Source organism: Schistocerca americana, chromosome 5 (assembly GCF_021461395.2).
Source record: "Schistocerca americana isolate TAMUIC-IGC-003095 chromosome 5, iqSchAmer2.1, whole genome shotgun sequence".
NCBI lineage: Eukaryota > Metazoa > Arthropoda > Insecta > Orthoptera > Acrididae > Schistocerca > Schistocerca americana.
This window is the reverse complement of record NC_060123.1, coordinates 280,099,141-280,243,319: the sequence shown is the minus strand read 5'-3', so window position 1 is coordinate 280,243,319 and position 144,179 is coordinate 280,099,141.

Sequence of the window (144,179 nt, the reverse complement as noted above, 5' to 3'; positions counted from 1 at the left end):
TTTTCATATGTTTATTATGAAAACCTTCATTATCTACTAGGTTATTCTACTAACTACAGACTTTTTAATGGCAGATCACTGGTGAAACAAGAAATGGGAACAACATAACTGAAGACATTAGGTTACTTTTCTAGGCGCTTCAGTCTGAAACCGCGCGACCGCTACGGTCGCAGGTTCGAATCCTGCTTCGGGCATGGATGTGTGTGATGTCCTTAGGTTAGTTAGCTTTAACTAGTTCTAAGTTCTAGGGGACTGATGACCTCAGATGTTAAGTCCCATAGTGCTCATAGCCATATGAACCTTACTTTTCCTCAGTTCCTCACTTAATAAACTTGAGAGACCCCTGTTTCAGAATTCTCTCGCAATTTTGTTTGCATATTGTGTTAGTGGGGTGACTTGTAAACGCTGCGTTTTGGCAAAAGAAGCAAATTTTAAAAAGGCAACAAGAGAAATGTGTAGTTTGTACCCGAAATTCGCCACTCATGACGCTTCTCTGAAAGTTATAAATGGTTAACAAGCCAAGTTAAATGAATCGCTGGATTTTCAGCGGAATTATTTTTCAGTACTAACCAAAGCATATGTGACCTATCTTTGTGGATGTTCACCATGCAGTTGTGGTGTGGAGGGCCTCTACTTAATATTTACAAAAAATGTTGGCTTCAGTTTATAGTGGCACTTCCCCTGCAGCGCTCGGCATTTCTCCTACAGCGTATGACCGTAGCCCCAACCACTACCACTTTCCCCAGGCGTGCCTTGCCGAATGCGCATCTATCACTTTCCTAAATGAAATGATCAAAATGTACTACGTTAGCAAGAATTCTTTCACCATCCCACCATTGCATTGAACCCCTGATGCCCAGGAGTATCCCAGGAGGACTGCGTATTGTTTTACAGCCTTCCACAGCACAGGCATGAAGACTCTGTAGGCCTTGCACCGGGGTCCCATACAGAAGTGCTCCAAATGGCCTCACAAATAAAAGTCTAGTGCGTTTAGGTCTGGAGAACGTGAAGGCCAACGAATTGGTCCTCTTTTGCCTGTCCATTTGTCACGGAATCTGTGTTTTAGAAGCCTACAGACACTATCAGTGAAATGAAGAACAGTTCTGATGCGCATGACGTGTATGTTTTGTTGCACTCATAATAGCACATATTCCGGCGGAACACGTTGACTCCAAGAAAGCGTGATAAGTTTTTCCAGTGAACCTGGTTAGGAGCGTGGTGAGTTTCTCCAGTGAACCTTTTTAGAAGAACATGAGGCCCTAAAAAGCAGTTATCAACAATGTTGGTACAAAAATTGACAGAAAATCTTTGTTGATGGCGTGATTGCAAATTTAGTGAGGATTGTTGACAGCCTTTACGTTTTGATTGTGGAAGTCTACAGTCCGGTAACGTAGAAATGAAACCTCATCGTGAGCAACACATCTGCACGAAAGGGAGGGTTCCAACATCACTGAATGAGCCCTTCGCGGGAGAGTACCCACGCAGGAAATTCATCTGCTGATAGTGCCTGCACACGCTATAATGGTATGGCTACAGCAGGTTCTCATGTAGGGCTCTTCGTAGTCATGTGGGAAACATAACCTGTTGTGGCTAGTTGTCTTACACTGACGTCATTGTTGTGGTCGACTGCGCGAAGAAGTTATTGGTCCAGTTCGGATTCCCTCGTTCTTATAAGACTCACCCAGTCACGAGTAGTAGGCTTAAGCGTCCCATGTTCTCTAAAACGACGATCCATTGTTTCAGACGTGCTCCTGTCGGGGCACTATCGTTCTCGAAATCTCTCCCGATATAAAGGTTGAGTGCCACTGCCATTTAGACCTGCTAATCCGTACACCAAACGGCGATCTACCAATTCCGAATTTCAGTACACTTCAGTTGCACTATGCTGAAAACAAAGTACGAATCGTGATGAACAGTAAACAGTTAAAACTATGTGCTTGCACAGACCGCGATGAACACTAGACAGTTGATAATACGTGCTTGTTGGTAGTAGGGCAATGAGGTTAGTCACAGGTTCAAATGGTTCAAATGGCTCTGAGCACTATGGGACTTAACATCTGAGGTCATCAGTCCCCTAGAACTTAGAACTACTTAAACCTAACTAACCTAAGGGCATCACACACATCCATGCCCGAGGCAGGATTCGAACCTGCGACCGTAGCGGTCACGCGGTTCCAGACTGAAGCGCCTAGAACCGCACGGCCACACCGGCCGGCTAGTCACAGGTCAACAGAAGTAATGAAGTGAGTCCCATGTTAACATCACCTTTGTTTCAATGGAACAACGAACACTGGCGGTGAACCTAAGAATTACAGCTTATTACACACTCTAACCAACTGTAATGTTGAGGGAATTTTGAACATTTCATGTAAGAAAATGGAGTTGCAAATGACGTTCTCTTATAACAGCCAACTGACGATGATGACCATAATACTTACGAATTGTGTAGCCAATAAATTCGGAGAATCTCCTAAATGTATGTGAGGTTAGACTACGTTTATTTTTGAAAATTTCTTGTATTTACCTCTTCAGCTTTTTGTAGATAAAGTAAAGGTAAAGCTGTGATGAATCAAAACGTTCGTCTGTACACCACTGTGCAGCATAACAGAGTGGCATGTGGGGTGACGCACGGTGAAGAAGACAATCATCAAGAGATCTCCCAAGGTGTCCATATTTTGTGGAATATCGCCGTACAATCCATCCTGCTTATTTTGGGAGGAAGCAAACACACTGAAGATATTTCACAACAAACACCAAAATCTCGTGAGTGGGTTGGGGTTTGCCCTCCTAACTATGCATATTCGTTTGCTTTGTGAGGATGATTATGATGATGATGATGATGATGATGATGATGATGATGATGATGATTGTGATAGTAATGGCTATCATAATTGCAAGAAGCTTACTTACAATTGCTATCATGACTTTAATAAAAATGGCAAAGGTATTGTTAATTAGAACACTGGGAGGAGTTGAGGCCTAAATAACAGTAGATTTGTTCATTCTTAACATCACAAGACAAAAAAAAATATGGCTAAAGAAACGGCACACAAACATTTTTTATAGGACAAATGCTTTCAATGAAATTCAGTCTATCAGTGATCAGCTGGGTATCAACACACGACTGTAACCAGAACTAATTGCTTTACTTGTCTTCATACATGTGATTCTGTGGCATGGCCCAGGAGCTATGCTACTATCAAGCATCTATACTCTATTGTTCCACAAAGAAAAATATGGTTTCAAAGAACAGGGTTCTGAGAAGTATATATTGGAGCCCTATGCCGTAGCAGTGAATACTTTACCCTCCTATATGAAGTCTTCACGGGTTGTCAGCCGAGTAGCGTCGTCGTCTCGTAGCAAAGTTTCGATGGAATGCGTCTCTATCATCTTCAGGCGAAGTGTCGTGATATCGTCGGTCGCGGACTGACATCTCTGCTGGACCACTCTCCACTTCCCGCCGCCGGCCAATCACGCGCCAGCTGAGAAAGACTGCACTCGCATATAACTTTACCCTCCTGCTGGTCAGGGTAGCACACCACAATGCGCTCAGTTACTGGAGTCATGGACGTCAGCAATCTGTTATTAATGGCATGCGCCCGAAAAAAAAATGCAAGTATGCGGTGTCGCGTTTGGCTAATTCAGAACACAGGTATTTCCCTATGAGTCTCTGAAACCCCAGTGGATTCCAGTGAGCAGGTGGACCCGTTTGCTGGTCTGCCAAACCAACTTGACTCCGGGCCTGACTGTGTGTGATGGAACATGTAAAATGTTTAGATGGCCGACTCAAAACAAATAAGTACACCCACACATCACTCGTGTGTGTAATTCTAGAATCATTACCTCTGATGGTTCAGATGGTGACGGGGACAGGATCTAAGTGTCACACTAGCAAAGGACACAAGTCTCACCATTTAGGTAAAGACCCACAGTTCTTCACCAGCGAAGTGCCTGTACAGGAGTGTCCTCTTCTCTTTCTCTCAGCTTTCCTTGCTACCTTGACAGCATAGCACATTTACATCTTAGACTAGTCCCACTTTGACACAAGCCAATCAGGAGCTGGAGCGCCACATTCGAAGCTGGGAGACTTCCCTTGCTCTGCATACACATATTTGACCAACCAGCGACTATAAAAATTAACTGGGAGAAAAGGAAAAAAGATTCAGCTTCGCGGCCTCTATCCCACGCATTTATGCCATGTCTTTGCTAAAAGCATGATCTGGATGGAACCACAGCCCTCCATAAAAAGATTGTTATCTCCCCTGTTGTGTCCTTTTCCAACTTTCCAGAGAACAGCCATAAACTCGCTAAAAACCTCACGCCTTCAAAAATATGTTTTGTAACAGAGTCTAGATGTCTGGGCGCCACTGACCTGTGCCTTAGAGCTTCACAGAAACTCACAGCTGTCTCATCGACTTCCTGCCTAACAAGGGTACCATCCTCTGCTTTATTGTCGGTCATCAATGCTCTGCCCATAGCAGTAGCGACTCCTCTGCGCTAGTCAGCGTACCTGGATGCGGCCGCCAATCGACCAGCGCCACCCAACATGTCTGCACAATGAGATCGAGGAACTCGGAAGTCCGCAAATATCTTCACCCAGGTTCTGCAGAGAAAACGCTCTCCTTGGCCCTCAGCCGCCATACTTTTTTACTGCAGTCGTTTAAATCGGCATCTTCTTCCTTTGATTGCAGGTAAAGGTTTCTGCTATTCCTTCACTAGAGCACACAAGCAAGAGTGTCAACAACTGCCAACCATTTCATCATATGAATGAAGTCAGATCATATCCAGGTATGACAACCAAGTAATAAAGATCATCTTCCCTAAGAACATTACACAGCATAGCACCAAATCAGAAGTGAGGGTGCCCTAGAATCGCTCTTAATAACTTGCCAAGAGGAATCTGGTTGCGTGAGGTACTGGAAACAATGTTATATGTTAAAAAGACACAATAATATGTATTTGTGGATTAACTAGCTGATGATAGATCCAAAATGAATTTCCACCCTCCTGTGGCATGTGTGCTGATTTTAAACTTCCTGGCAGATTAAAACTGTCTTGAACTTGTTCCTTTTTGGGCCAACTGCTTTACTGGCAGAGCTTTCCAAATGGGACTCAGGATGTGGCAACACACGACCTGTCGAATCCGTGCCACATACACTGTTGGTGTATTGTATTCCAAAGGTCAGCCAAGCTGCCACTCAGCAGGTGGTCATCATTTTTCGGCTCACCAGTACATTTCATTTCTGCAATCTCAAACATATTCATACAAACCACAATTCATACGCTATCGCGTTAGCAATTTGCGCCAGCTTCCTCTTGAGTTTAGGCATGGTGGTTAGGAGGTGAACAGGACTGTAATTACATGGGAGAATAGTGTTTTGGAGCCTTTACTTCAGATGAGGCTGGTAGAGAGTTTGTATGTAGATCTGAAAGATGACTTCATGGTATGAGAGAGGGTGAAGGTTAAAATAGGCTTTCGTAATTTCGTAAGATGCGTTACATTATTGCATGAAATTTGCTTTTCAGGAATTGCCAAAAGAGGCAAAATAGGGGCGAAATGGGGAAGAGGTGCGGCGAAAAAGGTGGAAGAGAGGAGAGAAAAGTTTAAGAGGAAAAGTGGTAAACGGAGGGAGACGGAAGATGAAGAGGAAGAAGGGAGAGAGTGCAGAGAAGACGGAGAGTAGGAGAAGAGAGGGAATGGGAGAATGAAGGAGAGCAGGAAGATGAGTGGGAATGAAGGGAGAGGCAAAGAATAAGGATAAGGAAGTGTGGGATTTTGTGCCAAATGGGGAAGAGGCAAAAAAATGCAACTATCCACAGAAAGGAAACAGGTGAATTCGGAAAAAGTGGAAATGAATAGCAAAACACTGAAAAAATTGAGGAAGTTATGAAATCGAAGGTACCGAAATAAAAAGAATCTATTGATTTCTTTTGACTGATGGCCAGTGGAGTGATCTACACACTGTTCTGTAGATAAGTGTGAGACATGAAATAGCTATGACATGCTGAACTTAATGAAATACATCTGATAGCCCATGACTGTAGCAGATAAGTACTGTCTGTGACAGTCTCGCTGGTCAGAGTCAAACTAACTTTCAAAGACCACAAGGAAATGAAAAGCTTTTCTTTCATAAACTGAAAATTTAATCTCTGTTTTACTCGTGGGTGAAGGGACTTTTCCAGGGTTCGGGAGAGAAAAAGAGACAGTAAACTGACATCAGCAGTTGTAAGACCTCAGAGCGCAATTTAATAAGAAAGAATCCTGGTCCGCTTCATCCCTCTTCCATTTACTAGCCTCCACTGTTTGTTCAGCAAAGATTAGCATTTCTTAGTAATTAAAAGCGTGCGGCGGACGTGAATCAACACCGACTATTTCCCCCAGCTGCATGCGAGGAATCTCATCAAGTCTTGGAAACGGCGTAGCCTTCGAGGCCTTTTGCGCACCGGCACATAAATTTCCTTTCTCCTCAATATGGTCCAGAAGAAAGGTCTCTTTAATACCCTTCATCAGTTAAGTATTTATTTGGGAATTCCTGGGCCTCATTTATTACATCAATGTGGTTTGGGAATCTATCCGAAGGAAATGTAGCAAAATATTTTGCATAATTTGTCTCTTCAGAGAAATATGCGAAGGACATTACTTTCCTCGGCACTACGTTGTTGTCCAGGTGTGGCGTAATCAAGAAATAAGAGTATATCTCTTGAACAGGATGTTGGAACGAAAATAGAAAGAAACAAATCTTAATCAATAGGCATTCGACAGACAGCAAACGTGTAACTCACAATATTTCGCTGGACATAATGAGGTTCAAAGGAAATGACGACATGGAAGAAAGGCGAAAAGCAGCCAAGATAGTTTTGAGATGGTTCGGTTTAACAAGTTAGTGCATTTAAAAACTGGCCTGGCAAAATAGTTCTTTGCTACAATATATTACATAACAGTTGCGACTATTTCACGTAAAACAGATAAAATGTTTTGAGGTCACCATGCCTTCGAAAACATCAGTTGCCACCTCACACTTTTATTAAGTGACGAGTAACAAAATTGATCAATAGGTAAATCAGTTCACCCAATATTCGGTCCCATTTTTATGTAGAAGTCCGGCAAGAAAAAGCAGTTGGAAGAAAAGGAAATTGTTTGGAAGAATACTGTACTTACCGGAAAATCATATGAAGCCATGTTGCGCAAGTCGGTGAAAAGCATAGCACGCGACACTGGGACGTTAAACCACTGGAAGGGGACGTCGGAGCAGTGTGAGTAGCGTCACAGTACAGAACAGGGGGGCGAGTGCAGTGGAGCTAAGGCTGGCGACAGTGAATGATATGGGAGCGCTGTAGAAATGAAATAACAGAAAACTTTAGACAGAACACTCAGGGCACAAGGAAGGTGTGATTATTGAGGAAGAAAACTTTCAAAGTATTATTTTAATGAAGTGGTGAAGATAGCGAAATAATGTGGTGCAATCAGTGATAAGATTGTATGATAACAGCTGGTGCTGAAAACAATTTGGAATGATGGGTAATAGCTCAAAAGGAAGAGCTGTTTGTCTACTGTTTCATTTAATCACTTACCAACGAATCGGTATCAAGAAAAGATCGAGGCGTTTAGATTATACGCGTGTGTGGCACAGCACTGATTCGTGATAGAGACTCGGAATTTCAAAAATCAAAATAAAATTTTGCATGTAACAGGTTCTTTAGAGACCACTGCATAGCAGACATATTAAAAATATTCAGTAGCAGGCACTTTATATAAGACTTCCTGTGGCAGAATTAAACAGAGAGAAATAGGGTGAATAAAGCGCGACGTGACTCTCTTCCATTCAAATAACTTCTTGGAATACAGCCGGATGACGTCTTGGACAACCGCCGATATTTCGACAGATACACATCTTGCCATTTTTAAGGTACAAATCCAGTATGAGAGTGCAGTGGGAGGGAATTTAAGACCTCAGAATGCAGAGCATGCAAACCATGTTTTGAATTCCCTCCGACTGCGCTCTGTTACTGGATTCGTACCTTCAAAATGAATGCGTGTACGTCCTTCGAAATACTGGGGGATGTCGAAGACGTCATCCGGCTGCAGTCCCGTAAGTTACTTCAACATTTTGTACTTCAGAAGTAACTTCAGTTCCACAGCTATTTCAACAGCGTGAACAGTTTATACCGAAAGACCATCTTATGATATTTTTGTATTTCAGTGACGTACTTCAAAATTTGGATATTTTTTTTTCATTTATTGACTTCGTCTTTGTAATTCAAATGACGTAGAATAGTTTATAAATGAAAATCTGTTCGTTCTGAAGAGAATAACGCTTGAACACGAAGTTCCACACAAGTTCCTGCAAAATGTTTTCGAACCACACTCGGCCCCTTTTCCTTAAATATTTAAGGTCTTTAACATGTTTCACTTCCCATCCTTTATTAGTTAAATAAGAGTCTCGAATTCTGTGGAGCCCGATGGTTGCAGACTTTCTACTAACGCTATGGCATGTCGCATCTGGGTGCGCATAGTAAGATCAGATTCTGTCCCCCTTACACACGGCCAAAGTCAGTCACCTTCAAATAATTGCAACTACATAAAACAGTGAAAATCTGTTACACTAATACTACATTGCACATGTTAATAGATTACTGCATAAGTAAAATTTTTGTAAATGTAGTTTTCATTTCGTTGTACTGACTGCTTTTGTACATCAATTGCTATAAACAGGGTTAACTTTGGACAGAGGGGAAGCGTTGAACAGTTCTTCAGAAAATATGTAAAACTAGCTGTTACTTAACCTTTGATGAAGCTAAACTTTTTTGAGGTACTTTCCTGTGCTATTGCAGAGTATTTTGGTGTTCCTATATTAAGAAAAAGAAAAAAAGATAGGAGAAACACCACTCTTAGCAGTATTCTAAATGGCAGTTTGTTTTTATTGAAATTAACAGCTGACCGATATTTAGTAACTACAGAAGTTAGTATATATGTTGAAACTTAGTTTGTATTGCCGTTTTACGCTTCCATACGTTTCTCTCATATTTTCATGAACAATATTCCATTTTATTTGTATATTTTGTGGTTATATAAAATTTTTATGAATATGAGATATTGTTGGCTGAAATCTGGTGTAATTGAACGCTGATAATAATTTTACAGTCTCTGAATCACTATCTTCTAGCAACAGAGAATTTTTTTTATTCAGTTTCAAACAAAGAAATTCGTAAAACACTTTGAAAGTAAAATTCAAAAATCCACCCAAGAAAATGAAGGTGGGCCAACAAATGATATCTCGTTTTTAAGGCAGAGTCACAAATTCGCTTTAAAATTTTACTGGCCTGTGTAGCTTACGAAGTAGCTACTTTTGAACAACCCACTGTGAGGTCATTGAGTGCTTCAAGTACTGATAGGAGAGGATTTCTAATATACGAGTACATTAAGAAGGAAACCAAACTATTTCGGAAAAATCTACAGCAGAAGCAACACTGTATTTATCAAAAGTTTTATGGACTCTGATTTCTTCAGCGTTAAGTAAATCTACCACAACAAATGTTTATTATCAATTTGCAAAGGATTTTATTAAATTCACAAGGTATTTCGTGACTATTATAAATATAAAAACTTTTTACGCAATTCTCACGCTATTTCATATCAATTATATATTTGGACAGTTGCATATTTGAATTATTTCATATTTAAAATATAACTGGTGTTTAGAGGTTGAAAGGTGGCTACACTGAGTCACAGCGCCAGAGATTGCGCCAAAGAGTATTATTGCGCCGCCTCCACTGGCGCAGTAGTTGTTGAGAGAATGTCGAGGGCAGTTGTAGTTCAGAGGTTGCCGTGGGCAGTGCTTGTTGAGAGGATTTCGAGAGCAGTACTAGTTGAGAGCACGTCGTGTGCAGTTATTGTTCTGCTGGGCGAAAGAGTAGAGGCTGTTTGGTTGGTGTAATGTATATATGGAAGATGTTGCAATGATCACAGTGTATTTTTCGTCAATATATGCGGAGGTAACAAAATTTTTTTTTATTTTCAAATCTCCTAAATAACAATGCCTCTTGGTCACAGGTTCGGTCAACAAAGCATCTGGCTCGTGTTCATGTATTAGACTTGTAATTCTGGTTTCTATGTGCGATTATAGTATTTCTGGTTTTCAATTAGTTCATTGTAAATGGTGTTTAAAATATCTCGTCGTATTGAGGAAGAACCGTGCCAGATACATGTACGTTGAGTCACACTATCACACACAGAACAGTTACACTTGTGCATTATTGTTTCATAGCTTTTATAGTTGCAAGGGACTTAATTAATCAATTGTGTTAACGGAAATTTCCCTTCATTCTTTATTGTTATTTTATGCAGTCAGATTGCGTACTAATACTACTCAGGGCCAACCGGTTACGAGACTTTTGCAGAAATTAATTGTTGATGTCTCGTATACGGGTTTGACAATTTTGTGCAATTATGAAGATTTCAATTGTTCGTTAATCGTGCTTGTCGGGAAGCATTTCGTGTGAATTGTATTGTTGGTGATAAAGTGTTATGTTGTGCGTAATTTTCGTATAGTGACGAGTTTTGTAAGTTTTGTAAATGATTACGCAATCGATGAAAAAGACAAAAATGATGGATAGTCAGAATGACGAAATTGTTAACATGGCGAGCTCGCCAACACAGGAGAACAATTTACTAAGCCGGGAAAATAGGCCGGAACCAGTTCAAATTTTTCACTATCGGAAAATTTTCAGAATTTGAGATTTACGATAGAAGATTCTGGAATAGTATCGAACACAGATAGCTTTACAGCTATGACGAAGGAAGTTAGTTTTACAGGAAATGTTAGGGGCGAAAAGAATTTTGAACCAGTTAACATGGAGCAGTTGATGGGTGCTATATTACATTTGGGAACACAGATGGGAACATTGGCAACACGGTTAGACTCACCAATAGGAACAATTAAAACGGATATGGAAACAATGGAAACACGGTTAGACTCACGAATAGGGACATGTTTCAAAAACATGAAAGATGAATTAAAGAAAGAAATTAGAGAAGAAGTACAACCGATTTTGAGTTCTCACAATAATAGATTAATTTCAATAGAAATTAGACAAAAGGAACAGCATAGAGAACAGGAAGAAAGAGATCGCGTGATAGTACAAAAATTTTCAGAGTTAAATTTACAACGTGCACACGATAAGGAAGAAATATTTGAAAGAATCGGGGAATCCGTACCAAATGAAAGAATAAATAACCTAACACAACAATATGAACAGTTAACTACTAAATGTGTCAATACTGAAACCCGAGTCGCGACACTTATGGAAGACGTAAATAAACAGAAAGAACAAATAGGTGACTTATCGGAAAGAGTTGAGGAGATTTCAGATAAATTGACAAGTCTTAGTTTAAATGGTGACAAAGATTCAGATGATACAGCCCCATTGCCATTTGCAGAAACAGAAGAGTACCAGAACATAAATAAACATGTTAAAAATCAGGGAAAATTCAATGAACGCGTTAAAAGGGAATCTGAGGCGCTACGAAAGCAAGTTAAACAAATTGATAGCGAAATCGTAGGAAAAGACAGTAGAAGAAATTTAGAATCACAGATAGCAGCGGCTTTTGAAGAAAAGATTTTATTTCATTTACGAGATGCAACAAGAGAGCGCCAGGCGCGCGAACTTGACAAAAATCGACATTCAGACTAGGACAGACGCGGTAGGTCTTTGTCGCCACGAGGCGAAAACTTTTGACTATAAACATTTTTAACTGTTCGGAAATTTAAGATCTTTCGCAATTCTAAGAATGACATACATCCATGTTCATGGTTAGATCCATTTATGTACCCACTTCCACCAAATTGGCCACTAAGTCACAAACTGGAATTTATGTGTGGGTATTTAAGTCCTCAGGGGATTCACTACACTAAGTGAATATGTGCCGTAGCGTGCACAGGGCCCCGAGCTGTAATGGTGCTACTTCCCTTTTAGTTTTCTGCACTGCTGCCTACTCTTTTACTATTCTTTGTATCTATCAAAACAACTCTTCAACTATCAATCTATCTAGAAAAGGAGCCGGTAAAGAATGAGCGGATATGACTACTTTACCCAAAAGTAGTTTCGAAAATTACCGTTTGGACTTACTATATCTTCTGCAGCATTCATTCGGGGTTCAAACGAAATTTTACCTGTTGATCTTCGTGACAATATTACTTCATATGTTGACGATATTCTTGTTGCTAAACGTTCTTGGAGTGAGCATAACAAAATTTTGGATTCATTATTACGTATTTTTGCAAGAGTTGGCATTACAGTGAACTTGGAAAAATCTGAATTTGGTCGTTCTCAGGTGAAATTTCTTGGTCAGATTATTTCTAAAGAAGGTATTCTTCCTGATCCAGAGAAACTAGACGCTATTCGTAATTATGGTGTTCCTGCCACAAAACGTGACGTTCGTAGTTTCCTTGGTGTCTGTAATTTTCTTAGACACTTTGTTAGATTGGACAATATGGCCACACCTCGTTTATGTGAACTGTCTGGACAGAATTCTAATTGGTGTTGGGATGGGGAAGCTCAATCATAATTTGAATAACTTCGTGATGCTTTAGTTGCTGCTCCACTTCTTTCACATCCGGATTTATCTAAAGATTTTTATTTGGTGACGGACTCATCATACAAAGGCCTAGGTGCACACTTATTTCAAGAGATAGAAGAAAACGGCGTTATAGTACAGAAAACTATTGCATTTGGAAGTCGTGCTCTCTCTAAAGCAGAAAAGAATTATTCGATTACGGAACTTGAAGCTTTGGCTGTTGTATGGGCTTTCACAAAATTTCGCATCTTTTTGTATGGCAGACATACAAAGGTTTACACCGATCATCGAGCTCTGGAATTTCTTATGTCAACAAAATTAACACATGGAAGATTGTCACGATGGGCGCTGTATCTACAGGAATTTGACTTTAGTATTGTTTACATACAGGGTTCTTCAAATATTATTGCTGATGCTTTATCACGTGCACCTATGGGTTTAAAACAAAGTGCTGAGGAGGAATGCAAAGAAAACAATTATTGTTTGATGTATATTCAAGGTGCTGCGTCTGAAAATTTTATTTCGTCTTCGTTCCAGGACATCGCTAAGGAGCAAAACAAGGATCCAATCTGGAAGAACATTAAGGAGAAGTGGAGGAGAAAGGAAAACGTAGCGATTAGACAGTATTATTTACTTCGCAATGATATTCTTTTTAAACGAAAATCGGTTGACAACTCTGTTTGGTTAGTTTGCATTCCTGATGAGTGGGTTAATAAATTGATTTGGTACACACATTTCAGTTATGCATACTTTGGTCCCAGAAAATGCTTTCATAAATTACGAGAAAATTGCTACTTCAGTAATATGGAAAAACGTATTCGATTTGTTCTTGCCAAATGCAAATTATGTCAAAAGGCTAAGCCGCCAACTATTTCTCACAGAGCACCGTTGTTTCCTATCATTCCAGCGAAATTAAAGGGGATGGCTGCAGTCGATTTGCTCGGTCCAGTGGTTCGTTCTACTAATGGTTTTGCGTACATTTTGGTAGCAGTGGAATTGACATCAGAATATTTGTGTTTTACACCTTTACGCAAAGCAACAGCTCGTTCAGTATCTAACGCTTTCATCAAACATTTTCTTAAAGAAGTGGGTCATGTTGATAAGGTTATATCAGGTAATGGATCATAGTTTCGCTCTAAAATTTGGCTTCGTACTCTACAGCGTCGTAAGATTAAACCAATTTTCATTTCACTTTTTCACCCTCAATCTAACGGTTGAGAGAGATGGATGAAGGAAATCAATAAATTGTGTCGTCTTTATTGTCATCAGAATCACAGAACGTGGGATCAGTATCTTCATATTTTTCAAAACATTCTGAATGAACTCCCGAATGATTCAACCTCTTTACCGCCTATATTGATATTAAAAAATAAAGCACCGACAAATCGCATTTCTGAAATCATTCCTTTTCGGCCTACACGGAAACTGCGGCATTCTGAAGTTGTCAACCTGGCTCTACAAAATACTGCATCTGCGGCTGCTAGAAGAGAGAAATCAGCTAAACGTCCTGGTCGTTTAAGAACTTTGTCAGTTGGTCAGAAGGTGTTAGTTAAGTCTCATCGTTTGTCTCAGAAAGGAAAAGGCTTGTGTCGCATTTCTTTTCTGCTTTATAACGGTCCATATAGAGTTCGCAAAATTATTCATGATAACACTGTCGAAGTAGAAACTCTCAAATCTCGGCGCTCTAAGGGAATACATCATATATCGAACGTTAAAACTTTTGTGGAATTACATACTTTTGAGAAACTAACAGTTATACGTAAACACGCAGAGAATACGAGGATACCGCGCTGTGTTCTGACGGCGGCACATACTCAAAGCAACAGTCAAGTCTGCGCGCCGCACAAGGCAGTCGTTGACCGCAAACAATTACTTCCTACGTCACGCGTATCTACAGCTGATCGAGCTCTCAGTGCGAATGCACTGACAGCCGTAAACAAATACACAGTCTAATTTCTCCGATTAAATTCAGTATAAAGCTATAGTGACTTGATAAATTATGTTATTAACGTTCAGTTTTTTCAGGATACAGTTGTATAAAATATTTAAGAACTTCAGGTAAATTCTGTGTGTGTCCGACGTTAAGAGGACTTGCTATCTAGAAAATTTCAGGAAGAATGTAATTTCGAAGAAGAAAGTAATAAACTTAAAAGGTAACTATTAACTGAGTTTATTTTTCAGGTAACACATTTCCACTTAGGTACGCACTGTAGACGTAATTTGCTGCTGGCGATTACATGATTTATACTTTGTATTAACTGATTTTGACAATGATTGATTAGTGAAAGGGTTATTACTTATGTATATTATGCATCGCTTGGCTGCACTGCTTTTTCACTGATGCCATATTTTTTTATTATGTGCCTGCTGTGCTTATTTATTTAAATTATAATTGTCACCTGATTAGTTCTGCTGATATGGTTACGTATGTAAGTTATACTTTGTGATTTATCTGCTTGCGCCTTCATGTTTACTTATTAAGATTACATATGAACATTTATTAGCTTATGCTGATATGATGCTAATGACCTGTTTATTATGTAAGATATATACTTGCTGCTTTGCTCATGGATTGCATATTTACACATTTTTGTTTTGTTGTCATAACTACTCTTCAATTTGGTGTATAGAAATGCTGATATACGGTGTACGAACATGGAGTTTAGGTCACACTGTAGTATTAATTATAGATTGTTTGCTTGGCAGAGCCTCGTTGTAGGGATTGTGCTACATCCACTTGTTAACATTCTGTTCTCTACTGGTATATTTACTCGCTATTGCATGTTTTGCTTACGCTCAGTGCTTTATATTTTAAGATAAGAAAATGAACTGCTGTCACATGAGCTGGAGGTTTTATGGAAGCTGTATAAATTTATGCTAATAGAAAGGAAGCTAACGACTTGACATACCAACACTAGGTTTAGACCATTGACAGTTATTACACTGCACTCTTCGTGAGCAATTGAAATAGCAAGTGACACTTGACACAAGAAATACTCCACATGTTTGCTTCTGTTTTGCCATGATTCTTGAAGTGGTGTACACACTGTGAAATATTACGATCATTCACACTCCGTACTCGTACTTGCTTACTGAAGGCTATTCAAACTAAAGACTGTTAGAGGTCATGTATGCATTTCTTTTATTTAATGATGGACAAGGTAACCAAAATTTATTTTATAATTTATAATGAGTGGAAGATTTGGGTCAGGTGGATTACACAGAGGTTGTGTGTGGACATTGTGTCTTCGGATTGTATGGGATGATGAACTGAAGTTTGCACTAGGATTTTATCTGTACTTGTTCGAGGAGACTGACTAGAGGATAGAGTTGTTATGGAAGCGAAATGATATTGATGATAAGGTTTATATGTATCGACGTATTGAAGAGGTATTATTGAGGTACTGAGATTGTGTGAAGTTGATGATTATTGGAGTTTTGGTGGACAAGAGGTAAGGTAAATGGTATTGACGATAAGGTTTATATGTATCGACGTAAGAGGTATTATTGAGGTATTAAGATTATGTGATGCTGATGATTATTGGAGTTTTGGTGCATAAGAGGTAAAGTAAGTAAGGAGCATATATTTTTTGTTGGTTTATATGGAACAAGGAGGATGAAGATGGCAGACTAGAACACTCAAGTGGAAGGAAGATTGTCTACACACACACTTTGTTAAATCAATAAGCAGTATATACTTTTTTTTGGAGAGAGGAAGTATTTGCATATCTTGGCACACTGACAGTTGTTCAGCAACCGTACATTTTGATTTGGCTCGGCAAACATTGGTCTTGACATGATGACTATGACGTTGACTAACTATTATTGACTGTTATACACTGTGCCACTACTACTTGATACACATGTTGAACATCAGATTTTGACAGAATTTCATTTACACAGTTAACACTATTCAATTACACAGTAGTACTTAAATGTGGATGAAAGATGAGTGAGTGTGTTTTGTGTGTTTTTCTTTCCTAATCCGAAATAATTGGTGCCGACCTATCTCCTAAATATTATTTTACTTGTTTGTTGTGGCTTGCACTGACACCCATAAATATTATAGGTTTACTGATATTTGTGTATTTGTAAAAGTTAATATGGCAATTATCTGATATCATTTATGTGTCTATTATAATTTGTATGTTTAGTGTAAGAACATTGATAATAATTTTGTGAAAGCAATTGTGTGTTCATTCAAACTGTTGTGCGTGCTTACATGTATTAACATTGGTGGGTGCCACTTGGAAATGTTTAACTTCTGCCGATGAACTCTGATGAAATGTTTAATTAGTGATAGTGAATGTTATGGACTGTTACCTGCACTGTTCAACATTGCTGGGTGCCACTGTTGGAACTGCTTCTACTGAAATGATGTCACTTGTTGGTCTCTGCACCTGTTCAACATTGTTGGGTGCCACTGATGGAACTGCTTCTACTGAGATAATGTCAATTGTTGGTGTCTGCACTTGTTCAACATTGCTGGGTGCCACTGATGGAACTGCTTCTACTGAAATGATGTTACTTGTTGCTGTCTGCGCCTGTTCGTCATTGCTGGGTGCCACTGATGGAACTGCTTCTACTGAGATGATGTCACTTGTTGGTGTCTGCGCCTGCTCGCCATTGCTGGGTGCCACTGTTGGAGCTGTTTAAATACTGCTGATGAAATGTTATGAGACTGCTATTTGCACCTGTTGACCATTGCTGGGTGCTGCTGCTGGAACTGTCAACTACTCTGAGGAGTAGTTGAACTATTGAAAAGATTTTATGTGAATATTTGTATAAACTGATTTTTTGTGTATTTACTGTTTATGAAATGTTATGAGACTCTTACCTGCACCTATTCGTCATTGCTGGTGCCATTGATTGAATAATACTTGCGTAAACTATTATGTAAAATCACATGTACGCAAGCATTTGTATTCCTTACTGTATTTTATACATTAGGTTATTGAAGGGTCAGTGCAAAGCCAAAATTTATTTAGTTATGTGATATTTACTTTTATCTTTATCTGTGTTTTTTGGACGAATTTGGTGGTATTTTCACCACCAATGCTGGAAAAAATACCATCAAATTCTAGCCCATAGAGGAGGGGCATATGAAAGGTGGCTACACTGAGTCACAGCGCCAGAGATTGCTCCAAAGAGTATTATTGCGCCGCCTCCACTGGCGCAGTAGTTGTTGAGAGAATGTCGAGGGGAGTTGTAGTTCAGAGGTTGCCGTGGGCAGTGCTTGTTGAGAGGATTTCGAGAGCAGTACTAGTTGAGAGCATGCCGTGTGCAGTTATTGTTCTGCTGGGCGAAACAGTAGATGCTGTTCGGTTGGTCTAATGTATTTATGGAAGATGTTGCAGTGATTACAGTGTATTTTTCGTCAATATATATGTAGGTAACAAATTTTTTTTTTTTATTTTCTAATGTCCTAAATAACAATGCCTCTTGGTCACAGGTCAGTCAACAAAGCATCTGGCTCGTGTACATGTATTAGACTTGTAATTCTGGTTTCTATGTGCAATTATAGTATTTCTGGTTTTTCAATTAGTTCATTGTAAATGGTGTTTAAAATACCTCGTCGTACTGAGGAAGAACCGTGCCAGATACATGTACGTTGAGTCACACTACCACACACAGAACAGTTACTTTTGTGATTTATTGTTTCGTAGCTTTTATAGTTGCAGGGGACTTAATTAATCAATTGTGTTAACGGAAATTTCCCTTCATTCTTTATTGTTATTTTATGCAGTCAGATTGCGTACTAATACTACTCAGGGCCAACCGGTTACGAGACTAAAATTATTTTTATTGTATATTAATTAAGACCCCATGCAAGGTACCCATTTCCTGTATACATTATGAACATTGTATGTACAGAGATACCCAAACGACAGGGCCAGTTCAGTACTACATTCCCATCTCAATTTGACACTAGAAGTTGTTACATTAGAACTATTGAATGGTTTTAGCATTTCATTTCTATAGCCCATGTGTTCTGGTGAAATACAGGAAACGAATGCATTTCGTAATGATCCTGGAATTCTTGTTCAGAGTCTAAAAGTATTCAAACTAGCCCCTGTCTCTTGTACGCTATGTTATAGACTCTTCAACATGTTGTTGTTGTTGTGGTCTTCAGATATGAGACTGGTTTGATGCAGCTCTCCATGCTGCTCTATCCTGTGCAAGCTTTTTCATCTCCCAGTACTTACTGCAACCTACATCCTTCTGAATCTGCTTAGTGTATTCATCTCTTGGTCTCCCCCTACGATTTTTACCCTCCACGCTGCCCTCCAATACTAAATTGGTGATCCCTTGATGCCTCAGAACATGTACTACCAACCGATCCCTTCTTCTGGTCAAGTTGTGCCACAAACTTCTCTTCTCCCCAATCCTATTCAATACTTTCTCATTAGTTATGTGATCTACCCATCTAATCTTCAGCATTCTTCTGTAGCACCACATTTTGAAAGCTTCTATTCTCTTCTTGTCCAAACTATTTATCGTCCATGTTTCACTTCCATACATGGCTACACTCCATACGAATACTTCCAGAAATGACTTCCTGACACTTAAATCAATACTGGATGTTAACAAATTTCTCTTCTTCAGAAACGCTTTCCTCGCCATTGCCAGCCTACATTTTATATCCTCTCTACTTCGACCATCATCAGTTATTTTGCTCCCCAAATAGCAAAACTCCTTTACTACTTTAAGTGCCTCATTTCCTAATCTAATTCCCTCAGCATCACCCGACATAATTAGACTACATTCCATTATCCTTGTTTTGCTTTTGTTGATGTTCATCTTATATCCTCCTTTCAAGACACTGTCCATTCCATTCAACTGCTCTTCCAAGTCCTTTGCTGTCTCTGACAGAATTACAATGTCATCGGCGAACCTCAAAGTTTTTATTTCTTCTCCATGAATTTTAATACCCACTCCGAATTTTTCTTTTGTTTCCTTTACTGCTTGCTCAATATACAGATTGAACAACATCGGGGAGAGGCTACAACCCTGTCTTACTCCCTTCCCAACCACTGCTTCCCTTTCATGTCCCTCGACTCTTATAACTGCCATCTGGTTTCTGTACAAATTGTAAATAGCCTTTCGCTCCCTGTATTTTACCCCTGCCAACTTTAGAATTTGAAAGAGAGTATTCCAGTCAACATTGTCAAAAGCTTCCTCTAAGTCTACAAATGCTAGAAACGTAGGTTTGCCTTTCCTTAATCTTTCTTCTATGATACGTCGTAAGGTGAGTATTGCCTCACGTGTTCCAGTGTTTCTACGGAATCCAAACTGATCTTCCTCGAGGTTGGCTTCTACTAGTTTTTCCATTCGTCTGTAAAGAATTCGTGTTAGTATTTTGCAGCTGTGACTTATTAAGCTGATAGTTCGGTAATTTTCACATCTGTCAACACCTGCTTTCTTTGGGATTGGAATTATTATATTCTTCTTGAAGTCTGAGGGTATTTCGCCTGTTTCATACATCTTGCTCACCAGATGGTAGAGTTTTGTCAGGACTGGCTCTCCCACGGCCGTCAGTCCAATGGAATATTGTCTACTCCGGGGGCCTTGTTTCGACTCAGGTCTTTCAGTGCACTGTCAAACTCTTCACGCAGTATCGTATCTCCCATTTCATCTTCATCTACATCCTCTTCCATTTCCATAATATTGTCCTCAAGTACATCGCCCTTGTATAGGCCCTCTATATACTCCTTCCACCTTTCTGCTTTCCCTTCTTTGTTTAGAACTGGGTTTCCATCTGAGCTCTTGATATTCATACAAGTCGTTCTCTTATCTCCAAAGATCTCTTTAATTTTCCTGTAGGCGGTATCTATCTTACCCCTAGTGAGATAGGCCTCTACATCCTTACATTTGTCCTCTAGCCATCCCTGCTTAGCCATTTTTCATTTCCTGTCGATATCATTTTTGAGACGTTTGTATTCCTTTTTGCCTGTTTCACTTACTGCATTTTTATATTTTCTCCTTTCATCAATTAAATTCACTATTTCTTCTGTTACCCAAGGATTTCTACTAGCCCTCGTCTTTTTACCTACTTGATCCTCTGCTGCCTTCACTACTTCATCCCTCAAAGCTACCCATTCTTCTTCTACTTTATTTATTTCCCCCATTCCTGTCAATTGCTCCCTTATGCTCTCCCTGAATCTCTGTACAACCTCTGGTTCTTTTAGTTTATCCAGGTCCCATCTCCTTAAATTCCCACCTTTTTGCAGTTTCTTCAGTTTTAATCTACAGGTCATAACCAATAGATTGTGGTCAGAGTCCACATCTGCCCCTGGAAATGTCTTACAATTTAAAACCTGGTTCCTAAATCTCTGTCTTACCATTATATAATCTATCTGATACCTTTTAGTATCTCCAGGGTTCTTCCATGTATACAACCTTCTTTCATGATTCTTAAACCAAGTGTTAGTTATGATTATGTTGTGCTCTGTGCAAAATTCTACCAGGCGGCTTCCTCTTTCATTTCTGTCCCCCAATCCATATTCACCTACTATGTTTCCTTCTCTCCCTTTTCCTACACTCGAATTCCAGTCACCCATGACTATTAAATTTTCGTCTCCCTTCACAATCTGAATAATTTCTTTTATTTCATCATACATTTCTTCAATTTCTTCGTCATCTGCAGAGCTAGTTGGCATATAAACTTGTACTACTGTAGTAGGTGTGGGCTTCGTATCTATCTTGGCCACAATAATGCGTTCACTATGCTGTTTGTAGTAGCTTGCCCGCATTCCTATTTTCCTATTCATTATTAAACCTACTCCTGCATTACCCCTATTTGATTTTGTGTTTATAACCCTGTAGTCACCTGACCAGAAGTCTTGTTCCTCCTGCCACCGAACTTCACTAATTCCCACTATATCTAAGTTCAACCTATCCATTTCCCTTTTTAAATTTTCTAACCTACCTGCCCGATTAAGGGATCTGACATTCCACGCTCCGATCCGTAGAACGCCAGTTTTCTTTCTCCTGATAACGACATCCTCTTGAGTAGTCCCCGCCCGGAGATCCGAATGGGGGACTATTTTACCTCCTTATTTTACCCAAGAGGACGCCATCATCATGTAATCATACAGTAAAGCTGCATGCCCTCGGGAAAAATTACGGCTGTAGTTTCCCCTTGGTTTCAGCCGTTCGCAGTACCAGCAAAGCAAGGCCGTTTTGGTTATTGTTACAAGGCCAGATCAGTCAATCATCCAGACTGTTGCCCTTGCAACTACTGAAAAGGCTACTGCCCCTCTTCAGGAACCACACGTTTGTCTGGCCTCTCAACAGATACCCCTCCGTTGTGGTTGCACCTATGGTACGGCTATCTGTATCGCTGAGGCACGCAAGCCTCCCCACCAACGGCAAGGTCCATGGTTCATGGGGGGGGCTCTTCAACATAATATGCGTAATGTGCAGTTTTATATTGAAAACTGGGATGCTGCTGATCCATGTAAACACGGAAAAGAGGGACAGAAGTCCCACGGTGGGCTGGACACACACGAGTGTGAAAGGAAAGGTGCTCTGCATGTGGGAAGAGTGCGAAAGACTCAGGGATATGCGAGGAGCCGTACAGGAACCGTCAAGCAGTAAGCCACTCTCGGAAGAGAGGTTGTGAAAAAATGCTTCGATGTTAAATGGCGCAATTTCTTAGAAAGCGGATAACGCAGCGGAAGCTCTATTGAGAAGATCCACTTGGTAGCCAGTTAAATACTAGAACTATGCGGATGGAACTGTATCTACATCCATATCTTCATACATACTCCGCAAGCCACCGAACGGCGCGTGGAGAAGTTACCTTGTACCACAACTAGTCATTTCCTTTCCTGTTTCAACCACAGAGCAAGGGAGAAATGACTGTCAATATGTGTCCGTATCAGCTAGAATTCCTCGTATCTGATCTTAGTGATCCTTGCTCACAATGTATGTTGATGGCAGTAGAAACATTTTGTAATCAGCTTCAAATGCTGCTTCGATAAATTTTCTCTAATAGTCTTCCTCGGAAAGAACGTCGCCTTTTCTCCAAGGATTCCCGTTGACGTTCCCGAAGCATTTCAGTAAATCTTGTGTGTTGTTCGAAACTACTGGTAACAAATCTAGCATCCTGCCTGAACCATGGCGGCATATCGACCCTAGACCAGAGGGCTGGTCTGATCCTTGGTCGTCCGTTAGTACTCGACCTCGAAGTGCCGATCTCTGGCGGAGAGAAAAGGGGTCGCAGGAAAGCGATGACAGTTCGTGAGTACGTGACGTCATGTGTTCTTGATAGCGATCACTCAAGATGCCATGCTGTTCGCGATCGTTAAATAATGTACCCTAAACACGAACAACTTTAATGTATCCTGGTGGCACTTCTGCCTGTAACAATTGCAGCCCTTGGCGTGTACGTGTACAAATTTACTTTAACATCCGACCACACATTCTGGTGCTTCATTTTTTTGTCAGGCAGCGTACCTATTATTTTTTATGTCCTCTGGGTATCGCTCTTTTTTGACAGATTAACTAGACCTATCATAGTTCTTATTTCACAAAAGAGTAATATCAATAATCTGGACGAATTTATCAGCTTTTTTCATATCTGAGCGAACTTTAGGAGCTGGTCTTACAAACGGTACTGGATGCCGCAGTCAATGAGAAGGGGTCTATGTTTGCTGTGTGAGAAGCATGTTATTCTCTTATTTGCCAGTTCATTTCCATTTGCATGAATGCTAGCGATAAAGCATAGGTCTCGTAATGTATCTCTCTGCTACCTTCCATTATCCTTATCGGTAAACATGTGATTCAGATCATTGAAAGACAAAGTAATGTAAGATGTTGCCTTTTATACTTCATTTTAATATCTGCAATCCAATGTAGGTGGTTGGGCCAGTAAGATGTCTGAGTGGATGCTTTGACGAGGCCACTACTGGAGGGCTGTCGACGTCGATGATAGTAGCTCCACATGCCGTCACAGCCAAGATGGAAATAATGTTTGCAACGTCCTCGAAGACCATTGTGTAATCATCCACGTCCATCGTAGTATGCGTTTCTGCTCTGGTATCTGTCAGATTGTATGCTGGTCTTATTCCTCATCTTGGAAGATCTCTGTTATGTTTCGGGTGTATTTTGTGCAGAGCAATTACGTCCACCTTGTTCTCAAAAGATGGGCGTGAGAGATTTCTACATTTGCGTTTAGAGATTCCTTCGATATTCAAGGTTCCACTTACTGTCAAAGATTTGGGATTTTAGAACGGTTATTCGAATTTGATGTAGTGACCATGCTTGCTGTGTTGCAGGAGCAGTTTGAGGGATTAGCCAGTGATTCACTCTAGCCCAGGGGAAACGCAAGTGTGATACGACATTTAGCAGACTTGCCAGGGAAGGTACTACCTTGTAGTGAACCTCGAAAATTGAGCGTTGAGGAAAAAATTCCGTAGCACAAAATGTGTAAAACTGAAAGGCTTTGTTTAGTGTGCCTTGACTAATTATGGACCAAAGAAGTCTATGGGGAAGGAAAACGCCCATAGTCTATAATTCTATAGCCGTGTTAGAAAACTGATTTAAGCTAAGTCCAAGTCTGGTAAACAAACAGAAGCCGAATGAAACCAAAGCGAGCATGCGGAGTGCGATGCGAGAATCATTAAATTGATTTCAAACTAAAATTTTGCCAAGAGAAAAGAGTAAAAACCCTAAGAAATTTTCATCTGATATAAAGTCAGTATGCGGACAGAAATCATCTGTTCTATCGCTGAAATAACAGAGACAAGGTCGAAATACTAATTTGCATCTTCTGAAATCGTTTCATCGTGAAGGCGTGATACGGTTCCTTCATTAAATCACAGCACGAATGCCGAAATGGCGGAATAGAAAAACAACTAAAACAACTCAACTGTAGAAAGTCGGCCGGCCGGAGTGGTCGAGCGGTTCTAGGCGCTACAGTCTGAAACCGAGCGACCGCTACGGACGCAGGTTCGAATTCTCCCTCGGGCATGGATGTGTGTGATGTCCTTAGGTTAGTTAGTTTTAAGTAGTTCTCAGTTCTAGGCGACTGATGACCTCAGAAGTTAAGTCCCATAGTGCTCAGAGCCATTTGCACCATTTTTTTTTTTTTTTTTTTTTTTTTTTTTTTTTTTTTTTTTTTTTTTTTTGTAGAAAGTCAATTAGACCGTATGAGGCACCTGTGAGGCTGTACGCAGAATTTACAGAAGAATTTTCTCTCCTTCTAGCTGTAGTTTATCGCAGGTCACTGGCGCAACGATGGGTACCCAGCGGTTGGAAGAAAGCGCAACTCATTCCCGTTTCCAAGAGAGACAGTACTACAGACTCGCATAGTTATAAGCCCTATATCACTGACGTGAAACTGCTATTGAATTACGTAACATGTTTTATGCTCACACAGTAAGACGTTCTTGGGGAAAATTTAACATGAATTCCCCAGACAAAGATCTTACTAAACTTAGCCCTCTATATTCGAACTTGCGATCCAGAACGGCGTAGACATCGGCCCTTCGGTTGATACCATGGTCCTTGATTTCCGGAAGGCATTCGACACATTTCCGTTCTGGCGTTTAGTGAACAAAATATGAGCTACCGAGTACAGGAAAAGGCTGGATACAGGACTTTCACGAAGATGTCGTTCTTAATAGAAAAAGACTGACCAATATGAAGCAAGTTTCGCGAGTACCGCAAGGGAGTGTTGTAGCGTCGTTACAATATACATTTTATTCACGGTCCAGTCACCGTGTGTGTTCGACATTAACGTGCAATAACCATTAAGAGACGGCTGGTGGCAGACTAGCAATGGAAGGTATGTTAAAGCGTGTCCAGGGGATGCGGAAAACAGTGCAGCCGTTATCGTTGTGCGGAAACGCAGCAATTTATCTGGCGCTCAAAAGCGCACGATCATCGGCTTTCGGGCCAGGGTGGAAGCACTTCCGAAACGGCCAACTGTGGTGCACCACGGGTCATAGATGAGTGGGATGAACAATGACTGCGACGATGTGTACGGGCGAATAGACGCGAAACTGTTGAGCAACTGGCTGTCCAGATGAACCAAGGGGTATAAGTAGCGTCTCCTCAAGGATAGTTTAGAGAATGTTGCTGCGTGTGGGCTTCCACAACAGGCATCGCACCCATGCCGACTACTGTTCATCCGCGGTGAAGGCTGAAATTTGCACACCAGTACCGCAACTGGACACCTAATGACTAACGACATGTAGCCTTTTTAAATGAATCACGTGTTATGCTCCATCGATGTGAAACGTCTAAAAGGAAGCACCCTGCAATAGTCGTGGGAGGCGTCCAGGCTGAAAGAGAGAGTGTTATAGCCTACGTAATGTTTTCGTGGCATTCCCTGCTTGATCGCGCCATTCTGGAGAGCGCAAAGCATCAACGCAAGAGTGCATCTATCCTCGGGGACCATTTCCAGCCTTACATGTAGTTCGTTTCTCCTTGGTAGGATGACATCTTCAGTTGAAGAGCGCAACATGTCACACACGTGCATGGTCCGAAGAGCACCAGCTGAATTTACCGCACTCCCCTGGCCAGCAAACTCCCCTGATTTAATCGATCTGTGGGATCACTTCTATCAGACTGTTTGCGCCATGGATCCTCGACCCATAAACCCAACGCATCTGGCCACGGCGCTGTGGGTACTTCCATTAATGTGACGACCTTCTAGAAACCCGAATAACCACATTTTGCAGCGTGAAGTTGCAGGAGGTGTGAGCGAGGTTCCGGCATCTTTCAGAGCCTCTCTGACTCTTCCTGCACGTCCGCACTGCAAAATGTGATTTTTCCGGTTTTTGACTGGTGGTCACGTTAATGTGGATAACGTTGGAGAGACTGTGAAGCTGATCGCGCATGTTGCTGATGTTTGTGGGAAGGTTACAGCGTCAGAAGACTGTAGTGAATTGCGGGCAGACCAAGAGAAAATCGATGATTGCTGTAGGAAGTGGCAGATGCCCATTAACATCAAAAATTAACATACTGCGCACAAATAGGAGAAGGGGTCCAACACTGTCCGATTACACTAAAGGCGACAAGTGGTTCAAATGGCTCTAACCACTATGGGAGTTAACATCTGAGGTCATCAGTCCCCTTGACTTAGAACTACTTAAACCTAACTAACCTAAGGACATCACACACATCCAGGCCCGAGGCAGGATTCGAACCTGCGACCGTAGCAGCAGCGCGGTTCCGGACTGAAGCGCCTAGAACCGATCGGTCACAGCGGCTGACAAAGGCGACAAGTCATTGGAAACTGTAACTATTGTAAAATAACGATGAAAAACTATCGGGAGAGACCTGAAGAGGAATAAGTACGTCAGACAAATAGTAGGAAAAACAGATGCCAGATTTAGATTCATTGGGAGGGTGTTCAGGAATTGTATTTCATCCGCTAAAGAAGTGCCTTACAGACCACTCCTAAAATCCATACTTGGGTACTGTTCATCAGACGCGGATCCTTATCGGGTTGCACTGATAGAAGAGACAGAGAGAATCCAACAAATAGTGGCTCGTTTTGTTGTGGGATCGTTTACTCTGCGGAAGAGTATTGCGGAGTTGCTGAACAAACTCGAGGGGCAGACGCTACAAGAGAGACGTTGTACATCAAGGAGAGGGTTACTGTTGAAATTTCGTAAGATTACGTTCCAAGCAGAGTCGGGCAGCGCATTACTTCCTCCCACATGCGTCTCGTGATTTTAACCAGGTGCCACTCGTGAAAAGAAGTGGAAATGGGTAAACAAGTGCCCTTCGGCACACGTCGTAAAGTGTCTTATGGAGTATATATATAGATGTGAATGTAGATGCGCCAATCTATCAATACTATCGACTATCGCTGAGAAATATCTACACAGAGCTCTAGGACAGTGCTTTGTAGTAGCTGACAGGCAGTAGTCCGCCTCTTATGTGGATCCTTGACACTCTACTAAACGTTAAGATCGGAGAAGGTCGCTGGCTTATCTTGTCCTTCATCTCCTACAACAAATTCGATTGGACAAGAGCGGTTTCATGCTGACAGGCCTAATCGCCCATGAGGTTTTTACCAACTGCTTTCCTAAAAGCCTTAAAAAGTTGTTAGAGTGCATTACATCTGTACGTCTGTGACTGCACCACTCCTGCGACCACCAACAAAGCTGTGTGGAAAAATTTATAGCACAAAGCTGTATTGGATATCTTATTGCCGATCGGTTTCAGTTACAGACCATCACCTGGTACCTGTATCAGCGTAATTGAAACATGAGTATAAATATAACTATAATCACAAAACACCTCCCAGAAGTTTTAAAGAAAAAGTTTTAGTATGAGACACTTCATTGGAACTCGGTTAGACACAACGTTGTCCTCCACCTTTTTAACCAAATAATTCTGATACTCATAAACGCATGAACAGAATCAAAAACAAACAGAGTTTTCTCATTTGATGAAGGATTAAAATACTGGGTTTTCGGTTCAGACAATTTGAAGAGAAAGGCATTGCTTTACGGTTCAAAGTATTGTTATAAGTAACTACACATAAACCTGTCAAACCAGTTTCGTGTAATTGTTGTATGACACACTTTAAGCAATCAACAGCTTTCGGGTTACTGACAGACAAAACGTGTATAACGTCTTTCTTCGATGGCTAAATATGTGAATTATGAATATGTGAGCTGATGTAGCCACGGACGTATCACCTGAAGGTCCATCAAAATTGTTATCCCCTTCATAGTGCATGGATAGTTCAATTAAAATTTCATCTGCCATTAATAATAAGCGCCTTTCATGCTCTTGAAAATACGCATCTAGTCCTTAGGTACTACAAAAAATTAACAGAACTTTGGCCTACAGTCTGATCACAGTTTAAGCTGGAACGCTGGAACGTACAGTTTTCGAAGTATTTGGATGTGCCAAAACTAGTCGTGTTCGACTTCTGACTCAGTTGCATGCATCTGATGAAATTAGGAACAAAAAAAGAAAAAAAAAGGAACAGAATATTACAAAATCAGTTTGATACCCTCTGGTGTATTTCTTCTGTAAGCTAAGTGACAGCTGTGACGTCAAGAAGCTAATGAGGATTTTACCTCAGCCAGGAAAATATCCTATTAAGCGTAATATTGCTTATTTTATTTCCTCCTCAGAAGAACTTCTAGTTTTACACCTTCCTGTAAAACAATCACGATGGTGAATAACGAAGCTCAGATCAGTTATAATACAGAGTCTATCAGTGTTGACATTCTTCAATTTTAATTTTGCTGAAACTTCTTTTTAAGCCGGCCGCTGTGGCCGAGCGAATCTAGGCACTTCAGTCTGGAACCGCGCTGCTGCTATGGTCGCAGGTTCGAATCCTGCCTCGGGCATGGATATTTGTGATGTCCTTAGGTTAGTTAGGTTTAAGTAGTTCTAAGTCCAGGGGACTGATGACCTCAGATGTTAAGTCCCGTAGTGCTTAGAGCCATTTGAACCATTTCTGTTTAATCGCTCTCCACTTTCAAACGATTATCAACTACAAAATTCATTACGTAATGGGACTGGACTGATAAATCGATATAAATAACAGTAACACACGTTTCTTTTGCTATGTTCACCCAATTCTTCCGCAAACGTGCTATACCCTCAAGTTACCTCAAAGCTGTTGCATTACACTGTTCTTAAAAATTTATTATTGCTGACTCTACTAATCTTAATGCTTTCCTGCATTACTGTTGCCTCTCTCTCCTCCTTTTTACTCTTGGTTCCTCTCTGGATGGCCTATAGACGAAGACAGACATGTTGCACAGTTCGTAAAAATGAATGGCACAGCATCTGAATCTAGCGTGGTTTCGGAAGTTGAGCAGTTATTGTTTTTTGTTTTTCTGTCTGTAGCAGATGTTTTCCAGGTAACGTCTCTAGCTTTGAAATGCCTGTATCCGTCTGAATATTGAGCAGCGACGTACGGTAATCATAATACATTCAAGTCAAGTGATTTGGAAGAAAATTGCATTCAAAACAAAGCTACGTGTTAAACTCACAGCTGGATAATTAGTAACTTTGATATCCTGCGAGGAACTCACCGAAGCCATTTCTGTCTCACTATATTCTCTTTAGGAAACTTGAACACATTAATCTAGTTTTCTTCTGTGTAATTTCCACTACACTTCGCTTCGTAAAACTTCAGAACCATAATGCAGACGAACTTATACAAACTATACTATGTAGCATTACACTCTGAAAAACAGAACTTAGTAATACGCAATATAACTTTTGTTTGCACTTAAGTTACAATTTCGTAACGATCACACAGCACAAAGAGTTATTTATACACGGCATGGTGTTAATACAGCACAATACAGCCGTTGCCTGTGGTCGTTTCCCGCTGATGTCTCTAACTTTGTGTTCTCGCCATGTACGGCCTTCCCACCTAGATGACGTTGATTGTAAGCAGCCAGTTGTGTAGGAGCTTCTGTAAAGTTTGGAAGGTAGGAGTCGAGGTACTGCAAGAAGTAAAGCTGTGAGAACGGGGCGTGAGTCGTGCTTGAGTAGTTCAGTTGGTGGAGCACTTGCCCGCGAAAGGCAAAGGTCCCGAGTTAGAGTCTCGGTCCGGCACACAGTTTTAATCTTCCAGGAAGTTTCAGCCAGTTGTGTAGTACAGAGAACCATCATTTACGATTTTCATTCGTTCTACAAGGGTCATGTTGCCCTCTTCAAAAAATTATTTGAGGTGGGCTACGACTATTGAGAGGCAGGATATCGCCAGGTAGTATAACAGTTCAATTTCTTTGTCGAGCTTGTCGTAGGTGATTGTCTACAGTAGTTAAATAATATGGAAAAGCGTCAGCTTTTTCTGGTTAGCACACATATGAATAGTGTGAAAGCGGTACTCACTGAGGTGACGTAAGTTATGGGATAGCGATACGCACATACACAGATGGCGGTAGTATCGCGTACACAGGATATGAAAGGGTAGTGCATTGGCGGAGCCGTGATTTTTACTCAGGTGATACATGTGAAAATCCGACGTGATTATGGCCGCAGGACGGGAATTAACAGACTTTGAACGCGGAATAGTAGTTGGAGGTAGATGCATGGGACATTACATGTCGGAAATCATTAGGGAATTCAATATTCCGAGATCGACAGTGTCAAGAGTGTCCTGCGAATACCAATTTCTGGGCACTGCCTCTCACCACTGACGATACAGTGGCCGACGACGACCTTCTCTTAACGACCGAGAACAGCAGCGTTTGAGTTGTAAGTGCTAACAGATAAGCAAAACTGTGTGAAAAAAACGCAAATATCAGCGTGGGACGCACGACGAACGTACCCATTAGGACAGTGCGGTGAAATTTGGGGTTAACGGGCTATGACAGTAGACGAACGACGTCACTGCCTTTGCTTTTCTGCAGAGAATCTCCTGGGCTCGTGACCAGACAACTGGAAAACCGTGCCCTAGTCAGACGATTCCTGACTTCAGTTGTTAAGAACCGATGGTAGGGTTCGAGTGTAGCGCATGCCCCACGAAGCCATGCTCCCAAGTTGTCAACAAGGCACTGTGCAAGCTGATGGTGGCTGCAGAGCGGTGTGGACTGTGTTTACGTGGAATGAGCTGGGTTCTCTGGTCCAAATGAATCGAACATTGACTGGAAATGGTTATGTTCAACTACTTGGGAATCATATGCAGCCATTCACGGACTTCATGTTCTTAAACAACGATGGAATGGTTATGAATGGCACTGCGCCACATCACTGGGCCACAATAATTCGTGATTGGTTTGAAAAACATTCTGGACAATTCGAGCTAATGAGCTGGGAACCCAGACTGCCCGAACTGAATCCCACCATACATTTTTGGGACATAATCGAGGGGTCAGCTCGTGCAGAAACATCATCCACTGGCAATATTTTCGCAATTATGCAGTGCTATAGTGGCAACATTTGCTCAGTATTTCTGCACGAGACTTCCAACGACTTTTTGAGTCCATTTCACGTTGAATTCCAACATTGAGTCGGGAAAAAGGAGGTTCGACACGACATCGATTGACTTTTGAAATCTCCCGTCTTCCATACATTGCATTTTTACGTAGCTTTGCCGTGAGCATCTGTGGCGTGTCAGTCGACTTCCGCACATTCATGGCATACTAAATCCCTGCGTGGGAATAATTAAACTAAATATGGTCATACTATACCAAATCAGCTTATCAAGTCAAAATCATTTCTGCTCGTAATATATGTTCACAAAGAATGACTCGTTTCATTGGTAAAATATTTTCATATCGGGAATGATAAGTTAATTCGATAGCTCCGACACAGTGGCTACTCATTTTATTTGCTGGTTGTGCCATAATTTCATTTCAACGAAATATAAAAACTTCGTATATGAAAATATAAACTTGGGTTTCTGTGTTGCTTATTGGGTAAATATTAAGTATTGTCTGGAGAATTCAAGTTGTGTTCAACAATGGAAAGGTTAACTAAAGGCAATTTTAAAGTACTGCAGTTATTAAACAAAATGTTACATTGTGCTTTATTAGTATGGGTTTGAAAAATTGGAAATTTATGGTAAGATCTATGGGACGAAACTGCCGAGGTTATCGGTCCCTAGGCTTACACACTGCCTAATCTAACTTACACTAACTTACGCTAAGGACAACACACACACCCATGCCCAAAGGAGGACTCGAACCTCCGACGGGGGATCCGCGCGATCCGCGGCAAGGTGCTTTTAGACCGCACGGCTTCCCCGCACGGCAGTATGGATTTATTTAGAAGGATCGGTGAGAATGATCAAACTGCATTTCGATAATTTGGGTCTTACTCATTTTTGACGGAAGGATAACCGTATGTGGGTATATGAGACATGGTGACCACAGAGTTTTGCAGTTAAGACCACGAATAAAATACATCACTATACAGATGTCATACAACAAGTACGTGTCACATGACGTGTGCGTATGAGTCAGTCTGTTCTGAGGCTAGACATAAATGCCACTCCATTTAGATTTCCATACTGCGATCCTCTGGCTTGTCGTTTTGTTTATTTTGATGTGTGTGTGTGTGTGTGTGTGTGTGTGTGTGTGTGTGTGTGTGTGTGTGTGTGCGTGCGTGTGTGTTTGAGAGAGAGCGAGAGAGAAAGAGAGAGTGAGAGAGAGAGAGAGAGAGAGAGAGAGGGCGGGAAGTGTGAGAGAGAAAGAGATCAAGTAACTTTCAGGTATCAGTCAGCATCGGCGCTTCTCCAGTATTCGAGAACAAAGTGAGTGCATTTCAGAATAATGCTCAATTAGATAGCAATTGCGCAAACGAAACGAATAATCATCTCATGTTATAGAGGTTTTCAGAACATAATCAGACAGCTTAACTGCACACTAAGAGATTAGAGTACATTTACTAAATTTTCCTTCAGTGCTTCGCAGAACACGATAATAACATTAACAAGGAAAACACTTCCTAATGTTTTACAAAATTATATTTATTGTGTAACGAACCGCCGTTCGGTTTTTAGTATAATACTAGTATTAAATGACGAGACTCAGTTTCCATTTTCCTCCCTTGGTACATTAAGTTTTCGTTGCAAATACTAGATTCGAACTGTAAAATCATTTTATTTTTCATTATTTGTTATATTTATCCTCACATAAAATTTTTTTTGACACCTTTTTTAGTTGATCTAATTACTGTAATACTTTTCTTACGTAGCTCATGTAACCATTTTGTCAATTTTGTATTTTCTGTACAAATAATGTTTTTGTAAGTCGCACATCATGTTATCTGTGCTTGCGAGGTTCAGTTGTCACCTGAAGCTGGCCCGAGAAAGCGAAAGGCGGTTCGAGAAAAAATAAATATAGTTTTTGCAGAACCTTAGAAAGTGTTTTCTTTTTTAAAGATAGAGTTCACTAATCTCATTCACCATTCCTAAGAGGACAACATTTCTTGTTTCCTTTCTTTTTTTTATTTTTTATTTATTTTATTTTTTTTTACAAAATGCAGGCAGATTTCCACAGTATAAATAATGTATTACCTAGCGCGTTGCAGAGACTAGGGGGGAGTCAAAGACACTCCCCGGACGCCGTTCTCCTGTATGCATAGGCGACGGCCAGTCGTTACCCATTACGGCACTCACACATTTGCGTCACCTGGTTGACCAGTCCCGGTACCCGACGATTTCTCCGATTCTCTCTCTCCCGTGGGTGGGACTCACCTCCTGCCCCAGCCTGCTTCCATTTTATCCTTTCCTCTGAAACAAAAAAGTCATTTATCGAAATTCAGGAGATCAAAGAGAATTCGAAATTCGCTTCGGAATTCAGTCTGAAAACGTGGCTTTTAATCTGGGACGGGGCGAACAGGCGGCATACGGCGTCCGGCCACGCTTTCCGTTTGTGCCTGGCGGGATCTAATTAAAACGGAAAGCTACTGCTGCAGTTCCCCCCGAGGGCTCCAGCACTCTCTGTCCCCGCTGCTCTCTCCCTCTCTCTCTGCGTGCGTGCTTACATGTGTGTATGTGTGTGTGTGTGTGTGTGTTGTGTGTGTGTGTGTGTGTGTGTGTGTGTGTGTACGTGTGCAAATTTACCGTGAACCTGTCCCGATGCGGCAAGTGCAGCACGCCTAGCAGAAAAAGAGGTGAGCAGAAAAAGAAATTTCCGTACACATCCCCTCCTCCGCGTGGCGGCGCAGACTAATACAATGGAGTGTCCAACTTGTACGGAGGCTGGTCGCAGCTTTTTGTAATTGGGGCAGCCGGAATCTCGGCGCCGCTTTGCGCCTCAAATATGGAGAGGCCGTGCGGCGGTGGCGGCGCCGTCGGAATGCGGGGCAATTAGGACGTAATTGAAGACGGCCAGGCCAGGGCTGCGCAGGGGATGCGGCAGGCTGCGCCCCTTGGGGCTCGCAGAGGCGGAGAGAACCGGCGGGCGGCAGTGATGAGGGACATTCCGCCAGTTTTCCGATCAATATTCATTTCAGCAGCGCTGGCTACGGTGCTCATACAGTATACACTTCTATTGTGAGCTGATGTTTGAGCCCGACTAAGACATGAGCCCCCTCTCATATTTATATCTTACTCTGAGTAATTCGATATTCCTCTCTAATTGCATGCGGTGAGAAGTTGCTATTCCTTCACACGCGGACTTCCCACGCAGCGTCTCTGGTCACCTGGGTGGTCCGGTGACAGGCTGCTTCTGCTGATCTTGGAAGGGTTAAGCCGACAGGTGTGAGGGAGTCGAGTGGATGCTCTCCAGACGCCGACATTGTCATAAGAGAGACGGCGACACGCCCACAGGGGCCTGACGGAGCGGCTGGGCTAGAGATTCCGTTACTTCCCAGAAACTTAGTGAAAACACTTTCTGGCGGGCTAGCAGCGAGGCGTGGGAATGACTTGTGTTCCCAGGCAGTCTTGGCGGGCAAATTCCCGCGTTTTCTGCAAAATCATAGCTGTGATTGGTTTGCTCACGGGATAGCTCCGTGACGTAGCATAATCGGCGCAGAAATTGGCGCCAAGTATCTCCATTGGTGGAATAGTAGTGCGTCGGCAATAGAGTGGAATTTTCCGCCGGTTTTCGAGTTGCTGATTGGAACGTTTAACCACGGCCACTGTCGTGGGGGCGGGAATGTACTGTGTTTGGCTTGTACAGGTGCCCTCGAGTGAGTCGGCTCTCGTCTTTCGGTCGGAGTAGATTGCAAGACTGAGCTCTCGCTGCTCTGGACAGCCTGCCTTCCGTTGGCTGTCTAATATACTTTCGTTTAATTGTAACTGTTTGACGAAGTTGCTGAAGTTTCGACTTCAACGTAACTTTCCGAGTACAGTTCGCAATTGAGCGTTCTGCGTACAAGCGGCCTATGTAGTCCCTCTTGAGCAGTTTTGGCTAAAGTTGACTGTATCGGAGTTACTGTGTGACTCCGCTTGTTAAAATCACTCACTGTACCGTCAGTGATTGTGTGGCGAGCCTTCTTCGTCTCCCTCAGAGGCGCATTTGTGTTGCTAGGACGTCTTTAGTCTGGAACTACCAGACCAAGATAATTTGTGTTGGGCTATACTCACGACATTATCATCACTTCGACAGGACATCGAAGCAACCAGCCATCGCCTCCAGTATGCCAGATCGTGTCCTTGCAGTTAAGAAGACAGCTTGGTAATGTATGTCCGCAGCACCAGCAGATTAGGGAATTTTGCTTGGTGATAATCAGAGCTCAGCAGAGCGCGCCTGTTCGTCTTTTCTAACTTTGTTCTGTCTTGGGTGTTCGTTGTCTGAGTTCTCCCTAGTGTAGCAGCAATTAATATTGGGTTGGCTGGGCGTTTCTCTTAAGGTTTGAGTTGCAAGCAATTGGCTCCACATAACACTTGGTCATAAATGTCACAAGCTATTTTATGGACAACTTCACCTTTACAACATTTATTTGAGTATCCAGTTTGACATATTGTAAATGTTTCATGTGTTGTGTTTATTATTTTGAGTTTAGTCATAATAAATCAAATTGTTATTTTGGACAGAACTTTCATTCTGTAGATCGGTAAAGCAACCCTTTCATTTCTCACCACGTTAATGAAACTTATTTATCAAATTAATTTCTATCAAATTAAATTATTGCAAGTGCCAAACTCTTTTTTACTCCACTTGCAGGGTCGATTAGGGTCAATTCGCGTTTCTTCTTAATCCAAGTGCAACAGCAAAAGTCGGAGTTAGAAAAGGGGGGGGGGGGGGGGCTTAGAGCATCATTCATCATTTCCATATGAAGATTCTAGAAGAATTTAGAAATACACTGGCCCCGGCACCTGGAAAGTCAATCAGGGTAACTTTCTACCAATCGGGGCATCTTTGTACCACTTACTACTTTTGTTTCAAATGGCTGCTGCTCCACCTACTTTCTTCATTTTGTACTAATATAACAGCTTTATTACCTCTGAGGTTTCAAGTTGGTATTTAATGTGCTTTCCGCCTTCTTAGATGGGCTTAACTTCGTATATTAAATTTCCTGCGAAAAGAACTTCTGGTGACAGTGGTTTAAGTTGAACACTACCAGGTCTATGCAAATATCTTGATATTTCAAAGTAAACCTGCAATACTGATTGGTTGGTTGGTTGATTTGGGGGAGTGGACCAAACAGCGAGTTCATTGGTCCCATCAGATTAGGGAAGGATGGGGAAGGAAATCGGCTTTGCCCTGTCAAACATCCCGGCATTTGCCTGGATGATGATGATAGTTGTTAGTGTTTTAGGGCCCACAACAACGAGGTTATCAGCGCCCGTTCCCAAAAGTTCAATTCAGAGCCGAATTGTGAGAGAATTGGTATTGTTCAAATTGCAAGATTGGACACAGCACATCAAAACAGGGAGATAAAACTAAAAATAAAATAGCAGTACAAACAGGTAAAAATAATTAACGGTGGCTGAGTGACCACATACAAATAATGGGTGACCAAACCACTGGACAGCACATTAAGACTTCAATCCCAATATTTTGGGAAGAAGGCCAGACATCACACAAAAACGTAAAACTCTAGCGACACTCGCCTCATTATTAGTTAAAAGAGAGTGTAGGTCTGGTGGGAAACTGAAATCTTCCCTCAAACCCGCATATAAAACACACTCAGTTAAAATATGTCGTATCGACAGCTGTGTCCCATATGTCTGACACATTGGTGGCTCCTCACGACGTAACAGAAAACCATGTGTCAAAGGACAATGTCCTATTCTAAGCCGTGTAAGGGCTACTTCCTCAGCGCGTCGTTGTCGGAAGGAGGTGAGCCACGGTCGGACAGAATCCTTCACCGCTCGCAACTTATTATCCCTCACGTCCAGCCACTGAGCCTCCCACCAACGCATGACCTTCCGAGTCACGAAAGACGTAATGGCCTGCAGGGGGACGGAACAGCGAGCAGGAGGTGGGATGGAGCAAGCCTCCTTGGCAGCCGCATCTACAAGTTCATTTCCAGAAATCCCTACGTGCCCTGGAACCCAGCAGAAAATTACATCCTTACCCTGCTGTTGCAAGAGCAGGAGTGCGTCCTGCACCTCTTGCACCATCCGATCTGCTGGGTACATCTGTTCAAGAGCGTGTAGACCACTTTGGGAATCGGAGCAGATGATGAATATCGTGCCACGATGTCGGCGCATATGCTCTAATACTTGCAGAATGGCAAACAGTTCCGCATAGTAAACTGAGAACTGCTCTGGGAGCCCTATCCGATGGACAGTATCGGGAAACACAGCAGAGCAGCCCATAAAATCCCCCTGTTTAGACCCATCCGTGTAAACAGTAATAAAATCGGAATGGCGTTCTAAAATCTCAGTAAGTTTAATTTTAAAAAGGTGGTCCGGGGTACAATACTTCCTGTAAACAGCTAGATCAAGAAGTAACCTTGGCCTTTGTAGTCGCCAGGGAGATCCCCTACTCCATCCCTGGTGGAGGACCTTAATGCACTCCAGGTGTACTGACTCGAGACTCTCCTTTGCACGGATGCCAAACGGCTTTGCTGCCGCCGGACGGTGGCGGAAGAGACGTGCCAGTGCCGGCTGGGAAAAAGTGTCGGACGCCAATGAAAGAGGAGTGGACTTGGCCCTGTACGCGTGCCGTACCACGAGGAGAAGACTCCGAATGGACAGCGGAGGCTGTCCCGCCTCGACACACAGACTAACAACTGGACTCGTGCGATAAGCCCCCGTTGAAAGCCTAATACCCTCATGGTGAATCACATCCAACATTTTGAGGTAGGAAGGTCTTGCAGAGCCATAAGCTTGACATCCGTATTCCAATCGAGGTCGCACAAAGGCCTTATAAAGTTGGAGCAGACGTGCCCTGTCAGCGCCCAGGATCTATGACTGACGCATTTAAGGACGTTTAAAGCCTTGAAACAGCGAACTTTTAGATCCTTTAAGTGTGGCAACCATGTGAGCTTCTCATAAAAAATAAGCCCGAGATATTTCACTTTTTCCATAAAGGGGTCAACAGTGTCTCCTAGTTTTAAAACAGGGAGATTAAAAAGAGAACGGGAACGGTTAAAATCTACACAAACGGTCTTCTCCAAAGAGAATTTAAAGCCCGTGGTCTTAGACCATTCCTCCAATCGCACGAGTGTCAGCTGTAATTGGCGTGTAGCAGCTGTGAGGGAGGTAGACGCACAGAAAATGGAGAAATCGTCCACAAACAAGGAGCACTGCACGGGCCGTCGTACTGTGGACGCAATACTATTGATGGCAATTGCGAAAGCTGTCACACTGAGGACATTTCCTTGAGGGACACCGTTCTCCTGCTTAAAACGGTCAGACAGGACATTCCCAACCTTATACTTAAAATACCTGTCGGACAGAAAGGATCTGATGAGTGTGGGTAAACGCCCACGGAAACCCCACTCATAAAACTGCCGCAAAATGTTATGCCTCCAGGTAGTATCGTACGCCTTCTCCAGGTCGAAGAAAACCGCGATAAGGTGTTGCTTACGTAGGAAAGCAGCTTGTATCGCTGTTTCGAGTAGGATCAGGTTATCTAGGGTGGAATGATACCTCCTGAACCCACACTGGCAGCGGATAAGTAAGGATCTGGATTCGAGAACCCACACCAGGCGCCTATTGACCATACGCTCAAATGTCTTTCCGACGCAGCTCGTGAGACTAATGCTACGGTAGCTACCGGGTTCGGTCCTATCCTTCCCTGGTTTTAGAAGGGGAATTAAAATCGATTCTTTCCACGAACTAGGAAAGTCGCCTGTCTTCCAAATTTCATCAAAAAGTTGAAGGAGGACTTCCTTTGACCGCAGATCCAACTGCTGCAGCATGCTTACGATATCAGGTCTGGACCAGGTGCGGTATCCCGAGATACGGACAGTGCAGAGTCCAACTCCCACAAAGAGAAAGGCTGGTTGTATTCCTCAGCGTTCTTTGAACGGAAATCAAAACCTGCTCTCTCCTGTGTACCCCGATAGCGCAGAAATTCTGGGTCTTGGCTAGAATCGGTCGTAATAGTGTGAAAAGATGCTGCCAACGCCCGGGCGATGTCTCTTGGAGATGTTAGGAGACACCCCTGCTCACGTATAGCTGCTATTGGCGTTCGAGAGTATCGCCTTGAGATCCTCCTAATGGCTTCCCATACTTTGCTTGAAGATGTGGACCTATTGATGGAGTTCAGGAACTCACGCCAAGACCTCCGTTTACTCTCCCTAACGATTTTTCTCGCCCGCGCCCGTGCTATTCGGAAAGTTGTCAGATGCGCAGCAGTGGGGCACCGACGGAATCTTCTCAAAGCCGCCCGTCTGTCTCTGATGGCGGTACGACAGTCTTCATTCCACCAAGGGACAGGCTGCCTCACAGGTGTTCCCTTTGACTTTGGTATGGATACATCAGCGGCATGGTGCATCACCGCCGCAATGTGATCCACCCAATCCTGGACGCCTTCACACCGTTCAAAAACAGCCAACTGCCGGTAGAGCGTCCAGTTTCCCTTCCAGAACAACCATTTCGGCGGCTGTGCGACACGACCCATTTCAACTGGCAGATGGAGCCAGATAGGATAATGGTCGCTGTCATGAAGGTCGTCGTCAGCGACCCACTGAGCAATGTCCGCAAGGACAGGCGAACAAATAGAGAGGTCTATGGCAGAAGGCGAACCTGAAGCGGTGCTAAAATGCGTGGCCTGACCTGTGTTCAGCAGCATGATGTCGGAAGTCCTGATCAACTGCTCAATCATCTGGCCTCTGGGGCAGGTTTTGTTGGAACCCCATACTGCATTATGAGCATTAAAGTCTCCTAAAATGAGAAAGGGACGGGGTAGCTGATCAATGAGCCGTGCGAGGGCTTCACTGTCAATGAGTTCAGCGGGTGGTAAACACAAGGAGCACACTGTGACATCAACCTGGGCCAGGATCCGAGCTGCAACCGCTTGTAGCGTTGTGGTTAAGGTCACAGGTGAGGAGTGGAATGTGTCCTTAATGAACACTGCCACCCCACCCTGAGCCCTATTACCAGTCAGGTCGTCTTTCCTGTACATGTGATATCCTGTAAGTACAGGCATGTCAGTCTCTTTAAAATGTGTCTCTTGCAAAGAGATGCGAAAGGGGTTTTCCTGTACTAACAGCCGCAATTCTGCAAGGCGAGGTCTGACTCCATTCAGATTCCACTGAAGTATGGGAGCCATATCAGCGTTTCGGTTTAGATTTCCCCCTGTCTTTACGCCGCGCTGGTGAGGCACTTGTAGAGCGAGTGGCAGCAGAGGGGCTGCCAGGTTCTGGGGAAGAGGTATCAAAATCCATGACGATTTCCTCCTCATCAGTCAGGGATGCCATGACGACATCCGATGGTGCCTTTGGCAGGTTTGACGTCAAACGCCGTGCCCCTTTCCCTGGTCCCGTTTTCTTTGTGGAAGTCGGGGATGGGGGAAGTGGAGAGGCACTCTGTTTCTGGAGGGCCTTCGAAGGCTTCACTGTAGCTTTCTCTGCAATAGCGGTTGGTGCAGGCGGAGCAGCCTGAATAGCTAGATCGTTATTGGGAGTGCTCTGGCAGGTACAAACGCAGGTACAGGTATTGGTGGAGGATACTGCTACGCTGGACGTGGTCTGCGTCGAAGCGTCTACTTGCAACGCACGGTTGTGCACCAAGGAGGCATACTCTTTTTTGGCTTCCACATAAGGTAGCCTCTTTGTCACCCTGATCTCCTGAATTTTTCGTTCTTCCGCAAAGACGGGGCAGTCTCTGCTCCAGACGGGATGGCTCCCAGAGCAGTTGATACACAGCGCTGGAGATGTGCAGTTGGTCCCAGCTTCATGAGCTGCCTTGCCACATATACCGCAGGTTGATTCACCCCCACAACTCATTGTCGTATGGCCAAATCGCTGACATTTGAAACAGCGCATAGGGTTAGGTATATAAGACCGAACCCTAAGTCTGAGGAAACCAGCCAGAACGTATTCAGGTAAGACAGGCGAATTGAAAGTCACAATGAAGGTGGCAGATTTCTCAATAACTCCATTATTTCTACGTGTCCTTTGTTCCACGTCTACAATCCCCTGTGTTGCCCATTCTTGCTTCAGTTCGTCGACATCGATATCCATTAAATCACGGCAGGTGACAACGCCTTTACTGGAGTTGAGGGAATTGTGCAACTCGACAGTAATATCATACTCGCCTAACTTGGTTGACTTTCGAAGCAGCTCCACTTGCTTTGCCCGAGTAGTCTCAACTAACAGGGTACCAGTCCTCAGGCGTTTGATAGATTTCAGTGTACCTGCGAGTCCTTCTAAACCTTTATGTATGTAGAAAGGAGACACTTTTTCAAATGAGCCCTCCGTCCTCTTAATCACGATGAAAACATTGTCATTTACGACTCCAGGAGCCCTGTTACTCTTTTCCATCTGCATATCTGGAGGACTAGCCTCCCTCATGCGCTTGACTGATTGCGAAGTTGGTGAAGGGAAATACGTGGTTGCCATGTGCGTCCCACGAGCAGCTAGGGAACGAAACGTCAGCCCAGACAGAGCCCCGCATGCCTGGGTAAGCCTTATACAACTGAAGTGCGGCAGGTTCCTCAGAGGTCGCCCGCTAGCGACTGTTCCACCTCAACAGCCATGCATCTTATCGGCGCGCAGCACACCTTAAGATTGAAGGGTTTTTTATAGAGGTATGTACCATCCTCGCGATGCAGGCAATCAAGCCAAGATCCCCGGTCCCTGCGACACACAACGTTCCACCGTTGCGCCACACGGTGGTCGCTGAAGCATGCCCAGAGCTTACGGTGTCAGAGGACTGGCGGCGCACACCAGTCCACAGCTCGGGGACCCCGGGTTCGCCAAGCCCGTACCCAGCAAATAAATGCTGAGTCCCCTGAGGGGATTTGTCTGGAGGAATTTAGGGGAAACATGGAAAATCTAAATCAGGATGGCCGGTCGCGGGTTTGAACGGTTGTCCCCCGAATGCGAGTCCAGTGTGCTAACCACTGCTTAAATATACTCAGAGCTTTAGACATAGGAAGCACAGGGTGTATCAAAACGAACCATCCAATTTAAAAGAAATCATATGTACTAAGTTAAATGGTTCAAATGGCTCTGAGCACTATGGGACTTAACTTCTAAGGTCATCAGTCCCTAGAACATAGAACTACTTAAACATAATTAACCTAAGGACTCACACACATCCATGCCCGAGGCAAGATTCTAAACTGCGACCGTAGCGGTCACGCGGTTCCAGACTGTAGCGCCTAGAACCGCTCGGCCACCCCGGCCTGATAACTACTAACTTAGTTCAGATATTTGCGTGAACAACGTATCGTTCGGAAGAGCAGACTCTCAAGTTTTACATGGTTCCCTCTAGGGAGCAGCAGTGTGAGCCCACTTCAGTTCTAGTAAAAATGGTGTCTGGACAACAGAAATCGTTCCGTGTTCTACGTTTTGCGCAGTGCGGGTTAGTAATAAATTTGTTCAGCGTCACTTTCGTACTGGGTACGGTGTGGATCCTCCCGTAGCACAGAGCATTAGACGATCGTGTGAATAAATCCGAGAAACAGGTTGTTTGTGTAAGGGCCAATCGCCGGGCCGTCCCCGAGTGTCTGACATAGTTTCGCAAGGAGTCCGCAGAAATCCGTTCGCCGTGAAGCTCGACGGCTCAACATGCCCCCGAGGTCCGTCTGGCGTGTGTTGCGTCGACGTTTACACATAAACCTTGCAAAATTCAGGTACTGCAAGCCCTTCGTGAAGGTGACAAACAACAGCGCGTGGAGTTCTGTAACGTTCTTGGCAAGATAGAGTGTAACAGATTTCTTCCACACTTATTGTTTAGTGAGGAAGCAACATTTCATTGAAATGGAAAACTGTCGTGGTAAACCGTCATAATGTGAGAATATAGGGTACAAAACAACAACCTGAAGTTGTACAACATCAGGGGGACTCTCCAAAATTGAATGTGTTTTGTGCAGTTTCACGGGAAATGGTGTATGGTCTATTTTTCTTTGTGAAGAAGACTGTTACAGGAAGCACGTATCTCTATATGGTTGAGAAAATTATTTTCTCACAATTGGAGACTGATTCGAACGACTTCATTTACCAACAGGACGGAACACCACCACACTGGCATCTGGAAGTGTAGGAATTCTTAAATCAAAGGATTACTGAACGATAGATCGGTCGAAATGGACCAAATGATTCAGCCTTACATTACAAGCCTCCAGGTTCATCGGACCCGACTGTATATGATTGTGCGATTTCTGTGCCTCCGTTACCAGTAAAAATGAATGACCTGAGACATCTCCTAACAGCAGCTGTGGACAGCTGTAACTCAAAACATGCTCGCTGCGGTGTGACAACAGTCTGAACACGGCACTCACCCATGCCGTGCATCTCAATGGGGGCATATTGAACACCTGTGAAAAGTTACGAAAAAAAAAGCTTTTCGAGTTTCCCGTTCGTCAAAAGGAATTCATTATATATGTTTTTTAGTTTCAGAAATATAGATGTGCCGAATCGGATGATTCTTTTTGATACACCCTGTATAGTATGTTTTTAAAGACTGATCTAAAGTTACCATAAATGACAGTGTATCTTTCTACCAGTATATAGAAATTTTACTCTAATACGGCGGAGTTACTGTACCATTTTCACTTACCCAAGCACTCAGTAAAATCTTACAGTGTCAGTTGTGATACGTAATTTATTTTGTGCCAAGTATTTTCGAAACATGGAAAAAGTGGTACGAAGCTACCCAGATTGACAGTGGTGTTGGCGCTCCAGACAATCATTTTTGTGATTTGTCTTTTCATTTCCTCCTTATCGTGCTCATAGAGCAGGTCTTCCTGGAGAGCGTACAGCCAGCAACGGCCGTTTGTCAGGAAATAAGTAGGCGATCTGCGCCTTTTCCGGAGATTTTTGGAGTACCTTTGGCTTCTTATTGTTATTATCGTAATAGTCCGAAAAGCAGTAATAAATTGTCTCAATTCCCACTTAGGGCTGATACGACGCAGATTTTTGCGCTTTGGTAAAGTGCAAAGGCCGTAAGTGTATCCCTTTCATTCTGTTCTTTCATTCTGTTATGAATGAACATAGGATCTTTGTTGAATATAGAAGTGTTGCAGATTTCTGCGTATTTAGAGAGAAGGTACGTTAGCTGGAACCAGTGCCAGAAATGGGACATTTCTTTTTTGGAGTAGCTGAAATGTAATTGATTGCAGTGACACGGTAGTCCTCGAGATCTTTATCTTATTTTTGTTTTGAATTTCGACACAGCCACGAGTTCGTACACCTTAGAGTGTGGACGTAAGGAATCTACCAAAAATGAACAGGAATGTTGAGTTAATCTGTTATGGTAAGCTATTAACAGGGTTACCAATTTAGCGGAATTTCCGCTAAATTTGACGCATTTTACACACTGTCAGCGGGTGAAATTTTGCATTTAGCAGTCAATGTATTTTTTAACAGATTTGTGGAGTGATGTCTGCAACAATTCTTTTCCGTTTAATTCAGCCTTTCCAATATACAATTTGAAATCGTATTTAGTGTAAAAAATCCTAAACCGGCAAAAATATGGGTCCAGGTAGCTCTTAAAAATCAGATTTCGATATAGTGTTTCCCCTGCCTCAACGCAACATAACAATCCTTTCCAGTCTTAGTTCTTCGCATTTGGCATTGCAGTTGCAAGTTACCGTCGACCGAAGTCGGTACAGAGCATGGCGTTGAATTGTTAATATTTATGGTGCAGTTAATCACGTTTTAATTAGTGATTTGCTTTACTTTTTTATTAGTTGTTTCATCTAAATGTCGAAGCAAAGGACAAAAAAATACACCCAAAAGTTTAGAACTGAGTGGTTTAGTAACAAACAATTGAAAGACTGGCTTCTTGAGACCCCCGCCGATCCTTCCAGTGTGCGATGCCGATTTTGCCAGTGCAATTTAATTTCGCGTCTGTCGGATTTGTTGAATCATGCGAAAAGCATGTAAAAGATAACGCACTCTTTTCTTCACAGGGGCAGTTCAAACTACACTCCTCGAAATGGAAAAAAGAACACATTGACACCGGTGTGTCAGACCCACCATACCTGCTCCGGACACTGCGAGAGGGCTGTACAAGCAATGATCACACGCACGGCACAGCGGACACACCAGGAACCGCGGTGTTGGCCGTCGAATGGCGCTAGCTGCGCAGCATTTGTGCACCGCCGCCGTCAGTGTCAGCCAGTTTGCCGTGGCATACGGAGCTCCATCGCAGTCTTTAACACTGGTAGCATGCCGCGACAGCGTGGACGTGAACCGTATGTGCAGTTGACGGACTTTGAGCGAGGGCGTATAGTGGGCATGCGGGAGGCCGGGTGGACGTACCGCCGAATTGCTCAACACGTGGGGCGTGAGGTCTCCACAGTACATCGATGTTGTCGCCAGTGGTCGGCGGAAGGTGCACGTGCCCGTTGTCCTGGGACCGGACCGCAGCGACGCACGGATGCACGCCAAGACCGTAGGATCCTACGCAGTGCCGTAGGGGACCGCACCGCCACTTCCCAGCAAATTAGGGACACTGTTGCTCCTGGGGTATCGGCGAGGACCATTCGCAACCGTCTCCATGAAGCTGGGCTACGGTCCCGCACACCGTTAGGCCGTCTTCCGCTCACGCCCCAACATCGTGCAGCCCGCCTCCAGTGGTGTCGCGACAGGCGTGAATGGAGGGACGAATGGAGACGTGTCGTCTTTAGCGATGAGAGTCGCTTCTGCCTTGGTGCCAATGATGGTCGTATGTGTGTTTGGCGCCGTGCAGGTGAGCGCCACAATCAGGACTGCATACGATCGAGACACACAGGGCCAACACCCAGCATCATGGTGTGGGGAGCGATCTCCTACACTGGCTGTACACCACTGGTGATCGTCGAGGGGACACTGAATAGTGCACGGTACATCCAAACCGTCATCGAACCCATCGTTCTACCATTCCTAGACCGGCAAGGGAACTTGCTGTTCCAACAGGACAATGCACGTCCGCATGTATCCCGTGCCACCCAACGTGCTCTAGAAGGTGTAAGTCAACTACCCTGGCCAGCAAGATCTCCGGATCTGTCCCCCATTGAGCATGTTTGGGACTGGATGAAGCGTCGTCTCACGCGGTCTGCACGTCCAGCACGAACGCTGGTCCAACTGAGGCGCCAGGTGGAAATGGCATGGCAAGCCGTTCCACAGGACTACATCCAGCATCTCTACGATCGTCTCCATGGGAGAATAGCAGCCTGCATTGCTGCGAAAGGTGGATATACACTGTACTAGTGCCGACATTGTGCATGCTCTGTTGCCTGTGTCTATGTGCCTGTGGGTCTGTCAGTGTGATCATGTGATGTATCTGACCCCAGGAATGTGTCAATAAAGTTTCCCCTTCCTGGGACAATGAATTCACGGTGTTCTTATTTCAGTTTCCAGGAGTGTAGATGCACATGAAGTTAGGCAGTCAAGTGAAGTTTTTGCAGAAGCAGCATTATGTTTATTTGTAGATAACCATTCCGCAATAAGATCTGTGGATTACATCTGCAGCCGGCCGATTGGTTCTAGGCGCTTCAGTCTGGAACCGCGTGAGCGATACGGTCGCAGGTTCGAATCCTGCCTCGGGCATGGATGTGTGTGCTGTCCTTAGGTTAGTTAGGTTTAAGTAGTTCCAATTTCTAGGGGACTGATGACCTCAGATGTTAAGTCCCATAGCGCTCAGAGCCATTTGAACCATTTTTCACCTCTGCAGCCTTTCAAAAAGGTGTTTTAGAGGTTCTGATCATGTTCCCCAGATGCATTTGCATGGAAGGAAGTGTAGTGCTGTGATTAAAAACATTCTTTACCCACATTTCAAGGCCACTCTGAAAAAGGACACAGGAGAGGGATACTTCAGTCTGTAGAATTGGAAGGAAAATCAGCATTGCCTTATTTTGTTGTTTTATTGTCAGCAAAATCGATTTTCAGTCACTTAGTGACCATCCTCAGTGCTGTATTATACAATTAAAATTGGTAGGCACTGGTACAAGCTATAACCACAAGCTTAGAGCGATCACATAAACTATACTTTTGGACGAATCTACAGACATTAGTACCAGCATATTTTTAGCTGCATGCGTGATATACTTTTCTGAGGGCCAAGGTTGCATTGTTTCCACATTCTTGGGAATGGTAGAGTTAGAGGAGGGCAACGCAGTGTCATTAACCAATGGTTTGAAATATTAGCCTAATGAGTACGGCTTGAACATTCATTTAATGCGCGTTTTTCGTACTGACAATGCAGCAGTTATGGTAAGCATCAATAACGGTGTATATCAAAAATGAGGAGTTCCTCGTCTTGTCTTAATTGTGTCTGCCACTGCCGTGCAGCTGGCGGTATCTTATGCCGTAGTTGAAACTTTGCCCCAGAAATTGGAATTTTTGTTCTCAGAAACGTATTCTTGGTTTTCCAAGTCTTCATCTCGTCAAATTGCTCATAGAAAGTTACTCAATGCAATAAATGTCAGAACTAATCCATTGAAAATAGTTCAGAAGTGCAATACACGTTGTATGTCTACTTAGAGGCTGTTTCTCGTGCTTTGCCTCAGTGGCTTGAACTAAAAACCCACTTTGAGATGCACCGCTTCATGAGAAGTGCTATACTGCCTAAGTCCTCCATAATATGTAAAGTGATGACGTAAACAAGATTTATCGTAGTTTTCTGAAACCTAATTTGGAAGAATGTCAACTGGTAAATAAGGAATTTCAGTCAAATGCTGCAGACCAATCACGGCTCCTAAACGATGTTGTTTTAATAATCAGTGGTCTCGTAAGGCGGATTGTTGTACCAGGGCATAGAAGCGATCTTTTAACAGCAGATGTTTGCAAATATAAGTCGTCAAGAATATACTTAGATCATGAAGTAGAAGTCTTACTGCAGTTTCATCTGAAGTTGATAATGCCATAAGGAAAAGATATGAACATTTTCTTGTTTCCTTTGCTTTTGAGCTGCGACGCCGCTTGCCCCAAAAACGTAAAAGTGTTGCAAAAAGTATCCTTAACTGCTCCAAGAGAATCCTTGAGAGTGATAAAAGAACCAATAGTATAGCTGGCTAAGGAAATGGGCTTCCCAGATAGTACAGTAACCAAAATTGATTTTCAGCGGTCAAAGCTCACTACTGTCCAGTGGAAACAAATCAACAATACTGCGGCGTTCTGGAATGAAATTATGTCATACAGAGATGCCAGCGGCTTAAATCCTTTCCAAGAACTCTCAGATCTGGCTATTATGCTTTTGGTTTTACCATGATGCAATGCAGAGGTGAAAAGGGCCATTATCCAACTAAATTTGATAAAAACGTCTCTCTGGAACAGACTAACTACTATTGTGGTGAACGCCTTAATTACAATAAGAGCTGGTCTTAATCGTGTTGGTAAGTGCTGTCACGATTACGAGCTGCCGGAGAATGTTCAAGAAATCGGCACCATGAGAGCATATGCCACAGTGATATGTTCACTTGGTCCCTGTACTTCAGCAGTGGACACGGGAGACAACCTGCTGCAGGATGAGGAGGAAAGTGAAGTACTGCGGCTTGAACTACATTAACGTCGTGACTGAAATCTGAACTTAGTAAACTTCCTTTTAGTAGTGGTAGTAATAATAATAATAATAATAATAATAATGTGCACTGACGACGACAAAAAATTAGTTTGTAAGTTATCAGTGCACTGAAATTTAGTTTTTAGGAGGGTAAATAATAATAATAAGCATTTAGCAGATTTTTAGCTTAATTATAACTTAAGTTTAGCGGAATAAACTTTTCTGTGTTGGCAACGCTGGTTATTAACGCATTGGAGAAAATGAATTAAGGCACATGACGCTAAGTTATTAACACATTGGATGTGTGCGCGTGCACTCTTACGGTTTTCACCCTCGAAAAGTAAACACAATGAATTAAGGTAAGTGTTTCTAAGAAATATGACGAGCAAATCAGTGTACTATTTGAATTTCCGGACGATTCAGATAAAACAGTACTACACAGTCAGCACCCCCTATGAATTAAGCGTTCTATAGATCATACTGCTGTAGTCGTAAGCACAGAACATCTAAAGACATTAATTAATTTTGAAGAAAGCTTCTGAATTTTACTTACAGTACCAGCATGGCTGTAAGACTGTTATCTCTGGAGTTGTGCGCTCCGAGAAATATACAAAGAGCAATTTATTTATTTGTCATGAAGGACCTACAAGCTTCGCAATAACTAAGAAAAATTTGCGGACTGGTGTAACATGTCAGAGGGGATAAAAATTTCATATCAACAACTGTACTCAGAACGATAAGTTACCATGTATTTTTGTTCATTCTTTACTACTGCCATTCCAACATTTCGATAGCTACCTACACAGTGCTCTAAGTACAGTTTTCCAGTGAACTCTTCCTCCACTCTCAGACGTGTCTCCGTCCCTGTAAAAAAAAGCCATGCTTTTCGTTATTTCCTGTCTGTTTTGACTAATTCTACCATTACCTGCGTCACCTGGTGTCATTACATGAACTGTCACTACAACCACATGCGTATTATACGACTACACGGACCATTGTTACTACAAACATTACTTATCCGTACTACTTCTACTACCACCTTAATTATGCTAGAGTAACAGCTGCTACTACGACTTACGTTACTAGTATTGACGCTAGTACAAAAACTAACACTGCGACCGCTTTTTATTATGTTTTGGTTCTTGACCTTAAGAGCAGTTACGTAGTAATCCGTCTTGTATCACTCACTACGCTCCTTTTCTCTTCATTACTGTCTGAGAAACAGACAATGGTGTAGTTTATCCGTTTCTCTGCATGTTCTTTGCCTGGTAGGCCATGCTGTCGGTTCCAGCAATAGGTTGCTGTCTCCAGACCCCAAAGTGACGGATCACAGCATTATCTTTTACTGATTCTTCTCGCTTACTCCTGTGACCACCTCGTTTCATTGTTCCGTTACTGGGCCAAGTAACCAAAGACCTTCTGCGGTTTTTTTATTGTGACCTGTGCTGTCGACTTCGTACGGCAACTTTTCTATCTGCAGCTACCCCTAACTTTCCCTGTGTCAACAAAGGTTAGCAAATTTGTATGTCAGTGTCCTCCTTCACTCTGATAAGATCATAAAGAATTTTACATATTAAAACCTGTCTAGCACTCTTTGCTGCCTTCAGCTACAGGACATTCCCATGGGTGATGCCAGTTTCTTCTGCAGCAGCGGTGGCTCCATCATATTAGCTACGAAACACTTGTTTCGCGCCATCGCGATGTGTGTTCCATAATACTAGAAAGAAAATGGACGTCAGCGACATAAACTTCTAGTTCTGAACGTTGGTCTAGTGTCTTATTATAGACTGGAATGACTTACGCCTTTTTCCAATATCACAAATCTTGCGTTGCATTTTAAACATTAAACTTACCCGTAACGTATAAAGCCTTTCTTCTTGCCAGTGGAGTTGGGTATCTCTGGTACGCTCTCTCTCACTTACTAAACGTGAAACTTCTTTATTTAAATATGTGTGTCCGTACTGAAATTGCTGAATGACTGAGAAGGTGAAGCTTCTAAGCTGTTTGATTCTGAAACAGCTGAGTAAAACTGGCCCACAATATTCTAGCGCATCGCAATCCTACTGCTAAAAAAAAATTACAACCTGACTTCAAATAATTAATACACAAGAATGACCCTGAATAAGAAGCAATCCTGACAATAACCTATACATTTCATTAAGCACTTACCTCACAAAAATCTTCATTACGCGAACTACTGCAATACAGTGAGCCTCAATACTGCCAGCTAAATAAAAGTCTCTAACTACTAAACCCACTAACTACTAATAGCCATATGGTTAGCAAAGGAAAGATCTTGTGGCAAACCAAATAATGTATTTTTTACCTTACTAATGTGAGATCCAGTTCAAACACGAATATAAATCGCCATTGACATCCAGTACAAAGATATATAATCATTAATAATTTTCAATCTGCAAGTCGGATACTTCCAGATCGTTAGCCTACGCTAACACTTCAGACCTCTGCCGTCCATCAATGCTAACTTCTCATTTCTAACATCCATCAATGCTGGCTGTTCTTCTCCAAATGCCCAACAGTACTTCCATCACTGCTGGCGACTAACTTCCAATGCAAAGCGCTACCCCGCGCTGCCAACACAGAAGCAGCCCGCTTACAAGCGAAACCGTGAAGAAACGCCTCGGTCTCCTTTGGATCTAGTGGGTGGTCTACATTACACCTAAACAGTAACGGTCTAGAGGGCGGCGGGAAATACGCAAGAATAATTCTAACTATGATTATATGAGCAACTTATTCGCTTATAAATCATATTTCCTTAATGTTATTGCATTGAATCTAGCCTGGGATCTGCTTTTCAAACACGTAGCTTTGTGTGGCCATCTCGCTTTAAGTCGCCCCGAATGGTTACTAGCAAATATTTTTTTGTTGTTACTGTTAGTAGTGATATATCACATATTCACTTATGATGAGGTTCAAATGCCAGTCCCTGCACCAAAAACCGGTCTTTTACAAGCGTTCCCGCATTTCACTACACTTTTCTGGCGCCTTAACTCTTCTAATCACAAAAAACTTTAAAGTGTCACTTTTAAGACACTCAGTTATTGTCTCCCGTTGCAACGAGGAAGTTCGATATTTTTCTCAAAGGTGCCTACGACCTTTCCGGGTAATGTTGTAAGAGCGTGGGGCCCAGCAACATCAACTTCTGGCTTGGTGACGCTTCAAACGGCCATGTGTCGATACATGCGAAAAAAGGCCAGAAGTCAGAAGTTCTTGTGATATGTAAGGTAGGTTAATGATGGCAAGTGGTACCAAGCTTCGCCGCAATTCTGCCCAACGCCACCGCAGACACGATAGGAAGGCCGACACACATTCCCTGACCCACATCTCGTCCGTTCTCTTGATTCCCTTTTCTTAGACGTAGCCGATGAAAACATTTCGGATACACCGTCGCTGTTAATCGATACGAGAATACCTCAGGAGGTGGCGTAAAGGGCATCAATGATACACCCCTCCTCTTGGAGCTTTCATTGCCAAACGTTCCGCAGTCGAAAACGACAGTTCACAGTGCGTGAGCAACAGGACGAATTGATACTCTTTGACACAGTGCCCCTTGGGCAACAGCAGTTGACCCTGAACTTGACCTCATGTGATATGGCCAGTCTCCTGATGTGATTGCAGCACTCTTCCTACCGCACTCCTAATCACTGTGATCTGTCATTTCCAGACAGTGCAACGGCTTTGTTAACCTCTCCAGATTAAATCTTTCTGAGCCTCCACAACTTTCTGTACAGCAGTGAGTTGATTTTACAATCTCCTGATCAATGGTACAGTGGTAACTAAACTAACAAGCTGTCAAGTTAGCTGCAGCTTTGCGGCAATAACCAATATGAAGATGCAATTCTTAATAATTCTGTCTGACATTCCTTCTCAGTAAGTTAAAATTTCGCACCAGCAAATGCGCTGGGTCCCACATTTGAATTTTCTGGAAACTAACATTTAGCTACTCTCCTCTGCTAAATGATTGCAGCACTGTAGCTAATGATAGTGAGTTAAGTTTTGGTAAAAAAGGAAGTTATACATTGCATTCGTATACATTGAGAAGACTTTTGATAGTGTGAAATGGAATGAATTTATTTAATTTATCGTTTATTGCTCCTGGAATGTGGTATCACTTATTGTGTTAGAATGGTTGTCCATTCCCTTTTTTTACGAAGCAGAATGGTGCAGCCGGCACTGACTGATCGAAAAACGATCGGAGACAACGTAAAGCAGTGTAACTAATTGTTACCATTCATGTTTAGTTTATGTACTGAAGAGGCTTTCGTTTAAGCTGAAAATCAAATTGAAATTGTTTTTTGATGAACCTAGCAATAGTCTGTTAATTATTTTAATCGTTTTCCTCAACTAATATGTTAACACCCGTTTTGGTCTTATGTATATGTGCCTGTTGTTATTATTCTGTATTAAGTAACAAATTCCTAAAATTAAAAATTCCAAAACGTAAACATAGAAACTTTGAGACCATAAAAAGTATCACAAAGAGCTGTAGCTGACTTATTTATATATCAGCCTCTGGTTAATCTCTCTTTGCTGCAGAATAGTACGAAACGCACCATCATAAAAGGTTTTGATAGCCTACTCGGAAAACAAATGTCTGATAAAATAAGATTAAGCGTGTTTCACCCTGATAGATCTTTCCATACAGTAGATGAGTTTTTAAACTGAAGTAAGTAATCAAATAACTTATAGTGAATGCCCACTATATAACATGTAATGGAACGTGAATAATTGTTGCCGAGATAACAAGCTGCGTATGGCCACGTTTATTGTGAATTTGATACATGGAACACTTAACCAAGTTACCAGCCGCGTTGAGTTCATAAAATCGATAAACGGCATATATTTTTTTAGATTACAGTTAAAAGAGGCATATTTCTTAATTCTATGTTCCCGAATGCATGATTTTCTTGCGACATCCGTATTGTTCCTTACGGTGATCATTCAATAATATCCAAAGGTCACGTGGCTGGACGTATACAGTATTATAGCGAAGACAAATTTCTGTTGTATCTGTCGTATTTAATTTGAATTGTACACTTCAGGTATTCGACATTACATGGTAAACGTGATTTCTGTCAAAAAGACTTCTGCGGCCCTTTTAGGTGCGACGTTCTCTATTACATGCGGTTGCGGTTTAAGCCAATGTTCTATAGACGATAAAAATAGGTTTTGCTACTGTAGTGTTTCGTGAAAATGAAACATTCGACCCAAAATGATTCCTCTATTACCGACGAGATGCGATCGGCCTACTGCCGACACGAAAAGATGTTCTGCCGTAATTCATTGTGACATTACGTTCTTTCAGGTATGAACGCGAAAGATATTGTACTCTTTGGGAATCGACAAAGAAACATCAAATATCAACTACGTAATATTAATGATTAAAGTCACCTGACTTGCGTGAATCTAAACTGAGTAAATTTTTTAAACGAAATTTGAACATTAAAAGTTATGTGTATAAGTCAGCGACAACATTAAGAAACTTCGGCACGCCACAAAAGCCCTTTTGCTGGTGAGAAGTGACAAAGCACAACGGGAAAATCATAATCACCACGGATATTCTTAAAAACTAATTTACAACGGACTATAACTACATCGTTTATCGGTTATGTAGCAAACACTCCACTGTTACGGGGAACGAAGATCAGCAACAAACCCGCAGAATGTTACAACAATGACGTCCAGTATTTGAGCTTATCCTTAGAACGATAATACAGTACTAATTATTCACAAGCGTCCCCTGAGGATTAACTGGTGGTCGATAAAAGTAACTAGTGCAAGGAAACGCTTGTTTTAGTATGGCACTCACAGACGGCTGCCGTCCAGTATCTAAGAGGAACAATGACACCAAGGAACAATTCACTGGAAAACAATGAAACACGTGAAAGAATGTCATCTTTTCTTGTAAAATGTCGTGTTTTTGATCTGATACCAAGGAAGCCAACTAGACGAAGCGATCGTAACAAGTCACCTGATGCAAGACACAGACCGTTTCAGACGCTGAGATGACTATGGGTTTTCCACATGCCACCGTGTAGAAGAAGCTCTGTGACCACGTCGAGCAAGAGAAAATTGCTGTAATGAAGGCAAGGCGGTAAAAGCAACACACTGACAGAAATCGCTGTCGAATTATGTATAACAGTGGATAGCGCAGCAGATCTGTCTCCTGTTCAGATCACCAGAGAAGAAACTAGCAATCCGTGATACTACCCAAAACCACCGCTTGCTATACTGCAAGACACAGAAGCCTCTACATCAGTCATTTACATCTACATGGTTACTCCGCAATTCACACTTAAGTGCCTGGCAGAGAGTTCACCGAACCATTTTCATACTTTTTCTCTGCCATTCCACTCTCGAATGGCGCGTGGGAAAAGGGGACACCTAAATCTTTCCGTTCGAGCTCCGATTTCTATTATTTTATTATGATGATCATTTCTCCCTACGTAGGTGAGTGTCAACAAAATATTTTCGCATCCGGAGGCGAAAATTGGTGACTGAAATTTCGTAAATAGATCTCGCCGCAAAGAAAACCGCCTTTATTTCAGCGACTGCCACCCCAATGCGCCTATCTTATCAGTGACAATCTCATCCCTATCGCGCGATTAAACGAAACGAGCTGCCCTTCATTGCACTTTTTCGATGTCCTCCGTCACAATCGCATAAATCTAAGGGCTGTCAATTCTACTAAATACCTAGGAATTACAATTACGAGCAACTTCAATTGGAAAGACCACATAGATAATATTGTGGGGAAGGCGAACTAAAGGCTGCGCTTTGTTGGCAGAACACTTAGAGGATGCGACAAACCCACTAAAGAGACAGCCTACGTTACACTTGTCCGTCCTCTGCTGGAGTACTATGGAATCCTTACCAGGCAGGATTGACTCACACACATACGCACGCACACGCACGGACACCATTGTTGTTGTTGTTGTGGTCGTCAGTCCAAAGACTGCTTTGATGCAACTCTCCATGCTACTCTATCGTATGCGAGCTTCTTCGTCTCCGAGTAACTACTGCAACATACATCCTTCCGAATCTTCTCACTGGGTTCCTCTCTTGTTCTCCCTATACTATTTTTATCTCCTGTACTTCCCTCTAGTACTAAGTTGGCGTTCACTTGATATCTCAGGATGTGCCCTATCAACTGATACCTTCCTATGATCAAGTTGTGGCACAAATTTCATGTCTTCCTAATACTATTTAGTGCCTCCACATTAGTTACGTAATCTACCCAACCAGCCTTCAACATTCTTCTGTAGCATTTCGAAAGCTTCTATTCTCTTTTTGTCTAAACTGTTTATCGTCTATGTTTCACTTCTATGCGTGGCAAAACTCCAGACAAATAATTTCAGAAAAGACTTCCAAGCACTTGAGTCTATATTCGATCTTAACAAATTTCTCTTCTTCAGAAATGCTTTTCTTGCCATTGCCAGTCCACATTTTATATCCTCTCTACTTCGGTCATCATCAGTTATTTTGCTGCCCAAATAGCAAAACTCATCTGCTACTTTAAGTGTCTCGTTTCCTAATCTGATCCCCTTGGCATCACCTTATTTATTATACGCTTAAGCCAAGTTGACACCTGACGCAGTGTCTGATGGGAGCGGCTGTAAATGGGAAATGCCTTTACGGTCACTCCCAGCAGCCACCGCGCCGAGTGTCAACTTTGTTTGCGGTTACAGTAATTCAACTACATTCCATTATCCTTGTTTTGCTTTTGTTGATGTTCACCTTATATCAACCATTCAAAATACTGTTCACTCCGTTCAACTGCTCCTTCAAGTCCTTTGGTGTTTCTGACAGAATTACAATGTCATCGGTAAACGTCAAAGATTTTATTTCTTTTCCCTGTCCGTTACTTCCTACTTCAGTTGTCTTTGGTTTCCTTTACTGCTTGTTCACTGAACAGATTGAATAAAATCGCTGATAGGCTATACCCTGCCTCACTCCCTTTTCGACCACTGCTTCGTTTTCAAGACTCTTATTACTGCCACCTAGTTTCAGTACAAGTTGTAAATGACCGTTCGCTTTCTGTGTTTCACCCGTGCTACCTTCAGAATTTCAAAAGCTTTCTGTAAGTCCACAAATGCTATAAATGTGGATTTGCTTTTCATTAACCTATTTTATAAGAAATGTTGTAAGGTCAGTACTGCCTCGCTTGTTCCTACATTTTTCTGAAATTCAAAGTGATCTTCACCGACGTCGGCTTCTATCAGTTTTCCCATTCTTCTGCAAAGAATTGGTGTTAGTATTTTGCTACCAAACTGACAGTTCGTTAATTTTCACACCCAACAGCACACTAGATGGAACTGTTTTCTCATGGCTGGCTCTCCGAAGACTCTCAGTAGTTCCAACGGAATGTCGTCTACTCCCGGGACCTTATTTCAACATAAATCTTTCACAGGTTTGTCTAATTCTTCTCACAGTATCGTTTCTCCCATCCCATCTTCGTCTACATCCATTTCCCTTTCTATAACATTGCCTTCTATTTTATCTCTCTTGTACAGACTCTCTATATACTCCTTCCGCTTTTCAGCTTTCCCTTCTTTGCTTAGGACTGGTTTCCCATCTGAGCTCTTGACATTCATACACCTGCTTCTCTTTTCACCAAAGCCCTCTTTAAGCTTCCTGTAAGCTGTATCTGTCTTTCCCCTAATGAAATATGATTCTGAATCCTTACATTTGCCCTCTAGCCAACCCTGCCCAGACATTTTGCAACTTCCTATCAATTTGATTTTTTAAACGTTTCACTCCCTTTCGCCTGCTTCATTTGCTGCATGTTTATATTTTCCCCTTTCATCAGTTAAATTCAATATCTCTAGTGTTAACCAAGGATTTCTGTCAGGTCTTGTCTTTTTATTTATTTAATCCTCTGCACCTTCACTATTTCATCTCTTAAAGCTACCCATTGATCTTTACTGTATTTCTTTTCCCTTTTCTAGTAAATTGTGGCCTCATGCTCCCCCTAAAACTCTCAGCAACCTCTGGTTCTTCAGCTTATTCAGGTTCCATCTAATTAATTTCCTACCTTTTTTCCAATTTCTTCAGTTTTAATCTCCAGTTCATAACCAATAAATTATGGCCAGATTCCACATCTGCCCCAGGAAATGTTTTACAGTTTAAAACCCGGCTTCTAATTCTCTGTCTTACCATTATAAATCTTCAGGTGTCTCTAGGTCTCTTCTACATATGCAATCTTCTTTTAAGATTCTTAAACCAAGTGTATGCAATGATTAAATTATGCTCTGTTCAAAACTCTACCAGTCAGCTTCGTCTTTCATTCCTTTCCACCAGTCCATATTCACCCACTATTTTTCCTTCTCTTCCTTTTCCTATTATCGAATTCCAGTAAAGTTTGGTGCCTCCCATAACTATCGGAATAATTTCTTGTGTCTCGTCATACATTTCTTCAATCTGTTCATCATTTGCGGAGTTGGTTGGCATATGGACTTGTACTACCGTGGTGGGTGTGGGCTTCGTGTCTATCTTGGCTACAATAATTTGCTCACCGTGCTGCTCGCAGTAACTTACCCGCATTCGTTTCTTCTTTTTCATTATTAAATCCACTCCAGCACTGTCCCTTTTGATTTCGTATTTATAACCCTGTATTCACCTTACCAGAAGTCCTTTTTCTCCTGCTACTGAAGGTCACTAATTCCCCCTATATCTAACATCAAGCAGTCCATTCCCCATTTTAAATTTTCTAACTTATCTACCAATTAAGGGGATTTAACATTCCAAGCTACGATCCGTAGAATACCAGTTTTGTTTCTCCTGACGACGAAGTCCTCCTGAATAGATCCCGCCCGGAGATCCGAATAGGGGACTATTTTACCGTCGGAATATTTTACCTAAGAAGACGTCATCACCCTTTAACCCAACAGTAGTGCTGCAAGCCCTCGGGAAACATTACAGCTGCAGTTTACCCTCGCTTTCAGCCGTTCGCAGTACCGGCACAGTAAGGCCATTTTGGCTGACGTTACAAGGCCAGCTCAGTCAGTCATCCATATTGTTGCTCCTGCATTACTGAAAAGGCTCCACCTCTTCAGGAACCATACGTTTGTTGAGCTGTCAACAGATACCCCTCCGTCATGGTAGCACCTACGGTACGTCAATCTGTATCGCTGTGGCACGCAAGCCACCCCACCGACGGCAAGGTTCATGGTTCATAGAGTGATGCTAATGAAATACACACGTTTCATACACAGCACGAACTAAGCAATACTGGGTACTTCCGCAAAAGGCGTGATTCAGCGTCACATATGCGATTATCATAATCACAGAAATCGGCTTACTATAGACAAGCGTGAAACCGAGTTTTTGGAGGCTGCAGTTTACCATTGGTACTGGATGGTCGCACTCAAATACATAACATACATGGCCAGTGTCGTTCTTTATCGCAATGGTAGCGCATTAACCGGCCATTTTGAGGATCGTAGGTTTGAAGTTCGTTAAATCAAACTTTCTTTTAATTTCAGAATCTAATCGAAAGAGTTTGATTACAATTTTTATTTAAGTAATTGGTTTAAATGTTATTTCTTTTATTTCTAATTCTTTGCCACGCCATTTTCATCATTGTATTGACTTTTTATTTGCTCTTATTTTCTACCTATCATTCTTTTTTTCGTATTGAATCTGCCTGTGTCATCTATAATCTGCAACCGAGTACCAGCGAGGACTTCTCATCGGTTGGTGACGCGACAGCTCGTGTAGCCAGTGAGAGGGTAGTTTCAGGTAAGCAACGATAGCAAGAAATTACAGTTTGTTTTAGCGCTGAAAGTAAACGTTTCCTCTCTCGAGTTTGCTCGTGGAGGTTACCATCAAAAGCCGTGAACAAAGCGATAGTCGTTTTAGTCCTGCCACAAATTGTTGACCACCGCTTTCTCGGATACATTACACATCACGAGGCTATGGTTAGCTCACGACGTGAGTTTAAATTCAGGGTTACAAAACACGTCACCTGCCGCAGTTCAGTGACTGACCACTTAAAATTAGCTGTCGACGGTGTAGCTCCCTCTCACGTGAAAGGTAAATTATTATAATTTTACTGAGATGGAATTATTCATGAGAGGAGTCATTATTTCACCCTGAACCCAGTTATGTTATGGAGATCTGTGTTGACTATTTCCTTTCAGGGACGAAAAGTAATCTTGACGAACTGCTTTTATTATAATTATTATCCATTTAATTACTGCCTTGATTTTATTATTATTATTATTACTGATTCAAGGAATTAGTTCTTTGGTATTCAGTCTCTCTAAGAAAAGCTTTTAGGTCTTTGAAATGAATAAATAACCAAACAGATCTCACTAGACGACGTTTATGTTCAGGGGATTGTGCATCGTAGATTAGAGATCTGCTGCTGCTCACTGCATACTGACTCTGTAGAAATCGTAATCTACGTTAACTACTGTCCAATTCTACTTCCTGTGGAAGCCTGTCCGTCGAAGTGGATTTGTTTGAAAGTCTTTAAGTTAATGACCGCTTGCAGGTTCGAGCTTCCACAGTCCAAATAAATGTCTCGTAGGCATGCACAAATATTTGAAAATGTGAAACCGTAAGATGGAGAATAATTTACGCAATACACCCCCTGTTTATGCTGCCGTGGCAATAGACAGACGTCAACTATCAAGTAATTCTAAACGGACTGTAGTTTACGTGGCAAACTGCTTTACTTTCTTCCTTGGTTATCGCAAGTTGTCCTTTGATTTCTTTCGACCTTTGGACGCCGCCCTTCCTCAGCCAGTTCTCAGCGCCCTCCTTCCGAACTCGGCCTGTTAGATGAGCAGATTTCACGGGTGACACCGCCGGCTTTTTGTACAGCACCGAACCAGGATGGGCTAGCGCCCGCGGCTGCGTAAGCGGATAGGGCTCGGATGACGACAGCTGGTAGCCCCGGAAATACACCCGGCCGGCGTCTGTTCGCATTGCTACTGCTAGAGCGGCAGGGAGGTCGCGCGCCTAAGTGACAGCTTCGGGATTGGGCGAGCGTAATCTGAAAGACGATCCTGCGGCAGCGAGCAGCCGGCCGCGTCCCGTCGCCCAGGACTCATTAATTAACGAGGACGTGGCGTGGCGCAGATCCCGCGGGTACAGTACCCCGCCAGCTAAAACTTGGCTAACTCAATTCGCTGTGATGATACCGGGGGAGCGGCGCGTGGCGTGGCGCGGTGCGGCAGAATGAAAAGGGATTGAAAAAAAGAGGGGGGGGGGCAGGGGGAGCTGCGAGGGGGAAAAAACCAGGCGGCGCTGCGCCCGCGGGGAGCACAATCTAAATCAGCATATTAATACGGGATTATCTCTCCTCCGCGCAGCGTATTGCCAACCGATACGCTCCAGTGTAAAGGGAAATATATTGCATTTCCGAGTGGCGTCAGGGAATAGGGTGTAACCAAAATGAGCTTCATCGACGCTCAGTTAACTTTTTTAACGCGCGGTCTCCAATAGCGGTGATAGGGACAGGAATCCACTATTTCTCTCGTGCACTAATTTTGTAACAAACTATTAATTTTACTTAAAATAACACACTAATTATTAATTATGCACAAATGACCTAATTACCAAACCGTAGTATTATTTGTTACAAGCGGTCGTCGACAGCTATAGAATGTTTGAGGAAAGTCATTGTATGTACCCGTATGTATAACTGCTGCACTTGTTTAGCTCTACACTGGATCATCTTCAGGCTATATGAAACGTAATGAGACAAACATCATACAGAACCTAGCCTCACAAAATCATTAGCACATCGTATACAAGGATTTCCTAAGGTCACGTGTAATTATTATTATTGCTCAACTCACTCACAGTTATCGGTGTGGTGTCACCGCCAGACACCACACTTGCTAGGTGGTAGCCTTTAAATCGGCCGCGGTCCGTTAGTATACGTCGGACCCGCGTGTCGCCAGTATCAGTGATCGCAGACCGAGCTCCGCCACACGGCAGGTCTAGAGAGACTTCCTAGCACTCGCCCCAGTTGTACAGCCGACTTTGCTAGCGATGGTTCACTGACAAAATACGCTCTCATTTGCCGAGACGATAGTTAGCATAGCCTTCAGCTACGTCATTTGCTACGACCTAGCAAGACGCCATTACCAGTTACTATTGATGCTGTAAAACATGTACTGTCAAGAGCGATGTTCACCAATTATGGATTAAAGTTAAGTATTCCAGCAGCTACGTACGTTTTTTGTAAGTCTCATTTCCTTGACCTGTTCCAGACCTCACGCCAGCCTGCGTGAGCTAAAACGCGTGCCTTTCGACTTCCTCTCATAGTGGGTTGGCTGTCTTGCCAATCCACAACAATTGGAATGTTACATCACTCGAAATGAGGAAATTACGTTGGAGTCTCCTATATTGCGCTCTGTCTGCCACTACAATGTTATTCCATAAAAAAACGATACACTGCGTAGGGTTCTTTCCTGTAAAACCTGTAATCTTGAAAGAAGATCACACTCCTGCTTTGAATATCGTTGTGGTAGCAGACAGAAGAACATAGTGCAATTTTGTGAATACTGACCGAACAGGAGAGACTCCTTCCTTGTATTACCATTTATGTCGATGCAACGTTGTTACAGCGTCGTGAATAACCTGTATAATAATTTTAATTACTTGTGACATTCGGGAAGTTATGTATATCGTAAGGTATCATATTGTAAAGGAAGTTTGTATGATGATCTGCTGATCATGTTTTATATAGTCTGAAAATGGTCCCATACAGACTGAAATCGGTTCATGAATATTATATGGAAAACAAGAGCATATCTTGTACACACAATGAAATTACTCAGATAGCTGAATTATATTCCACCCTAAAATGTGTGGTGCAGTTTAGTGTGCGCTGTAAGAAAATACAACCAGAATGTTCGTAATGAGTAAACCATCGCAAACGAACAACGAATTAGGGCAAAAACTCTGATTTCAGAGTAAATAATATTATGGCGAGCTAATAAATATTATTAGACACATTTCGATAAAGCTTTCCTCTTTCTCTTTTTTCTGTCTATTTTTTACTCGATTTTCGCACGCTGTGCTCATTTATTCACCTTGGATATATGCTATTATACTTCTAAAACCGATTTCCATCGTTCCGACACTTTCTTTTTCCTCGTAAAGCACAACTGGCCACTTTCATTCACAGATGGAGTTTTCAAGCGTTGACAAGAAACAAAAGAGTACTTCAGTTATCACGATCTTGAAAATGCTCTCTAACAAACATTTAAATGATTCAACTATAACTTCATCCCCTTTCATCGCCGCTCAGTTCCTTCGATTAAGCATGGATTGAAGTTCGATGAATTTCTGACTGTGTAAGCTTGTGGCAACTAGATAATCGATGCGGAAGTCACTTGTGATCGTAAAATGATCATTGGCTATTGTGCTCTCAGCCAAACGGTTTAAGAAATTCATGATGAGATCTTACGTAAGAGTAAACTATTCGATCGGGGGTGTCACTTTGAGTCTTGGGAAGATGACGTTGGAAAATACTTTTTCTGTTATGACTCAAAAATTTAGAATTACGATATATGGATTAAGTCTTTCCAGAATACGTACCTGATACAATTTTAGCCACATTCTTACAACATGATTCCGTTAGTAAATGTGACACAAGTAACTACATTCACATTACTATGCAAGCAGATTTTTGAAGTGTGGGTCACACACTACGAAATTTACAATTGCAGTGATGGCCATAATGACAGTTTTGTTTAGTGTAACACTTCTGATGGTGGGTATCTGCCTTGGTAATTCAATATGTAAATATAAGGATATGTAAATTTTCAAATCAGCGAGTGAAACAGTGAGAAACTAAAAATTGTTAGTGATCTTGGTTCATAAGGTGTTAGTATTAAAAAATAATAACAACTAAGTACGAATTTTGTACCTTTCATTTCCATTTCTACCACATTTTATTTCAAGCTGAATTCTTGAAGCTCGTTTCCAAGTATTTTACTTTGCACATATAATATAATTGTGCACTGACTCTGGTGGTTCATGAAGTAACAAACTATATTACGGAAAAAAAGGAAATCATACATTCCATGATTTGCGCTACTGTGTGTTCTTCGAAGCGACAGGAATTTTCTATCTCTTTTTTTTCATTTCTTTTCTGGCTAGTCTGACTTGGTCCGTCACGATTTCTCTTCACGTCAGAGTAGCACTTACTCCCACCTTCTTTAATCATTTTTGGATATATTACAATCTGGGTATCTCTGTCTTCTCCTACCATTCTTTCACTTGACGTTTCCCCCTAGATCTAGTACCATGAAAACTAATTGCTGATGCCTTAATGGTTCAATGGCTCTGAGCACTATGGGACTCAACTGCTGTGGTCATAAGTCCCCTAGAACTTAAAACTACTTAAACCTAACTAACCTAAGGACATCACACACATCCATGCCCGAGGCAGGATTCGAACCTGCGACCGTAGCGGTCGTGCGGTTCCAGACTGTAGCGCCTTTAACCGCTCGGCCACTCCGGCCGGCTGATGCCTTAATACGATCACTAACATCGTGTTGCTTCTTCTAAGTAGTGTTTTTCACACATTCTTTTTCTCGCCAGTTCTGCGTAGAACTTGCTCATTTCTTACTTTCAGCGTGTTCTGTTACACCATATCTCAAAAGCTTCGAGACTCTTCTTTTCCGTTTTTCCCGCAACCCATAATTCAGTACGATGTAATACTGTACTCCAGACGTACATTCTCAGGTATTCACACTAAAACGAAACAAGGGGTGACTAATTATGTTATTATTTAGTCTCTGTCAATAAGGTCTCAGCTCTAGAACCACAGAGTTCTTTATCGCTATGGCTATATCTCGCCTCAGTTGCTACGATCTTCTACCCACGTGACCGTCATGGAACTATGCCGCAAAGATGTGAAATCTTCTCTCCTCCTGAATGATGATTAGAGCACTCACCGTCTACAGTAGAGCGTCCAACTTAAAATAGCTTCTGAACCACGTTGTAACTTTGCATGTTTCACACTAACAAACCAATGCCAGAGCCGAACGAAGCTGTAAGTAACCAAAGATACAACGACTGACTGAATTTAGGTTCATAGTCTTTCATTCACCTACTTAGCCAAAGGAAGCCATTCTGTCTAATTCCCTTGCAATGGTCTGTTTTCCTATTACATGAAAGTGTAACGTCGCAGAAGAGATTTAGGCTATGTAACTACGCCAGACAAGGTACAAACGTAACATCCGTTGGTTAAGTAGGTCTTTTCCTTGTTGTAGAGTAACGATGGAATTTCGTCCGTGAGAGAAGACGAAGAGCCCGTCAAGACGAACGAAATTTTTCTGTTAATGTTTGATAAATATCCGCTTCTTCCTGCACATCGCTTTTGGACTGCTATAGGCCGTTAGTTGTCACTTTAAATTTTCCGTCCACAAAAATATGGATGTTTACTTGATATATATGGTGTCCCAAAAGATATCTACTTTCCAACTTCATTGTCACATAATCTCAGTAGTTATGTCATTATTTAGTCTCTGTCAATAAGGTCTCAGCTCTAGAACCACAGAGTTGTTTATCGCTGTGGCTATGTCTCGCCACGGCGACTCTGGACTTCTTTGCACTTAATGAGACTTTGAAGTAAGCGATACCAATTAAGTCACATCCCTTGTTTGGCATCCCTTTCATCTCCAAAAGACCACATGTTAATGTAAATTGCCTACATGGCTGTAGATCACTGAGATTTCGGTGATATCATCACGCCCCCCTTTCCACGTCAGCGCCATCCCCCCCCCCCCCCTTCCAGACGATCACAAGATAGTAATAAAATTAAATAATCAACCGAAAATCCACGATAGTGGAACGAGTCCAATTGTGTTAGCGTAAAAATTAAAGAAAACACGCCCCATCTCTCTCCCTCCTCCTATCCTTCCAGCTAAGCACAACACAGAATTAAAATAATGTGTAAAAATGACAACTTCATGCAAAATTGCAAAAATCTTTGCCCCACACCCCTCCCACATGCATACACGGACACTGTATTATGTACCACCTCTCTCCCCTCTCCTCCAATAAACACCTAGACAATGGAGCCACCCCTTTCACTGGGGTGTTGTTTCCCACACATTTTGTTATCGGAAATGACACTTCGCAGTGTGAAGAGCAACAGAAAAACGTTCTTGACAAACTTTGACACTGCTGATACCCTCGGACGGTTTCTACCTTTCTCAAACGACATTGTGTGGCTGCATCCCCGTTAAAGGTGAACTGGCCCTTTTGCAGTGCAAAGAAACAGCAATTTTTGCTCTCGTGCACAGATTGCAACTAGGCACTGTTTAAAAACTTTCGACGAAATTTGAACATGGTCCAAAGAATGAAATGGTACTTATGGGTTTTCACCCCTTCTATGTTACTTCCCCTGTGGCATCATAGCGAGCGTGTGACGATCACACATGTGTATTAAAACGGCAAAGTGTCCCTCGAAGAGTTACGAGTTCGGCAAAATCCTCTGTGGCACCCACCCACCTTTACTGGTAATTTTAAAAGTAAACGTGAACGCAAATTATCTGTAAAGTAGTCCGAGGTCCTTGCAGGCAGGCAGCTGGATCTGCTGGAGTGTCAATAAGCTGCGGCGGGGTACAACATGCCGACGAAGAGGGAGATCTCCAACCACACGCCCTTCCACACTATTGGAATCTATCACAGACCGCAGAGGAAAGAATCCCAGACAAAGCGACGAAAAAAGAAAACTTCAACTTCAGTAAGATACAGAACCTCCGTGCTACCACACAAAAAACAATTCAGCGCTCTACAGCAACAATTAATGCAAGACAACGCCTTTGTGTCATCAGTTGACTACTTCACCTTCATTAAAATATCAGTACAAAAATACAATTACATTAACTTCCAAAAACTGTTCTTCCCGTCTTTTCCTTCTTACCGTCTTTTCCCTAAAGGCAGTGAAGTGCAAACACACAATCTTTGTAACATGGACTAAAGTGAGTACTTTTCTCTGCAAGGTTGTTTGCAGTGAACGGCAGTGACAATTCACCTACTATGAGTTATCACAACGGAAAGGTTAACTTAGAGCCCATTAAAGCTTATGAATAAATTGAAAACCTAATATAATTACTATACTAAGAACTACCCAGAAAATATTAGACAGTTTGACAATGCTCTGGCGTATGCTCCAGTTCAGTTTAACTCGGTTGATATGCCTGCTCGTGGTCCAAGTAGTTTTAAAGTACATGGGCAGACGTATCATATGGTAATACGTTTGCAACGTCGTTCAGGAGCTGCACCAGCTTACGATGGCCTCTTCATTGCAGATTTTGGTGCTGCATTACAATATCGTATACAAAATACAACCAACAGAATCTCTTGGAGGTAGATAATGGTTACATTGCAAGCAATGCATGGTGCACATAGTGCACAGATACTGTTGTTTGAATTCATAAAATGTGAAGCTCAGAATATACTTGTTTCTCAAAAACAGTTCACTACCATCAGTGCATTTTACCTGGAAGATCCAGTGCTCCTATAGTTAATCGGGTGGCTGTTGTTGTTATCACTGATGACGGACACTTCACCAGAAAATTCTGACTTTGTCGCCCATTCTAAAGGAAACGATGCACCTACTGCAATGTCATCCATGGACCAGCTTTCTGATTCAATGAGCTATCCTTCGCTGTTTCCACGTGTTAATTCCGGATGAACTGTAGATAAGCTAGATATTCAAGTTAATGCTAGTGCGTTGGATACAATCACAACGCAGTTGAAGTGATATTGTTATCGTTTAGCAATTAGAGATAGTTTCAGCATGCTTCATGCTTTATGTAAATTATTTCAACAAATACAGTGTGGACTGCTATGTCAAAATAGAAGATTCCAGGTTGGCATTCATTCGATCCCATTGAAACTCAGGGCTGATAGTTACAACTCCGTGATGGATTCTCGCGACTCTGATGCTGAACAAAGAAAAGTTGGTAGAATACCTGTAGTTCTTCCGTCAACATACTTTGCCAGCCCTCGCAAAATACTTCAGAATTAAGACGCAATAGTCGTTATTGCCCGCTTAGGAAAGCCCGATCTGTTTCTCACTTGGACCTTCAAGACACAATATGTTCGTGTTACTGAATTTCAAAAGATAGGTCTCCCTCATGCACACTTTCTGGTTAATCTGCCAACTGAAAACAAATTACGTTCAGTTTAAGATGTAGACTCTTTAATTTGTGCAGAAATTGCAGCTAAAGAAACAGAACCTGAACTCTTCGGAGTTATTCAGCAATGCATACTACACGGACCTTGCGGCATTATTTATCTAAGTACCCCAGGCAAGCACGACCAAAAATATACCTAAAATTATCAACAAGTTTTGCAATATGAAACTGATTTACGTGATAATGATTACTCTATTTATAGACGACGCAATAACGGCGCTACAATGACAGTCCAATAATTTATCATTGATAATGGGTGAATTGTACCATGCTGGAAATTTCCTACCAGGAAATTCCCCTCTAAATACGTTCTGGAATATTGTTCTGGAAGAACCAGGGTCTCAGTTATATCAATAAAATTTAAACGGCTAAACCGACAATTTTTCCACTGATGTCATACGATCGAGCGAGTGCCTCTCTACTTACCAAAAAAAAAAAAAAAAATTACTTTCGGGCGAGACGTGAAGCTGCTGCTAACTCTCACGGAGACTCTAAACTCATGTCGTTTTTTAAAATCGTGCATTGATGGTATTAACGCTTTCACTACCTGTACCGCGAAAATCCAGAACATTTCGTGTGATCAAAAGGAAAAAGGATTATTCATATCAAAAACATCAAGTGCTTTGGACCCATCTACATTCTCAATCCAGTCGACACTAAAACGTATTACCTCCGAATGCTACTTTTCCACGTCAAAGAACCGCATCCGTTTGGCGATGCACGCATAGTTGATGGAATATCGTGAACCTCTTTTCTCCAAGCTGCAGAAAAATTACATTGAGTCATTAAAGGCGTCAAATGGAAAGAATACTTGCAGGAGGCTGCCAGGCCCCAAATGCCAACGTACCTGAGATGGATTTTCATCATCATTAGCACATTCTGCACTCCTGCCAATACAACTGACTTGCGATAAGCATTTCGGGAAGCAATTTCAGAAGATTATCAGAGACAGAACATGCCACCTCAAGAATACAACCTCGCACTGCTGGAATTGGAGAATATTTTTAAATATCATTGCTAATCCTTCCAACCATATAACCTTCCGAACTCTGTTGCACAACCTCCCTAGTTCTGTCGCACATCACTCAACAGAAGCCTGCAATGAGAAAAATAACGTACGAACGGCAAGACAACTTACGGAAAGTTACACACAGAACGGAATGTAATATCTGAGGAAGTCTGACGTTCAGTAAGAAATAAGATTCCCAATTGTTGTGTCACTGATGGAAAGTGAGGCTCCCTCAGAACGTATGTCAACAAAGCTTTGAGTCACAATTTCCGAGGCAAAAACAACATTGTTTTAACCGCTGCTTGGATAGGCATTGCTGCCAATCTCCTACCAGGGGGACGCACGTCATTCTCCATTTTCGAACTATCTGTACCCATCTCGAACACATCGGTATCAGCCATTCGCGCTTACACCAAGCATGCACAACTTTTCCGTGACTCTGACACCATCATTAGGGACGAGATTTCAATAGTTGCCCAAGACGCTTGAAATATTGTCGATTGACTTTTATGGGACATCATGAACAATAACCTCCTCATGAAGGCAAAATAACTGGTTGGTGCAATTTCCGACAAGTGTTACCCGTTCTTAGACATGCCAATAGAACAGCGTTATCGAGACCACAGTCAAACGGTCACCCTCAGGGACACATGTTAAAATTTATGACTCAAAAAATGTTCAAATGTGTGTGAAATCTTATGGGACTTAACTGCTAAGGTCATCAGTCCCTAAGCTAACACACTACTTAACCTGAATTATCCTAAGGACAAACACACACACCCATGCCCGAGGGAGGACTCAAACTTCCGCTGGGTAAGTTGACTCAAATTTGAGGACAAATAGTGATCTAGTTTCCATTAACTGGTTATTTTAATTGAGTAATTGGGATTCAGAAAATCAGTTTACGCCGATGAACTAATCAAAAATCCTAAAGAGTGTTAATGTAATTACAGTAGTTTTATCAACATCATATTCAGTTCCACAGAAATCAATGAAGTAAATGTCTTCCGTCCAGTAAATGATGAATGTACAACAGTTAATGATTATGACATTTACAATTACTTTTTTAACCGCAGAGGCAAAGACTTACCTCAGTTCTGATCCCTTCGAAGGTGAAGCTATAAACAGCACTGAGCTGTACCCAGAAGAATTTAAACATGTCCAGTTTACCACCTCATTATTTTCTCTTCTCAGATGCATATGGGAACCACAACGATAGTTATACGTGGAATTTTCACGATTTCGTATGTTCAGTGATATTTATGTTTATGCTAAATACATATACAGCCAAAGAGTAAATGATGATCTCTTTATAACTGCTAACACTGTTTTCAAAGAAGTTATGTAAAAGAAAGAAATTTTAAAAAATTAAATTAATCTGGCGTTGACAGTATCTGCTTTTTTATGTTTTACAATTAAACATATTATATAAAAATAATGATAGATTTTTTTACAGTGGGACAAATGTAGGTTACTACTGTTTAAGATATAATAAATTTCATTAAAAATGGTTCAAATGGCTCTGAGCACTATGGGACTTAACATCTGTGGGCATTAGTCCCCTAGAACTTAGAACTACTTAAACCTAACTAACCTAAGGACATCACACACATCCATGGCCGAGGCAGGATTCGAACCTGCGACCGTAGCGGTCACTCGGTTCCAGACTGAAGCGCCTAGAACCGCAAGGCCATACCGGCCGGTAACTTTTATTAATAAATGCTTGCATTTGCTTATCTCTCCATTGCAACATTACCTATCAGTGGATGATCAAGACAGAGTGCAAATCATTCACGTGTGTCACTAGTACATATTACATAGAGAATACTGTTTTCCAAAAATGTAACAGCAGGACATGACAACACTTAGTATTTTGGTAGAGGTAGGCATTCTGATCATATAGCTGTGCTAAATGTGTTCCAAGATGTATGGTGAACTGCTTTTTTGTGATGCTGTCATTGTTTGCTTTGCTAACTCTTGGCGTACTTTATGATGTTTTCAATATTTTAATATTTACACATTTTAGCTGTGCAAATTTGTAATTTGTAGGTCCAATGCGCTTGCAAAGTGTGTCAAATGTTACATATTTCGAGATATAATACAATTTTATTTTCCTCGAATTTATTGCAAACTTTTTCAAAAGCTATTATTGTACATAACTCCTGGCTGACTTGAGTCAACTTTAATAAAAGCAATAGCTATCAGTCAATACCATAGATTGTATTTTTCTACTATATAACATGACACACTATATCTCTGTCCCTCCTAAAACGTTCCCAGAGAGCAATTTACATGTGGAAATACTCAATTTGAAGTAGGATTGTAACTTAAACCAAGAGTAACGTTAATTAATTAAGTTCTTCCTGTAAATCAGACCGTATGTTTATGTACTTCGTTGCTTAGCGTATATCTTAGCTAACATGTCTTCTCTGCAGTTATAACTTCCTAGCCCTAACTTATAACGTCAACTGTTAGTTTATCATCTTACCTGTAACTGTTTAGGAACGGAAATAGCGTAGGAGTACTTACTGTATATTGACAATTATGCTTGAGGTACTAATTTGACGGATATTTGTGTACTGAAAAAAAAGTATTGCAGTGCTTGTAAACACTACATGTTTTTGAATTGCAGAAGAATTTTTGTAATGTTTGAACTTCTAAAGACCATTGTGAATTTGAGAGGCATTGTAGATGTGTAAAAAATTAATTTGAGAATCTGTTGTGTCTAATACTGGGGCATACCTTTTGATCTTTGAACATATTATCAGGGCATCCATCCATGGATGAAGACAAATAAAACAGGCAGAAAAGCAATAGTTGATTTTATTTCATATTTTTTAAGTTCAGCAGACTATTATTTGAAGCTAATCTTATGTTCAGCCAATTTTTAGTGAGACTGGATAAGGAAATATTGGTTTTTAATTTTTTACATAGCGTATTTCATAAACTAGTTGTAATATTCCATTGCAAATTATATGTAGCTTTCAATGAAATTTATCAGTAGTGACTGCTAAACTAGAGTGTAAACGATTTTTTGAATAATGAAAACATAGTTTACAACATTTTCATCATCTTGCTCAATTCAGGAACTTTTTTAAGTGTGTGATTTGTGTTTGATAAATAATTGAGGTCCTCCAGATGCTTTTGAGCACAGCCCATATTGGCCACGTCATACGTGGCTAATTCATTTTAATGACGGTTAAAATCCTACGCTCTTATTACGGGAGAGGAGAGAGAAGTATGCCATACATTTTTTGATAAATAATTTCACTCTGTTCGGAGGAATGGAGAGAGAGGTGGAACATTTTGCAGTGTGTGTGTGTGTGTGTGTGTGTGTGTGTGTGTGTCTGTGTGTCAAATTTCTTTTCCATTTTACATCAGCTTGTCATTTTTACTACTACACTGAGCTTAGCTGAAGATGAGGGGCGGTGTTATTTATGTGCTAGTATAATTCGACTTGTTCCACCACCTTAGATTTTTGATTGGTTGTTTCATTTTATTGCTATGCTTGGCTATAGGAGTTGGGGATGTGAGGAAAAGGGGAGGATGAAAAGGGGATTTGATGACATCATTAGAAGGAGATCCAGGGGCATAGAGGCTGCCGACACAAGACACTTGCACGTTTCAGCGTCAAGTGGACACTGTATGGGATCATGCCCCTAGGTTAGGTATTTTTTTATTTTTTATTTTGTTTCATTCATAAAACTTTGACAATAATCTGTAATTCACACTTTAGTAAAAGAGTATTACCAAATGTAGCGTTATTCAGAACCATAGTGTTTCAAAAGCCAAAATAGAAATGTCTTTATGTCTTGTATTAATACCTGTGACACTTTTTCAGTTGAGCACGTTTCATGTCTAAATTTTGTGTGTGTAATGAAGGTCACAAGAAAAACGCAGAACATCAGTTCTCGTATTCACATTTTAGTATTTTCTCTCTTTCTGTCGTCTTACTGTGCCATGCTGCTTATTTCCAGACCTGTTGCACGCTTCGTTGACACGCCTGTGTACTGAGTTTTCATCTGGTGGTGGCAAATGCTTGTTCTCGCCATGATATGTTGGCTGTGTACGAAAAGAACCAGGATTTTTCACCCTGTTTAGTGTTTTCCTTGTTACTCATTTTATTTTTCACCCATATTGTTTTCATCATGGGTTGCTGTAAATCACTATGGCTTACACGATTTTAGTAGCCCCTACCTTAATAGTACTGTCGATTTCAAGGCCCTATGCAGTAATATGGTTATTTTCATTTGGATGAGCCCATCAGAGAAGAGACTTTTGCAAGTTTTTATCCTTTCCTTGGTCTGGCTGGTATATTTATATTACATTCTAATCCTTGTTTTTTTTTTTTTTTTTTTTTTTTTTAGAACTTGAGGCATTTACCATTTTGGTTCATTTGATACAGTTTCACTATATTTTTATTATCTTTTTAGAACTTGACCCGTTTACCATGGCTGGCCGCTTCCTTCTACCACTTGTATTTTGACTAACATTCCTTTTAAGGACGTTTTATGAAAACTTGACTGAGAGTGATGGGGGACATCCAATAATCTCTAAGTTTCCCTCTTAAGAATTTAAATCTGAGTATTCTGTTTACTGGATGCCTGATTCTCTTGGACTTATTGTTCATTTTGTACATTTAGTATCTAAACATCATCGAAGTTACATACTGATTTCACTAAATCTCTTCGCAAAGAGTTTTTCATTTTTCTTACAATCTTTGTTCTTTTTTTTCTATTCAGATGTACCCGTTGATGCAACTTTAGGTTGCAAAATCGGTTGTACTAATAAATGATTACTCAACAACTGCTGCAGTTTTATTTAAAAAGAATGAATTCTTGGAGCTATGGTTGTCCAAATACAAAGAGTGTTGTCAGGCGATAGCGGTGTTTTGTTTTGATGATAGTCAGTTTCAAGAATCCGGTCTCACATATGTATCTAAATGAAAACTCTATGAGGACTTTTAGGAATTTTTTTTACCTCTCCTGGATATGTTGTTGTTGTAGTGGTCTTCAGTCCTGAGACTGGTTTGATGCAGCTCTCCATGCTACTCTATCCTGTGCAAGCTTCTTCATCTCCTAGTACCTAATGCAACCTACTTCCTTCTGAATCTGCTTAGTGTATTCATCTCTTGGTCTCCCTCTAAGATTTTTACCCCCCACGCTGCCCTCCAATACTAAATTGTTGATCCCTTGATGCCTCAGAACATGTCCTACCAACCGATCCCTTCTTCTAGTCAAGTTGTGCCACAAACTTCTCTTCTCCCCAATCCTATTCAGTACCTCCTCATTAGTAATGTGATCTACCCATCTAATCTTCAGCATTCTTCTGTAGCACCACATTTCGAAAGCTTCTATTCTCTTCTTGTTCAAACTATTTATCGTCCATGTTTCACTTCCATACGTGGCTACACTCCATAGAAATACTTTCAGAAACGACTTCCTAACACTTAAATCTACACTCCTTGATACATAGGAAGGAAATTCACCCAAAATCCTTCGAACCCCATTCGTTGAAGCTATTCTTTAGTACTTGAATTATATATCAATTCAATTGCATCTGCTTGTATTTCGTCAGAAAGTACATGCATGTCAATTGTGAAGGGTGATCGAGCTAATTTTTCCTCCAAGTCTTCTGAGGACAAATGAGAAAAATCAAGGTTGAACTCTTCTTGAAGCTTTTCCAGGCGTTTGTTGCATCGCACTGTTACCTATCTATAAGTTCACTGAATCGAGGGAACGACCTGAAAAGTTTGTTTTTCAACCCTAGGTGAGCTGTTGTTGGATGGTATTCTAGACGCACAGGCTGCAGTGAATCGTTACTGAGGGTACTGTAATAAACAACACACTGAGGCAGTTTGACATCGTGTTTTTCAGCAAACTTGAATCAGTACTTAATGTATTCTCCATTACACAATCTTCTTCTTGCAGATATTTTCACTGGGTGTGTATAACCAATAAAAATACTATTTACTTCATCAGAGCAGAACAAGTTAAGAATGCAGAATGGTGACTGAAAAGTCACTTACATCAGCAATAACTTGCTGATACGCGAGGCAAAGCTGATACTGACTACCCTACATAAAGTACATTCGCAAACGTTAACAAGATCTGACTTGACTGACGGCATACTGCTGCTTTCTCCTCATCTGTCGGTACCCACCGCACTGCCCTCCCTATAAATCTCTCATGGCCCCTACGGAGGTGAACCCTAAGGTTGACAACTATTGGCATACCTCATTTAAGTGCAAAGTGGTCCAGAATTTTAATAGCCTTGCTACATAACTCGACTTGTAATTAACTCAGAGAAAAAATTAAGTAAGGTAATGAATAAATGTTTTCTCCACACAGATGACAAGAGCAAAATAACTTAAAATATTTCTTTCTCTGTAGTTGCAGGGTGGTGAGAGCAGCACACCTGAAAAGAATCAAAGAATGGAGTCTGCACAGGAAAAGGAACAGAGTGTGGTTTGATTTACTGAAACGAAGTCAGCCACTAAAGTTCAGGGAAATTTCAGAAAGCAACTTGGGAATCCACCGTTCTCTCGACAATGGATAAGAAAATGGCATAGCAGCTACAAGGAAATAGGGAGCGTGGATTTGAAGTACCTTGTAGGCGGGGCAAGGAGAAGTTGCAAAGATACAGAAAGGATTCGTCAGGTTTTCCAGCATTCGCAACAGAAGTCTGTTCGGAAGGTATCAAAACAACTGGGAGTCCCTCGTAGGGCAGTGAACAAGGCACTCCAAAAGTATCTTCGTGCTAGTGAGTCATCCCGCACACCTTCATCTGTTTTCTCCGTACAGAGCTACCGCACGTCTGTTCATGATGTTGCTGTGTTGAAACCAAGAATAACGGCAGCTACTGACACAGCTGACGTTGACATATCAGAACGAATTTGGAGAGAGTTGGAATATCGACTGAACACTATATAAGCCACAAGGGTAGTGCATATAGAGCTTGATTAAAAAAACAGAAAAAAAATTTGAGACAAACTTTAGTGTTTTTCTTTAATTCAAGTCGAGTTATAGGGCGCTGAACTTCTGAACTACCTTTTAGTACATCCTGTGAATCGTTCGTAAAGTTTAATAACGACGTGGAACTACAAAAACATTAACTGGATTTCCATGTGTATCGTAGCTAGTTTCTATTCTGACTTAAAAAATGCGTTGTCGCAATTTAAGTGACTGCGAGTATTACTTAAAGTAATTTGAGAGTTCGTCACAGACTATTAACCACGCGAAACTAAATTCAATTATCATTGACTGCACTATTTATAGATGTTTGAGTCCGTTGCGTGAGGTACGAAACTGTCAATGTATACATAGCTTTATTTTGTGTTATTCTTGCGTCTTTTCAGTAAAGGTACGTTGATCCCAGAGTATACCTTACCTTGTGTTGCTGCTGCTTACGGACAAGAGCATCTTTGCTCTCCTCACAGGAATCAGAATATAGAGCTGGCTACATACGTGATTTTCAGCGAATTTATTCCAAATTTGTTTCTGTTCATTCCAGAAGAAGCACATAATATGAACAGATTTTCCTGAAAGGATAAGTTGTCCTGGGCGATCCAAATGAGGACTAAAATAGGAATACTGGTATTAAGATACACACAACACTGAGTTTCCTGATCGTTCGAACGGTACGTTAGCATAATTAGTTACACGGTGACGTTTTATGTAAACAAGAACCGCGGTAATTAGCTCACACCGTATGCCCTGACCAAATTTCCACTGCTAACAAATACGATTTTTCTCATTATCCCTATAATCCGATGCCACCCAAACTGCAGGTAATCATCTCGTTCCAAACTGTGTAAATCGATTGTTAGTATTTCAGGTCGCTTACATTTTTTCCAGAAAATAAGAATTTCAATAGCAGACGCTAACTTTTCACATGCAATTATTCCTTTCTCACGCACTATTGATACAGATGCCGAATTAGTGTTTTCGGTTCATCTGTCTCACAGGTCACATTATTAGTTACTGTAGCTTAACGATGGCAACTGGTAACATACATTCATACACAACATACATGTATTAAATATTCTTGCGGGGACGATCGTACATAGTACATATAAAATTACTTCTCTTCCTTCTGTCCTTCACAGATAAGGCCTATCGGCCTGCTTCGGCAGCCGTACGTCAGTCTTTCCTTTCGATTTCTATTGTAAGACCGTCTTTGGAATCCATGTTCTTCCGTCATATCCGGATACTGCTTCCAATTTTGTTAATGCTCTTCTGTTATTGTCTGATGTTTCCCGTCGAACTTAGTGCAACCATTGACTGCTCGTAAAAAGTAGGCAGTATTTTCCAAATTTCGGTACAGCATGTTGAGACCAGCTCAACGATACAAATTATTTTGCAGAGATTCTGAACTGTCCTCATAGAGTGTTTGTGGATGTTACTGTCGTTTGGATCTAGTTAAGTGAACTGTAAACTCATACGAATTACAGAATGGTTTACACAAGATATCCAAATAGTGCGAAACGTGGCAGATGACACTGAACTACAAAAAATTTGTGTTCTTTCACGTGAATGCTAACAGAATTCCTTTGCACTTGTGTGACGTGAAAAATGACAAATTTATAGGTTGATGATTCAACTAAATATCAGAGAATTTGTCTCTCACACCCTAATTGTAACTATCATTTCCATTGTAGTGAACGGCTGCACTTTAATGAAAGAACACTTAGAGGGTACAAAAAATCCACTAAATCAACTTCTCCATTCCACTCTAGCATACTGGCGGTTTTGTGTTACTTCGAAATAGAGGAAAATATGTTACGGTTATTATAAGTGACAAAGAATTGAAAGTATTAGAAAAAAGGAGTTTACTTCTTCTTCTTCTTCTTGTGTTACGACCTTTATAGGACCACGGGTAGCCCCTTCGCGGACTGCATTCTCCTCTTCTTCTCGCAGAACTTCTTCATCTTTTCTCTTCTTCTCTCCCGCTCTTCTTCCGAGATCTTCAGTGTCCGTTTCTCCTGTTGGATCCACTGGTGACACTCTAATCTTTTTCTGTATTCTTCTCTGTCATTGATCTCCGGCATATTGGTCGGTGTATATTTGTTCCTGCAATTTTCCTATCCTTCGACCTTGATCCCCAATTCCAACCAGTCCTTCCGAAGTTCAACAACCCACTTGGTTCCTGTCTTTCCCCTTGTCCTCCCTGTTGTTTCCCACACTCTCTTCGTCATTCTGTCCATACTCATCCTAACTACATGTCCAGCAAACCTTGCCTTTTTGAGTCTGATTTCCCCGGATATTGTTCTCATGTTCCAGTACAGTTCTTCCCTAGGTCTTCGTATCCACCTCTCTCCACCTCTTTTGGGACCTAGTATTTTTCTCAGTATTTTTCTCTCTTATTTCTCTTGTTGTTCTGCCTCATTTCTTCCTAGTGTCATCGTCTCAGCAGCATATAATACTGCATTCCTCACCGTTGCCTTGTAGTGGCTTATCTTTGCCCCTGTGGATATATTCTTTTTGCTGTATATCTCTCTCGTCACGCAGAAGGCTGACCTCAACTTCTTTATCCTCTCTGTTATTCCCTCCTTGTTCCTGTTCCTTCCTGTTATAAATTCTCCCAGTTATTTAAATTTGTCCACCATTTCCACAGTGCCTTCCGGTGTTTCCCAGTCTGCAGTGGTATTTAATGTCTCTGTCTTGTTATAGGCTATCCTCAGTCCCGCCTTTCTGGCTACCTTACTTAAGTTGTCGAGTTGTGTCTTTGCGTCTTCTTCCGTCTCACTTATTATTGCTATGTCGTCTGCAAAGGCTAGGCAGTCCACTTGAGCCCTGTTATCCTTTTTGTCCCCCACATGGGTCTTTGGTATTCCCATTTCCTCGTTTATTGCTCTCCACTGCCTGATCACTTCGTCCATATTGAACAACGATGGTGACAATCCATCTCCCTGTTGAACACCAGTCTTGATCTCAAATTCTTCTGACAGTGCTCCTCTGATCTCACCCTCGCTTTTATGTCTGTCAGAATTTCTTTTATGAGTTCTTGTGTAGTTCCATCGAGTCCTCTGTTCTTCAGCATCCTAACAAGAGTCTGTCTGTCGATGGAGTCGTATGCCTTTGTGGAGTCCACGAAGGTTACCTATGCGGTGAAATCTTTTTACGAAATTTCACTGACAACTCCCACTTCCGAAAGTTAAAGACAAATTTGTACACGAAGGTTTAGATGATCATTTTACCCACAGGCCATTCGGAAGTAGAAAAGTACGGACACAGTTCGAAATTGACGTCTTACACTCTCTACTGACACTTAAGTGGGAATCATGTGGATGCAGATGAAAGACGCGTGATAAAAACATGTTTAGTAGGATGGAGTGTTCACAATGAGAATTCTCAATCGATGTGGAGAGGTGCGTGTGCGGCAGGTGACTGGAATACGAGATGTCAGAGACAGGGACGCAGTTTGCCGCAGGTGGCGGGCGAGGCTGCAGTGTTCTGTAATAGTACTGCAGTCCCTATCAATGCGGCCATTGTAGAGCGTCTGGGCTCCCGCTGTGTGGCACTTACCCGCCTGTCGATGCAAGCTGCTGCAGGGAACACAGGCTGTTGCTGCCAGTACACTGACTGCGGTGTACGTGCCCTCCACTTTAAACACTACCCAGCTAACCACTGGCTGGCTGCCTCGCGTCTTTGATGATGGGTTTTGAAATAGCGTAGCTGCATAACGATGCAGTTGCGTGTTCTTCGTTCTATTCCGGTACGTTTACCATGACTCATATAGCACAGAAAGTTGTACAAACAAGTTTTATTATGGAAATGAAGCATTTCCGGACCCTTGTCTACATCATATAGTTTCGTAACAACATTTATAGCAGTTACAACTACTTTGCTGTCTTATAAGTGAGTCAGTTGCGGAGAAATAGGTAGACCTGGATATAAGAATCTCGCAGTCAAATCGCACCATTCAGTTTATAAATAAAGTAGAAATCATTTACCGTATAGAAGGGGTTACTGTTAGGTGCTTCAGATATAATGACTTTAAGCATAGGAGCTTTACATTGTCACCTGAAGGCAAAATGCTCTACATCATATGCCTGGACCCCCCCCACCCCCACATGCCCGACCCCTCCACACAAACTCCTACACCCCAGCACCGCCGGCCCCCGCCACCGCCATCCACAGATCATACAATATTCTGTCATAGTATGAACGTCAAACTAAACATGCACGTACATAGTAACTTACTGTCCACCAACATGTGAAGTGTAAAAGTTTGTGTGATCGAGACAGACCCGTAAAATAAAAATTTTACATTGCCACGTTGATGAACACAAAGCTGAAGGTCAATGAACACGCTCATATCTTTTTTTTAAAATATATGTTGTTAATAAGTAATACACCTATACTGGTAAGAGCAAGCTGAAGTTTGGTGCAAAAGCATCACTGAAATTTGGAGAGAAAGTATAGGTAATTAGAAAGTTAATTGTAATTATAACTAACAACAAGGCTGGCTGGCTCTGGCTGGCTCTGAGCACTATGGGACTCAACTGCTGAGGTCATTAGTCCCCTAGAACTTAGAACTAGTTAAACCTAACTAACCTAAGGACATCACAAACATCCATGCCCGAGGCAGGATTCGAACCTGCGACCGTAGCGGTCTTGCGGTTCCAGACTGCAGCGCCTTTAACCGCACGGCCACTTCGGCCGGCCTAACAACAAGGGACGAAGAATCTACTTAGTGAGCATGAAATTATTTTATTCTTTTACTTTAAACACCCTCAAAATTCCTTGCTGAGGTGGCAACGGATTTGCAACTTGATTACGTGCTACTTATTGGAATTAAGGAAAACGTGGGAGGGAGACCCACCAATATAACTTTCTTTTCACACTACCTGTTTGTTTAACGATATATATATATAAAACCAAAAAAATTATTTTACAAATCTGCACAATTTGTTTGACCCTAAACCTTAATATGAATAAGCCTTTGCAAAAGAATTCACAGATAGCAAACAATATGACAATGATTACAAGACGGCCAGACCTGCAGCCCGCCCGTTATTGGGTGAAACAACGGTGTTTACTATCACGCTGGACACAGTCCCTCTTCTTAAATGCACTTCTGCAACACATGAAAACTATGTAAGCAACATTGATGACAAGAGTAATTCAATGACTCAAAACAGATGTCATGTTTTAATTTGAAACCTGTACGTCGAAACGTTAGGGCTTAAGATGTGCACATGTGCTTAAGGGTCAAACAGATTAGGAAACAATATGACAATTATAAGGCTTACTTCAAAGCAACCACCCTCTTAATTTCAGTATGCAACCAAGCTGCCACTGGAACACAACCCGTCCCTTTCGACAATCTTATTTTGACTAAAACCTCCTGGTGACAGTTGGCTGTTAATATTTTCTAAAGTTAGACGGATTGTCAGTTATTAAGACCGCTCTGAAGAAACGTCTTAAAACATTACTCGTGAACACTTATTACAAGAGAACTCACACGGCGGAACCACAAGATCCAGCTAAAATACAACAAGAATGACGCGGTCTTGCAAACACAGCACCACACAGCTTAGTACAACAGGTTGTGCAGATTATAGCTAACAGAAATGCGCTTACAATCAAAGAATTGAACCGGTTAACATCTAAACCTAACCACAAGGTCCCTCTTTTGTTTAACGGCAACCTCTTCCATAGTACAGTAGTTCCGACTGTATTTAAGACCAGGAGCTGATTCATTAGAACATTAAAGATCGGTTACAGCCAGAAATGAAAAGCAATATAATAGCGGGACATATTTTCAAACGACAACTAGTGTCTTAGTACAACACTACAGCCTATACTTACGACCAAAGAGCCGACCGAGTAAAAATCTGGGGTTTTGGTAAAAACCAGAAAATAATAAGCAAAGGCAATATCAAAGCGGGACAAATTTTTAAATGACAACTAGTGTCTTAGTACAATACTACGGCCTTTATTTACGACCAAAGACCCGACCGACTGAAACTCTGAGGGTTGGGTACAAACCTGAAAATAATAAGGAGGGCGGATAGTCAATGACACAAATCACCACGATGGTTACAGAATGTTAGTCCCCTTTATCAACAAGCAGTTTCATGGATCCCCAGTACGTAACAGCGGTTACTGAGTGGTGCCGATGAAAGCCAAGTAGAAGAGGGAAGCCAGGCCACGAGCGGCCGTCAGACACGAATGTTGCCAACCAACCGACGGGATGTCGGCCTGGTGCTTGTAGTCGACGCTGACCCCAGTGAAGTACTCCGGTATCCTCGCTCTGCACAGCTCGTGGTTTCGGCTGCTCGGACCGCGTCACCACCTCTTGTCGCGACACTACTGCTGCCGGCCGAAGTGGCCGAGCGGTTCTAGGCGCTTCAACCTGGAACCGCGTGACCGCTACGGTCGCAGGTTCGAATCTTCCTCGGGCATGGATGTGTGTGATGTCCCTAGGTTAGTTAGGTTTAAGTAGTCCTAAGTTCTGGGGGACTGATGACCTCAGTTGTTAAGTCCCAAAGTTCTCAGAGCCATTTGAAGTCCTCAGACTTCGTGATTCCTCCTCGGGCCAGCGAACCCCGTATATATATATATATATATATATATATATATATATATATATATATATATCGGCAAGCAAAGACCTTCTAAGGATACAACCCACAGATACCAACTCTTCCTCACAGATATTTACAATGGGGCCGCAAGAGGGTAGTCGGTACTGCACCTGAGCTTGTGGCGCCAAACAGAACAGTCTACTAACTCAATGGCGCTACGGCTCACAACTCCTTCTACATTTTTTCTTAAACATCATAAAGTAATGCAGGAAACTGTTGGATATCCGAAAGCTGCTTCTAAATAGGGAAAATGTGATGTCACAGGCTCATGTATATTGTGTCAGTGGTCAAAGCTCAAAGCTGAAGGTCGTTTCGCAAAACTTTTGCTTTCTACATTAAATATGACAACATTTTTGCTGTCTACGTTATTATGACAGGTACTTATTACTAGCGACCCGACCTGGCTTGGCACGAGTATCGCTAAGCATTGCCGGACGATTTGTCTGGCATTGTAGTAATAGATTACATACTCAAACCTTCTGTCTGTTTCTGAACGCCGTATCAAAATTCCTACAGCAGTTCTTGAGATTAGCCTTCTTAACAATTCAGCCAGTTTTCATGACATATTCATAAATTATATAAAAAAGCCTCCCTCATGAATCAGTCTATCTATTAGTGAAAAACGTATCAAAATCTGTACACTGTTTCTTGAGATCAGCTTTCACCAAAGACAGAAACACTCAGCCCTTGACCCTAATTTAGTAATATGTATAGATCTTCCCTTTGTGATCAGGTACTCGACACCCTTATACGTACTTATTATCCAAGAACCAAGGAATCTGTCAGCTAATAGCAAGCTAATGTTTAGGTTTCATGGACGTGGAGATATTCAATATATGAGATGTTATTTCTTCTAAGAAATGTCATTCAACGTTCAAATCGCTCTTACCACTATGGATCTTAAATTCTGAGGTCATCAGTGCCCTGGACTTAGAACTACTTAAACGTAACTAACCTAATGAAATGAGACACATCCATGCCCCAGGCAGGATTCGAACCTGTGACCGTAGCAGCAGCGTGGTTTCGGACTGAAGCGCCTAGAAGCGCTCGACCACTAATCGGGTAGTGCAAATATGTAGATGACACGTTCAGCCTTCTCCAGGTGTGTGTTTAACACTGGAGATTACTAGTTTACATCGCAACTTTGTATCAAAAACTGGTGCGGAAACGCATGCGTGTAGGCACTGACGAGTTTCGCACCCTCTTTGAATGTTGCTCCATCTACGGCACGCAGGTGCATACCTAATGATGATACTACGTGCGCGCTCTCTGTCGGATTGCGGGCTAACGGAGTTAAAATTTAGGTGTCAAATTAATAAAATTAACTATTGCTAGACGTGTCACTAATTATAAAATGTTTCCCTTCTGAAGGTATTAAAAAAAGTCACCGGGCCCCACGCTTTATCCAGTTGAAAGCCGCTTTCACGATTAGTGAGTTCTTCCGCCAAATATATTTCCACCAATTTCATTAATAGCTGATTTCCAGAAGGATCTCATCGAGGCAGAGATTACAACGAGTTGCTTCCTTCCAGGACCGATGGGTAAATGTTACAATGAGCTCACAAAAGTTACTGAGTACTGTTGAGTCAGGCGTATTATCACAAGGACTTATCGGAAAAATAGTTATAATTCACTTGCAAGAGGTCTCAGAATTTTGGTTTGAATATTTAAGATAAAATTTGGAGATAAAGGTTAGCTTTCCGATTCTCTAGCTTTGCGAATTCATCCGCATCTACGTGATTACTGCGCAATTCACAACGAAGTGGCGCTACCTGGCAAAGGATTCATCTGGCAGAAGAGTGATTGAAATGTCTTCAAATTATTTCTCCCCCTTTCCACTCTCGAGCAGCGCACGGGAAAAACGAACACTTGACTCTTTCCGTGCGAGCTCTGATTTCTCTCATCTTATTATGATGACCATTTCTCCCCATGTAGGTGGGCGCCAACCAAATATTTTCTCACCCTCAGGAGAAAGTTGGTGATTGAAATTAAAAGAAAAGATTCTGCTGCAAAGGAAAACACTTTTGTTTTAATGATGGCTACCCCAATTCGCGTATAAAATTCGTCGCAGTCCCATCCGTGTTTTTCGATTATACAAAACAAGAGGCCCTCTTTGATCTTTATTGATGTCAATCCTATCTGATGTGGATCCCACACCTCACAGTAATACGCCAGAAGATGGCTCACATGCATGGTGAAGCACTCTGTTTAGCTGACCTGTCGCATTTTCTTTCTGCCAATAAAACGCAGTCTTTGGCTTTCGTAATTCGCAACATTATCTGTGTGACAGATCCAGTTTAAATTATTCGTAATGGTAATCCTGAAGTATTTAGTTGCTTCACAGTCTTTAGATTTGTGTGCTTTATCGGGTAACTGTAATTTAAAGAATTTCTTTTACTAGTCTTGTGTCTAACTTCACACTTTTCATTATTTACAGCCAATTTCTGCTATTCCCACCATACAGATATCTTGTCTAAACCATTTTGCAATTGGTTTTGAACATCTGATGATTTTACAAGACTGTAAATGACAGTATCATCTGCAAACAACCTGAGAGGACTGCTCAAATTATCACACAAATCGTTTATGTAGATCATGAACTGCAGAGGGCATTTAACACTTCCTTGGGGAACGCCAGATATTACTTCAGCTTTACCCGATTACTTTCCGTCAGTTACTACGAACTGTGACCTTTCTGACATGAAATCACGAATCCGGTCGCGCAACAGAGACGATAGTCCATAGGCCTGCGATTTGAAGTCACCTGTGAGGAACGGTATCAAAAGCATTATAGAAATCAAAAAATACGAAAATCAGTAATATTGGCCTTCCCTATCGATAGCACTCGTTACTTTGAAGGAATAAAAATCTAGTTGTGTTTCACAAAAACAATATTTTCTGAATCGGTAATGACTGTCAATAAAACGTTTTCTACGAGGTAATTCATAGTGTTCGAACACAGTATCTGCTCCAAAATCCTACTGCAAATCGACGTTAGAGACACTGCCCCGTAATTCAGCGGATAATTCCTATGTCCTTTCTTGGGTATTGATGTAAATTGTGCAACTTTAAAGGCCATTGATGCCTTGCACTTGACGTACGCTTTTCGAGTTGGCAACGTAACAGGTTAACAAGTGAAGAACAAGAAGCACGTGGCGCTGGGCGAAGGGCTTGAACCGATCCTAGGGTGCTAATCGCTGCCGGTCGTGACGTCGAAACTCCCGCATTGCCAGCTTTGGTGTGAACATAAACAACGTGTGTTAGGTATCGTTTCTACCTTGTGCTTGCATTGTACTGTGCTTTGCTTCGCTGTGGTTTAGAAAATTATGACACTCGAGAAAACTTCATTCGACTACTGACAATCCTTTGCGTCAAGGTGTGCCGCGAGGGAGCTAGGCACCGAAGTTACTACAGAGAACTCGTGAGTTTTACGAGCAGGAGATAGAATACGCAGGTGTTTCATGGACAGCCATCAGTTCCTGCCGATGAAGTTGTGGAGCGAACATCAAAAGCTCTTGGAACTAGAGAAAGAACATTAGTAAGCAAGCGGGTGATATTGCAGAGGTTGAAAGATGTAGACGTGAGCCGTTAACGATTCCTAGCAGTCTGGATCAGGTAGACTATTGTATGTTTGGCGACTTCATGGAAAGATGGAAAAGCATCCTCACCCTGTCACCGACTTAGATTCTTTCAAGACTGCTGCAATTCTTAGGCATATTTATGCTTAACTACAGCAGGAAAGAGTATCCTACAGTAGTAAAGTTACTAGTGTCTTTAAAAGAAAGTGAATTTTTCATGGTTGGGAAATCGTCACTAAAAATGCCGCAGAAAAGAGCGAATTACCATTGAAAAATGCTAGACGAACGACAAGTTCTGTCGGAAAAGGCTCATATTGTTAAGGCTCGAAGCATATTGTTACACAAACTTGTGGCCAAAGACTGTCATTCGATTTGTGCTGGCGATGGCAACAACAAGACGGTTTTGGCGCTGATTCCGACCACAGTGAGTATGGTGAAGTGGATGGAATTGCACCGCTGTCACCGTAAAATGCTGAGTGAAAAATCTACGAATATCGGTCATTTATTGAATCATTATCATTAAAAACGTAGAACAAGAAGTTAGAATCTCGATTATTATTTATTTCGTAAACTACGTACTGTATTGTTTTCAAGCTATTGGTCATCATCAAATGCTTATTTTCTGTATTTCTTTGCTCTATTATCGAAAGTGCGTGATTTGTTATGGTTATATCAAAATTATTATGGTGTTGTTTGTTTGCTGTCATCGTGGTAGCAAGGTAAAAACAAATTCTTGTACACTGAAGAGCCAAAGAAATTGGTACACCTTCCTAATGTCGTGTAGGGCCCCCGTGAGCTCAAGGAGGCGCCGCATCACGACTTAGCATGGACTGCTGGAACTGCCCAAGCCCGTCGGAATGCACATTGCACATGAACAGATGCAGGTGATCGGACATGATGCTCAACTGTCACAGTCGTATCTAGACGTATCAGGGGTCGCGTATCACGCCCCACACCATTATAAAAGCCTCCGCCAGCTTGAACAGTCTCCTGTTGACATGCAGCGTCCATGGATTCATGAGGTTGTCTCCATACCCGCACACGTCCATCCCCTCGGTACAATTTGAAAAGAGATTCGTCCGACCAGGCAACATGTTTCTACTCATCAACAGTCCAACGTCGGTGTTGACAGGCCTAGGTGAAACGAAAGCTTTGTGTCGTGTAGTCATCAAGGCTACAGGAGTGGGCCTTCAGCTCCGAAAGCCCATATCGATGATGTTTCTTTGAATGGTTCGCACGCTGACAGTTGTTGAAGGCCGAGCACTGAAATCTGTAACAACTTGCAGAAGGTTTGCACTTCTGTTACGTTGAACGATTCTCTTCGGTCGTCGTTGGTCCCGCTCTTGCAGGATCTTTTTCCGGGAGCAGCGATGTCGGAGATCTGATGTTTTACCGGATTCCTGATATTCACGGTACAGCCGTGAAATGGCTGTACGGGACAATCCCAACTTCATCGCTACCTCGGAGATGGTGTGTCCCATCGCTCGTGCGCCGACTGTAACACCACGTTCAAACTCACTTAAATCATGATAACCTGCCATTGTAACAGCAGTAACCGATCTAGCAATTGCGCCGTATTCTGCCTGGTTACGTATCTATGTGTTTGAATACGCATCCCTATACCAGTTTCTTTGGCGCTTCAGTCTGCAGTTGTTGCTGAGCAGCTTGCACTTAGGAGTTGGAACAGGAAACCGTATCTTCTGTGTGTACAGAGGCTGACCTGCAACATCGATATTGCCATAGAGCCAAACTAACTTGATGTAAAGCGCACTGTCAAGTGCAACATTTCTCCGGCTCAGGTACAGGTACGGATCTCTCGACGAGCGAGCGGTTATATATGAAATATGGAGCTATTGTGTCAGCATACTCTAAGAGGAACCTGTTATACAGTTTTAAAGGGAGCCTTCCCTTTACTAGGTGACAGAAGCTGCTACACCTAGGATACCTTAAGTTACTCATGCTGTCAGTTGTTCATGATTCGAATTCTGGAATGTTTGCCGCGTCATATTTGTTGAAGGAATTTCGGTATTTAGTAACTCCGCTTTAGCAGCACTGTGATCAGTAACACTCCGTGCTCAATAGCATCATCCACAAGCAGCACCATTGTCCATTAAGGCCAAAACCGGTCGGTAAGACTCGAGTCAAAGACGGTGTGTGGCATTGCAAGTGTGTGGGCAAGTGGGAACATGCGAGCTGCTTTTAACCTGGCGGAGGTGTCGACAGAATGACTGTACGTCAGCCGTCAAGAGATCAAAGGGGGACTGACGCTCCCACAGGAAAGCACAGAGCGCAGACGAGGACGCCCGGAGCAACACGCCGACAAGGAACGCTACTCAGCGCTGCTGGCGGCCACACGCCGCAGACTGGGGAGGCGCAGCACGCACTCAACTGCCCGGGCTTCCGGGGGCGTGGCTACCGCGCCGCCTGCAGCTGCGTGTAGCGTTCCGCGCGGAAGGTTGCGAGAGCGGTCCGCACTGACTGAGAGATTCCTGGCGTAATGTAAGGCTGGAAGAACGGTGTACTCACCCGAACAAAGTGGCTGTATGCATACGAGGTGCATTCAAGTTCTAAGGCCTCCGATTTTTTTTCTCCCGACTGGAAAGAGATAGAAACATGCGCATTGTTTTAAAATGAGGCCTCGTTCATTGTCAATACGTCCCAGAGATGGCAGCACCGTACGGCAGATGGAATTTTACCGCCAGCGGCGAGAATGAGAACTGTTTTAAATACTTAAAATGGCGACGTTTTGCTTACTTGAACAGTGTGCAATCATTCGTTTTCTGAATTTGCGTGGTGTGAAACCAATTGAAATTCATCGACAGTTGAAGGAGACATGTGGTGATGGAGCTATGGATGCGTCGAATGTGCGTTCGTGGGTGCGACAGTTTAATGAAGGCAGAACATCATGTGACAACAAACTGAAACAACCTCGGGCTCGCACAAGCCGGTCTGACGACATGATCGAGCAAGTGGAGAGAATTGTTTTGGGGGATCGCCGAATGACTGTTGAACAGATCGCCTCCAGAGTTGGCATTTCTGTGCGTTCTGTGCACACAATCCTGCATGACGACCTGAAAATGCGAAAAGTGTCATCCAGGTGGGTGCCATGAATGCTGAGAGACTACCACATGGCTGCCCGTGTGGCATGTTACCAAGCAATGTTGACGCGCAACGACAGCATGATTGGGACTTTCCTTTCGTTGGTTGTGACAATGGAAGAGACGTGGATGCCATTTTTCAATCCAGAAACAAAGCGCCAGTCAGCTCAATGTAAGCACACAGATTCACCGCCACCAAAAAAATTTCGGGTAACCGCCAGTGGTGAAAAAATGATGGAGTCCATGTTCTGGAACAGCGAGGGCATAATCCTTACCCATTGCGTTCCAAAGGGCACTGCGGTAACATGTGCATCCTACAAAAATGTTTTGAAGAACAAATTCCTTCCTCCACTGCAACAAAAACGTCCAGGAAGGGCTGCGCGTGTGCTGTTTCACCAAGACAACGCACCCGCACATCGAGCTAACGTTACGCAACAGTTTCTTCGTGATAACAACTTTGAAGTGATTTCTCATGCTCCCTACTCACCTGACCTGGCTCCTAGTGACTTTTGGCTTTTTCCAACAATGAAAGACACTCTCCGTGGCCGCACATTCACCAGCCATGCTGCTATTGCCTCAGCGATTTTCCAGTGGTCGAAACAGACTCCTAAAGAAGCCTTCGTCGCTGCCATGGAATCATGTGTACGTCTGCAGGGCGATTACGTCGAGAAGTAACGCCAGTTTCATCGATTTCGGGTGAGTAGTTAATTAGAAAAAAAATCGGAAGCCTTAGAACTTGAACGCACCTCGTAGAAGTCACAGCTGATACTTCGAAAGGAACAGATAGCATACGCAGGGCCACGGCCGTTGTTGCGTGTTTTGCCGCCCTCGGCAAAAATTGAAACATGATGCCCCCTTTTTTTGTATACTATGATCGGTCTCCCTGATATCGCACCCCCCTCCACCTCCACCGACACCCAATGGCACAACAACGCAAATCTCCTGTTAGACTTTTATTCGTTAAACTAAGATGACCAGATATCCTCGTTTTCTGGAGACATTTCTCAATTTGGATGCTTTGTCCTCACTGAATGAGGTTAACAAATGTCCTCGGTTTCTCATTTTTGTCCTCAGTCTTTTGAAATTTCTTGAAATAATTGAAAAAGGAGGAACGTGCTGAACATTTAAAACTATAACTCAGTTGGATACACCAGTGTAACCATATTTGGCAGCAATTACATATTTTATTTAAATGATAATTAAATCGACACCCTAGCTGCAAACAGGCGTTGATATACATCACTGGGGACATGTTGAAAATGTGTGCCCCAACTGGGACTCGAACCAAGGATCTCCTGCTTACATGGCAGATGCTCTATCCATCTTTTTTTGTGTGCCTCATTTTGTTCTACACTGTTCGTTGAATTTATTCGTGGCGGACGTTCGATGACACCCATTTAGGTTCTCCTTTATCTGTTCATTCAGTTTTTTGTTAGAGAGGGTAGCTAACCCTCTGACCGAACACGCTGAGCTACCGTGCCGGCAATCTAAGCCACCGAGTCCACAGACGATAGCACAGACAATAATGCGCCTGCAGGGACTTATCCTTAGCACGTTCCCTGTCAGACCCACATTCCCAACATGTCCACACCACTATATTCATAGTGCTCCTAATAGATGTTTGCCTGCCACGAGTAATGAGAGTGATGGGCAAACATCCATTAGGCGCACTACGAATGTAGTGGTGTGGACATGTTGGGAATGTGGGTCTCACAGGGAGTGTGTAATGGATAAATTCCTGCAAGTGCACTATTCTCAGTGCCCTCGGTAGCTCAGATGGATAAAGCGTCTTCCAAGTAACCAGGAAATCCCGGGTTCGAGTCCCAGTCGGGGCACACATTTCCAACATGTCTCCAATGATGTATATCAACGCCTGTCTGCAGCTAGGGTGTCGATTTAATTATCATTTCATTCTAGAGAACTGCACGGTCAACAATGGTATCTGTTCTTTCGGGAGCAGATACTATGTTCATACATATTTTATTTAATTGCATCGAAATGGACTAATAAAGGTGTGGAACTATTTTCTGGTACGAATGAATTTTTTCTTGAATTTATAAATTATGCTATATTCATGGAATCCATGTCAAAACATCAAACTAGTCATCAGGATAATCATAATGAGAGTTCGTTTGTTTTAATTGATATATTTTTAGAATCAGGAATAAATCTCATCTCTTTAGTTTTGGGGTAGGTAAAGGTAATGTGTTTACTTTCGTCAAAGTATTTAAGTACTTATTAAGTAAGTGTTCCGTATGCTTTTTAAGACAATTCAGTGTTTAAATTTTTCATGTTTTTCAGTTTTGCTCCTCATGTGCTCAACTTTTTTCGTTGTTTAATTTGAAAATAATTTTTTCCGAAACTGTAAGTTTGTCGGCCAAGGTGGTCTCCTTGTCTTGCCTAATGGTAGAAACGGCCCTGCTCAGGACAGAATATCGTTTAACACTTTGCTAGTACGGCTCCCGCCCAACAATACAATTTCTGAGATGGATGTTTTGTTTTCTGCTTAAATTTTTGAGTCCATAAGAGATTTTCGTAGGTCATCTAGATAAAATTACTTATTCTCTTCGTCTTAACTATCGTACATCTTTTAGGAACTAGTCATTTTGTTGCCACAGTCATTTTTTGATTATTGATACACCACAGTGGAGACAGAGATACGAACTACACGAATCTCATGTGTGTCTTCTCATTCGCGATTTATGTTCCTTCCGACGTTATGTACATATCGTGATTGACACTATGCCACAGGATCCATAATCCCAGTTGTACTAATAAATGAAAAGAACACCATCTGGATCACAATGTCTTTTACTGGCGATTACCGGTTTCGATCTACCCTGAAGATTATCTTCAGGTCTGGCGCTGCGTGGTGTTGTTTGTCAACAGTGGTACGAATGACACAAAACGTAAGCATTTTGGGCGTTCCTTCTGTTTCATTTCATCAACCAGCATAAGTGATTTTATTGAGTTCCTTCTTTCAGAGACGAAACGCTCATCATCATCGGCGAAAAACTCACACATTTCTAATTTCACTTCAAATAAATAACAATAATAAAAAACCCCGTCGAACAGGCCTTAAAGGCCCAATGGTACCGACCGGCCGCCGTGTCATTCTCAGACCATAGGCGTCACCGGGTGCAGATACGGAGGGGCATGTGGTCAGCACACCGCTCCCTCGGCAGTTGTCAGTTTTCGTGACCGGTGCCGCTACTTCTCAGTCACGAGGGCTGAGAGCACCCTGCCTGCCGACACCATTCGACAGACCTCGACAGTGACCCACCCATATGTTAGCCAAACCGACAGCGCTTAACTTCGGCGATCTGTCGGCAAGGACGTTGGCGCACTTCGGATAAGGTAACGTATTATTGGCTACACCACACTTCTCAAATGACACTCTAATTTGCGATCATATATTGGTTCCAATTGCTAGGGAACAGCTGACAGTTCCTGAGGAATGACTGACAGTTCCTATGAAACAACTGACAACTGCAACGGAGTTCCTGATCGATTATAGTAAAAGGAAATGAAGGGGTCGGGATGTGTAAACTGTGGCGAAGCCTGTGCACCAACACTCTGTGTGTATTTGACAGTCCATGCATTATGGTGTTTGGGAAAGGTTGTTGTGGAACCGACTAGTGCGTCATTTCATGAGTCTGGCCACCAGTTAGTGTGGAAAGAGAGGTAACACGTTGCACACTATAAAATACTCATGAACGTCAACATGAATGCAAGACATCATTCGAGAGCCTACAAACATAGACGAGCATTTGGATGGCTCGAAGTCGGTCAAAGTGTCACTACTGTGGCTCCAGAAATGGGTGAGTTGAAAGTGTCACCTCGCAATTGAAAAAGGCTGCTGAAGGAGGAAATGCTAAACGAAAACATTCCAGTGGTCGTAGGCGAAACACCACAATGAAAGAAGGTCGATGTGTATTCCTAGTGGTGAACAGGAACTAACATCTCAAGAGTGATGTACTCTGACGAATCCCGATTTTCAACAGAGAATGTTCGTGATTGTCATCCTTATGGCCTATGCGTTATGGTGTGGGTAGGCCTCTTGCACAATGGCCAAACGCTGCTCCATATCTTTGTCTGGGACTCAGAGGTATCACACAGATATTATTCTGGACCATGTTTGCCAGTTGAGGGGTGCAGTAGGTCCCTACTTCTGATTGCAAATTGAAGATATAGAAGGTATGTTATCACCTGCCTTCTCACTGGACCTAAACCCTATAGGGTGAGAGAGGACAAGTTACTCTCTCACTTATTTTTGGATACGGAAAATTATTAAAGATTTTGTTACAGTCTTACGCACCTTGAGCCAGACTCTAGAAAGTTAACAGCCTGAGCAGACATTGATGGAGCCTGATAGGGCGCTAAAGCATGAGGCCTTTTTTTTGGTTCTTCATTCGTAGAAACGGCATGTTGGGAGTTGAAAGCAATAGGCAGTGAGCCCCTTCCTCATTAAATCCTGCCAGACAGGTCCACAGCTGTACAGGACAGACAGGGCAGCTTCTAGTTGAGACAGGTCTCCAGCAGAACAATGCTGAGCTACCTGCAACGGTGCCAGCGGAAGGCCGGGATGGAGGCGCTGGACTGAAGGAATTTGCCTATGCAGTGGAGTCATAAACTGGGCATTGTGTGCAGACCCATGTGCAATAAAAATTTATAAGTTTTTGTGTTCGCCGATACTGCAAATAGGCATGTGACCCACTTCCATTGGCCACCTCAGTTGGAAAAGAAGCACCAGCAAACGTTTAGAGATAGAATCTTTATTACACCACACAGCTAGGACTAACATGCTCCAACGCACAGGCGATTTAGAAAAATATTAAGATTGTATCTGTTTGCCTGTTGCCACGGGAAGTGACATCACTTTGTAGAAAACCATCTCTCCCCTCCATGAAAACTTAAAAAAGCTAGTAACTGGCGGTTTCTTTTCTTTCAGAGACGCTGGTTTCTTAACTCTTGCACTGGTTCGACATGAGTTTGTGCCGTCATGCAGGACGGGAGATTTAGCGGCTCTAAAGCCATGGGAAAACGGAACTTTTTCTTTCTGGAGAGGTGCGAAGCACTCGACTGCTGGACTTTTGTCTTTAAGCATCTTCTGTTCGAAGCTCTGGCATGTGTGGTTTGTACTTGGGACCTGTCCTAAGACTGACTTCACTTGCGAGTAGTTAGACAGGGGAGCCTGGAGTGAAGTTCTTACTGTACTGACAGTGTGTCTTCAAACGTCTCGGACTACTCGTCTCCCAAGGGCAGACTTATTCGGTTTCGGTTTACCAGTGTTAACGTTTGGTATCTTTGTGCACTCTGTCGTATAAGTGAGCCAAATTGGTCCTTGGAACAACCAGCGAAGGGGTGTGGCATACACTGAAATCTCCCTTGATTTCAGGGCTCTGGTAGAGAGTGAACTGCGATCCGTCTGCCTGATAGCTAAACCGTGAGATTTTTGCATTTCTTTCGTGGCCGCGGTTGATTCGCAGGTGCCGCCTCCACATCTCGGACTGCTGCGCACTTCTCGTCAGCTGCAATTTACATTACTGGCCATTAAAATTGCTACACCAAGAAGAAATGCAGATGATAAACGGGTATTCGTTGGAAAAATATATTATACTAGAACTGACATGTGATTACATTTTCACGCAATTTGGTACCATAGATCCTGAGAAATCAGTACCCAGAACAACCACCTCTGGCCGTAAAAACGGCCTTGATAGCCTGGGAATTGAGTCAAACAGAGCTAGGGTGACGTGTACAGGTACAGCTGCCCATGCTGCTTCAACATGATACCACAGTTCATCAAGACTAGTGACTGGCTTATTGTGATGAGCCAGTTGCTCGGCCACCATTAACCAGACATTTTCAGTTGGTGACAGATCTGGAGAATGTGCTGGCCAGGGCAGCAGTCGAACATTTTCTGTATCCAGAAAGGCCGGTACAGTACCTGCAACATGCGGTCGTGCATTATCTTGCTGAAATGTAGGGTTTCGCACGGATCGAATGAAAGGTAGAGCCACGGGTCGCACATCTGAAATGTAACGTCCACTGTTCAAAGTGCCGTCAATGCGAACAAGAGGTGACCGAGACGTGTAACCAATGCCACCCCATACCATCACACCGGGTGATACGCCAGTATGACGATGACGAATACACTTTTCCAATGTGCATACACCGTGATGTCGCCAAACACGGATGCGACCATCCTGATGCTGTAAACAGAACCTGGATTCATCCGAAAAAATGACGTTTTGCCATTCATGCACCCAGGTTTGTCGTTGAGTATACCATCGCAGGCGCTCCTGTCTGTGATATAGCGTCAAGGGTGACCGCAGCCATGGTCTCCGAGCTGATAGTCCCTGCTGCTGCAAACGCTGTCGAACTGATCGTGCAGATGGTTGTTGTATTCTAAACGTCCCCATCTCTTGACTCAGGGTTCGAGACGGGGCTGCACGATCCATTACAGCCATGCGGATAAGATGCCTGTCATCTTGACTGCTAGTGATACGAGGCCGTTGGGATCCAGCACGGCGTTCCGTATTACCCTCCTGAACCCACCGATTTCATATTCTGCTAACAGTCATTGGATCTCGACCAACGCGAGCAGCAATGTCGCGATACGATAAACCGCAATCGCGATAGGCTACAATCCGACCTTTATCAAAGTCGGAAACGTGATGGTACGCATTTATCCTCCAACAACGTTTCACCAGGCAACGCCGGTCAACTGCTTGCTGTTTGTGTATGAGAAATCGGTTGGAAACTTTCCTCATGTCAGCACGTTGTAGGAGTCGCCACCGGCGCCAACCTTGTGTGAATGCTTTGAAAAGCTAATCATTTGCATATCACAGCATCTTCTGCCCGTCGGTTAAATTTCGTATATGTAGCACGTCATCTTCATGGTGTAGCAATTTTAATGGCCAGAAGTGCACGAAGCAAATAGGTTAACGCACTGCTGCTCCGGACTTGTCAGAGCGCACAGATTTCAATCGCCCTTGCTCTCAGCTGCGCCTATACTGAGAAACGTCTGCTCAGCGTCAGATCAGTTCAGACTGTGTTATCCACATTATCGGTGTCAGAGTACTTGATCACTTCTACAACCCAGGATACTTGTCCATTGGTCTCCTAATCCAACTGTTAGTTGTTTACAGTATTCAAACAATAACTACAATTTATATCTGTTTTTCCTTTTTAAAAATAAATGTTGTTAGTGAACTAAATTTTGCATACCTTCTCAATCAATTTATATAGTCACCCCAGGGGTTAACTTTCATTGTGGCGTCCCATGCCAGGATAACTTTCATTGTGGCGTCCCATGCCAGGGTATGTTTCAAGGCATGCATGGGATGCTCTTGGGAGATGTTCTTCTCAACAAATATCCCCTCCCCAAACCATATAAGAACTGAAAACCGCCTTGAGAGAGGATTGGGACAATATCCCCCAAGAATTCAACAGGTCGGTAGCTACAGTGAATAAGAAGTGCAAAATGTGCATTAGTGAGGCGAGGAGTGCATATTCTTTACGGAGATTCCGATATATATCTTTGTGTGAGGAGTCTGACCTGCGCTAAACATGAACATTATTTATGTGTGTTATCCTGCTTTTCCATGTGGTGAAATCTCTACCATTTTTCGTTATGAATACAGCACTCCATATCTATTACGTGTGTGCTGTGTTTCATGTCGTCCATCATTGCCTGTGATTATTCCTGCCCAACAATGTCTCTGTTCCTAGCAATTGTCAAGCAGCGTAAGATGTACTAAAACAGCAAAGATCAAATTATTATCGTTTATGTAATAAATGAAATGCTGCACATGGGAAATAAAATAGCCTTGAGCCAAAAAAATGTAAAGCTAAATAAATATAATAAACCGGATTTTATTTGCCTAGAGCTACACTGCTTCCATCGTTGACTCAGTACGGCTCACAGAAAACAAAGAATTACAAACAATGTACGCTCCAGAAAAAAGAGATAACAACAGATGTATATCTGGCATCCCATAAATTGGCAATATATCACAAAACGTTGCAAATGTCTTCAAAAAACACAAGGTAAAGATTGGACTCTCTGCATCTAATAAACTACTGAAGTCAATAAATAGTGTAAATGTGCTCATAATCCTTACTCAAATTCTGGAATATACAAAATATCATGGCAACAATGCTCCGTTTTCTGAATATGATAAACAGGTTGAGATTTTTCACATCAGGTGTATAGAGCACATTGGGGCCCGCACAGACAACAGACACACATCATCAGATGGTTCAAATGGCTCTAAGCACTATGGAACGTAACTTCTGAGGTCATCAGTCCCCTGGACTTACAACTACTTAAACCTAACTAACCTAAAGACATCACACACATCCATGCCCGAGGCAGGATTCGAAACTGCGACCGTAGCAGCAGCGCGGTTCCGGACGAAAACGCCTAGAACCGCTGGGCCACACCAGCCGGCCACACATTAGCAAAAGCCATACACATACATGATGTAGGACACCAATTTGAATATGTGGATAAAAGTGTCAAAGTACTTCATTAGCTGAATAAAAGTCACAAAATGAATCTGTTGGAGGAACTGAGACACATTCACATCACAAAAATCTTTAAACAAATGATTCGGTAAATTGCTACAGTTGCCTCACTTATGTCCTGTGCGACGCGTTTCTAGAAATAATTCTCATATTTAAGAGATTTTTTCATGAAATGTCTGATATATGCGTGATGTTTGTGACGTGTGAACTGCTGCATTATTCTGGCGTCTTTACTGTAATATAAACAGGCGTAATTTTGCAATTAATGGTGTTTATTTATCTGTAGACTGTCACAAGTTTATATATTCGTTTTGTTTCCAGGTTTCTTCGTAGGTACTTATGCTGAAAGTTACACATATTAACTTATACATCACTTGCACAGTTGACACTCAATAGTACACATTGAAATGATAAACAAACAATATCAGGGAGTCACAAAGATATGTTACATATTGTCAGCAGTGATACGAAGCTACAGATTGTCTACATCTACCTCATACTCCGCAATTTACCTAATGGTTTGTGGCGGAGGGTACTTTTTACTCCAGTAACTGAGCCCTCCATCCCTGTTCTACTCGCGAGTACCGCGTGGGAAGAATTAAGTGTTGGTAAGCCTCTGTATTGGATCTAATTTCTCGAATTTTCTCCTCATGGTCATTACGCGATACGTATGTAGGGGAAAGTAATGTTGTCCGGCTCTTCTCGGGAAGTGCTCTCTCGAAATTTCGATAGTAAATCTCTCCGTGATGCACAACGCCTCTCATGTAACGTCCGCCAATGGAGTTTGTTGATCATCCCCGTAACGCTCTCGTGCCGACTAAACTGTCCCGTGGCGAAACGTACCGCTCATCGTTGGATCTCCTCTATACCTTCTATCAGTCCTATCTGGTAGGGGTCGCAGATAAATGAAGAGTACTCAAGAATGAGTCGAATAAGCGCCTTATAAGCCACTTCCTTAAGACACTATAGCCATTTCCTTACTATTCTTCCTGTGAATCTGAGTCTGGCATCTGCTTTTCCCATTATTTGTTTTATATGTTCATTCCACGTAGGTCGCGCCGGATAGTTACTCCTAGATATTTTACGGCCGATGCTGTTTTACCATCAATAATGTAGCTGTGCAGTAGTGGATTTCTTTTCCTATGTATGTGCAGTATGTTACATTTTAGTCAAGAGGATATTTTTGTTGTATAATCTAAATAATTATTTGTATTTTAGTTATAAATTTACTTGTTCCTTTATATTACAATTATATTTATTTATTTAAAGATAATACTGAAGTACTGCAGTCCTTCAGAATGGAGTTGTGGCTTCAAAAAGCTTTGTAGTAAAGCGGAAAAATAAAATATTATCAGCGAAAGCAGTGTCTGTTAGCAAAAAAAAAAAAAAAAAAATATTCGGTACCACAGTTTGCAGGAGCGTTCGTATAAATTCAAACACTGACGTTGACATTCTGCATACAGTAGATAGTTCTACAAAGATCCATTAATGAAAAGTATGATGATACTTGACTCTGATGTAAGCAATACTACCGATCCACAACGAATAACTTTAGCGTACAGACTCCGAGCTGACATGAATTTGTTAGCAGTGCCATTTCTGAGCAATGATTGTTCGCTTTCGTTAACTTCGTACATACCTACGTCATACTGTGACTGACTGTCCCTACATATTCGAGAATGATCATTTGCTGCCACGAACATCAACTCCTTTTGTTAACAATAATATCCTAAAGTGCGCATATTACTGCAGCACACAAATAGTTTCCTCGAGATCTCCATCTTAGATCATTCTTAGATATGAAGTAGTAACCGTAAAAAAAAATTAATTAATTATTTTGTGTAAGGGAAACTTATGTTAAAGTGACACGTTCCACATTATTACGAAAAATCGTGTTCATGATCTATGGAACAAAGATTAATTTATGTATGTATGTACGTATGTATGTATGTTAGGTAATTGTTCCCTCGTTAGTGATCGTCAGTAAGTATTGGCGGTTTAGATCCCACACCACCATCACTTTTCCCCTATAACAGAGACAATTAGTGTTAGTTCTTCCATCTTCGCCTTTGCCATGTTCCACCTTCAGTTTGGGATACCCATTCATCACTGAATTGAAGCACACACGTTCCTTCTGTATGTGAACGAATGGACTCATTCTGCTAAAAGACCGTACTACTCGGTAGTAAGGTAGGTCCTATGATTAGGGCCTATGGCAACTACTTTTACATTCAGCTTAAATGAAGCAAAAAAAGAAAACAAAAGCAAGTCGGTAATTCTACAAGGTCTATCATAAATAACGAAAACTGGCACTGACAAAATATTCGGTAAGCCAGTACGTCCCAGTAAACAGGCGTCCGCAAAGTAGATATTTGTGGCTACGAGCTGCCTCTGAATTCAGTAAGAAATATTGTCCCAGATAGCATACATATTTCTTGTATATAACTTTTATGTTGGGTTCAAACTTCCAACGTGGTCTATTTAAGTAATAATAAAATACAGTACTACTTCAGCCTGTTACTATTTACTGCACACTCTTACTTATTAAAGTAGATGGATGCAATACTTCACTCATCTCTACAGTGAATTACGAATTCCTACGAGAAGAGCTGGGACATATCCTAAATCTTGACAATGTTATACGATTCACTACTTCAGTTGTTCAACCGCATCACCCGCATCGGCAGTAGTTCGGTACACATCGCCTTTGCGATGAACTGTTGAGGTGAGGTAACCTAGGAGGATAAGCTATAGGTCCTGCTCGACTTAACCGTTTTGGATCATGCGTAAGACTTCATTTTACATCATCTTCCCACATTCCCCAAGTTTGAACTTTCGGCTTCGTATGAGCCCAGTTAGACGGAGACACAATCGTAAACTTTGCTTTCCAATACACTGGGGTGACAAAAGTGGGATAGCGATATGCACATTGTATAGCGTACACAAGGTATAAAAGGGCAGTGCATGAGCGGAACTGTCATTTGTAATCAGGTGACTCACGTGAAAAAGAGTCCGAGGCGATTGCGTCCACATGACGAGAATTAACAGACTCTGAACGCGGGAAGGTAGTTGGAGATAGAAGTATGGCACATCAGATTTCAGAAATAGTTAGAGATTTCAAAATTCCGATATCCATAGTATTAGAGTGGGACAGGAATGCCGGCCGTGGTGGCCAAGCTGTTCAAGGCGCTTTAGTCCGGAACCGCGCGACTGATACCGTCGCAGGTTCAAATCCTCATCTACATCTACATCTACATACATACTCCGCAATCCACCATACGGTGCGTGGCGGAGAGTACCTCGTACCACAACTAGCATCTTCTCTCCCTGTTCCACTCCCAAACAGAACGAAGGAAAAATGACTGCCTATATGCCTCTGTACGAGCCCTCTCTTATCTTTGTGGTCTTTCCGCAAAATGTACGTTGGCGGCAGTAAAATTGTACTGCAGTCAGCCTCAAATGCTGGTTCTCTAAATTTCCTCAGTAGCGATTCACGAAAAGAACACCTCCTTTCCTCTAGAGACTCCCACCCGAGTTCCTGAAGCATTTCTGTAACACTCGCTTGATGATCAAACCTACCAGTAACAAATCTACCAGCCCGCCTCTGAATTGCTTCTATGTCCTCCCTCAATCCGATCTGATAGGGATCCCAAACGCTCGAGCAGTACTAAAGAATAGGTCGTATTAGTGTTTTGTAAGCGGTCTCCTTTACAGATGGACCACATCTTCCCAAAATTCTACCAATGAACCGAAGACGACTATCCGCCTTCCCCACAACTGGCATTACATGCTTGTTCCACTTCATATCGTTCTGCAATGTTACGCCCAAATATTTAATCGACGTGACCGTGTCAAGTGCTACACTACTAATGGAGTATCCAAACATTACGGTGTAAGAGGTCCGAGCAGATGTAATTTCGATGTATTGCTCATGCGCTGCCTGCGATATGCAAGGTATAAGAGAATTGCTGACCAGAGAGCAGTGTAGACTGTACGAACTGTGTAACAGTAGCAGTAAGTTGTTGCCAGTGTGTGTGTCTGCTCTGGTCTGGTCTGGTGTATCATGTTGGCTGGGTCGGTCGCGATGCAGCGATGCCGGAGCCTGAGTATTATTGTACAAGGTAAAAAAAAAAGCAGCACGAAGTGACGGAGATGAAAAATATTTCAGCCTTTAACACATCACAGCATACGCCACTTTGCGAACATTTGTCAGACTTACACAGCCAGTATAATTTAGGTAATTTACAAAGAGCACGTGAGTTAGATTCCGAACAGTCACAGACAAATAGATTCTCATACAATCCTGAACCTGTTCAGACATACAGAGACGATAATTTTGATTACAAGCACTTTCTATCGGTGAGAAAATTTAAAGTATTTAAAAATGACAGAACACAGATTCACCCATTGGATTGGATACAACAATTTAGCTTCGCTTTTCCACCGACTTGGCCTGTAACACACAAACTTGAATTTATTTGCAGTTTTTTGGAAGGCGAACCGGCAACTCGTGTGAGACCGATCGCGAGACAATGCTACTCGGTAGAAGAATTTCAGAATGCTTTTCTGTCAGCGTATTGGTCGAAGACGACACAACACGGAATCAAGGATCAATTAATTTGTTTACCGAGTTATGAGAACTCAAATTTTTCCACTGTCACGCAATTTTTTGAACACATGGTCCAACAAAACCAGTACTTAAGTGAACCATACAGTGAATCTGCACTTATTCAATTGTGTATTTCTAAATTACCACGATCATTAAAAGTATCACTTTTAACAGATCAGCAGAAAGAAAATATTTCGGCATTCAGAGATCTGTTACAGCTTTTGGAAGTTCAGCAATCAGATTATTCCTTTATAAACAAAACTTTTTCACATAATAACCAAGGTCAACAAGGATACAGCAATTACGATCAGCCACACTATTTCAATAGCAAAGCTAATAGACGCTTCAGGAACGACAACCACCAGAATTTTAATGACAGCCAAAATTTTAATTATCAGTATCGTCAAAATTATCAGCAACAGGAACCGCATTTTGGTAACAATAGAGGTTTTTCTCAACAACAGCATCAAAGCCAGGCGGTTAGCATACCTAACCAACTATGTAGTCTGCAAGATCAAGCAAGCTTTAATGTTTCGCCGCCTACACGTAAAGCGTCGGCCACACCAAATAGTAACGCACAGCCACAAGGAAATCAGTACGTACAGAAAATACACCATTTCAACTCATATCGCAATGCATCGTATAGAAATGACTATCATGACAGACGTAAAAGTACTGAGCACAACTTTCAGCGTACGTTTAATAACAGTCGGTCTTATCAGCAGCAAAATCATCCGCAACAACATGTTGTCATGAATGAACCAGACAGTAGATATCATCCCGAACGTAATACGTCAGGAAGAAATAGCAGAACAGTGCAAATAGTGGAAATGCCACAGCATCCTCCCGCAAATGATAGCACGTCAGATAGAATTTGACTAGATACAGTACAGGTTGCATCTTCCAGCAACGCAAGCAATACTTTTGACACACAGAATCTTGTTCACGAAAATGTTATTACTTTTGACGACATCCGAGACACTGTTTTGCAAAAAAAAAAAAAAAAAAAAAAAAAAAAAAATCAGCTCCATCCGAACTGCAGAAAGTACACGGCTTTTCTCTGTTTTGGTGACTGTTATCAATTTTGTAATTTACCGTTCAGTTTAACTATTTCTTCAGGAGCATTTATTCGACAGAACTTAAAGACAGAATCACAACGTATGTAGACGACATTCTTATTGCAGAAGCTAACTGGTCTGAACACAATCTGATACTTGAACAACTGTTACGAACTTTACGTGCACAAGGACTCACAGTTAATCTTAGCAAATCGCACTTTGGCAAAACTTCTATAAAATTTCTTGGACAGGTAATTTCAGCAGAAGGCATTGCGCCTGACCCGGAAAAACTTCAAGCTTTACGTGACATTACTGTTCCTACGACGAAGAAACAACTACGCAGCTTTTTGGGTTTAATTAACTTTTTTCGTAAATTTATTCATTACTCTGCTTTAGACACCCCTAGATTATGTCAATTGACGGGTAAAAACACTATTTGGTCCTGGGATAGCCCAGCACATTCTGAATTTGTGAATCTGAAAGAAGCTTTGTTGAACGCACCACTTTTATCACATCCAGATCTTACTAGAAATTTTTCCATTGCTACCGACAGTTCTAACACCTCTTTAGGCGTACACATTTTTCAGGAAATTGAAGAAGATGGTACTACGGTAATTAAAAACATCGCCTTTGCCAGTCGCATTCTGTCACCTGCTGGACGCAATTATTCTGTTACAGAACTTGAAACATTATGTGTTGTATGGGCATTTACGAGATTTAGGCATTTTCTTTGTGGAAGACACACTACCGTTTACACAGATCATAGAGCTATACAGTTTTTACTTTCGGCTAAATTTACACACGGCAGATTAAGCAGATGGAAACTTTATTTACAGGAATTTAATTTTACAATTGTTCACATTCCCGGTACACAAAATATTGTAGCAGACGCACTATCCCGTTCTCTCAGCAACAATCAGCAAGACATCGCAACCAACTTCTGCAAAGCAAATTTCAGCGTCATGTATATTCAACAAGTTGCATTTGAAAATTTCATTTCGTCGTCATTACGAGACATAGCACAAGAGCAGAGTAAAGACAACGTATGGAAAGAAATTAAACACCTTTGGCAATAGGAATAATGTTACCATTAGAAACCATTACACTGTACGCAATGATATTCTGTTTCGCCGCTCTCACCCTGACAGCAACAACTGGTTACTATGCATTTCTGACGAGCTTGTTAACAAATTAATTTGGTATACTCATTTAAGTTACGCACATTACGGAGCCAGAAAATGTTTTCTAATACTGAGACAGAACTGTTATTTTACCAACATGGAGAAACGTATTCGACGAGTTTTAGCGTCATGTAAAATCTGCCAGAAAGCTAAGTCAGACACGACTCCACATGTTCCTCCGTTACATCCCATTGTACCTGTTAAATTGAGACACATGGCCGCTGTAGACATTTCTGGTCCGATTCCCAGAACAGATAGAGGTTTTTGCTACATCTTTGTCGCTGTTGAAATCACTTCAAAATTTGTTACCTTCACTCCGTTACGCAAAGCTACTGCTAAATCTGTTTCGAAAGCATTTGTAAAACATTTTTTATTTCATATAGGGCATGTATTGAAAGTAATTTGCGACAATGGACCACAATTTCGATCTGCTATATGGACACGTATGTTAGGAACAAGAAACATTTCTCCGATCTATATATCCAAGTATCATGCTTCTTCGAACCCTTGTGAACGATTAATGAAATAAATTGGTAAACTGTGTAGAATATACTGCCATAAAAGACATATTGATTGGGATACACAAATACTCTCATTCCAGGATGTAATTAATTCCATACCAAATGAATCTACTATGCTACCTCCGACTGTTATACTGAAAAATGTTGAACCACCTAACAAAATTAAAGAATTAGTATCGTTTCCTACATCTCGTCGACTACGACACCATGAAATAATTGACATTGCGCTGAACAACATCAAACGTGCCGCAGAGCGCCGGAGAAGACAGCAAAAACAGGTTTGTACACGCCGTGACTTTCACATTGTACAGAAGATATTAGTACGTACACACTATTTATCTAACAGAGGAAAGAATAGATGTAGTAAATTTGAGCTTCTATATGCAGGTCCATACAGAATTCGCAGCATTCGACACCCCAATGTAGTACACGTCGAAACTCTGAGAAACAGAAAAAGTTAAGGCAATCAACATGTCTCCAATATTAAACCCTTTATTGAATGAACATACTTTGTGATTTATGACACTATAATGCCTTTTCCTGATTTTTATATGACCAATGATGCAATTATTTATATGAACACTTACTGATGATTATTACATTTTTTCTTGGCAAGTGCCTGGCAAGGTAAGGTTAGCAGGTTGCTTTTCTTGTCGTTACACATCAGACCGTGCACATTTTTCCAGGTAAACTTACACATTTTATGACCACTTATGCAATCATATCTATGTGATTACTTACTGATGATTATTATATTTTTTCTTGGCAAGTGCCTGGCAAGGTAAGGTTAGCAGGTCGCTTTTCTTGTCGTTACACATAAGACCGTGCACATTTTTCCAGATAAACTTACATATTTTATGAACAATTATGCAATTCTATCTAGTGACATATTAATTTTATCAAATTCTTCCTCCATTAAAGTCTTCAACTCTCGCCTCTATCAACTACACAATATACAAGCTGAACACAAAGAAAGTCATTTCTTGTTGTTATATATCAGACCGTGCACATTTTCCATTTTTCATGTATGTATGATTGTTTTCCTGTTTGTTTGTATGCACTATGAAATCTTCAAGTTATAACAAACACCAGTTGACTTTGACATTTTTGCCTTATGATATCTCAACATCGTGACTATTTTACATTTTTTTTGCTACTACATGATGATACTCTGTGTACATTTTTGCACCTGCACACTGTCTATGTTTTTGACATATTACGTTTTCCATAATTCTATGCTGTATGCTTAATTATATCACTAGAAACCAGTTTTTAATTAATGGGTATTTGATTTAAATGCAAGACATTAATCATTGTTTATCATTTTCAGAAACCAATAATGTGTAAATGAAATAAATGAAACAAACCACAGTGGATTACTATGAAATGGGAATTTCACCTTCGGAATGCACGAAAGAAGATGCAATACCTCGTCACGATGAGTAAATGGATCAGAATTAATAAACATTAACAAGAATATACTATACACATCGTATGATAGCAGTCTTAACTAATTATTTTTCTTTCAGAATACGAGGTGATTGATGCAGGCTGTCAGACAGAACTACACATCTTAGTTTTAGTTATGAAATATGTTATAAATAAGAAACTCTATACTATGAATAGTTGTATGAAGTAAATGGTAATATGTTTAATGAATAATGAAGTGTCTTTTTGCAGATGATAATGAATGATGATGAATAGTGATGAAGAATATGGTAATATGAATAATGAAGTTTTTCTTTGCAGGTGATGGTAATAATGAAGTTATGGTGATATGAATAATGAAGTTTTTGTTTACAGGTGATGATAGTGATAAATTTTATATGGCCACTAAACGCACCACTTTTAAGTTTTTCTTTGCAGATGGGATAATGATGAAGTTTATATATTTACTGTTAGTTGAGAAATGCTATGTAGTTATTTAAGTATTTGTTGCAGTTCGTTTTGACAGTATGTCTTATGTCGCATGGTATAATGACTGAAGGTTTTGGAAAGGACAGCTAGAGTACATATATATTGAGTACACATTTCATTACCTGTTAATTCGAAGTTCACTACTTTTTAGCATAATATGCGTTTCTTCTTTCAGCTTAATAATCCATTTTGTATTTTTTCTAGGAGAAGCTATTCATGAAATGAATGTGCTATAAGCAGTTAGTCATTAAACCTGTTCTATTACTTGCATTTTTTTACCCATTTGTGTGTGTCATTCATGAATGTGATCACATATACTCTACTTGTTTCATAACCTTGCTGCAGCTGACTCATTACGAATGACGTTACCTATCCTCATTTGCAGCAGTAAGTCAAAAGCAAATATTTTCATGTCCCAGCAATTAATTATCGATCCCAACGCAATGCATTGCTAGCACCAAAAAAAAAAAAATAGACCTTGAATAATAGTTACAGTGTGCTACATTTTAAATATGTCTTATGTCACTGGAATGATCAGTTCTGAGTAATACTGAATGATGTTTTCTAATCACAGACCTTGAGTAATAGTTACAGTGTGTTAGTTTTCAATATTTCCTATGTCACTTGAATGATGAGTTCTAAGTAATACTGAATGATGTTTTGTAATAATGCATAAATACAATGCCAATAATTTCTATAAATAATATGTTTGTTATACTCTATAAATGATATGCCAATAATTAACTCTCATTTTGAATGATAACTTCTGAATAATACTGAATAAGGTTTTATAAAAATATAAGAATACTTTGTAACTGGCCAATGAGTGCCAATAATTATTTTAAATAAGTCTTTTTTATGTCACTTGAATGATGGAAAATGTTTTGTACTATTCAGTACTTGCTATATGTTTAGTAACTGGCCAATGAATGCCACTGTTTCTTATTTTAATTTTGTATCATGTCACCTACATGCTATTATATATGAATACCAGTAGCTTGATGCTACACTCATTAGCTCCTGTTTTGAAGGATGACTTCTGATGGTTTGTAACTGGCCAAAGAGTGCCAATGATTACTATAGCTAGATGAATTATGTAAATGGTATGCCATTAATTAACTCTTGCTTTGAATGATCACTTTTAAATAATGTGTAAAAATGGTTTGTAACTGGCCAATGAGTGCCAATATTTACTGTCATCAGATGACTTATGAATAATATTCTGTAATACTCCATACATAGTACAGAAATATTTAGTAACTAGGCAATGAGTGCCACCAATTACTCAAATCGGTTGATAGACTAGTGTAATTCTCAATTATGACTAGCATAAGACTTAATGTCCATCTTCTGACCTAATTACCAGAAATTACTGCAATATACGTTTGTCCTGTCTATCCTTATGATCATGGAGCACTATATTTGGTTTCGGCACTAATTCTACGTTGGTGAAAGAATGTGGTGCTGACACATCATGGTGTCCACTACCTTGAACAATGGAGATGTTATTATGATTCCACTGTTTGGTGTACCTAATGTACTACCAAAATGATAACATTGAATATTCATACGACATTTCAGTGTGTTGGCTACACTGATTAATACTTCAGGGAAGAGAACTTCACATTGTCTCACTTGGTGTTGGGCTTCTGTAGAAAGATATGGACTTTCAGTGCAGCTACGTGCAACCTACTGTGCTACAACCATGATGCAATCCTTCCCTTTCCTATCCTAGTTCTTGTAAAATGGTAAAAAAATACTGCAGTGTGTATGCACTTTATGTCATTTGTTAATATGTTTAGTACTCATTGCGTATACATTTTGTCATTGCTAGGTATGTTCTGTACTACAGTGCGTATGCACTTTATGTCATTTGTTAATATGATTTGTACTCATTGCGTATACATTTTGTGATTTCTTGAGATGTTCTGTACTCAGTGCATGTGCACTCTATTTCATTTCGTTCATTCATTCATTCATTTCATTGTTGCCCTTATGGACAGTGTTTGAACTCGAAAATCACATGATGACACAATTTTCACTTCTTTCCTTTCTTCCTCTTCTCTTCCCAAAATCTCTTCATCCTTTGGCTGTGCTCCTGTTTTCTTTGCTCTGTCCATAACGTTCCTGTCTTCTTTCTCTCCTTTACAATAAATTTTGCACTCCTAACTTTGTTTCTGAAGTATTTCCTGTCTCCTATCATTTGCCTGTTGATCCCTATCTGCCTTAAGTCTTCGTCTATTTCATGATACCAATTTGTTTTCTTGCTTGAGCTGTTTACTACATCAAAAATTTTCTTTGTAAGTCGGTTGTTGTCCATTCTCTGTATGTGCCCATAGAAAGTTAATCTGCGTTTTCTGATCGCGTCTGTTAGTCTGTCAGTGTGCTGGTAGAGCTCTTTGGTAGGTCGCTTCATCCATATGCCATCTCTGTGAATTGGTCCAAATATTTTTCTGAGAATTTTGCGTTCTATTTTTTCTGTGTCTATGATGCCTGATGCTCCAATTGTGGTTGTTTCTGACGCGTACAATGCTTCTGGTAATACAACTGTTTTGTTGTGCCTAAGTTTGGCCTGCCTCGATATGCTTTTCTTATTATAATGTGACCATGTGAGTTTGTATGCCTTCTGGAGTTTCTTCGTTCGTTCCATGTTAGCCGCCTTGTTTGATCCTCTCATTTGTATGTACTCCCCTAAATACTTAAATTTTTCGACTCTTTCTACGGATCCATATACAGTATGCATGGTGCGTACATTGTTGGTCTGTCGTTCCATATATTGTGTCTTCTCGTAAGATACCTGCAGACCTGTTTTGGCAGCTGTTTCATGCAAGCATTCCAGTGCTTCCTTTGCCTCCTGTGTATTATTGCTGAGTATGGCTATATCATCTGCAAATGCCAGACATTTTATGATTGTTTTGGTTTCACGTGTTCTTCCCAGCTGTATTCCTTTAACTTGTTCCTCCCACTGCTTGATAATTTTGTCTAACACCATGCTGAACAGGATTGGTGAGAGCCCGTCTCCTTGTCGGACACCTGTGTGTATGTGGAAGGGTTCCGAAATTTCTCCCATGAACTTAATCTTGGAGGTAGTGTCTGTAAGCGTCTGTTGTATAAGTGCCCTGGTTTTTCTGTCGATACCATATTCTTCCAGCACGTCAAAGAGTGTCTGTCTGCCTATGGAATCATATGCTTTTTTAAAGTCCACAAAGGTAACTACAGTGTTTCTTGCCTGTCTGACTTTCAAAAGTGTTCTCAAGTTCCAGATCTGGTCGATGCATGATCTCCCTTTTCTGAAGCCTGCCTGGTATTCCCCAATTTGCAGATCTGCTTGTGGTTCTAGTCTGTTTAATAGCACCTTAGAGAAAATTTTGTATGTAACTGGTACTAGCGAAATGCCTCTGTAATTGTTTGGATCTGACTTATCACCCTTTTTATGTAATGGATGGATCAATGCACATTTCCATTCCTCTGGCACTTTCTCTGTGATCCAAATTTCGTAGATAATCTTATGGATTTTTTTGGTGATGTTTTCATCTTGGAGTTTCCAGATCTCGGCGATAATACCATCTTCTCCGGCAGCTCTGTTATTTTTCATTTGCTTTATGATTTCCTCTACCTCTTCTATTGTGGGTGGATCAGAATCGGCATTAGGTGTGGTCTTTTGGAATGTTAATTTTCCTGTAGGTTTTTTGCAATTAAGAAGTTTATCAAAGTAATGTTTGAGAATTTTACAGTTTTCTTTTGTGTTTGTTTCCAGGGATCCATCTGTTCTTCGGAAGCAGAGGCTAGGGGGTTGATAGCCCTTAATATTTTCTTTGAAAGTTCTGTAAAAATTTCTTGTGTTATTTCTTTTGAAATCTTCCTCAATTTCTTTTAGTCTGTTATTGTCATATGCTCGTTTTTCCCTTCTGATTTCCTTCGATGCTAGTTTCTGAACTTCGTGAAATTCTTTCCATGTTTCTGAATTTCTGTAGCTACTGAACTTGTCCCATGCTTGCTTTCTGCTCTCAATGGCTTCATCACAATTTGCGTTCCACCACCTATGTTTGCGTTTTCTAGGTGGTTGTCCCCAGCACATAGTCTTCTGAACTGCCTTCGCCAGATCTGTCCATGTGTCTATTGAATGCCTATTAATTTCCTCAACGATTTTATCCCTGTTTATCTTCAAGTATTCCGGATCAGGTTTGACTATTTTGTTTTGTGCTGTCTGTTTCAGTCTTGGGATTGGCCTAATCTTAACTTGTAGCAAATAATGATCAGACTCGAAGACTCCTTTACGTGTTCTGACATTTAGAATTTCCCGCGAATTTTTCTTGGATATGGCCACATGATCAATCTGAAATTCTCCCCACACTGTGTTGGGTGCTTTCCATGTTGTAAGTTCTCGTCTTGGTTTTTGAAATTGTGTTGACATGATTTTGAGGTTAAAGTTTTGACAATATTTTATGAGGTGTTCCCCATTTCTGTTCGTGCGAATATGTGCTGAGTATGGGCCTGTTATTTCTCTGAATTTTCTCTCCTTACCAAGCTGCGCATTGAAATCACCCATTAGAATTTTCACATGTCTTTCTGGTACTTTGTTAGTTACTTCCTCCATGTCTTCCCAGAAGTCTTCAATTTCTTGTGGCTTCTTTCTGTTATGGTCATTTGTAGGTGCATGTGCGTTGATAATTGTGTATGCTTTATTACCTGATTTGAAGGACAGTGTCGAGATACGTTCTGATATTGAATTGAAGTCTATGATGTTATCCATGACTGATTTGTGTACTGCAAACCCTGTACCAAACAATAATGGTGTTCCTCTTCTGACAGCAGGTTTACCTTTGTAAATCCTGTAATGTTCTGTGTCGAAATGGTTTTCATCTACGAAGCGCGTCTCTTGAATGGCAAGAATTTTGATGTGAAATTTATCTAGCATGTCTGTCAGTTGTTTTAGTTTTCCAAGTTTGAACAGAGTGTTTGCATTGAGAGTGCCAAGGTAGTGCTTGCGAAGAGGTTTTGAGAAGCTCCGACTCTTCTCCTCATGATGTTCCTGGTCCCCCAGAATCCGACGACCAGGAAAGTCCAGTCCGTTGACTGGGGCCTGGGGTAGCGGATTTCTTTCCATTTGTTCCATCATGATTACTTCAAGTTGAAGTTGGTTGTGGTGACCTTTAACAAGATCACGGTAATTGCAGACTTGATTGTTGAGATCAAGCCATATTTCACTGCCGCACCAACTAGGTAAACAGACGCAGACCACTAGTCGCTGGATACCAGAACAGACACTAATGGATTTCTTGATGTTGTGTGTTTGGTCCGCGAGAGCTATTTTATTTCGCTCAAGTCCGCCGGCAAGCCGGTGAGGACCCCCCCTATCCGCCACCTGGGACGCGCCACGTCGGAGTATCACCTCTCCGCCTGCTACGACACCGTATATATATATATATATATATATATATATATATATATATATATATACTCTGTGACTGTAAACTTAGTTAATTAAGAAAAATTTGTTGCTCATGGCAACTCCAATTGACTCACCATTGCTGCCAAATTTTTGCCCCCCCCCCCCCCTCACCCCCGTGGAGGGTTATGTAAGAGGTCTGAGCAGATGCCAGTGTGTGTGTCTGCTCTGGTCTGCTCTGGTGTATCATGTTGGCTGGTCCTGTCGCGATGCAGCAATGCCGGAGCCTGAGTATTATTGTATAAGGTAAAAAAAAAGCATCCTCGCGCATATCTAGTAATATTATGTAAACTCCCATGTATATCTTTTAAATATGTCCTAATAATAACAAGCAGTCATTTCAATTTAAAGAATTTAATATTTTTTTCAATGCATGATCATTCCAATTGTTGCAAAAGAAAAATCATTTGCTTACTTTCATAAATAACACATGTATAGGCCAGCATTGCATAGAGCTGTGCCGGAAAAGAGCTGTTGTAAGAGCAGATAGTTGCCGACTTTATCGAGGGGAGAATTTTTGCTTTTTATTCAGAATGATCTTACAGGGCCATGACGCAGCACTGCTGTCGTCCAAATTTTACCAGGTTACTGAATTTATTTTTTATTACGAAGTTTAGGAATTTTTCTGTTTCGAGCTCATATTAAATGAGAAAAGAATTTTGTGGGTACATTAAATGGGAACCAGTTTTGTTCTGAGGTTACACTAAAATTAGAATCATTAACAAAATAATATTTAAATTATATATTTTTGTGGGGAGGTTACAACGGGATTTTTTTCCTATTCATCTGCATTAATTTACATTTATCTATATTTAGAGTTAGCTGCCATTCTTTACACCAATCACAAATCCTGTCCAAGTCATCTTGTATCCTCCTACAGTCAATCAGCGACGACACCTTCCCGTACACCACAGCAACGTCAGCAAACAGTCGCACGTTGCTATCCACCCTATCCAAAAGATCATTTATGTAGATAGGAAACAACAGCGGACCTACCACACTTCCCTGGGGCTTTCCAGATGGTACGTTCACCTCCGATGAACACTCACCATCGAGGACAACGTACTGGGTTCTATTCCTTAAGAAATCTTCGAGCCACTAACGTACTTGGGAACCAATCCCATATGCTCGTACCTAAGTTAGGAGTCTGCAGTGGGGCACCGAGTCAAACGCTTTCCGGAAGTCAAGGAATATGGCATCCGTCTGATACCCTTCATCCATGGTTCGCAAGATATCATGTGAAAAAAGGGCGAGTTGCCCTGCCTCGGGCATGGATGTGTGTGATGTCCTTAGGTTAGTTAGGTTTAAGTAGTTCTTAGTTCTAGGGGACTGATGACCTCAGATGTTAAGTCCCACAGTGCTCAGAGCCATTTGAACCAATTTGGGACAGGAATACCTAATTTCAGGCGTTACCTCTCACCAAGAACAACGTAGTGGCCGACAGCCCTCACTTAACGACAAGGGGGGCGGCGTTTGCGTAGAGTTTTCAGTGCTAACAGACAGGCGTGAAATAACCGCAGTCCCAATGTGGGGCCGCACGCGGTGGCCGCGCGGTTAGAGGCGCCATGTCTCGAACTGCGCGGCCCCTCCCGCCCAAGGTTCGAGTCCTCCGTTGCGCAAGTATGTGTGTCTTGTTTTTAGCATAAGTTAGTTTAAGCTAGTTTAAGTAGTGTGTAAGTCTAGGGACCATGACCACAGCACACAGCAGTTTGGTCCCTTAGGATTTCACACACACACTCACACACACACGCACAAACACACACCCAATGTGGTTCAAATGGCTCTGAGCAGTATGGGACTTAACATCTGAGGTCAGTCCCCTAGAACTTAGAACTACTTAAACCTAACTAACCTAAGGACATTACGCACATCCATGCCCGAGGTAGGTTTCGAACCTGCCACGGTAGTGGTCGCGCAGTTCCAGACTGTAGCACCTAGAACCGCTCGGCCACAGTGGCCGGCTACACCAATGTGGGACGTATGTCGAACGTATCCGTTAGGACAGTGCTGCGAAATTTGGCGTTAGTGGGCTACAGTAGTGGAAGACTGACGGAAGTGCCTTTGCTAACAGCATGACATTACCTGCAGTGCCTCTCCTGGACTCACGACCGTAAGATTGGATCCTAGACGACCGGAAAACTGTGGCCTGGTCATATGAGTCCTCGCGAAAGTATGTACACAAGTTGTCAACATGGGATTGTGCAATCTGATGGTGGTTCCATAATGTTCTGTGCTGTGTTTACATGCAATGGACTGGATCATATGGTCCAGCTGGACGTCATTGACTGGCAGCGGTTATGTTTGGCAGCTTGGAGATCATTTGCAGCCATTCGTGGGCTTCATGTTAGCAAACAGCGATGAAATTTTTATGGATGACAATGCGCTATGTCACCGGGCCACAATTGTTTACGATTCGTTTGTAGAACATTCTGGACTGTTCGATCGAATGATATGGCGACCCAGATTGCCCGACATGAATTCCATCGAACGTTTATGGGTCATAATCGAGAGGTTAGTTCGTGCAGAGATAGCTGTAGAGGTGACATTGGCTCAATGTTTCTGAAGGAGTTTTCCAACGACTTATTAAGTCCATAGCAAGTCGAGCTGTTGTACTACACTGGACAATAAGAGATCTGACGCGATTTTAGTAGGTATCCCATGATTTTTGTCAGTGTACATTTGTACTGAGGTGCGTGACTGCTCGTTTCCACAAGTCTGCTATTACCCTGGAAAATGTACGTTTGTGGACCCATATTTACCGTCTTTCTTGAAAAATTTTATAAGCTTTCACTTTTGTCAGTTTATTTACGATAAATTGTGTATGATGAAGATGTTGCAGAACAATTGGGATAATACCCCTTGCTGTGATGTCTGGAGTGTGATTAGGTGTGGACACTCATGACAAATGTCCTAAGAGGTTCGTATTGATCCATAGAAACACAATGACATAGCAAAGCTTTCGGCTGTCCTCTAGAGTCCTCATATTTCCGATAATTGTTCGACTGTTCCGGCGCTGGTTCCTGCCCGGCGGCGTATTGTCATCTGCAGCGTAATTTGGCGGCGGACAGTGGGAAGCAGAGCCGTTATGTAAACGGGGGCGGGTGGCGGCGGCTGTCAATACCGGCCAATGCGGCCGCGGGGCCGGGGGCGGTGCGGCTGCAGCTGCCCGTGGGTGGCGCGCTCACGTGCCCCGTGCTGCCCCCGGCGTCACGTGGCCCTGCGGCGTGTGCACGTGACCACCACGTGAAGCGCCACACACGCGCCGCGCCGCCACTGGCGCACAATTAGCGCGTCCTCGCTCCCCAGGGAATCACTCATCAGCGTCTTGTTGCTGACAGTCCTGCCTGCACGCCTCTCGCGCCTCCACCGCTCGAACTACTTTGCGCGTATCCCAGTACTTTCCCGGACGTGACTATAGTCTGATTAAAATTACTTGATAGTTGTCACTTCACACGGTTGGAGCTGGTTTGCTCCAATCAAGGCACTCAACGACACGCCCGAAGCGATCGTCGTTGCCACACTGCCACGGTTGATTAGTTCGTTTCCAATTCATTGTCCGGCATTCTTTCTTGATGTGTTTGGATCTCGAATCGTGAGCTAGCGCTTTCATTTCGTATTTCAGCACACGTGATGCCCACACCACGGAACAATGCGCACACATGACGATGCTAGGAAGCGTTTCATGCACAGTACTAACCAAACACCACATGATACTTGCACGCAAGACCCGTTTCGGCGTCACATATATGGTTATCATAATTGAAGATATCGGCTTACGTTGGATAAATTCCGCACAATACTTCGTGAAACTGAATTTCTGAAGGCTGGAATTCATCACTGCGTCTGAGTCGCCACAGGCACACATATAGGTTCTTAACGCAAAGATGGGACGTAACGCAACAGATAGTGCATAAACTTGCCGTGTAGAATGTTGTGAGTTTGCATCTCGTCAATTTTTTGTAAATCTCTAAATCTAATTAAAGGAATGATTATTATTTTTAGTCACTTAATTGGTTTAAATGTATTTTTTATATTTCTAATATTTGTCCGCGTCATTTTCGTCATTGTATGACATTTTATTTGCTCTTATTTTTCTTCCTATGATACTTTTTTCGAGTGGGTTCTGCCTCTGTCGCTTATAATATGCAATCATGAGCCAACGAGGACTGCACATTAGTTGGTAACGTGGCAGTTCGTGTTGGTAGTGTGTGGATGGTTTTAGGTAACCAATGATAGTGAGAAATTATAGTTTTCATTTTAGCGCTGGAACTGAACGTTGTGTGTGTGTTTCTCTCTCTCTCTCTCTCTCTCTGTGTGTCTGTGTGTGTGTGTGTGTGTGTGTGTGTGTGTCTGTGTGTGTGTGTGTGTGTGTATATGCTTGAGTGCGTGCCTTGAGTTTCCTCGTTGAGGTTTGCTTTAGCCGCAGTGAATAAAGCTATCATGATTTTAGTTCTGCAGTAGATGCTGACCGCCGTCACGATGTTGTGGCTAGCTTATGACAGGGTTTAAATTCAGAGCTAAAAAACGCGTCATCATTCGTAGCTTTCAGATCTGTCGACAGAGCATGTCGCATTCCCGACATACCTCGCGGTGGTCACTTCCAACGTTACTCCGCCGTATGGCCTCGCGCTTAGAGGCGCCATGTCACGGACTGCACTACCCCTCCCGCCGAAGGGTCGAGTCGTCTCTCGGGCATTGATGTACATGTTGTTCTTAGCATACGTTAGTTTAAGCAGTGTGTAAGTCTAGGGACCGGTGACTACAGCAGGTTGGTCCCTTAGGAACTCACACACATTTGAACATTTTTCGACTCCGCCGTGTTTGTACGTTACCTACAACCGAGAGCTAGCCAGTAGCCGGCAGCCGAAGTGCAACACTATAGTGGCAAGTAACAGACGTCAACTATCGACTAGCTACGGTCGCAGGTTCGAATCCTGCCTCGGGCATGGATGTGTGTGATATCCTTAGGTTAGTTAGGTTTAAGTAGTTCTAAGTTCTAGGGGACTGATGACCTCAGATGTTAAGTCCCATAGTGCTCAGAGCCTTTTGAACCATTTTGAACTATCGAGTAGTTTCTATCGAACTATGGCCGTTGGTGAGCGCTACAGAATCGACGAAATAGGCGCATCGTGTGTTGTATCAGTGCTGCAATTGTGATATGTGGCTTTCATAGGTACACGTTTCCTCTGTGCTACATTCTCAGTTCGCCTATCTTCATACGCGAGCAGCATACAGTGAGGTGACGAAAGTCGAGGGACAGCGGTATGGAAATATACAAATAGCGGCAGCTCAAGGTACAAAGGGGCGGTGCATTGGCGGAGCTGTCACTTGTGCTCAGATGATTCATAAGGGAAGGTTGCCGATGTGATTATTTCCCCCTGACGGAATTTAACAGACTCTGAACCCGAATAGTAGCTAGAGCTAGACGCATGGGACATTTCACTTCGGAAATCTTTAGGGAATTCAATAATACGAGATCCACAGTGTCAACAGTGTTCCGAAAATACCAGATTACCTCTCACCACGGACAACGCGATGGTCGCCGCCTTCGCTTTAAGACAGAGAGCAGCAGCGTTAGTGTGGTTGTCAAGATACAAACAAGCAACACTGCGTAAAATAACAACAGATACCAATGAAGGACGTAGGTCGAACGTATCTGTTAGCATAGTGTAGCGAAATTTAGGATTAATAAATTATGGCAACAGATCACCGACGCGAGTGCCTTTGCTAACAGCACATTACCTGCACCGCATCTCCTGGGCTCGTGACGATATCGGTTGGACCCTAGACGACTAGAAAACCGTGGCCTGGTCGGATAAGCTCCGATTTCAGTTAGTAAGAGCTGATGGTATGGTTCGTGTGAGGATTCGAACCTCCAACTGTAGCAGCAGCGCGGTTCCGGACTGAAGCGCCTAGACCCGCTCGGCCACAGCAGCCGGCGTGCAATCTGGTGGTGGCTCCATAATGCTGCGGACTGTGTATACATTGGTCCTCTGGATACATTCGGCTACTTGGAGACCATTTGTAGCTATTCATGGACTTCATGTTCACTAACAAGGATGGTATTGTTATGAATGACAATGAGCCACGACACTGGGTTAGCCAGATGCGAATCGTGTCGAACATTTATGGGACATAATCTAGAGGTCAGGTTGTGCTGAAAACCGTTCACTGGCTACACTTTCTCAAATCACGGACGGCTGTAGAGGCAGGATGTTTCAATATTTCTACTTGGGGCCCCCAACAACTTGTTTAGACCAAGTCACGTCGAGTTAGTGCTACACAACAGGTGGTTAGGTTATTAGGAGCATCCCATGACTTTTGACATCCCATTGTACATCCCGACTGCTGCTGTTTTCTTCGCGGATATGGACGTTAAGATATTACCAATGTAAGTATAGATACCGAATGTTCGATAGTTGAATAACGATAGGTTAATATGGAAAGGTGTGGGAGAATGTAGTAACTTTTCACAAGCATTTTAATGTGTGCGATATCTGTGTGGTATAGAATAGACATTAGTCTTACTGACTGGAAGAAAGTGCATTCCCGTTTCCAAGAAGGGTACTCGAAGAAATACACAAAACTATATGCCTGTATCTCTAACATCGGTCTGTCGTAAAATTTTGGAAAACGTGTCATGCTCGCGTATCATGACGTTTATGGAGACCAAAAATATCTACTGTAGCAATTAACACGGGATCTAGAAAGAACGACCGTGTGAAACCCAGCTCGCTCAGTTCCTGCGCGAGATGAACATAGCGGTAAATATAGTTTGTCAGGTTGACTTCCAGACGGCGTTCGATAGAGTTCTGCATTGTCGCCTAATACAAAAATAAGAGCGTACGGAATATCCGACTAGCTGTGTGAGTGAAGAGTTTCTAACAAACATTTTCTGCGGAGAGAAATATTCAAACGTGAAAGTAACTTCTGGTGCACCTAGCGGGATGTTATAGGAACATTACTTTTCACAATATGTCTAAATGACCTAGTGCAGCGGTTTCCAAATAGAGATACACGTACCACTGGTGGTACGCAAGGACATTTCCGGTGGTACACGTACAAATAAATACTAACAGAAGTAAACTGTATAATACTAAAGAAAATGGATTTACCCCAGATTGTTTGCTTCGGACTGCACACAGGACACAGAAAGGTCGCATTGTACCCTCTCCACTCCTTCCTTCAACAGTCGTTTCTGCCTTGGCAGGGAATAATTCATCTTATTTCGACGTTGGCGATATTTTGAACGGGTCTTGCCAGTGATTATTCGAAAATTTTCATGCCGCTTTGCAACTGCTGCCAACTTCTGCAATGGACCAATGCGTGTCGCTGCTGTAGTCTTTATGCAGTGAAAGGTTTATTGTAGTTGTTGTCGCTTTGTTGGGCGTTACGTTAAATGGCATCGTGATGTGAAGAAAGCTTGGGTCTGCTGCCAGATTGTGAGTATTGCAACGAGATGATTCTCGGTGATTATAACTACAATATGATGTTTGACTACACTGTGTTACTTATATGTTATGGCGTTTGAAGTTAACCACAAAGGGATGTTTAACCCACTTCGCTCATTCCACCTCCAAAGATGCAGTTAAAAAACCTAAACCAACACCGGACCGCAAGTATGATGAAGGCTACTTACAGCTCGTTTTTAGAGTAAAGACCGGTTACAGTAACCGTTGATAACCCAATTGACCAGTGCGTTGCATGCTGAGAAACACTTTCAAATCAAAGCATGAAGCCTTATTTATTAAAACGTCATCAAAGTTCTAAGTACTCTGAGTTATCTGGCAAACGAATTGAGTTTTTTCACAGGAAACCTGCGTTTTACAGGAAAAGAATCCAAATGTGTGGCAGATTCTTTTAATATTGATACCGACTTGATGAAAGGCTCATACGTGGCTGGTTTTACAACTGCAAGGAAAGTATAACATCGAACGCCCTTTGTTACTACTTATACGTGAGGAAGTCGGTTTTCTTAGTTGTTGTGCATTAAAAGTAAATACAGAGACAGACTTCGTGTTGAAGAAGACTTGAGACTTCATTTGAGCTCAATCGAGCAAACTCTGATGCTGTGATTCAAGATAAGCAGCATATGCTTTCAACTGAAGCATGTAGACGTTCTTTCATCAGAACCTAATTTCGAAATCTGCCTAATAACTGCTATTGAAGTTTTATTTACCGTTAAAGTTTGATATGGTTCTGAATTTTTTTGGATTTTGGCCACTAATTTACTTACCCTATGTTCTAATTTTTACTCTCTTGCACAGCTGTTTTATACGGTTCGTGGTGTAAAACTATAACAAATATTTTAAATGTCGTTCTTATTTTACTCATCGAATATTTTTATCAGAAGTTGCATTTTATTTGTTGCAAATATGTACCACTCGTGAACATACAAGACTCTGGAAAAAAGTTCTTCCACGAAACCTTATTACGTGTGTGGCACACTTCTGCGATACGTAGTAGTTGGTCGTCAAGACGCAAACGCTGTGTATGTGCTGTCAGCTCTGAGTAAGACGGCAAAAATTATTCCCCCGTACCGTTCCTCATCCACCTGCGCGGCTGCCGTATATCAACTTCCCTGCAGCAACAGGCGTTCTTCCTGTGAACCAGTCTCTAAGGAACAGAGAAGAGGGGATGCGCTAAACACACTAAGGTAGCCTGCGAAGTACAGAAGTAAAACTTCTATGTTTTGCACATGACAATTAACAACTACATATGCAAGTAAAAATCGGTATGTTATTACCGATCAGTGGGCAAGTGTCGAACTACAAATTCGATTGTCTGGTGTTCAGTCAGATATCGATGGTTATTACAGTTTAGTTTACCTCTGTCAGTGATTTGTACGCCTCAAAAACTGCACCATGTTTCGGAGTACACTTGAAACAGTAGGTCCCCCTAAAACGGCTTTGTTAGTCAGACCTTGGATTAAAAAGACAGTAAGACAGGGAGGCAGCCTTCCGCCACTAATGTTCAAGCTACGTATCGAAGAAGCGGTAACAGAAATAACAGAAGGATTCAAGCGTGGGATTAAAATTCAGGGCGAAAGATATCAATGGTATGATTCGCTAATGACATCGCTATCTTCAGTGAAAATTAGGAAGAACAGCATCTCCTGAATGGAATGAACAGTATAATGGGTACAGAATATGGAGTGAGAGTAAATCGATGAAAAACGAAAGTAATGAGAAGTAGCAGAAATGAGAACAGCGAGAAACGTAGCATCAGCGTTGGGGCTCACGAAGTAGATTAAATGAAGGAATTCTTTTGTCTAGACAATAAAATAATCCTTGGCGTTTCTTGTCAAGAGAAGTCTACTAATATCAAACACAGGCTCTAATATCTGAGAATGTACGTTTGGAGCATGGCATTGTATGGTAGTATAACACGGACTGTGGGAAAACCTGATCAGAAAAATTGGAAGCATTTGAGATGTGGTGCTACAGAAGAATGTTGAAAATTAAGTGGACTGATCAAGTAACAAATGATGAGGTTTTCCGCAGAAAGGATGATAGGATAGGGAAAAACTTCCAGGTACTAGAGGGAGCTCATAGAGTAAAATATGCAAAGGAAAGTAGAGATCGGCATACATCCAGCAAACAATTAAGGGTGAAAGTGACAAGTGCAGTCTGAGATGAAAAGTTGAGCACAGGAGAGGATTTCTTGCTGGGCCGCGTCAAACCAGTCAGAAGACTGATGACAAAAAAAAAGTTCTATAGTCAAAGGAAGGCTATGGCACATCACGTCTATAGCACCGTGCCTAGTTAATCACTGTAGTGTTGAAGCCAACCTTCGAGTTGCTAAATGTTTTGTCTACATCCTTTACACATTAAGTTTGGGAAGACATTTGAGTGTTAACGCGCGCGTGAACTAAATTTGGATCACAGAAGGTGTTAGTAACGAATGAGAACAGTATTTTTCAAAAACTTTTTCCTGTTGTGAGGTAACAAAACTCTGGGTATTCTATAATTCACTTTCTATTCACAGTTACCATAAAGAAATCCCTTCTTCACTGAAGACCACAGGATATCTCGTCATCAATTACATCACAGTATTTCACAATTCTCGCAAACTAAGGACACTGATACATACTGACTTGAGCACAAGTAAATTTGTTATTGTGCAGTGATCAGATCCCGTCGAGATGTTGGTACAAATTTAGGCATTGGTATCACTACAAAACATAACACATAATCTGTTTCTGTAATGTACCTAAGTGCAGGTGATCAGAACGTCATTCTCCATGGTCAAAATATTGTGTAACCGTTTCCTAAGGGAAGACAAATACGTCGGTCACTATTAATAATGAACATTAATTTCTTCGTACAAGAGAGAGAAATATCCCAATTTTTAAATAGACTGACACGATGAGAATAAAAAGGTACTAGAAAGAATAGAACGAGGGTGGAAAGTTATGGTAACAGCTTCTTGGGATAATAGGAAAACATCCAAGAATTCTTAATTTTGCATTGGAACGTACAGCAAAGGAGAGAAGTTATATCGGATGGAGACGTCGAGGCACTTAGATACGAAGCATAATGTCAAACCGAGGAAGGTGGGGAGGAAAATCTGCCGAGTTAGGGAAAATAACGGCAAACGTGGATGGCAGGAAGGGAATTTGCACCGCCGTCATTCAGAGTACAATTTACAATCCAGTGTCTGTGAAATCTTACTCCTTGAACGGACGTAAGTGGAGACTTAAGTGCACCGAAAACTGTAGAACAGAGCTTTATCCGTCTGTGGACGTCAAATAGGTGACAACGAAGATGATAATGTTGGTAATGTTAGGATAATTCACGGTTCCAACGGGTACAGCTTTTCATTTCACTCGTGTATAACACATTACATGTGCAATTTGTAGATTTAAACACTTGGATCTCATCCAGCTTGCGAAAACATTCTTCCGATGTGTCGAAATCGAAAGTTATACTGACTGTATTACCAATGTCAATTCGTTACACTGAGACATGGAATTTTTATCTGAAATACAGTTAAGAATTAAGCGTTCTCAGCAAGCAATGGCGACTTGCAATAGGGAATATCCTGGAGCGAATGTCGTAATTATAGCTGTAATGAGAATGGAAGGGTGGTCGGTGGATGTAACCAGACAAATGGCGGGTTGATAAACCAAAGAAGTTCAACTGGATGCCAAGAGGTAAGAAATTGCTGAGACGTCGACCTAATGACGGAAGTTTAGTATTTGACATCAGCAAACACAGAGCGACAATCTGAGTGTGTAAAAGGCAATGCCGTGACAAGTCAGTCTAGATTTAGATTTTCCACGGTTTATTTAAAATCACTTACTGTGAATGTCTGGATGGTTTGTTTGGAAGAGCGGATGGCAGGAGACAGTCAAGTCGGTATTCAACCAGAGTCTGGGATGCCTACAGACACGTCTTCACTGGTCACTGGGGCTAAGTTCGAAGTGGGACTCGCCACTGAAGACAATTCGTCTCCATTCACTGAGATTCCAATCCGAAGACGTGTCAGGACAGACCTCGGACAGTGTTGGAACGCCAACGTGGCTGTCGCCCGCCACACGACCAGACAATCAGCAATGATGGTGTGGGGTAGCATTTCTTTTCATAGCAGGTCCCCTTCGGTTTTCAGCTGTGGCACCGTAACAGCACAGCGGTATGTCCACGATATTCTACGCCCTGTTTCGTTGCCCTTCATGACAAGCCATCACGGCCTTACAGATCAGCGAGATAATACCCGTCCACACACGGTGAGAGTTTCTACCGCTTGCATTTTCGCTTGCCAGACCTTAATTTGGCCAGTAAGTTCGCCAGATCTCTTCCGAATTGGGAACGTTTGGAGCATTATAGGCATGTTTCTCCAACCAGCTCGGACATTTGACGATCTAAAGCGCTAATTGGACGAAATTTGGCAGGATATTCCTCAGGATGACATCCAACAACTCTATTAAAGAATGTCAATCCTAATCATTGCTTGCATGAGGACCGGAGGTGGATCAATGCGTTACTGACTTGCTCAGTTTCAGAAGCTCTTTTTTCTTGAATATGTAATCCAATTCTTCTGAAATTGTTATCATTTGTTTGTCTTTATATGTAAATCAAATCCACAGGTTTCTGCTCTATTCGGATAATTCCTTCGTGGAGCGTTGTTTTTTTCCCTCTTAGAGGGTATTTAGCGCACGCAATAAGGACTGAGAGTGAGCAGACCAAAAAAATGGCGAAAGAACTAAGAAACTGCAAAAAATTACAGTTGTGCGTAAACTTAGCACCCTAGCTGCTGACCCCGAAGTAGACGAAGAGAAGAAATTCTCCCGTCTTGGAAGAAAAATAGCACATGACAGTTGAAACAACGAGGGCATAAAAACCAAAATAGTAAAGAGAAAGAGGCCAACGGTTTCTAAAACAAGTTTACTAGTATCAAACGAGGGCATGTATTTGAGAAATCAGTTTTATGATAATATGTGTCTGTAATACGGAACTGATTCATGGAATGTGGGAAAACCAGAAAGGAAGAGAACCGAAGCATCTGCTATGTAGTGCTGCAGAAGACTCCGAAAGCTAAGTGGTCTGATAATATAGGTCTTCCCCACAATCAGCGAGGAAAGGAATATATAGAAAAGATAAAATGATAAGAGTACTCCTATGTCTCTTCTTAGGGAACGAATAAAAGGGCTGAACTCAGGACATGGTAGAGATGGTTCTAAAGCAGTAGTGATAGACATCGTTTTTAATAACGCAACCACAGACATGTGCTCTCACACACACCGCAAATCAGGAGCAATTATGGCATATACAAACACTACATTTTCTAACTGATGTAAGAAGAAAATATGAAGAACATACTTATAAAACCTCATTTTGTAGATAAATATGAGTACTAAAATGATTCAGCATTGCAACTATTAAGCATGCTCCTTTCTAACATGTAACAAATTTAAATAAGCGATTTGCATAAAAGTAACATTCAAAATTAACAATGCAATCAGCAAATGAGAAGCCTAGATGTTAGCTACCATAGCTGGCTACCAGTTATATCAGTATCACAGTCACTACCGACGTGACTATTTACATCACAGCTGTTAATATCATCCCCCAACCAGTGCCAAACTACTTCATTAAATTTTGGATCATCAGTGGCAACAAGGTCCGTCATACTCAAAAATAAACAAAGTTACGTAACCATAGATATGTGGTCTGTGAGACCGGCTTGTCGGTTCGGTGTGGACTAAATTTGAAATCAACTGATCGACGCACGTAGTGACAACGGAGACATGTCTAACTTGACGTCCGCCACCGTCATCTGAGTGGTCAGCGTGACAGAATGTCAGTCTTAATGGCCCGGGTTCGATTCCCGGCTGGGTCGGAGATTTTCTCCGCTCAGGGATTGGGTGTTGTGTTGTCCTAATCATTACCATTTCACCCCCATTGACACGCAAGTCGCCGAAGTGGCGTCAAATTGAAAGACTTGCACCTGGCGAACGGTCTACCCAAAAGCGAGGCCCTAGTCACAAGACATTTCCATTTTATTTACTTGCCGATTCCTCGCGCGCTTTTACGAATACAAATTATGTTTGACTCCAGCTTCGTAGGTGACTGTGAGACAACATGTCTGTTGTCTGGGTTAAGTCAGCCTTGGTGGCATAGAGGGCGTTTGCCTATCGCTCTACTTTCAACTAATTTGTATTAATAGAGCAGAATGTGTACTTTACATTATTACACACCATCTTATTGTGGCTGTACTGGATGGCAAGTAATCGACACGTGCGAAACTGCTGGCCGCGGTGACCGAGCGGTTCTAGGCGCTACAGTCTGGAACCGGGCGACCGCTACGGTCGCAGGTTCGAATCCTGCCTCGGGTATGGATGTGTGTGATGTCCTTAGGTTAGTTAGGTTTAAGTAGTTCTAAGTTCTAGGGGACTGATGACCTCAGAAGTTAAGTCCCATAGTGCTCAGAGCCATTTGAACCACTTTTTTTTTTTTTTTTTTTTTTTTTGTGCGAAACTGTTTTAGAAGCCTCTCTGAAAAAAGATGTGAAGTTGGAAAGAAAAGAAGCTGAAAGTATGAGGAACATTAACTTTTAAGTGAACCGTCAAGTTTGTCAACGGTGTAGATGCCAATGTAAGTTAACCATAGTGGAGAGGTTCTTACTCTGAGCGAATGATACATTTGCACCGTTATTTACAAGGAGAAAGACGAGATAGATTGCGAAATGTGCATGTGAGGGAAAGACTAAAGGAGGAACCAGTACAGGACAGGATAGAAAAATCAAGACTGCAGTGGTATGGACACATGAAGAGAATGGATGAGGGAAGAATTCCAAAGAGGATGTTTGATCTGCAACTGGAGGGGAAGAGGCCCAGAGGAAGACCAAGAGATAGATGGGTGAAGGGAGTGAGGGAATGTGTGATAAGAAGAGGAGAGAACTGGACGAAGGTGGAAGAGGGGGAATGGTGGAAAGACAGAACACGATGGAGAGGCTTGTGTTCCCGACAGACCCAGCCAGTGGCTGGAAACTGTCCAAGATGATGATGATGATGATTTACAAGGAGAACTTCAGTAAACCAGACTACACATCGTACAAGTTATTAGTATTTTTGATAGTGCTGGTTCAAGGGAATAGCTTGCATCCATTAGTGGAGTTTTTCATGGAGTGAAAGAAATATAGTTTCCTTTACATAATTAAGATTTCAGATAAAAGAATAACTGTAAAACGGCTATGATTTGTCATAACCCGTATTTCTGGCGTAACTGTCACCCATTTTCGAGTATGTATAATCACTGTGTGAATATATAGTGTATATAAAAAAGCTTATTGAGTGTTACATATACTCACACAAAATTCATTTGTAAACTACAAGAATCAGATGCCTTGTATGACGCACTGATTAACATCATTGTTGTAGACAGAGAAATTGCGGTGACTCGACTGCGTTGCTCCAATTAAGCTGGGAAAAACAGTTTGAAAACCTTCTGTACCAGATTCCACTATTCGGTATCAATCCGTTGGCTGAGATAGTGTTTCAGATTACTATAGATGTGAATTCGTGTGAATTCTTATAATCGTGGGTTTTTAGTCTATACACAATAGCACCTAAAAATTTTCTTGAAGTGGATGGTTGACCGTGCATGACGTTGTCGTGCCACCGCATATTAATCTTCTTTTAGTTAAGTTTATTGCATCCACAGGATGTACATTTGTTATTTAAACCTTCTAAATACTATGGAGATTCTTTTATCGAAAGAGAATTGATCGGAATTCGTTCAGATTGCTTTCTTTTGATGCTTAAGTTCGAAATTCTTCGTTTATCAGAAAACAACGACGCGTCGTCTTTAAGATCGGTAGTCCACACATGCTATTTGCTTATATATCTCTGAATTATTGTCTTATAAATATTTCTTGAGGCTATGATCTGATAAATCTGTTAACATCATCCTGTATAAAACAATTACTACCACTTTTAGAGATTTACCTTTCTCTAACCACCTTCAGAGAGGTTTCTAACAGTGAATAATCTTTGATTAACACTGCAGGGAGACTACTCTTCACTGCTATTCTTAACATTCACGTAAATGTTTTGTGAATACCTTTATCAAATCACTTACCTTTAAAACTCGTATTATGATTCAGGCTAGAACTTTTCCTATAGTTAGTATCTTTTAAAGAAACAGATTGCAAGCTTGTCCATTTTTAATTAAATTTACGTAAACTGAATAGTATTGTCCCTAATAGTGGATTACATCGGTGAGGTACTGCCGTTCTCGAAAGATTATAGATCCACCTTTCATTATGCACACTGTGATAGAAGACAAACTTGACACGACATTATAGAAACTGATACAATAGAAAATGTTTTTCATTCAAGTTTTGTGAACAACTAAATTCGAAATCTCTATTGACAATGCACTCCAGCAACTCCTCCTGGCACTGGCCCCCAACTTCACTCTTTAAGTGACCCACCCGCTCCGCGTCGGTAGGTCTTCACTGCACTATCTTCTCAGGAATTTATGTGTTAAATCTGAAACAAACAAAAGAAAACAAAACATTTTTAATACAATTATTCCTGACCAAAAATATCACCTAAAGGTTAATATTTCTGGAGTAACTGGCGTCGCTCAAGCTGGATAATAAGATCGTTCTTCGTTTCAAAACCTGAAGCACTACTAAATACAAATGGAGATCAACATGAAAACCATGTGTGCTCTTGATCAGAAATGTAAACGAAATTTAGTGACTATAATGAATATGGTAGGAAAATGGGTAAGCTGGTGATAATAATAAGGACGGTTCAGTTGGGTAATCGGAACACTAATGCCTACACCTATATGAAGTGGCTATTTTAATTGAATTTATTTAGTTTAATTCCTTAGCAGGTTAACGTGTAGCAGCTACAAAGAGTAATAAAACAGGAATTTTTATCCTACTCAGGACAGCTACGGCGCTCAAAATGCAGCTCGCATAATATTAATAATGCCAATTAAAGACGAATGATAACCCCAAACGCGTCTTGGAATATATAAAGTTATATTAAATGCGGATGATTGCTGTTATTCTTCAAGTACGTTATTCCTGTCAGAAACTTGGATGCATGAGCTGAAGGGAAACCAAGACACGGTCAAGGGACTTGTCGTACTGGAAAAAGCGCTCGACAGCATAAACTGTGGCAATCTTTTCGAAATCCTGAGGAAAATAGGAATAAGCTACAGGGAAAAACGGGTGATTTGCAATCTGTATAATAACCAAAAGGGAACGTTAAGAGAGGAATACTGAGAACCAATGCACGGATTAAAGAGAGTATAAGGCAAGGATGCAGTCTTTTGCCGCTACTGTTTATCTATACATAGAAGAAGCGAAGTCAGTAATAAAAGAAAGGTCAAAGAGAGGGATTAAAAGTCACGATGGAAAGATATCAGTGATGAGATTCAATAATAACATTGCTATCTTCATTGAAAGTGAAGAATAATTACGCGATCTGTTGGATGGAATGAACAGTCTAATTGGCAAAGAATGTGCACTGAAAGTAAGTCGATGAAAGACGAAAGTAATCAGAAGTAGGGGAAATGAAAACAGCGAGAACCTCAGCACCGTAACAGGTGATTGCGAAGTATCTGAAATTAAGAAATTCTGCTACCTAGGCAGCAAAATAACCCAGGACGGACGGAGCAAGGAGAACATAAAAAGCAGATTAGCGCTGGCGAAAAGGGTATTCCTGGCTAACAGACGTCTACTAGTATGAAACACAGGCCTTCATTTGATGAAGAAGTTTCTGAGAATGTACTTCTTGATCACAGCAACGTATAGCAGTGAGACACGAAATATGGGGAAACCGGAACAGAAGAGACTCGAAGCCTTTGAGACATGGTGCATGAGAAGAATTTTGAAAATTAGGCGGACGGGTAAAGAATAGACGAGGAAAGGAATGTATGGAAAACACCAGTGAGGAGACGGGATGGGACGATAGAACATCTATTAAGATATCAGGGAATAACTTCAGTTGTACTAGAGGGAGCTGTAGAGGGTGTAGAGGAAGACAAAGATTGGGATACGTTCAGCAAAGCATTGAGGACACCAGTTATAATTACTAGCCTGAGATGAAAAAGTTAGCATAGAAGTGGAATTGTGGTTGGCCAAAAAATGTTAAAATATGGAAGATGAGCAGTGCTCTCTCCCAACTATGCGCTTTCGTGAACTTCGGTGTCTATCTGTGTTTGGTTTCCCGCCCTTGTGGCGGTTACGTCGTGGTTCTTATTCCTTCTACGTGTAGCAGCAGTGATGTGTATCGATATTTACGCCGTGTACCATCTTTGTTTTGGTGAGTTTCCGGCAAGGAGGTCTGGAGTGAGTCGGTCGGTTGTTGCGGACGAGGGAAGTTATCTCCGCAGGGTGGAGTCGGCTGGGGCCGCTGGCAGACCCTGTGCAGAGTCGGAGCGTCTGTGGAGCTGTCCGATCGCTACGAGCTTCGTGGTTCGCCGACCCAGGACGTCAAAGTTGAGTAGCGGTTTCAACTACCCAAGCCACGTCTATTCATGTTGTGGTGGTTCGCTTTGGTGGTTTGCTGTTGGGGAGGTTTTCCAGTGAGCAACACCGAGTGGTTCTACTGCTGAGATTTAGCCGCCATGCAGTGCAATTAACTATTTTGGTCGACTACGATTTGAGTGTACCAGTAAAATTTTCTGTCTTGTGGCCGTTAGTGTTCTGGTTACCTGCCTGGGCACTGACGTAAATTCAGGCAGTGTTCTTTTGAGTGAAGTTAACTATTACTGAGTTTCAGATTCAAGTGTACCAGCGGAATTCTCTGCCTAGTGGCCGTTAGTGTTGCGGTTACCTGCCCTGGCCACTAACGTAATTTCGGGCAGCGTCCTTTCCTCACCTGTTGTCACTGTCCAACATGGTGTGTAATTTTGACATCTAATACGTGCTCCATTGTGGATTATCACGTCTGTAACATTGCCGGTTTGAGTTTTCATGTACTGATTAACGGGAAGCAAGTCGTTGTGTCGGTCGGTCCGTGGCTGTCCCCTGGTTGGGTTCCGATGGATCAAGTATAGTTGGACTCACAACCTGTCTCACCTAGGTGAACGAGAGCAGACCGACATCCCTAGAGGCTTCTGAGTGCCACCGGTGTTTAATTATCTGTTGTCAGCTATTTCAGATTTTAGGTTTATGGTTATTTCTTTTGTTTCCTTAAAATTTTGCAAAATTACCAAGCTTAAACACTGCGGCCTTCTGCCTGTAAAGATTATGGTAATATATTCTGAAGTCTTGAAATTTAACTGTGGCCCTCAGCCATTTGTGTTGCACCTTGCATATGTTGCCTTTATGGGTTTTAAATTATTTATTGCTATCTTAATTGAATTTTTGATTTTGTAAGACTTCTTGTTGGCCTTCTGCCTTTAAAGGTCTATGGTAATATATTCTAAAATCTTGTAATTTCATTGTGGCCCTCAGCTATTGGTATTACACCTTGAGTATGTTGTTTTTGAATTATTCTATTGGGTTTTTATTTTGTTAATATTTCTTGTTGGAGGCCTTCAGCCGTAAAGATTCGGTAAAGATTCGGCTATGTGCCGCTTTGGTTGTAAAGGATATTAAATTACAATAAATCACAATTAGAAGCGGAAACTGGCCTCAACCCTTGGCTCTTTCCACAATCCTATTACCTGTTCCGCCCAGCGGGTTTAGCAGTCGTCTCAGAAGACACTTTTCAATGCTGTAACTAACGTTAATGTTGCCTCAGTAATTCAATAGTGCATGAAACCTTGCTTCGTCTCTGTGTCTAGAAGAACATTAGACATATATGTCACGGTTCAGTGCATTATCTAAAGACAACGAAAACCACCTGCTAAAGTCGGCGTGACCATCGGAACGCGTAGTGTATTTTTAATAATGAGTAATAGACACAGAAAGTCGATTATATTTGTATATTATCCAATCATTCGAAGCGGTCGACGCAGAGTCAGTTATGAACGAAGTGTTCTTCAATGAGCTACTAGTTTAGTTACAAACAGATAATCGAACTTAGCATTACCAAATTTTAGCTCTCTTGTACTAATGTCCAGTAGTTTCGCTAGTTCATGTCCAGAATTATTGATTGTTTTTACATCAGATCCGAATAGGTATTTCTTGGCGAGCCTGTAGTAATTTCCGCTTCGCTCTTAGACAGTTTATCTGTGAATTTGTTGACACGTCTAGGCAAATTCAGAAAACGCATTTTCGTAACTGATACCCTTTTGAAGCAACAGATGCTCACATCGGGTGGTAAAAAATTTCAGGCTCTTGTTACACTCACAAAGCCGAGCGAAATTATATTTGTTGGAGCGTAGGTTCATATAATCATAACATGTAAACTATTGACTGAAGTACTCCGAATATATTGGCCTCCGTAGCAGCGTGGTCAGAGTAGATGACAGCCATGCGGACCATCCCCGTTACTTCCAGGCATTTTTCCTTGGTGGGAGGACTGGAAAGGGAACACTCTGCCTCGTGATGTCAACTGACGGGCTACTTGACCGAATAGTAGTGGCTCCAGGTCACGAGAAGTAACAGAGTCCGGAAGAACGATGTGCTGACCGCAAGCCCCTACACACCACATTTGATGGTGCCACTGACGGAGGACACTGTAGTCTGTCGTTACCGCTGGACCCGCTTCTGTCTGTTTTTTCTCAGTATCCACACATATTTTAAAAATATACGTAAGTAAACATGTTCCACGTCTTCTACAAAGATTTCAATCAAACTTTGTACATGTATCACTTACTGTCTGAAAAGAATCTCTGTCGGAGTAAGAAACATCTACCTGTCAAAAGGCGTGGGGATGGAAGCTAACCGTATCACAAGATGCTTGAATTTTCAGATTTTTTTCATTCAGCATTTAATGATGAGAGCACTTAGTGACTTGTAACAAACTTTGCACGTAATTTAAAATCTTTGTGAAACTTTTCTCGCCGATAGCCCCCACAAAATGATGAAAGGAAAAAATTATGTCGCTTCCTACATTTTAGCTGGTCAGTAATAAAATTGCTGCATCCGGCATGACGTTTTAATTCAATTCTTTTATTGTGCTAACTCTATTCGCAAGTCATCTGCAGACAGTACACACATATAACGCTGAATGTACCTACAAATTATATTAGTGTACGACACGAGACAAGTAAGATTTATGACGTCATAAACATTGAGCTGGGTGAAAACGAAACTACAGGGCGAAATTAGCTAGAGATACATGTGAACTACGTGAACAAATATGTGTAAAACATGTTAAATATATATGAACACGTCCTACACCACCGGTAAAAAGCTTCTCCTTTGAACCAAACTTCGTACACGTACTACTTACTGTGGGGTAAGAACCAGCAATCTCCTATTGGGTTTGGGGTGAGAAGGAAGGGGGTAGGAGGAGATGAACAGACAAAGGGGGAAGGAGTAGATGGGCATATGTGCAGGGGAGGACTAGTGAGAGGAGGGGAAATGTACAGAAAGAGGAGGAGCTGGACACAGAAAGAGAGAGAGAGAGAGAGAGAGAGAGAGAGAGAGAGAGAGAGAGAGGAGAGGATGGACAGAAAGGAAAGAGGAGGAGATAGAAAGACAAAGGAAGAGGAGATAGACAAAGGGAGGGGAGAGGAGAAGATAGTAGGAAGAACGAATGGACAATGAAAGGTAAGAGGGGGGATGGGCAGAAACAGCAGCAGATGGAGAGAGGGAGGAAGAGGAGGAACTGGACTGAGAGAGGTCAAGGAGAGGGATAGTGAATGGGGGGAGGAGGAGGAGAAGATCGATACAGAGAGGGTGAAGAGGAGATGGACTTAGAGGGTTCACATGGCTCTGAGCACTATGGAACTCAACATATGAGGTCATCAGTCCCTAGAACTTAGAACTACTTGAACCTAACTAACCTAAGGACATAACACACATCTGTGCCCGAGGCAGGATTCGAACCTGCGTCCATAGCAGTCTCGCGGTTCCTCAGTGAAGCGCCTAGAACCGCTCGGCCACCGCGGCCGGCGCGATGGCCTTGGAGGGTGGTGATGAGGAGACAAAGGGGGAGGAAAAGGAGGAATTACAAGGGGAAGGTAGAGATGGACTTAGAGAGAGTGAGGAGATATAGGAGAGAAGAGGACATGGAATACAAGGGGGAGGAGAAGGTGGCCAGAGGAGGTGGCTGGAGGGGAAAGGGGCAGCTGGACAGAGAAAGGAAAGAGGAAGAGTTGGACAGCGATGGTGGGAGGAGGAGACAGACAAAGAAAAGGAAAAGGAGGAGAGAGGATGAGGAGGTAATGGATATGAAAAGGGAAGAGGACGAGATGGACAGAGACGGAGAACGAGGAGATGGGCTAATACGAGATTGGAATAAATACTATTCCCAGGCAGTGCCAAATACTCTGCTAGTGTTTAAAAAAAAACGATATGAGAGAAAAATTATTTTCTTATTGGTGTTATATGTAGAGATAGTCGACGTTTTCACGTGACTTTTATTATTTTATTGATATTTCACGCCCTCTTGCCCATGACTGACTTTAGCATAAGATTTCTCTCTTAAGTCGATGCACTTTTGAAGTAAAATAAATTAATTCTCATGTGGAGGTTGCGGACTAAATTCTCGATACTGCCAGGGATATTTCCTTGATGGGAAGAGTGGAACAGGGTGCACTTAGTCACGTGATGCCAATTGAGGAGCTGGTTGAACCCAGCGAGGTGTAGCAGTGCCTAGCACAATGGGCTCTCATTAAGGAGGGCAAGCAGGATAGCCGCACGGTTTGAGGTGGCTTGTCACGGTCCGTGCGGCTCCCCCCGTCGGAGGTTCGAGTTCTCCCACAGGCATGGGTGTGTGTGTTGTCCATAGCGTAAGTTAAAGTTAGATTAATTAGTGTTTAGGTTTAGGGACCCATGACCCCAGCAGTTTGGTCCCATAAGACCTTACCACAAATTTCCAAATTTCCATTCGGGAGGGCGATGGTTCAAACCCGTGCCCAGCCATCCCGATTTAGGTTTTCCGCAATTTCTCTAAATAGCTCCGGCATATGCCGGGATGGTTGCTTTAAAAGTGCATGGCCGATTTCCTTCCCCATCCCTGGATCAATCAGATCTTTTGCTCGGTACCTAATCATCTTGATCAGCACAGGATTTTAAACCCTGATCTTCCTTCCTTTTCTGCTATAATGAGGAGTAGTTGCTCAAGTTCTGCTGAGCCGTCAACGGCTGGGGCAGCGGTATGCTGATCCCATGCCCCTCCATCGCATTCCCTTGACGCTACATGGAAGAGTATGACACAGTGGCCCGTCTTCAGGCCCTGATCGCAGAGTCCTTTTCTCTAATGAGATGAGTAGATGTACTGCTTCGTGTATGGACTACGGTGTGTAAGAATTTCAAGATTTCTGTTAATAGTCTCCCCTCCTCTTCTGTGACGTCGAGGTCTACACCTTTCATTCCAGAAGTGAGGCCATTAGTACAGGATGCAGATTGGTTTCTTGGTCCTGGTGCTTGTGGAGAATGACGCAAGGTTTCCATGTCAGGGAAATTAGTAGAACGAAAAATTTGTCTGGTCTCATCTGGTTTATGGGGTACGTTTTTGGATTTAAAATATGAGGGTTTCAGTCGTTTCAGAGTGAGGTATTTCTGACCTGGATGGGAAAAGAGGAATATGTGAGAGTGACAGGGTGTGGATTGTGTTTGAATGGTTGAACAATCCGCATATTCCATGTTATTGGCTTCTTAAAGCTAGGGTGAGGAACAGTTTATGTATTGAGACGTTTCTAGATCTTTCCAGAATGATGTGAGAATGGGGCTGACAGCTGGTTTTTGGTTTGGAGATGGGCGTTGACGAAGTTACTGCTGTGTTGCACAGTTTAATACTCGACTTTATCGAAGCTAATGTTCCTGGTGAACCTGCTAGTCTAGCCGATATCATTACCGTGTTCCTGGTGGTGACTTATGAACCCGCAAGCGATGACGCGCCAGGATGACGCGGTGGGAGGGAGTTCTAGGCGGAAGCTTGACCTAACCCGGCTCAAAAATTTCAGTATTTGGAAAGCACAGATGTATACTATGTTGGTTTGAGGTGTATCGTTATTCACTCGAGAAAGGCTGAAGGACAAAAGATAAAACTGTACCTTCTGTGAGGAAGGAACATTGAGACGGCACTGGATGGCTGGTGAAAGAACGGTGAAGGAACACAATGGATGTGGGACAATAACAACTCCGATTCAAAAGCGAGAGGTGACAACAATATATATAGTAATAGAGATATGCTCTAGCCAGTCTGATGAATAAACACGATGATATATGTTTTCCGGATTCACGTGTTTCACTACGTTTATTAACATCGAAATCACGGATGAGAGGTGTTGCCTGAACTACTTCTACGCCTGTACAGACATGTGACTTTCTGCAAGACTTAGCTGGCAAGACTCAGCTGGGTCTCGCCGCAGCAAGGAATCTCAAAAAATAAATAAATAAAAACTAAAAGACAGGCATCATCAGTGATCACTGACCGCTGTGAGGCGCTAAATGCGTGCGGAGGAGGAGATGCCAGTTAATAAATGACCTGTGATTGGCCTGTCAGAAGTTTCTCTACTGGACCGTGCTCAGTGAAGCGTCTACCATTCGAGTATAAGTGTTCCATCTTATTCTGTGATCCCTGAAGAATAATGTTTCACAACGCCTGTTACTTCTAGGGACCACCCAGCAGCCTAAAAAAGTCACATTCTTTTCCGGCGATAAATCGATTCTTATTGTTCCGGTCGAAATACTTAAATGTATGGTGCTGGTGGGTATTAGCCGGTCGGTTAAATTCCGCAGAGTCCCCATCTCAGCGAAACTAATTCCCGTGTCCCAGTTACGTCGGAGTAAATCGTATGTCGGCGAAACAAAAAAAACAAAACAAAATGCCGCCAAGAATACCAGATACATTACCCACAGGATGCTGCAGAAACACGATTAAAACGGTAATTGACGCACTAAACGGACGTGGACCACTAAAATTTTATACGTGCACCTCCCTCCTCGCCGGGAAGCTCGAATTATGGTTGTCGTAAGCTAACCTGCGGATAAACTGCGCTCGAGATTGGAGCTCTGATATTGCGCTGATGTTTATTGCCGCCGGGCGCGCCTCTATTGTCCGTTTTATGTGAGGACTCCTCTTTTATATTTGCGACGCATTGTTTTACGAGGAGAGCGTAACAGCGCCCGCTATACGCCGTAGTTAAACTAGAATGGAATGGAGATGGCACACGAAATTATTTTCGCAGTTTTCGAAAAAACGTTTCCATATAACAGTTTCATATTTCAAGTCGAAAAGAATAAAAAAAAAGGTATGGGACAACAGTTCGTTTATGAACTGCAATGTGTGACAGATGCGCGGAAGCTGACGCAGTTGGATTCCGTGCTGCGAGGAATGATCGGTCACGGTACGCTTCCAGTTCTGAGGCAATGCGTTCCGAAAACCTTGATCATGAGAAATATTACTCACGTTCTTCAGACATGGTATTCTCCGTGCTGTAAATAGCAGTCCGAAAAGCTTTTGACTCAGTGGAGCATCGAAGTCTGCTAAAGAAAATGTAGCGAAGTCTTCCACTGGAGCGTAAATTTTCTGACAGGCCAGACGAAGCACGCTGTCCCGTATGGAATGTCATCTAAACACTCTAAAGTAATATCTTGTATTCCGCAGGGGATTGCAGAGAGATCGTTTCTATTCATGCTTACAATTTCAGAGTAGCATTTGCACCCCACGTCCTCATATGTTTGTTGAGTGTATTCCAATCTCTGTTTTCCCCTATAGTTTTTGCCCTCTGCTCCTCCCTTTAGTACCTATCATCTCTTCCCTTCTTCTTATCAGTGTTTTCTGTATGCTCATTTCTTCGCTGATTCTGGAGAAAACTTCCTCATTCTTTAGCTTATTTGTTCACCTAACATTAGACCTTCTTTTGCAGCCCCACGTCTCAAACGCTTCGATCCTCTTCTTTTCAGGTTTCTCCGCTGTCCATCATTCACTACCACACAAATCTGTGCTCCAGACTTTTCTTGGCCAGGTTTGCTCTTTGTGCCTGTGCTAGGCGGTTTTTTATGTCTTCCTTCGTTCGTCCATGAAGAGTTAAGTTCCAGGGCAAGAGAACACTTTACCTTCGTCTACCACGTGATCAGTCTTGATGTTAAGTTCCTTGTTATTCTGATTTCTGCTACTTTTCGTTACTTTTGTTTTTTTCCGATTTACCCTCAACCCACATTCTGTTCTCATTAAACTTCTTGACGATTCTCTTCACCTTCAGTCTACGCTTCATCATTATCAAATTGTGATTTGACTCTATATCTGACTCTATATCGGCTCCTCGCTGTGTCTTACAATCCAGTATCTGATTTCGGAATGTCAGTCTGACCATGATGTTACCCAGCTGGAACTTTCCTGTATCTCCAGGCGTTTTCTAATATACCTCCTCCCCTTGTGATTGATGAACAGCGTATGGCCTATTATCATCTCCTCTCTCATTCCTACCGCTAAGCGGCATATTCTCCCATAACTCTTTCTCCTACCCTTTCCCATCAACCACATTCCAATCTCTCACATTAATTAGAACTTCATCTCATTCTCAAAACTGAATTACCGATTCAGTGTCCGCATATACTTTCTCTGGCTCTTCACCTTCACCTTGAGGCGTTGGGGTGAATACATGAACTATTGTTAGCTGCGTTGGCTAGCTATTTAATTTGATGAAAACAGCCCATCACTTAAGTGTTCACAGTTGCTCACTCTCTGGCCTGCTTTCCTATTCATAATGAATCCTTCTCTTTTTATACCATATTCTGCTGGCGTTGATATTACCCTTTACTTGTCTGACCAAAAATCCTTGCCGTCTTCGCATTTCACTTCATTAACCTCCACTAGATCTAGATGGAGCCCTTCCTTTTCCTTTTGAGAATTCTATCTTTCCTACTACTTTCAAACTTCTGACATTTCATGCTTCTTCTCATAGAACATTAATCCGTCGTTAGTGTTCCATCTTTTTCTCGTGGTCACCTCCCTCTTGGCGGGTCCCTCCTTGAGATCCGAATGGGGGACAAGTCAGGAATTCCTTGCCAACGGAGAAATCATCATGAGACTTTTTCAATAACAGGCTACATGTTTTTGTAGACATGTTATGTCTTTAATGCAGTGGTTCCCGTTGTGTCCTGCATCCCCATACCATTAATCATCGCTGGTTCTTCCGCCTTTTAGGGGCAGTGTCCAACCCAGGGGACAAGAAAGTGCCCTGAGTCACTGTCCTCTCCTCTACTCTTTGACAAGGTCGTTGGCAGAACGCGGGTGACTGCCTATGCCGGAAGTCTTCGATCGCTCTTTCTGATGAGTTTTATTCATACTTTAAGAAGTGACTGGATTCGAACCCGGGGTCTAGTATGTTTTGATTACATGTCAAAGACGCTACAACTATATTAAGACTCAGGAAATAATTAAATAAAATTTGCCAAATCCTGAAAAAGCAGATGCCGTACTACACTGTATACACATTGGGGAAAACAAAGAAAACTGCGTAGAGGTGCGAAATGGAAGAAAACGTAGGTTTAGTAGTAGGTAAAGCAAAGACAGGATTCGATTTTTTTTATTTTTAAGATAATAGATATTCAGATAGTCTCCAAAAGGTAGTGTACACAAAACATACGGCCTATAGCTGAATACTGCTGAAGTGTGTGGGACCCATATCATGTCAGACTAATAGGGAACACAAATTATATGTGAAGAAGAGCGTCAAGAATGTTCATGGACGTGGCTGACTGGCGAGAAAGTTTATTAGTAATATTAGAAATTCTTAAATACTAGAACAGCTGCTTAGAATACTTCAAGAACAGTCTTTCCTACCAGTAACTACGATTCTTCATGCCCCTTCGATTTTAATCCGAAGACATCATGCAGATAAGACTATACAAAGATCGCCAAGAGATTTGCAAGCAGTTCTTCCCTCGTGAATGGAGAGGGAAGAATGCTACATGGTCCAACAAAAAGTGCCACCTGTCACACACTTCGCAGTGGTTCACGTAGTAAAGAGCTGAAGACTGATGTATCAATGTAAACAAGTTACATTACTTTCCACACGAAAACGCATTGCCTCTTAAATCAAAATTTGGCTGTTTGGTGATGAAAGAAGGTGCTGTACGCGACTTTGACTTACAATCTGATGCAGCGATCCTTCTCTCTCTCTCTCTCTCTCTCTCTCTCTCTCTCTCTCTCTCTCTCCCTCCCCTCCCTCTCTCGTTTCTCTCTTTCTTTGAATGCAGCGTCCGTCTACTCCTTGCAGGAATTTAATTAACGGAAGAAACATTGTGCTCCCCAAAACACAGGTCACCTTGTAAGCTTCGTGTTCCGTATGATGCAATGATAACTATTTATCAGTGACTTGTACGCTGACTTCAAAAGAAAAAATCTCTTCTTTGAATTAATTACTACAAGAAAAAGCGTCACAGTAATTACATTAACCGTGATATCTTCTATCACGAGTCCAAAGAAGTTAACTTACGTAGATGTTTCTAGATGCTGATGAGAATACCGAGTCCGATGTCAATATTTTCTTTCTGTACACTTATCTCGTTTAGTCGGGAGAATTTCAGAAACGGATCTCACTTTTCGATCTTTCTGTTGTAGAAGGTGTGCTATAAAATCCTCCTCCTAAATAGTGAAGTATAAAATTCTTCTACTAAATGGATCCACATACGCCATCTGATCAAAAGGATCCGGACGCCCCTATCTAATGTGAAATTGACCACCAGGTCCCACGAGCAGCCAGTATAAAAGGACGAAGGGGGTACACTGTGTTGTCGATGAAGAAACTGTAACATCAGAATGCGCCAGTCAACAGAGACAGTGACTTCGAACGTGGACTAGTCATTGGATGGCCCCTAAAAAGTAAAAAAAAAAAAAAATATATCTCGTTTTTATAAAACTCCCCAAGCCGACTGTTTGTGATTTTGCAAGCAAGGGTCCTGAATTTTAGACTCAGTCCAGCAGAAAATTTCACTCTGTCAGGAAATTTCACTATTTCTACAGTTTAAGGATTGTTTAATGCGGTCGGCCGTAGTGGCCGAGCGGTTAAAGGCGCTACAGTCTGGAACCGCACGACCGCTACGGTCGCAGGTTCGAATCCTGCCTCGGGCATGGATGTGTGTGATGTCCTTAGGTTAGTTAGGTTTAAGTAGTTCTAAGTTCTAGGGGACTTACGACCACAGCAGTTGAGTCCCATAGTGCTCAGAGCCATTTTTTTTTTTTTTTTGTTTTTTTTCTTTTGTTTAATGCGCAGGCACGACTCCTGTTACCCAGCACCGCATACCAACATAAAGTGACACTCTCGTTTATAAGAAGCCGTATGGCATACCAAAGCGTTTACACCCACTCATGGAACACGTCGACCAACAACTGACAGAAAGTGCTATAGAAACGAGAGATAGTCCACGGGAAGCACCCGTGGACCTGATCCCGGAAAATTCGATCGATGGTTCCAAGAAATATCGCTTTTCTTGCGACTATAGATAACTGAGGGCAGAGAAGCGGACAGAGGCTCAGGGCACTCTCTTGTTCTAGGGATGGGGAACTGTCCCTAATGGCGGAAGAATCAGCAATGGTCAACGACATGAGGATGCAGAAGGCAATGGAAAACACCGAATTAAAGACACGTAACGTGTATCCACAGGGCATATGGCCTCTAATTAAAGAAGCGTCATGCTGATCTCCCCATTGGCAAAATATTCCGGAATAGTCCATCATTCGGATCTCCGGGAGGGGACGGCCAAGGGGATGGTTACCACGGGAAAATGATTGAATAATCATCGGAAGGATAACGTTCTACGATTCGGGGCGTGGGCTGTCAGAAGCTTGAACGTGGTAGGGAAACTAGAAAAACTGAAAAGGGAATTGCAAAAGCTCAATCTAGATATAGTAGGGTCTGTGAAGTGAAGTAAAAAGAAGACAAGGATTTCTGGTCACATGAATACAGGGTAATATCAACAGCAGCAGCAAATGGTAAAATGGGAGTAGGATTGGTTTCGAATAAGAAGGTAGGGCAGAGAGTGAGTTACTGTGAACAGTTCAGTGATAGGGTTGTTCGTAAAAGAATCGACAGCAAATCAACACCGACAGCGATAGTTCAGGTATACATACCGATGTCGCAAGCTGATGATGAAGAGCCGGCCGGTGTGGCCGAGTGGTTCTAGGCGCTTCAGTCTGGAACCGCGCGACCGCTACGGTCGCAGGTTCGAATCCTGCCTAGGTCATGGATGTGTGTGATGTCCTTAGGTTAGTTAGGTTTAAGTAGTTCTAAGTTCTAGGGTACTGATGACCTCAGATGTTAAGTCCCACAGTGCTCAGCCATTTTTTTTTAAGATGAAGAGATAGAGAAAGTGTATTGAGCTATTGAAAGGGTAATACAGTATGTAAAGGGAGATGAAAATTAGTTGTCATGGGAGACTCGAATGCAGTTGTAGTGGAAGGAGTAGAAGAAAAGGTTACAGGAGAATATTGGCTTGGGACAAGGAATGAGAGAGGAGAAAGACTAATTGAGTTATGTAACAAGTTTCAGCTAGTAATAGTGAATACTCTGTTCACGAATCACAAGAGGAGGGGGTATACTTGGAAAAGGCCGGGTGATACGGGAAGATTTCAGTTAGATTACATCATAGTCAAACAGAGATCCGAAATCATATACTGGATTGTAAGGCGTACCCAGGAACACACATACACTCAGATCACAATGAAGTAGTGATGAAGAGTAGGCTGAAGTTTAACACATTAGTCAGGAAGAATCAAAACACAAAGAAATGGAATTCGGAAGTGTTAGGGAATGACGAGGATTGAAATTCTTTAAGGCTATAGATACAGGAATAAGGAATAGCTCAGTAGGCAGTACAGTTGAATAGGAATGGACATCTCTAAAAAGGGCCATCACGGGAAAGAAAACATAGGAACAAAGAAGGTAACTGCGAAGAAACCATGGGTAACAGAAGAAATAATTCAATTGATCGATGAAAGGAGGAAGTCCAAAAATGTTCCGGGAAACTCAAAATATAGAAATACAAGTCGCTGAGGAATGAAGTAAATAGGAAGTGCAGGGAAGCTAAGACGAAATGGCTGCAGGAAAAATGTGAAGACATCGAAAAAGAAATGATAGCCGGAAGGACTGTCTCAGCATACAGGAAAGTCAAAATAACCTTCGGTGACATCAAAAGCAAGGGTGATAACATTAAGAGTGCAACGGGAATTCCTCTGTTAAATGCCGAGGAGAGTGAGTATAGGTGGAAAGAATACACTGAAAGCCTCTATAAGGGGGGGAATATTTGTCTAATGTGATAGAAGAAGAAACAGGAGCCTATATAGAAGATAGGGGATCCGGTATTAGAACCAGAATTTAAGAGACCTTTGGAGGAGTTACGATCAAATAAGCTGGAAGGAAACATTCCATCAGAATTTCTAAAATTATTGCGGAGAAGTGGTAACAAAACGACTGTTCACGTTGGTATGTAGAATGTATGAGTGGGGTGACATACCATCTGCCTTTCGGAAAAGCATTACCCATACAGTTCCGAAGGCGGCAAGAGCTGACAAGTTCGAGAATTATCGCACAATCAGCTTAACGGCTCTTGCATCCAAGTCGCTTACAGGAATAATATACAGGAGAAAGTAATAGAAAATTGAGGATTCACTAGCTGACGATCAGTTTGGCTTTAGAAAAGGTAAAGGCATCAGAGAGGCAATTCTGACATTGCGGTTAATAATGGAAGCAAGATTAAAGAAAAATCGAGATACGCTTTAGAATCTGTCGACCTGGAAAAAGCGCTCCACAATGTAAAGTGGTGCAAGATGTCAGAAATTCTGAGAAAACTAGGGGTACGATATAGGGAGAGACGGGTCATATGCAATATGCATAACAGCCAAGAGGGAATAATAAGAGTGGATGACCAAGAACGAA